Genomic DNA, 144,179 nt, shown 5'->3' with positions numbered 1-144,179 from the left:
TTTCAAATAACTTGAACATTTCCCTTGATAAATTATTCGAATTCTTAATTAATCTTCCTAAAAATGAATATCTCCCCCAATTCGTCCTCTTGAATTCCAACTTTACCTCCGTATTACGAACTTTCTTACCTGTATCAGCTCCACCCAAGCTTATTTGCCTACCAATTCCATTCCATGCCATCTTCCCACCGACAGCTCGGAACATACCACTCAGCATAGCAGCCCGTCTCTTCACTCCCGAGTCTTCCCCGCCCGAATTTTGCATCTACTCATTTGTCGGAAACCACTCAGAACAAATCGAGAGTAAGAAAAGACGTACTCTCACCTTTAGTCTTCAACTGCGTCCTTGAAAATGTGATACAAGAATGGTGCAAAAAGAAATTGGTGCTTTTTATCTCGTCCAGTTCTCTTATCAAGTATTCCTTGTGTGAATCCCATACACTGATACTATACTTTGATGTGGTTCTTACTTATTCACCCTCTCCTTTACATCCTATACTACAACTTCTAAATACCCCCGTAACCATAAGAAGAGTTCTGTAAATTTTATTTGCAATCTCGTTAAAGTCGCTACCCCAGTAAAGATCTTTCCTTAATCACAACATACTTACTGTCATCTCGATGAGATACAATCACCCCAACAACACAGTAACTACAAATGAGAGGATTATTCCCTTTGGTGAATCTTTCAGCCTGGCTTTTTACACCGTGTGTCCGGCCACGCATTGTAGGGATAGCGTGGCCGCCTCTTAGTCGGAGGGTCCGAGTTCGCTTCCCGGCCAGGTCAGTGATTTTTACCTGGATATGAAGGCTGCTTTGAGGTCCACTCAACCTGTATGATTACAGTTGAGGAGCTACCTGACAGTGAGATGGCCGCCCCGGTCTAGAAAGCCAAGAATAACGGCTGAGAAGATTCGTCGCGCTGAGCACAGGGCAGCTTGTAATCTGCAAGCCTTCGGGCGGAGTAGAGGTCATTTGGTATGCCATGGCCCTTATGGGTTGTTGCGGCATGGGGTTTTTCATCTATCTCACAATATTGTCGAGGTTTTTTTTGTACTCGCTTACAATCTGTAACTTATTTACTACGGTACTCCACACAGTATAACTTCACCCGAAAAAGACCTTATCTGTGATTCCAATTCTTTTCTTATATACTTGTGTTAGTGCGACACTAGAACATTAGTAGTAAATAATGGGACAGTAACATTAAAATGGAACTGATGAAAGGTGACTTGTTACCGCTATGATATTGTTCATCTACAAACTGTTTCCCTCTGTGTCATTTACATGCTTAATATTACACCAACTGTTTAATTCAATTATAGGCACGCTGCAACCGTGAAAAAATGAAACACTAGCAGTTACCCTCGGGCTCCACCCGCAATGTATTACGTTGCTCATGTTACAAAGTTTCCAGGTAATGGGATAATACGTATGACATGTTGTGGTAATAGAAATTGATATTATATCAACAGCCACTTGAAAATGTATCAAAGTGAAAATTAAATTACATTTGTTTCTCTGCAGCTTGATAACTTTTTGAACTTATTACGAATTATTGATATTGATTCGTTATTTTATAAATTTTCTAACTTTAAAATCGTTAATCAGTGCCGTAGGACAAAGAATATTACGTGTCTCATTACTGGGTGCGTAAATGCATGCATTCCCCAGAGTTCCAACTCTGGAGCAGGCCATGAGAAGGAAGAAACGCTGAGTTTCCAAATGAATCCTTGCTACGATTTCCCATAATGATGTAGTTGAGTTGAAAGATTCAGAATATGGTTTCCAATTTCTGCAATGTACGGCTGTGATAAAGATATTGTCGACAGGAAATAATTGCCAGGATTGCTATGAAAGTTACTTACTTGTGTTCAGAATTCAACTTTGAAGATAATCTGGTTACAAACGGTTGATTTATTCGTTTAAAAATGACATAAATGAGGAAAATGTGATGAAAATAAGCAATCATTTGATGCTCATTTATGGAATTGAGGGTAATTTCCCAGGGAATAAATAGCTAGATTGTATCATAGATTTTCATTGCTATTTTAAGTTCAATGATATTCGTTTGTTCAGTCTATCCGTTAGGATGTTTGGTATCAGAAATGCCATCAGCACATAAAACATAAACATAAAACATGACGAAATGAAAAAGCCCGTGGTACATTTAATTACAGAGCTCTGTCCCGGGGACTAATAATTTGGCCATGAAAAATATAGATTTGCTTATTAGGAAGATATTCTTGATGTTTGTTTTGTGGGAAGCATGGCTTTATATGGGTGTGAAACACGAATAATAGCTCGTTTAGAAAGAAAGTAAAATTCAACGAAATGTGATGTTGCGAAAGAGTGTAGAGGTGATGTTGGTAGATACGTTAACAAACGAAGTTATACATAGATAGATCTTAGAGGTCTGAATACTGTCATTATTACACTTAAACACTGTAATATAAAATACTTGTTTATAAAATATTCATAAATGTAACTCCTTGTGGCTATTTCTAGCCGAGTGCAGCCCTTGTAAGGCAGACCCTCCGATGAGGGTGGGCAGCATCTGCCATGTGCACGTAACTGCGTGTTATTGGGGTGGAGGATAGTGTTATGTGTGGTGTGTGAGTTGCAGGGATGTTGGGGACAGCACAAACACCCAACCCCCGAGCCATTGGAATTAACCGATGAAGGTTAAAATCCCAGACCCGGACGGGAATAGAACCCGGGAACCTCTGAACCGAAGGCCAGTACGGTGACCATTCAGCCAACGAGTCGGAAATATTAATTATCATATTTATAGAGAATTATTTTTAATCTTCTCACAATAATATTTAGTTTTTGATTCACCCATTCACATCCACCTCACAAGTCAGTTTGGTGAATCAGATTTTGGACATTGATTATAAATAAGAGAAGTCACGTCCCTGGTATCGATAGGGAGGAACTTCTATGACCTAGTATCAGTGACTGACGAAGAGCATTTTTAGACAGCAGTACGTAAAATAGGAACCGGATCTTAAACTATGGTGATGATTTGATGAGAGGAATTTTTGGTATGAAGAAAGGTAATGTGACTTTTCTGAAGGAAGTATTGTGTGGAGAGGATTTTAGTAGGTGAGAGGAGAACGAGTTGGAAAAATGTAGCCAGAAATAGAGACAGGTTAATGGGAGAAGTCTCAAAGTGCTTGGAATTGAGCAGTTGGTTTCGAGGAACCTTTATAGAAAGTAGAAGCTGTTAATACGACAAACAGATTAGAGTAGATGAAGGATAAGGTAGTCACGTAGATATAAAGAAGCACAGGATAGCGTGACATGAGAGCTGCTTCAAACCAATTCTATGGGCTAATGAAAAGCAATAGCGACTTAAAAGTGCCTTGGAAGTTCTGCTGTACAACCATTGATAACTGCTGATCTAAACTGCAGAAGGTAGGAAGGTGCAGGTCCTAGGTTTGAAAGAACAATAAACAATATAAGTCAACAGGTGTTATAGAATTCAGAAATCAGAAGAATGAAAGGAATTTTGAAAAACAAGTCGCTGTCAAATAAGAAAAGGGGGACTTCCAGGAAATTCCAAGAAACTATCATAAACAACATCATGATACCAGACATTACACACCAACCTAAGTTCAGTGTCCTCTTTGGAAGTCAGGTCAGCCATACCAGAAAGAAGTAATGATATTCATTGTACGTGATTCAAGGCAATTCACCTGCGTATGAAATGCTCTAGACCAGAGGTGCTCAGCTGGATGCCAGTTGAGGCTAGCCCAGTGCGGTCGGGCTGGCGTTACGTAAATGCGAGCAGCTTACGTAACAAGCATACGTCACAGTGAAGCGAGAGAGCAAACACACTTTCGAGGGGAGGGAGGGAGCATTGACGTTCACTTGTGATTACAAAGCTCTCCTCCACTACTCAGCGATGTGCTGATAGGGATACATTATTTAAAATAAAACTCTACAATCGCAACAATAAAAACCGTGTCCATTTCAAGATATTCCGGTTTGATTTATACTGCGCTCGATATAAACAGTCAGTTTTATTTTCTTATAATTATTCATTCAAAGAAAACTGACGCGTTATAATGTTTGTTAGCATCTACAAAGGTACAGGGTTGAAGCTCACAAGCTACGATTTATGATTCCTTGCATGGGAACGGCAGTATTTTCATATAAAAAAGTAAAATTCCCGTTATGCATTAAAAAATAATATAATGACATAATACAACAATTGTTGTGCACACTACTGTAGTGTGTGAATTTGTGAAAACAGTATTTAAAACTTAACAGGCATCCGGTGATAATAGCGTCTAAATGGCAAGAGGGAGTTTTATCACGAGTGAGGACATAAATGTTTACTATCCAACACTGAAGTAAAACAAGAACGTAGATATATCTGCCAGGTACATGTACACTGAGCCTTCAAATGAATAACCTCATTGATGTTATTCCCGGTAAGCATGGTTGGATTGTAGGTGAGTTTGTCAGGTAATTTAAACCCAAACAACCACAAGCAACGGCTTATCCGCGTGAACTCTGTGTTTAATTAAAACTGTTTCGAAGGTACCTCTAAATGTAATAGACTTGTATTTCATTACGTAAATTATAAAAATATTTGAGGTTGTAGGCCCAACTCTTCATTGTATCCGGTCCAAATATATAAACTGCAGTGAACATAACTTTTTTCTTATAACGTAACTTGAAAATGACGTGGATTTCTGCCCTCTTTCTTTCAGTATTTTCTGCCTCAATTTCAAACTCGGGTATCGCAGCAGTGATCGAGAATGACGGGGAGAACTTCGCCCATCCTTCACGGCCTGTGACGTAGCCACAACGTCACTGTGGTTAAATAGCATACACTGTGCTCATCGCCTGCCAGCCCTCCCTCTTACAGTGCTGGGCGCTCGCGGGACGGAATGCCCAACGTGAGCACCTCTGTTCTAGACGTACATGTTACATCAAAACAATATCTCGCAAACCAGACGAAAGTACAGGACGCCAGGAAATGTTCTCCGCAGCCCCTACGTGCTGCTGCGCGAGATAGCATCAGCAGTTAAGTTGGCAGCACGGCTGCTGCCGTTTGTATCAAAACAAAACGAACAAACAACAAACAGTAAACTTTTTACTCACCACAGCAATTCAAAACAGATGCTGGAAGTGTTGTCCTCGTGTTCGAAGTCAGAGTTCAGCACGTATACACATATTGTCAATAGACTTTCACTAAAGTTTCTTGAGTAAGGGACTGCACGTAATTAATGATGTTCACTTTAAGTTCATCAATCGTTTTAGGATTAGTTTTGTCACCTAAGATTTTTCCGCACCCCATTTTAAATAATCTGCTGGAGTTAAATCTGGATACCTCAGTGGCCCGAGACCATTAGTCATTGTTCTATTCCCCCAAAATTTGATTTAAAAGGTGAAGCGACTATTGGGACGTATGTGCTGTAGCATTGTCCTGTTGAAAGAAAGAACATTACATTTCGTTTTCATTCAACTGAGCAATAAACTTGTTAATTATCTCTGAGAAGTAGACATAAGAATTCACTGAACTGTCAAAGAAGATTGGCTCTATTACGCGTGCTCGTGATATGGCAACCCATACGCCAATTTTCTGCGAATGCAATGGTGTTTGTCTTAGTGAGTTTTTGAATTTACATAGCCGGATAAGTGAAACCATGCTTCATCTAAAAAAAACCGTTTTATTTTAAAACGTCAAGTCCATGTCGTCTTATGAATCTTTGGAACCATTCACAGTACATGGCTCTTTGTTCGTGATCATTTTCTTGTAATTCATGAACCACGGTATCTTAATACGGGAACATCCGAAGCTTGTCTCTTACTGCTTTATGCGCTGTCCACTTAGATATTCCTGTTTTTGAACTAATTTTCGTGCTGATTTACTTGGACTTCGCAGCATTATTCCAGATATTTCATCACGTTTTTCGTCTATTAAAAGCGTAGGCCTGCCTTTCACCCTGAAGTGAGCCGGTCACACGAAATTTACTTATCAAATCCCGAACGTTATCCCGGTTTGGACACTTTGAAATAGGAAACCGAGCCTAAAATTTCAGTTTTACATTTTCTGTAAACCGATCACCTTCGCGAAAAACGTATTCCACCAAAAACGCTCTCCCTTCAGTAGTAAACATTACCGCCTTTAACCTGTTGCACTGTTCGAATAATGTATCTAAACGCTCGCTTACTGCAATGTATACTGACGATTTCGACAGCCCACAGCTCACAAGTGTGACCTTCCCTGTACTGCTATCCTGTCGTCTTTAGCCTGTCGGCGAGTGAGCGTGACAGATATGACACCGTGCTGCCAACTAAACCGCTCATGCTACCTCACGCAGCAGCACGTAGACACTGCGGAGAACATTCCCTGGCTCCCGTTATCAGAGTCCTATATAGTCAAGAACTGTCCCTTTGGTCCTGCCACCAGCTGATTCATGCACGACGCCGTAGTTTGGTATCCCGTAGTCATCCACACGGTAGCTAGCAGGCTGATAAGTTACTAGTAGATATCACAAAAAAAATTCATTGGGTTGGTTATTCAGAGAAGTTAATTTCTGTCATAGTTAAGTAGAATGGCTGAAGCCAGATGGTGAGAACGTCACCAAGAAAACCAAGGGATTCACATATCATACAAATGACAACCGAGTTTAGAAATATCTAAAGGTCAAGTCCTTTGAGGGTGTAGCATTTGTGCGCTTACATAGGTCTTGATGATTGTTGTTTTAAGCTACCAAACAACAGGATTATCCCTTGTCCTTATACTAACACAGGATAAATAATACACAGCTGGAAAATGAAATCCCGTCATCAAGAAGATATTTAGGATAAGCAGTTTCCAAGGTAACGTATTTATTTGATTAAAGTTTCCAGGTCACAGGCTCAATTGTGCACGAGAAGACATGTGACATGGTCCTACATTAATAACCGCTGTAATCACCATAATTTTGAACGCAAGCGTACAAACGTGTATGAATTGTGTCGTACAGGTGTTGTACGTCATTTTGATGGACGGAGTTCCACGCCTCTTGCACCTGGTCAGTCAAATAAGCTACGGTTAATACTGGTATTGGATGACGCTGGATTTGTCGTCCCATAATGTCATATAAGTGTTCAATGGGCAAAAGATCTGGCGAGCTCGCAGGTCAAGGCAACTGGCCGACACTCTGTACAGGACGTTGGGTGACAAGAGCGGTATGAGGACGAGCGTTTTGCCTGTTGGAAAACACCCCCTTGAAAACTGCGAAAAATGGCAGCACAAACGACTCAGTCACCAGTCTGACGTACAAATCCACTGTCAAAGTTCTCGGTAAAATCCCCTTGCGGTCAAAGGAAATCGTTCCCTAGACCGTAACTCCTGCTGTAGGCCCAGTATATCGACGCCGCAGACAGCTTAGTTCCAAACGCTTATCTCGACTCCTTCTTACCAATCTACGGCCATCATTGGCACAAAGACAGAACCGGCTCTCATCTGAGAGCACAACAGATCTCCACTCCGCCCTCCAGTGAGCTCTAGCTTGACAGCACTCAAGTCACAGATGGCGGTGATTCGGAGTTAGTAGTATCAACGCTCCAGGAATCTGGCTAGGAACTGTCCCTCAGTAATCGATTTTTTGTAGTTTGCTGTGCCGCTTTTGTGCCAATTAAAGCTGTGATGGCTGCTGCAGGTGCAGTACGATCCACTAGAGCCATATTGCGAATACGGCGTTCCCTTCCGTAGTGGCGCGTGTGGGCGTACCTCGTTCTTCTTGAGACGTTGCCTCTCGTGAGCATTTTTGCCGACGTCAATGCACTGTGGATACATACCCACCAAATCTTTCTGCAATATCGCGGAAAGAACCTCCACCTTCTCGTAGCCATATCACACGGCCTCGTTCAAACACAATAATATGCTGATACTGTCCTCTTCGTCTCCTTAAAGGCATGTTTCACTCACATCTACCTCACAACGTCAACACCGGACAATGACACATGCTCACGAAGTGTACAGCACATAAAGCAAACTTACTTTGCGCGGTCGTTGTGGCGCTACTCTAACCACTCTTCGTCGACTAGCGCCCAAAAATTTGAATAGGTGTCATCTTTCAGATGTGCAAACACGCCTCCCGAATTTAGTTTATTTAGCAAAACTCCTTCTTGGTGTTGGGATTTCATTTTCCGCCAGTGCAGGTCAGACACTTGCGAAAATGAAGGCACCTTCTAAACAGGAGTCAATAAAAGTGGTGAAATGGAACACTTTCTAGATTTAAGAAAAGTAGCAAATATTACTGCTTGCCACCAACAAGCATGTACATTTTCATGCAGGAAATGTGACCCATATAGAAACGGTAATTTAGTTTGGTAAAGAAATGTCAAACAGCCGCGCCCTCTCCAGCGTTAATCTCCATCCCTCTCTTGACCTGCTGCTAGCAACTGTCAATGCAGATAACTAGAGTCCGGACTATTAGGTGCTGATAGGTTAGAATGCAAACTTACGTATGCCAGAAACAAGTATACCCTACACTGTGCAACGGTTATGCTACGAGATTTGCATAGATGTTAGGGGTACAACCTATAGAACTCCTTGAATTTATGCTACTCTTCCTACATTATGGTACAACGGGTTGCATGACACTTACTACAAACCAAATTACTTTGCATTCTAACCTATTACCACCTACAAATCCGAGGTATCCGAGGTTTCACTCCTACCTCTACAAGGTCGTGTCTCTGTCAAGCCTCCCGTTATTTACACCAACCATGGCAAAATTTGTTTAAAAGCGAACGTGACATTTCTCATTGTTTCAATTCTCGGATTTATTTCAAACCAGTCAGAGAGTATCAGCAAGGTCTGTGTGGAGTCAGGTGTTAATTTGGTAAGTATGGACACTATAGGAAAGAAAATGAACTAATACGATATATAGGCATAGGTCATATTTTCTTCAAATAAGCATATATAGGTGAAACCTTAAAGTGAATTACCCCGGGTATTGGAAATGGAATACGGGAAGAAGAAAAATATAGGTCGTTTATTTAATATTTAATTGAAAAGTATATCAACCTGAGCCTTGCCTATTATCTGTCTTGAGATATGGTGTGTGAGGGGTTTGCTATTTGGAAGGACAGATCATGGTTTGAACTCGAAGTCTTGTAAGGACCAGAACAGTCCCCTTCCTGGCCGTTTTTCCAATCACCTTGGATTGGCATTTGAATAGATTTACCTCACTTTTGTGGCCAGAAGACTTTCCTGACGCCAAACATATGTGCGGAAATGTATTAAAAATTGCGTTTTTCGTAGAGGTTTGTAGTGTGCTGATGATGTGTATTCAGACGAACAAAAACGCCCAGTCTCAAAGCTAGAGGAATTAGCCAGATGTGATTAAAATCCCTGGTTCGGCCATGAATCTAACTGGCGCCCTCTGAAACGAAGTGTAATACGCTTACCACTCAGCCGAGGAGCCTGACAAGACCAAGAAGATTAGACTAAAAAAAATCATAATATGTATAAATACACAATTAAGGATTCACTCAGCATCATCCCACATCACTTCTACGACTGATGTTACTCCTTTGATGGCAAATTACAATCTTCATTTCTGAAGGTGAATTATTATTTCTCAAATGTTTTCACTTCAATACTCGGTAACCAAGATGTGTACTTTTATAATTTAAGGTCATTGGGGTCTGTGGACTGACGTTCCTTTGAATAAATAATTATGGTGTCAGAAAAATTAAACTACCCCTGTGAGTGTGGGACGCAGACGAAGAATACACCCACGATATTCCCTGCCTGTCATCAGAGGCGACTAAAAGGAGCGACCAAAGGATGATGGAATTAGAACCATCAAACTACTTGAGATTAGTACCATCACGCGAGCAACACCATGGGTCGCCTTTACTTGTGAATAATACCACTATATTAGGTACACAATAGGTTTGCGATTAGTAGCAGCACTGTGGGTTAACAGTAGCCTATCTCTGATTAGTACCACTATATGAGCAGCACAGTGGGTCTGCCCTGCCTGTGATTAGTACACCTATGTGAAGAACACCACGGGTTTGCGTTGCCTGTGAGTGGCACCATTATGTGAGAAACGCCTGTGTGACGTACAATACTTGTGAGTAGTACCATGATGTGTGGAACACCGTGAGACTTCGTTACTTGTGATTAGTGCCGCTATATGAGAAATGCCATGATTCTACTTTACTAGCGATAGGTACCATTATGAGGGGCCGTTGAACTGGATTTTGGACCCCTTTGGACTACGCATCATCGATTTAGGATTATGCTTGGAAGCAGTCCCTTGGTCAGTAAAACTATTGTTTTAAGATAGTTTCTGGGAAGGTGAGGTATTGCGGGTCGGATCTACTACTTTTTTAAGTTCATAATCATTGTTCATCATCGTATTTTTGAATTCTAGTCAGTGGATCGATTTTGGAATTATTTTTAACTTTCAGCATTGTGAGTTGGATCCGCTGATTACTTTAAACTCATATTCATCCATTCATTCATCATCATCATGTTTTGAATTCTGGTCAGTGGATTAATTTGGGCCTTATAACTGACATTATATTTTGTCTCTTGTCGTACCATTAGGTGCCGATGACCTAAATGTTAGGCCCCTTGAAACAACAAATGTCATCATCAGAATAATTAAACAGTTTTCATGAGAATATCCTGCGTAGAATAAGTTTTATAACAAGGAAATGACACAGACAATGAAATAAAAAGTTGTATTTAATATTTTACTATATCCGACTTTACTTTCTCCGCTTTAGAGGAACTTCGACACATTCCACGTATGAACGCAGGATTAGGTAGGACATCGTTATTTTGTTAATATAACATTACTATATACAAAGTATTTATAATTATTACTATTTACTGTTAGTAACAGAGCAGAGTGGTCGCGCGTGTTACGTGACACGGCTATGGCGCCAGGCTCTGCATTCGGGAAAGGCGTGGGTTCGAATCCCACCGTCTGCTGTCCACAGAATGGTTTTCTGTAGTTTCCCATTTTCACTTCCAGGAATATGGCAATTTCCATCTGTTCCACCCATTCCTTACCCAATTTCATTTACCGATTGCCCCACTGTCGGCAGCCCTGAAGATGGTTTTCCGTGCTTTCCCATTTTCACACCTGACAATGCCGGGGCTGTACCTTAATTAAGGCCACGGCCCCCTTCCTTCCACTTCCTAGACCTTTCCTATCCCATCGTCGCCATAAGACATATCTGTGTCGGTGCGACGTTAAGCAAAAAATAGCAACCAAAAATAGCTAGCATTTACCGTCATTCATTTCATTTTCATTAGCTCCTTAACTGAGGTTGAGTCCTCTCACCTCATCTCCCCCGAATGAAGACACGGGACTAAAGGATAAAGATACACACAATATTTTCTGTTTATATGTAGACAAGTCAATAAGTATCTGCAATTTTGCTCTAATTGGATTTAAGTTGGCTCTATGGCATTTTTCTCTCTCCATTAGATAGATGGTACCGTTGTCTATGTCTGTGGTAGGTTTCATCGTTATCAAATCAGTACAGCTTCCGCTGTTGCGACGTAAATATGGCCGCGCCCCTGTCTGTTTGCACCAAGGAAGAACAGCATTCCGTAATCAGTTTTTCTGTGGTCTGAGGGTGTACCAGGAGCGGAAATTCAGAGAAGACTTTCAGCACAATACGGGGACAATGATTTGCCACAGAGAAGTGTTTGTCAGTGGATTTAACAGTTACAAACGGGTCGAACGAGCGTGAAGGATGAGGAAAGATCCGGGCGTCCATGTGCAGTCGTAACTGATGCCCATAGTGGACACGTGCGTGATATGATCCTGACTAATGAGTGACTGTTGATGACATGGCTTACCATATGCCGTCCATTCAGCTCCGATCAACAGGTGAAGGAAGCGGTACACACGTGGCTTGCTGCGCAACCATAAACCATTTTTTCAGAGGGTATCAGAAACCTTTTGAAACGGTGGACCATGTGCGTTAAAAATCAGGGTGACTATGTTGAAAAGTATCAATAAAAAGTGTGTACTCTTTTGTAATAAATTATAAGATTTACAAAAATTGATTGGAGATACTTTCTGACTTGCCCTCGTACAAACAGCTTTTTAAATGCACAAATAAACGAAACATGCATATATGTTTTTAAATAAAAGTTGCTTTACGTCGCACCGGCACAGATAGGTGTTATGGCGACGATGGGATAGGAAAGGCCTAGGAGTTGGAAGGAAGCGGCCGTGGCCTTAATTATGTTACAACCCCAGCATTTGCCTGGTGTGAAAATGGGAAACCACGGAAAACCATCTTCAGGACTGCCGACATTGGGGCTCAAACTCACTATCTCCCGAATGAAAGCTCACAGCTGCGCTACCCTAACCGCACGGCCAGCTCGCTCGGTATCATGTATATCTACCATTCGGTCCCGTTGCTTGGTACGGCATCTGGGATGAGGTGGGATGAATTTATCTTGCATGCATTTATGGCCAGATGCCCTTCCTGCTGCCAGCTTCAGTTGAGGAGCTAATGGTGGTGAAATAAATAAAGCTAAATGAACTTGGATAAGGAGATGGAAGGAATCTGCTGGGCCTGCTGTCAGCTACAAATGCTTTAAATATAGAGGTGTAATTTTTATGCAGTTTTTATTCCTGTCATATTGGCATAAATGTATTCATTACAAATAGTTTCTTTATAATCAACATCGAACGAATCTATGTTTACCTTGTACAGCTATGAAGAGAACACATTAATACATAAAAACGCAGTTCATTTATTCCACAATTAACCAACAGTCTCATTCTAACATCACGGTTTTAACTTCGTGAGGGCATCAGTTACCTCAGTGCCCTGACTCGAGTACAAGGTACGGGCTTATTAGGTTACAACAACAGAGAAACCAGAGTTTTGGTTTGCTCTGCCATAAAGATGCCTGGAGCTGCATAATCTCTGCGTAGCACAGTATATTAAATTATGGTAAAGAAGAATCATAATACCAGTATTAAAATGAAAATTACTATAATAGAAAACCACAATATTGTATTCTCTTTGCTGATGTATTCTTTTACATTTAAGGCGGTTGTGATGGTGATTATTGTTGTAAGAGCATAGGCCTACCTTAATATTAAACAAGAAGAAACACCGAGCGAATTGGCTATGCGGTTTTATCTTGCTGTAAACTTGCACTCAGGAGATGGTAGGGTGAAATTCCACCATCCTCAGCCATGAAGGATGATTTTCCATGGTTTCCCATTTATTTATCGTGTAAATGCTTAATCAAGGCCACGGCCGCTCCTTTCTCACCTTTAGGTCGCCGAAACCCTAAAATGGGATAGAATGGAATTCATTAAATCTCAGTGTTCTGTTTTGAATACAATGCAATATTTCAATTACTGAAATATTGTGCAGTTCTCAGTTACTAACTTCATCACTGAATTGTACAAAGTAGAATGTTTAGAGGCTGCCTGTGGCAAGAAATGTGTTCATAATTTATTCACTGTCATCATTAGAGTCCGGATTTTTAGGTGCTGATAGGTTAGAATGCAAACTTACTTAAGCCAGTAACAAGTATACCCCACACTGTACAGCGGTTGTGCTATGAGATTTGCATAGATATTAGGGGTACAGCCTATAGAACTCCTTATATTTATGCTACTCTTCCTACACTATGGTACAACGGGTTGCATGACACTACCTATAATCCAAATTACTTTGCATTCTAACGTATTACCGCCTACAAATCCGAGGTATAGTCATCATATATCCGGCAATTACTTCTCTGATATCAAGGAAGAGCTTTCTTAGAACATCAAAGGAACTTACAACCACCGCCAAAAAAAGCTAGTCTACAACTATGGAAGACTGTGACCTACTTTCCCACTGGTTGCAGAAGAATTTCGGAAACTTTGCCTGCTAGCCATGACGAGGACTGGCTGACTTTGAAGTCCCTGAATAAATTGTGATCTGGAGTGGGCAGATCAAGGTAAATTTAGCCAGATGGGGAAACTCTTATAAGAATGATGTTCAGTTGAATGTGAATAAGTCCAGAAAGTTCAACATTTGCCGCATGGAAAATTGTCTCCAGCCTCCTGTACTCAAGAATACCTTCATTACTCCTCCGTAAATGCACTGGAAATAGCCAAGTTCTGGTCACAAATAATATATTTGAACTGTGCCTTGTATGTACATGTTTCTGACACGAGAATAAAAATAAAAATCAATGTGTGTGTTTCTCTGAAATGCGGAAAGCTTCCACACCGAGCGTACGACACAGTCAAGCGAGAGAGCGAACACATTCGGCACTGGACACGACCAGTGAAGTTTCATTTCGACTGCGAAGCTCTCCTCGTACCATTCAACAAAATTTTGCGGTAGATAATTAAAATAGAAGGTACCACAATCGCCAGAAAAAGCCGACATTTCATAATGCTCATCTTTGATTTATACTAGGGCCTACGCTTGATATTAATAGACATGGTTTTATTTTCGTTTATTTATACATTAAAAAACTGACACGTTACAACTTTCGTTAAACAAAGCACCAATATACGGGGTTTTAGAGCACAAGCTACCGGTTTACACTTTCTTGGAAGGGAATGATAGAATTTCCACAAAGAAAATTAAAATTCCTATTATTCATTAAGACGTAATATTTATATAAATCACACCAGGCAAATGCTGGGGCTGTACCTTAATTAAGGCCACGACCGCATCCTTCCAACTCCTAGGCCTTTCTTATCCCATCGTCGCCATAAGACCTATCTGTGTCGTTGCGACGTAAAGCCCCTAGAAAAAATGTATATAAATAGAATCGTAACGAACGTTCATCTGTACATTGACTATTTTGGTGAACTTTCCGTACAGTTATCCGTTTCAGGTGTAATAATGATCATTTTCATTTTTTTAGCTTTGGTGTCTGTTTGCGGTTAAGGCGCTGGCCTTCTGGCCCCAACTTGGCAGGTTCGATCCTGGCTCAGTCCGGTGGTATTAGAAGGTGCTCAAATATGTCAGCCTCGTATCGGTAGATTTACTGGCACGTAAAAGATCTCCTGCGGGACTAAATTCCGGCACTTCGGCGTCTCCGAAAACCGTAAAAGAGTAGTTAGTGGGACGTAAAACAAATAACATTATTATTATTATTATGGTGTCTGTTTGTCTGAGTTCTTATAACTTGAAAACTACTGGATATATTTCTACCAAACTTGATATTTAGAATCCACCTGTCCTTGAGTAGGTTTTTGAGGCAATATTATTTCTGCATACATAAATTTACTGGGAGGTTATCCGAAACCGGAACCATGATTTTGCACTCCCACAAAATATGCACATCCAAAATTAATAGCAATCTACCATCCTTAATGGAAATCAATTTCTAAAACTTTTTTCTCATGTGCATCATTTCGATACAAGGATTAATATGTGAGATCATAACGAACCCTTTTTCACTCTAAGTTCGAGCGGACCTAGCCTAAAACCGGGTACGAGTAAAGAACATTTCTTATAACTGCAAAACTACTGCAAATATTTTAACCGAACTTCATATTGACCATCCTCCTGTCTAAAGGTAGCTTTTTAAGGTCCATAGCATTTCAAATACCAGGAGTGGACTGGGGGTTTATAGGAAACCGAAACAGTGATCTTAGTCTCCCACAAAGTTACCAGACCAACTAACCTTGACGAAAATCCATTTCTAAAAGTATTACCTCATGTGTACTATTTCGATATTATGATTAATAAAGGCGATACCGTTAATGGACTGTTTTACAGGCTAAGTGCAATGGACACATCCCAAAAGGTGTACGTCGAGCAGATTCCTTATCTATATAAATAAAATCGTAACGACCCCGTGTCTGTACATTGACTATATATTTAAATAAAGTCGTAACGACCCTATGTCTGTACATTGACTATTTTGGCGAAATTTTCATTCAGTTAACAATGGGGTGAGCTTGCATCCAGGAGATAGTGGGTTCGAATCCCACTGTCGGCAGTCCTGAAGATGGTTTTCCGTGGTTTCCCATTTTCACACCAAGCAAATGCTGTGATTGTACCTTAATTAAGGCCACGGCCGCTTCCTTACAACTCCTAGGCCTTTCCTATCCCATCGTCGCCATAAGACCTACCTGTGTCGGTGCGACGTAAAGCCACTAGCAAAAAATATTTAAAATAAATTAAAAATGCACAAAGATAGATAAACATGTAGTGAACAGAATAAAGGAAAATTTAAAACAATGGAAACTTCACTTTTAAACACTATAAAACGGGCCACTATCCTTTATAAAACTGAGAACGAGGTCAACTGGCTGCTGGTCATCCCGGCACTCCTTTTATCCCATATGAACCTCTCATGATGATCCGCATGCCGCTGGTTCCAAATCGCATTGCGTTCGAAGACTGGTTCAGAAAACAAGTGAGCAAGTGATCACTGATCATGTGTATAGAGTGCGAAGAGTGGGAGAGTGGCTTACCTCGAAAGAACCAATCACAGTCCAATTTACAGGATAGCCGGCGATGTGCCAGGCTCAAAAATCAAACGTGTTTGATGCCATGGATGTGGCGAGGATAGTAGCCAGCAGCGCAGCTATAGGCCGGGCTCCAGGGTAAAAACATCGATTGAGATCCATTGGTTTATTTCATCCTCGCCTAGCATCAAGCAGCGAGGCTTGACGATGTGCCAGCGGCGAAGCTGCAGCATAAGCGTACTCTTAGTTTTAATAATTCCTGCTGAAATGGCATCTGTTGGAGATGACTGGGAGCAGAAGATGCGGTTTGCACATTGGTTAAATTCATGGGCCCAGGATCACATTAAGTTTCCTTCCGGCCTAGCGATATTTGTGCATCCAAGCTCATCGCATAAAACAATGAATCAGTATAAAACCCACCACTATCGCAAGTTGACTCATTAGCACAGCGATTTAACAATTTGTCCACGATCGTGTTGCTCAAAGTTGATGAGCTTATCTATAAAAGTGCAAATTCATGAATATTTTTGTTATCATAGTCCGTATGGTAAAAGTATATGAGACATAAATAATCGGAAAGTCCAGTTTCTACAATTCATCTTTGTACACTGTTTATATAGAACCAATATTGCTAGACATATTTGAAAAAAAAAACAATTTCATATATCTCTGTTATTATTCCTCGTAAGGTAAAAGCACGTGGAGCATAACAGGTCGAAAATTACACTTTGCACAACCTTTGTTATAAAGAATACAGTGTTTCTAAAGAGCTGGTATTAATGAGGGAAATTTGACATTTCCTTTGTTGGTCCCCAGAATAATGGTACGTCATTGTACACTTCTTATTTCACCGGTTTTTCTCGTACCCAAAAGGGGTCGTGAGTGCGAACTCTATCGGGCAATTGGATGTGGCCTGATGTCCTTCTGACGCAATCACCGTGTGGAGGGATGCATTCACTATTGCGCGTTTCTGATGCGGTTGGTAAAGTGGTGAGTTGTGGCTGTGTATGAATGAAAACGTGTGTACTTAGACAAACACAAACATACACTCCATCTACGAGTCAGGTATGGTTAAGAACCCGGCACGCTAGGAAATCTAATCCAGGACACTCTGAGTCGAAAGCCACGACGCTGATCATTCAGCTAAGGAGCCGGAGTACGTCATTGTGTACGATAAAAAAATGCATAGCCTAGTGCACGTAAAACGTCTGTCACTGATTCCTTCGTACAAGAGTCCACTCAGTTCCTGTGTTTGGAATTGTACAGAGAACATTGAGCTGAGTGGCTCAGAGGTTGGGGTGCTGGCCTCCTGAACCCAATTTTACAGGTTCGATCCTGGCTCAGTCCGGTGGTATTTGGAGGTGCTCAAATACGTCAGCCTCGTGTCGGTAAATTTATTGGCATATAAAAGAACTGGGGGATAAAACTCGGTTTCTCCGAAATCCACCAAATTACTGTAGTTATTGGGGCGTAAAAGCAACAACATTATTTTATTATCGTACCCCCCAACATTAACAAACATCCCCGAAGGGCCATGGCCTACCAACCGACCGCTGCTCTTCCCGAAGACCTGCAGATTATGAGGTGTCGTGTGGTCAGCATAACGAATCTTCTCGGCCGTTGTTCTTGGCTTTCTATACCGCGGCCCCCATTTCACCGTCAGATAGATCCTCATTTGTAATCACGTAGGCTGAGTGGACATCGACCCAGCCCTCAGATCCAGGTAAAAATCCCTGATCTGGCAGGGAATCGAACCCAGGTCCTCCGGGTAAGAGGCAGGTATGCTTCCTCTACACCGCGAAGTACAGAGAACATAAAGTAGATGAGAGATCATGGCTTTAGAAATCACGAACTACAAGTTTGAACGGACCGTATAACTAACGAAGATATTAGATAAGGATTGTCAAGTTCTTCTCCTTGGCTGAGTGGTTAGCGTCGAGGTCTTCGCTTCAAAGTGTGCCAGGTTGTATTCTCGGCTTGGTTGAGGATTTTATCCTTGAATAGTTAGTCCCTCTGTTTCGAGGACCACGTATTTTGGGTTTCTCTCAATCCTCTTCCCGTCATTAATCCACAAGAGACAACACTACCACAGAAACACAGAATAATGAATAGGATTGACGTCAGGAAGGGTATTCGCCTGTAAAACAGGGCCATTTCCCTATATCCTACGTAGTTCGCTCCTACTATATCAAATTGTGCGAAAAGTGGTACGAGGAAAAGAAAATGTCCTGGTCCGCCTCTGTGGTGTAGTGATCAGTGTGTTTAGCTGCCACCGTCGGAGGCCCGGGTTCGATTCCCGGCTCTGACACGCAATTTGAAAAGTGATGCGAGGGCTAGAACTGGGTCCACTCAGCCTCGGGAGGTCAACTGAATAGAAGGGCGTTCGATTCCCTCCTCAGCCATCCTCGAAATGGCTTTCCGTAGCTACCCTCTTCTCCTCCAGGCAAATGCCGGGATGGTACCTAACTTAAGGCCGCTTCCTTCCTTCCAGGCCTCCTGGGCGAGGTACTGGTCCTCATCTCCAGTTGTATCCCCTGAACCAAAATCTCCCGCTCCAGGACACTGCCCTTAAGGCGGTAGAGGTTGAATCCCTCGCTGAGACCAACCCTGGAGGGTAAACATATTAAGAAAGTAAATATAAAAGTATTTCCTGAATATATTATATTTCCCCTGGTTAATATTCTCTAATCGAAGCCAATGTTGAGACACTCAGGGCGTGTACAGTACATAAGTAATTAAATGAAATACTCATTTCCTCTTGTTCTGCTTCACGATAAACTCTGCCGTTCTATTGTATTTCCTACACTGGTGAAGTTGATCTGCCGCTGTCAGCAACGTGCTATGTACACAGAAAGATCAATCGATTTCAGAACAACAAACTTAGCCGTTGGCGGGATAAATAAGACTGGTAATCACACTACGGTTTCGTGGCGAGGCGAACGAAATGGATGCTTCCCAGTTTAGAGATTCCCTTCGGGCGAGATGTGTCGACCGCTGTGTATGCTGAACTGCTTAGCTGTGAGGTCAACGAGAATAGAGAATGGAAGAGACAATGGAGTAAGTGTAGCCGTTGGAGGCTTCTATTAATTAAAATAGCAGCTCAACGAGGGTAAAATGGAATACATCATCAAAGGGAAATGGCCTGTAAAATGTAGACGTTGAGAAATACTGAATGTGCCGCATTTCACGATATGAAAATAGCTTCACTTCTCAATGAATTTCGAATTACTAACGAAGTATTTTCAAATGTATCTGTTCTATAACTTAAGTAATTTACTGTTATTATATGAAACGTAAATGTTCCGTGGTTCAAATCCCGGTCACTCCATATCAGATTTAAGTTGGACAAAGCGGAGGCGTGACAGGTTTTTCTCCGGGTACTCCGGTTTTCCCTGTCATCTTTCATTCCAGCAACACTCTCAACTATCATTTCATCTGTCAGTCATTAATCATTGACCCAGAGGAGTGCGACAGGCTTCGGCAGCCGGTACAGTTCCTGTCCTCGCCGAAAGTTGGGGGCTTGACCCGGTTAATGACTGGAAACAGGCTGTGGATTTTCATTTCATATATACTGTACCGGAAAGGCCGCTGCGTGAAAGGAGTTCGAAGTCTGTGTGTTGAACTTCGCGCGAGGTGGAAGATAGGCAGCTCGCCGAACTCGCTGACGTACTCAGCCGTGACGTAGCCGCTTCGAGTGAGCTCCACACAGCCAAGCGTGACCATATATGGTAATGTCCCGGCCCATGTGCAAAAGTCTATTTAGCGTTAAAATGTTGTTTTGACACCGCCAACGTGGAGGCCATCGTAATACATGCAAATTGTCAAATTCTCGAGAAAATCCACCGTGTACTTTAGGAGTCATAGGGGTGGATAATACCCACGTTCTAGATGCTTCGTCACAATCTGGTATAAAAGGAGGGCGATCCGGACTACAGATTCAGTGTGTGTTATTCCATCGTCTCTGCGACACGGGTGACGGGTGGAGCGCTACAAGTGCGGACCGAACCTATGGTCGGACGAGTCTTTGCATTTCGAGCGTTCGGTTCCAACGGAGTTGGAACTTTTTCTTCAAGTGCCATGTTAGAACTTGTGTTTCAGCGACTAACTGAAGGAACTTAGAATTTCTCTCGTGAGTGTCGTAACTTTTCCAAGTGTTACATTTGAACTTGTATTTCGTAAACAGACTTTGGGAACATAGAAATTTTCCGAGTATCTCATGTGAACTTGTGTTTTGCGACAAGCTGTGGAACATAAATTTTTTTATATGAGTGTTGCAATTTTCCAAGTACCACATTGAACTTGTGTTTCGTTAGGAACTGTGGAAACTTAAGAGTATTTCAGAGTATTACGTTCGAACTTATGTTTCATAACAAATTGTGGGAACATGAAATCGTTTTCGAGTGCCGCATCTGGACTTGTGTTTAAACTTGTGTCATCATAGCAGACTGTGGAAACATAGAATACCCATGCTATATCTGAGTTTGTGTTTTACTCTGGTGAAGTTCCGAGGGAACTTTTCAGTGTCATAATTGAACTTATAATTTATACTTCGTAACCATTTTTATGGACAATGTTAGACTCTTTCCAAGTGCAGTTTAACTTTAATGATCACTTAATGACATTGCATAACAGTCTTCAGGTACACGTAATTTTGTTTATCGACGGAATAGGACATTTCCGAATACCATTTAATTTACTTAATTTATTACAAACGTGCCAATGTGTCCTGAACTTGCATAAACTGTGCATCGTGTGCTTAATATTGTGTTCTAATCATAAACTGACGTGATCAGTGAATTAGGAACTGTGAAGACAATGATTAGTGACCCAATAGAACATTATAGTCTGCTATGCCAATGTTAACAAACTCATGTCATGAACTTGACATTATAAATTACACATTAGTTTTCTCAAGTATTAATTCGGCTAACATCTAACACATGGTCAGATATTCAGTTCAATCGTCTTATTTTCAAGTGATAATTTATGGACATTTGTGATTCAGCGGGGTGTTTGAATCAAGATTCTAGTGTCAATTTTATTAACATTTGACATATTCCATTTGCAATGAGTAAATGCAATATTTAAAAGTCAATTTATTTAACAGTGCTACAAGTAAGTTGAATGCCATACGGGGGACTTGTGTGTGAATCACGCCTCACCTTTCATCAACATTGTCATGTGAGATCGAACCCCGCAACGTGTGCGCCTAGAGAATCGAGAACTCTCCGATCGTCGAGAACTTCGAGATATTACAGAACGTCGAGAACTTCACATCCAGGACGGGCGTGGTTCCTGTCCAGGCCGTGCCCAGCAACCATCCCGGAGTCCGGAGATTCCAGCCTACTACAACGCCTCAACTTAACTTGTATGAAAGGTGATATGAATTTGTTTTCAATGAACAATAAAATCAGATTCTCAAAAAATCTAAGTTCAATGAACTAATGCCACTCTCTGTACCAACTCCAATGTTTTCATGCCACACCCTTAGAAATAGTCCATGCTCTTCAAGCTAGTGTCAGCGCCCCAAAGACAGACATATTTTACCGGTACAATATGAAACATACAAATAAGTAAAATAAGCCAAACAAAAGAGAGATGAACACTATGGGTGTTTTCTATTTCCTAGTGGTTTATCGTCTCAGTAACAAATCGAAGGTTTGCGGAGATGCAAGGATGAGAAAGGGCTAGGATTGGGAAGGAAGCGACCGTGATCGACCGGTGTGAAAATGGGAAACTACAGAAAAACATCTCCAGGGCTACCAACGATGGGATTCCAATACACCATTTACCGAACACAAGGTCACAGCTACGCGATTCTCACCACACGTCTAACTCATTCGTCTTATTTTTCTTAATGACTTCACTCTGCAAGGAAGAATGAAGGACGAAATATTTTGCCGTCGATTCACTGAGCTCATGAATAATGTTTATCCACAGGCATTGTTGTGAAGAAAGCAACGGGAAACTGCCTCACTCCTCATTTCCCTAGTACGCCTCTTCAGTGATGCCTAGGCCATCTATGACAGCTGATGGCAGAGCTGTTGAGGATCGCACCAGCGGCATCGCTGACGGACTGAACATACATACATACATACAGGCATTGGGCGAACGCAAAGTAGCACGACAATGAACATCATTAATGTAGCAAAACTTACTGTATGTTCCAATAGGGGAGTCATAATTTAATCTCACCAATTGCGAATATCATAATATTCAAGGCTCCTTTTCTTTGTCCTTTGCTTATACAATTTGCCTTGCGTCGAACGACACGGATAGGTCTAATCGTGACAATGGCATAGGAAAGGGTTAGGAGTGAGAAGTAAGCGAGTGTGGCCTTAATTAAGGCACAGCCCCAGCATTTTCCTGGTGTAGAAATGGGAGACCACGGAAAAACGTCTTCAGGGCTGCCGACAGTGGGATTCGAATCCAGTATCTCCCGAATACAAGCTGATAGCTACGTGACCCAAACAGCGCAATCGCTCACTCGATCAAGGCCTATTCAACCCCAAAATTACCGGCTGTAACATTAAAGTGAAACGTTGGTAATTTCGCGATTGAAGGGGGCTGAACAGGTTGAATACATCGTCAATGCAAGTTCTAAATTATTGCAGTCTTAAATAACATTGAGGGTTCGAATCCCACTTTCGGCAGCTCTGAAGATGGTTTTCTGTGGTTTCCCATTTTCACACCGGGCTGTACCTTTAATAATGCCTCAGCCGCTTCCTTCCCATTCCTAGGCCTTTCCTATCCCAACGTCGCCATAAGACCAATCTGTGTCGGTGCGACGTAAAGCAAATAGCAAAATTTATAATAATAACAATAATAATAATAACATTGGCTCATTTTACTCTATGCTGTGTCAATGTCACTCCTTGCGCTGATTATGAAAAAGAATGAGAGAGAATAATGTGATAAAAATAAAAGCTCTTCCATTATGTCATCATGACTATACCCCGTAAAGTTTCTACTTACATGTTGAAGATTCGTTCTCGTTCACCTTCCGTATATGACCTCCATTAGGCCTCATTTTAACGGAGGACTTACTTATTAGTGAACAGTTTTCGTGACTCATTTTATTAAATAAATAAATGTCCGCCTCTGTGGTGTAGTGGTTAGTGTGATTAGCTGCCACCCCTGTTCGGGTTCGATTCTCGGCTCTGCCATGAAATTTGAAAAGTGGTACGGAGGCTAGACCGGGGTCCACTCAGCCTCGGGAGGTCAACTGAGTAGGGGGGGGGGGGTTCGATTCCATCCTCAGCCTTCCTGGAAGTGGTTTGTCGTGGTTTCCCACTTCTCCTCCAGGCAAATGCCGGGATGGTAACTAACTTAAGGCCACGGCCGCTTCCTTCCCTCTTCCTTGCCTATCCCTTCCAGTCTTCCCATCCCAGCCCCTGTTCAGCATAGCAGATGAGGCCGCCTGGGCGAGGTACTGGTCCACTTCCCCAGTTGTATTCCCCGACCGAAAGTCTCAAGCTCCAGGACACTGCCTTTGAGGCGGTAGAGGTGGGATCTCTCGCTGAGTCCGAGGGAAAATGCCAACCCTGGAGGGTAAACAGACTACGATACTATACGAAGTAAATAAATAAATAAATAAATAAATAAATAAATAAATAAATAAGATTAACTAGATTAAAGCCGCTTATTTATTGCTAAAACAAAGCCTATTTATTATTAAAACAAAGCCGTGCTTTCCACCAAACTACTTTGGCCTTCATCTGAAGTTCTGCTTCTGACAGTGATCGTAGACATTCTTGAAAGTACGTGGAAGTCACGACCATACTATCCACGGCCTTCCCACTATGTGGACTCAGATATCATGGCGCTGTGCTGTGGTGCTTGGGAGTGAAGTTACTGATTCACCGCCCTCTGTAGACAGTTTCTGGAGTCCGTCGAGCAGTGCCATGGTGGTGTTAGACTTACTTGTTGAAAAACGGCGCACGGACAATGTTTTCAACAGCTGCTTAGCGCATGAGATTACCCTGCCGTGGTCCTAGTTACCATAAGCAATAACACTCTATATCTATAAAAATGAAATGACCGAGCTCCATAGCTGAAGTCGTTTAAGTGCGGCCAGTATCCAGTGTTCGGGAAATAGTGGGTTCGAACCCCACTGTCGGCAGCCCAGAAGATGGTTTTGCGTGGTTTCCCATTTTCATACAAAGCATATACAGGGGCTGTACCTTAATTATGGCCACGGCTGCTTTCTTCCTACTCCTAGCCCATTCCTGTCCCATCGTCGCCGTAAGAACTGTCTGTGTCGGTGCGACTTAAAGCAACTTGTAAGAAATGTAATGTCTGTCTGTCTTCCTGTGCGATACCACGTCTAAACCGCACGGCGGAATTTCATGAAATTTTGTACAAAGATTTTCAGAGGGAACTGTCACATGAGTAGCTGTTAATTTGTTTGAAAATATTCTCCTGAAAGTATCACTAATTTTAAAAGTCGCGCCTGAAAATGAGATGGTGCATGTTTCTTCCTCTCTACAGCATGGTAATTACAGGATCGTAACTCCCGTTACGGCTCCCAGGATAGGAATGCAGAGGGCAGTGTTTGATAATATGCTCAATGGTCGGCTCTTCTATATATATAAAAGCAAGTCGGGCTGGAGCGATGTATATATAAATATTTAAAAATGAAAAAAGACGTGAATTAATGAGGCACTTCCAGAAATCTCAGAAATTTGAAACTTGGTACGGAGGAAACTGATGACCCCAGGATCCCTAGAAAAATCGGAAATTCTCAAAATTCCCTGAAGGGGGCACGCTGGGGGGGCTCAAATTTTGGGCTCAGCATAAGAACACAGTCGTATAGTATATCCAAAACGATAACCTATGGGTTTCGTGGGCTTAAAAATTTTCGAGAATTTCCTCATTTTTATCCCCTATCCCCCAAATCAAAATGGCGGCACAACCTGCCAGACGAAGTAGACAATTGAAATTTGGTGAAATTATAGCTTTTGGTCCCTAACCGACGGGAAAATTCCAAGATGTTCAAATTTTTCACTTTTTACCCCCCTAAGATATCGAAATATATAGGCAATTTTAATGACTGTGCAGACATTCCTTTTGAGCTATTTTTTGGATAAACGGTAAGTCGTATCACAAAACGGATGGCACAATGTCCCTTCAATTCGGAGTGATCTACAACTTTGGTCCTGTGACATTTTGTCGTATCTCTCTCCCTTATACGTTAAATTTGGCCGTATTTCTGGATTGTTCGTAAATTTGGTGATTTTTACAAGTATATTTCATTGTTTGACACACTTATAAGAATGATAGGATCATCACGTTGTGTGCGCACATTGGCACGATTATGGGACATGTGTGTACCAAATTTTATGATTCTAGCTTATACATAAGTGGGCAAAAAGTAATGTAAAATGTTAAAAATGTACCCAAATTTCACCCTATTCAAACTTTGATCTCAATTTACCCCCTTAATATGGGAGATACGAGGAAATGGTTTAGAAACAAACATGTAGAGCGATAAATGAGGCGTCTGATGGCGCAAACCGTTTCTTAATATCATAAACCGTTTAGGAGATATGAATCTCGAAGTGGAAGTCTGCACTTTACAACGTGCTCATGCTTATCTGTCATCTATATATATAAAAGCAAGTCGGGCTGGAGCGATGTATATATAAATATTTAAAAATGAAAAAAGACGTGAATTAATGAGGCACTTCCAGAAATCTCAGAAATTTGAAACTTGGTACGGAGGAAACTGATGACCCCAGGATCCCTAGAAAAATCGGAAATTCTCAAAATTCCCTGAAGGGGGCACGCTGGGGGGCTCAAATTTTGGGCTCAGCATAAGAACACAGTCGTATAGTATATCCAAAACGATAACCTATAGGTTTCGTGGGCTTAAAAATTTTCGAGAATTTCCTCATTTTTATCCCCTATCCCCCCAAATCAAAATGGCGGCACAACCTGCCAGACGAAGTAGACAATTGAAATTTGGTGAAATTATAGCTTTTGGTCCCTAACCGACGGGAAAATTCCAAGATGTTCAAATTTTTCACTTTTTACCCCCCTAAGATATCGAAATATATAGGCAATTTTAATGACTGTGCAGACATTCCTTTTGAGCTATTTTTTGGATAAACGGTAAGTCGTATCACAAAACGGATGGCACAATGTCCCTTCAATTCGGAGTGATCTACAACTTTGGTCCTGTGACATTTTGTCGTATCTCTCTCCCTTATACGTTAAATTTGGCCGTATTTCTGGATTGTTCGTAAATTTGGTGATTTTTACAAGTATATTTCATTGTTTGACACACTTATAAGAATGATAGGATCATCACGTTGTGTGCGCACATTGGCACGATTATGGGACATGTGTGTACCAAATTTCATAATTCTAGCTTATACATAAGTGGGCAAAAAGTAATGTAAAATGTTAAAAATGCACCCAAATTTCACCCTATTCAAAATTTGATCTCAATTTACCCCCTTAATATGGGAGATACGAGGAAATGGTTTAGAAACAAACATGTAGAGCGATAAATGAGGCGTCTGATGGCGCAAACCGTTTCTTAATATCATAAACCGTTTAGGAGATATGAATCTCGAAGTGGAAGTCTGCACTTTTCAACGTGCTCATGCTTATCTGTCATCTATATATATAAAAGCAAGTCGGGCTGGAGCGATGTATATATAAATATTTAAAAATGAAAAAAGACGTGAATTAATGAGGCACTTCCAGAAATCTCAGAAATTTGAAACTTGGTACGGAGGAAACTGATGACCCCAGGATCCCTAGAAAAATCGGAAATTCTCAAAATTCCCTGAAGGGGGCACGCTGGGGGGCTCAAATTTTGGGCTCAGCATAAGAACACAGTCGTATAGTATATCCAAAACGATAACCTATAGGTTTCGTGGGCTTAAAAATTTTCGAGAATTTCCTCATTTTTATCCCCTATCCCCCCAAATCAAAATGGCGGCACAACCTGCCAGACGAAGTAGACAATTGAAATTTGGTGAAATTATAGCTTTTGGTCCCTAACCGACGGGAAAATTCCAAGATGTTCAAATTTTTCACTTTTTACCCCCCTAAGATATCGAAATATATAGGCAATTTTAATGACTGTGCAGACATTCCTTTTGAGCTATTTTTTGGCTAAACGGTAAGTCGTATCACAAAACGGATGGCACAATGTCGCTTCAATTCGGAGTGATCTACAACTTTGGTCCTGTGACATTTTGTCGTATCTCTCTCCCTTATACGTTAAATTTGGCCGTATTTCTGGATTGTTCGTAAATTTGGTGATTTTTACAAGTATATTTCATTGTTTGACACACTTATAAGAATGATAGGATCATCACGTTGTGTGCGCACATTGGCACGATTATGGGACATGTGTGTACCAAATTTCATGATTCTAGCTTATACATAAGTGGGCAAAAAGTAATGTAAAATGTTAAAAATGCACCCAAATTTCACCCTATTCAAAATTTGATCTCAATTTACCCCCTTAATATGGGAGATACGAGGAAATGGTTTAGAAACAAACACGTAGAGCGATAAATGAGGCGTCTGATGGCGCAAACCGTTTCTTAATATCATAAACCGTTTAGGAGATATGAATCTCGAAGTGGAAGTCTGCACTTTTCAACGTCCTCATGCTTATCTGTCATCTATATATATAAAAGCAAGTCGGGCTGGAGCGATGTATATATAAATATTTAAAAATGAAAAAAGACGTGAATTAATGAGGCACTTCCAGAAATCTCAGAAATTTGAAACTTGGTACGGAGGAAACTGATGACCCCAGGATCCCTAGAAAAATCGGAAATTCTCAAAATTCCCTGAAGGGGGCACGCTGGGGGGCTCAAATTTTGGGCTCAGCATAAGAACACAGTCGTATAGTATATCCAAAACGATAACCTATAGGTTTCGTGGGCTTAAAAATTTTCGAGAATTTCCTCATTTTTATCCCCTATCCCCCCAAATCAAAATGGCGGCACAACCTGCCAGACGAAGTAGACAATTGAAATTTGGTGAAATTATAGCTTTTGGTCCCTAACCGACGGGAAAATTCCAAGATGTTCAAATTTTTCACTTTTTACCCCCCTAAGATATCGAAATATATAGGCAATTTTAATGACTGTGCAGACATTCCTTTTGAGCTATTTTTTGGATAAACGGTAAGTCGTATCACAAAACGGATGGCACAATGTCCCTTCAATTCGGAGTGATCTACAACTTTGGTCCTGTGACATTTTGTCGTATCTCTCTCCCTTATACGTTAAATTTGGCCGTATTTCTGGATTGTTCGTAAATTTGGTGATTTTTACAAGTATATTTCATTGTTTGACACACTTATAAGAATGATAGGATCATCACGTTGTGTGCGCACATTGGCACGATTATGGGACATGTGTGTACCAAATTTCATGATTCTAGCTTATACATAAGTGGGCAAAAAGTAATGTAAAATGTTAAAAATGCACCCAAATTTCACCCTATTCAAAATTTGATCTCAATTTACCCCCTTAATATGGGAGATATGAGGAAATGGTTTAGAAACAAACATGTAGAGCGATAAATGAGGCGTCTGATGGCGCAAACCGTTTCTTAATATCATAAACCGTTTAGGAGATATGAATCTCGAAGTGGAAGTCTGCACTTTTCAACGTGCTCATGCTTATCTGTCATCTATATATATAAAAGCAAGTCGGGCTGGAGCGATGTATATATAAATATTTAAAAATGAAAAAAGACGTGAATTAATGAGGCACTTCCAGAAATCTCAGAAATTTGAAACTTGGTACGGAGGAAACTGATGACCCCAGGATCCCTAGAAAAATCGGAAATTCTCAAAATTCCCTGAAGGGGCACGCTGGGGGGGCTCAAATTTTGGGCTCAGCATAAGAACACAGTCGTATAGTATATCCAAAACGATAACCTATAGGTTTCGTGGGCTTAAAAATTTTCGAGAATTTCCTCATTTTTATCCCCTATCCCCCCAAATCAAAATGGCGGCACAACCTGCCAGACGAAGTAGACAATTGAAATTTGGTGAAATTATAGCTTTTGGTCCCTAACCGACGGGAAAATTCCAAGATGTTCAAATTTTTCACTTTTTACCCCCCTAAGATATCGAAATATATAGGCAATTTTAATGACTGTGCAGACATTCCTTTTGAGCTATTTTTTGGATAAACGGTAAGTCGTATCACAAAACGGATGGCACAATGTCCCTTCAATTCGGAGTGATCTACAACTTTGGTCCTGTGACATTTTGTCGTATCTCTCTCCCTTATACGTTAAATTTGGCCGTATTTCTGGATTGTTCGTAAATTTGGTGATTTTTACAAGTATATTTCATTGTTTGACACACTTATAAGAATGATAGGATCATCACGTTGTGTGCGCACATTGGCACGATTATGGGACATGTGTGTACCAAATTTCATGATTCTAGCTTATACATAAGTGGGCAAAAAGTAATGTAAAATGTTAAAAATGCACCCAAATTTCACCCTATTCAAAATTTGATCTCAATTTACCCCCTTAATATGGGAGATACGAGGAAATGGTTTAGAAACAAACACGTAGAGCGATAAATGAGGCGTCTGATGGCGCAAACCGTTTCTTAATATCATAAACCGTTTAGGAGATATGAATCTCGAAGTGGAAGTCTGCACTTTTCAACGTGCTCATGCTTATCTGTCATCTATATATATAAAAGCAAGTCGGGCTGGAGCGATGTATATATAAATATTTAAAAATGAAAAAAGACGTGAATTAATGAGGCACTTCCAGAAATCTCAGAAATTTGAAACTTGGTACGGAGGAAACTGATGACCCCAGGATCCCTAGAAAAATCGGAAATTCTCAAAATTCCCTGAAGGGGGCACGCTGGGGGGGCTCAAATTTTGGGCTCAGCATAAGAACACAGTCGTATAGTATATCCAAAACGATAACCTATGGGTTTCGTGGGCTTAAAAATTTTCGAGAATTTCCTCATTTTTATCCCCTATCCCCCAAATCAAAATGGCGGCACAACCTGCCAGACGAAGTAGACAATTGAAATTTGGTGAAATTATAGCTTTTGGTCCCTAACCGACGGGAAAATTCCAAGATGTTCAAATTTTTCACTTTTTACCCCCCTAAGATATCGAAATATATAGGCAATTTTAATGACTGTGCAGACATTCCTTTTGAGCTATTTTTTGGATAAACGGTAAGTCGTATCACAAAACGGATGGCACAATGTCCCTTCAATTCGGAGTGATCTACAACTTTGGTCCTGTGACATTTTGTCGTATCTCTCTCCCTTATACGTTAAATTTGGCCGTATTTCTGGATTGTTCGTAAATTTGGTGATTTTTACAAGTATATTTCATTGTTTGACACACTTATAAGAATGATAGGATCATCACGTTGTGTGCGCACATTGGCACGATTATGGGACATGTGTGTACCAAATTTTATGATTCTAGCTTATACATAAGTGGGCAAAAAGTAATGTAAAATGTTAAAAATGTACCCAAATTTCACCCTATTCAAACTTTGATCTCAATTTACCCCCTTAATATGGGAGATACGAGGAAATGGTTTAGAAACAAACATGTAGAGCGATAAATGAGGCGTCTGATGGCGCAAACCGTTTCTTAATATCATAAACCGTTTAGGAGATATGAATCTCGAAGTGGAAGTCTGCACTTTACAACGTGCTCATGCTTATCTGTCATCTATATATATAAAAGCAAGTCGGGCTGGAGCGATGTATATATAAATATTTAAAAATGAAAAAAGACGTGAATTAATGAGGCACTTCCAGAAATCTCAGAAATTTGAAACTTGGTACGGAGGAAACTGATGACCCCAGGATCCCTAGAAAAATCGGAAATTCTCAAAATTCCCTGAAGGGGGCACGCTGGGGGGCTCAAATTTTGGGCTCAGCATAAGAACACAGTCGTATAGTATATCCAAAACGATAACCTATAGGTTTCGTGGGCTTAAAAATTTTCGAGAATTTCCTCATTTTTATCCCCTATCCCCCCAAATCAAAATGGCGGCACAACCTGCCAGACGAAGTAGACAATTGAAATTTGGTGAAATTATAGCTTTTGGTCCCTAACCGACGGGAAAATTCCAAGATGTTCAAATTTTTCACTTTTTACCCCCCTAAGATATCGAAATATATAGGCAATTTTAATGACTGTGCAGACATTCCTTTTGAGCTATTTTTTGGATAAACGGTAAGTCGTATCACAAAACGGATGGCACAATGTCCCTTCAATTCGGAGTGATCTACAACTTTGGTCCTGTGACATTTTGTCGTATCTCTCTCCCTTATACGTTAAATTTGGCCGTATTTCTGGATTGTTCGTAAATTTGGTGATTTTTACAAGTATATTTCATTGTTTGACACACTTATAAGAATGATAGGATCATCACGTTGTGTGCGCACATTGGCACGATTATGGGACATGTGTGTACCAAATTTCATAATTCTAGCTTATACATAAGTGGGCAAAAAGTAATGTAAAATGTTAAAAATGCACCCAAATTTCACCCTATTCAAAATTTGATCTCAATTTACCCCCTTAATATGGGAGATACGAGGAAATGGTTTAGAAACAAACATGTAGAGCGATAAATGAGGCGTCTGATGGCGCAAACCGTTTCTTAATATCATAAACCGTTTAGGAGATATGAATCTCGAAGTGGAAGTCTGCACTTTTCAACGTGCTCATGCTTATCTGTCATCTATATATATAAAAGCAAGTCGGGCTGGAGCGATGTATATATAAATATTTAAAAATGAAAAAAGACGTGAATTAATGAGGCACTTCCAGAAATCTCAGAAATTTGAAACTTGGTACGGAGGAAACTGATGACCCCAGGATCCCTAGAAAAATCGGAAATTCTCAAAATTCCCTGAAGGGGGCACGCTGGGGGGCTCAAATTTTGGGCTCAGCATAAGAACACAGTCGTATAGTATATCCAAAACGATAACCTATAGGTTTCGTGGGCTTAAAAATTTTCGAGAATTTCCTCATTTTTATCCCCTATCCCCCCAAATCAAAATGGCGGCACAACCTGCCAGACGAAGTAGACAATTGAAATTTGGTGAAATTATAGCTTTTGGTCCCTAACCGACGGGAAAATTCCAAGATGTTCAAATTTTTCACTTTTTACCCCCCTAAGATATCGAAATATATAGGCAATTTTAATGACTGTGCAGACATTCCTTTTGAGCTATTTTTTGGCTAAACGGTAAGTCGTATCACAAAACGGATGGCACAATGTCGCTTCAATTCGGAGTGATCTACAACTTTGGTCCTGTGACATTTTGTCGTATCTCTCTCCCTTATACGTTAAATTTGGCCGTATTTCTGGATTGTTCGTAAATTTGGTGATTTTTACAAGTATATTTCATTGTTTGACACACTTATAAGAATGATAGGATCATCACGTTGTGTGCGCACATTGGCACGATTATGGGACATGTGTGTACCAAATTTCATGATTCTAGCTTATACATAAGTGGGCAAAAAGTAATGTAAAATGTTAAAAATGCACCCAAATTTCACCCTATTCAAAATTTGATCTCAATTTACCCCCTTAATATGGGAGATACGAGGAAATGGTTTAGAAACAAACACGTAGAGCGATAAATGAGGCGTCTGATGGCGCAAACCGTTTCTTAATATCATAAACCGTTTAGGAGATATGAATCTCGAAGTGGAAGTCTGCACTTTTCAACGTCCTCATGCTTATCTGTCATCTATATATATAAAAGCAAGTCGGGCTGGAGCGATGTATATATAAATATTTAAAAATGAAAAAAGACGTGAATTAATGAGGCACTTCCAGAAATCTCAGAAATTTGAAACTTGGTACGGAGGAAACTGATGACCCCAGGATCCCTAGAAAAATCGGAAATTCTCAAAATTCCCTGAAGGGGGCACGCTGGGGGGCTCAAATTTTGGGCTCAGCATAAGAACACAGTCGTATAGTATATCCAAAACGATAACCTATAGGTTTCGTGGGCTTAAAAATTTTCGAGAATTTCCTCATTTTTATCCCCTATCCCCCCAAATCAAAATGGCGGCACAACCTGCCAGACGAAGTAGACAATTGAAATTTGGTGAAATTATAGCTTTTGGTCCCTAACCGACGGGAAAATTCCAAGATGTTCAAATTTTTCACTTTTTACCCCCCTAAGATATCGAAATATATAGGCAATTTTAATGACTGTGCAGACATTCCTTTTGAGCTATTTTTTGGATAAACGGTAAGTCGTATCACAAAACGGATGGCACAATGTCCCTTCAATTCGGAGTGATCTACAACTTTGGTCCTGTGACATTTTGTCGTATCTCTCTCCCTTATACGTTAAATTTGGCCGTATTTCTGGATTGTTCGTAAATTTGGTGATTTTTACAAGTATATTTCATTGTTTGACACACTTATAAGAATGATAGGATCATCACGTTGTGTGCGCACATTGGCACGATTATGGGACATGTGTGTACCAAATTTCATGATTCTAGCTTATACATAAGTGGGCAAAAAGTAATGTAAAATGTTAAAAATGCACCCAAATTTCACCCTATTCAAAATTTGATCTCAATTTACCCCCTTAATATGGGAGATATGAGGAAATGGTTTAGAAACAAACATGTAGAGCGATAAATGAGGCGTCTGATGGCGCAAACCGTTTCTTAATATCATAAACCGTTTAGGAGATATGAATCTCGAAGTGGAAGTCTGCACTTTTCAACGTGCTCATGCTTATCTGTCATCTATATATATAAAAGCAAGTCGGGCTGGAGCGATGTATATATAAATATTTAAAAATGAAAAAAGACGTGAATTAATGAGGCACTTCCAGAAATCTCAGAAATTTGAAACTTGGTACGGAGGAAACTGATGACCCCAGGATCCCTAGAAAAATCGGAAATTCTCAAAATTCCCTGAAGGGGCACGCTGGGGGGGCTCAAATTTTGGGCTCAGCATAAGAACACAGTCGTATAGTATATCCAAAACGATAACCTATAGGTTTCGTGGGCTTAAAAATTTTCGAGAATTTCCTCATTTTTATCCCCTATCCCCCCAAATCAAAATGGCGGCACAACCTGCCAGACGAAGTAGACAATTGAAATTTGGTGAAATTATAGCTTTTGGTCCCTAACCGACGGGAAAATTCCAAGATGTTCAAATTTTTCACTTTTTACCCCCCTAAGATATCGAAATATATAGGCAATTTTAATGACTGTGCAGACATTCCTTTTGAGCTATTTTTTGGATAAACGGTAAGTCGTATCACAAAACGGATGGCACAATGTCCCTTCAATTCGGAGTGATCTACAACTTTGGTCCTGTGACATTTTGTCGTATCTCTCTCCCTTATACGTTAAATTTGGCCGTATTTCTGGATTGTTCGTAAATTTGGTGATTTTTACAAGTATATTTCATTGTTTGACACACTTATAAGAATGATAGGATCATCACGTTGTGTGCGCACATTGGCACGATTATGGGACATGTGTGTACCAAATTTCATGATTCTAGCTTATACATAAGTGGGCAAAAAGTAATGTAAAATGTTAAAAATGCACCCAAATTTCACCCTATTCAAAATTTGATCTCAATTTACCCCCTTAATATGGGAGATACGAGGAAATGGTTTAGAAACAAACACGTAGAGCGATAAATGAGGCGTCTGATGGCGCAAACCGTTTCTTAATATCATAAACCGTTTAGGAGATATGAATCTCGAAGTGGAAGTCTGCACTTTTCAACGTGCTCATGCTTATCTGTCATCTATATATATAAAAGCAAGTCGGGCTGGAGCGATGTATATATAAATATTTAAAAATGAAAAAAGACGTGAATTAATGAGGCACTTCCAGAAATCTCAGAAATTTGAAACTTGGTACGGAGGAAACTGATGACCCCAGGATCCCTAGAAAAATCGGAAATTCTCAAAATTCCCTGAAGGGGGCACGCTGGGGGGGCTCAAATTTTGGGCTCAGCATAAGAACACAGTCGTATAGTATATCCAAAACGATAACCTATGGGTTTCGTGGGCTTAAAAATTTTCGAGAATTTCCTCATTTTTATCCCCTATCCCCCAAATCAAAATGGCGGCACAACCTGCCAGACGAAGTAGACAATTGAAATTTGGTGAAATTATAGCTTTTGGTCCCTAACCGACGGGAAAATTCCAAGATGTTCAAATTTTTCACTTTTTACCCCCCTAAGATATCGAAATATATAGGCAATTTTAATGACTGTGCAGACATTCCTTTTGAGCTATTTTTTGGATAAACGGTAAGTCGTATCACAAAACGGATGGCACAATGTCCCTTCAATTCGGAGTGATCTACAACTTTGGTCCTGTGACATTTTGTCGTATCTCTCTCCCTTATACGTTAAATTTGGCCGTATTTCTGGATTGTTCGTAAATTTGGTGATTTTTACAAGTATATTTCATTGTTTGACACACTTATAAGAATGATAGGATCATCACGTTGTGTGCGCACATTGGCACGATTATGGGACATGTGTGTACCAAATTTTATGATTCTAGCTTATACATAAGTGGGCAAAAAGTAATGTAAAATGTTAAAAATGTACCCAAATTTCACCCTATTCAAACTTTGATCTCAATTTACCCCCTTAATATGGGAGATACGAGGAAATGGTTTAGAAACAAACATGTAGAGCGATAAATGAGGCGTCTGATGGCGCAAACCGTTTCTTAATATCATAAACCGTTTAGGAGATATGAATCTCGAAGTGGAAGTCTGCACTTTACAACGTGCTCATGCTTATCTGTCATCTATATATATAAAAGCAAGTCGGGCTGGAGCGATGTATATATAAATATTTAAAAATGAAAAAAGACGTGAATTAATGAGGCACTTCCAGAAATCTCAGAAATTTGAAACTTGGTACGGAGGAAACTGATGACCCCAGGATCCCTAGAAAAATCGGAAATTCTCAAAATTCCCTGAAGGGGGCACGCTGGGGGGCTCAAATTTTGGGCTCAGCATAAGAACACAGTCGTATAGTATATCCAAAACGATAACCTATAGGTTTCGTGGGCTTAAAAATTTTCGAGAATTTCCTCATTTTTATCCCCTATCCCCCCAAATCAAAATGGCGGCACAACCTGCCAGACGAAGTAGACAATTGAAATTTGGTGAAATTATAGCTTTTGGTCCCTAACCGACGGGAAAATTCCAAGATGTTCAAATTTTTCACTTTTTACCCCCCTAAGATATCGAAATATATAGGCAATTTTAATGACTGTGCAGACATTCCTTTTGAGCTATTTTTTGGATAAACGGTAAGTCGTATCACAAAACGGATGGCACAATGTCCCTTCAATTCGGAGTGATCTACAACTTTGGTCCTGTGACATTTTGTCGTATCTCTCTCCCTTATACGTTAAATTTGGCCGTATTTCTGGATTGTTCGTAAATTTGGTGATTTTTACAAGTATATTTCATTGTTTGACACACTTATAAGAATGATAGGATCATCACGTTGTGTGCGCACATTGGCACGATTATGGGACATGTGTGTACCAAATTTCATAATTCTAGCTTATACATAAGTGGGCAAAAAGTAATGTAAAATGTTAAAAATGCACCCAAATTTCACCCTATTCAAAATTTGATCTCAATTTACCCCCTTAATATGGGAGATACGAGGAAATGGTTTAGAAACAAACATGTAGAGCGATAAATGAGGCGTCTGATGGCGCAAACCGTTTCTTAATATCATAAACCGTTTAGGAGATATGAATCTCGAAGTGGAAGTCTGCACTTTTCAACGTGCTCATGCTTATCTGTCATCTATATATATAAAAGCAAGTCGGGCTGGAGCGATGTATATATAAATATTTAAAAATGAAAAAAGACGTGAATTAATGAGGCACTTCCAGAAATCTCAGAAATTTGAAACTTGGTACGGAGGAAACTGATGACCCCAGGATCCCTAGAAAAATCGGAAATTCTCAAAATTCCCTGAAGGGGGCACGCTGGGGGGCTCAAATTTTGGGCTCAGCATAAGAACACAGTCGTATAGTATATCCAAAACGATAACCTATAGGTTTCGTGGGCTTAAAAATTTTCGAGAATTTCCTCATTTTTATCCCCTATCCCCCCAAATCAAAATGGCGGCACAACCTGCCAGACGAAGTAGACAATTGAAATTTGGTGAAATTATAGCTTTTGGTCCCTAACCGACGGGAAAATTCCAAGATGTTCAAATTTTTCACTTTTTACCCCCCTAAGATATCGAAATATATAGGCAATTTTAATGACTGTGCAGACATTCCTTTTGAGCTATTTTTTGGCTAAACGGTAAGTCGTATCACAAAACGGATGGCACAATGTCGCTTCAATTCGGAGTGATCTACAACTTTGGTCCTGTGACATTTTGTCGTATCTCTCTCCCTTATACGTTAAATTTGGCCGTATTTCTGGATTGTTCGTAAATTTGGTGATTTTTACAAGTATATTTCATTGTTTGACACACTTATAAGAATGATAGGATCATCACGTTGTGTGCGCACATTGGCACGATTATGGGACATGTGTGTACCAAATTTCATGATTCTAGCTTATACATAAGTGGGCAAAAAGTAATGTAAAATGTTAAAAATGCACCCAAATTTCACCCTATTCAAAATTTGATCTCAATTTACCCCCTTAATATGGGAGATACGAGGAAATGGTTTAGAAACAAACACGTAGAGCGATAAATGAGGCGTCTGATGGCGCAAACCGTTTCTTAATATCATAAACCGTTTAGGAGATATGAATCTCGAAGTGGAAGTCTGCACTTTTCAACGTCCTCATGCTTATCTGTCATCTATATATATAAAAGCAAGTCGGGCTGGAGCGATGTATATATAAATATTTAAAAATGAAAAAAGACGTGAATTAATGAGGCACTTCCAGAAATCTCAGAAATTTGAAACTTGGTACGGAGGAAACTGATGACCCCAGGATCCCTAGAAAAATCGGAAATTCTCAAAATTCCCTGAAGGGGGCACGCTGGGGGGCTCAAATTTTGGGCTCAGCATAAGAACACAGTCGTATAGTATATCCAAAACGATAACCTATAGGTTTCGTGGGCTTAAAAATTTTCGAGAATTTCCTCATTTTTATCCCCTATCCCCCCAAATCAAAATGGCGGCACAACCTGCCAGACGAAGTAGACAATTGAAATTTGGTGAAATTATAGCTTTTGGTCCCTAACCGACGGGAAAATTCCAAGATGTTCAAATTTTTCACTTTTTACCCCCCTAAGATATCGAAATATATAGGCAATTTTAATGACTGTGCAGACATTCCTTTTGAGCTATTTTTTGGATAAACGGTAAGTCGTATCACAAAACGGATGGCACAATGTCCCTTCAATTCGGAGTGATCTACAACTTTGGTCCTGTGACATTTTGTCGTATCTCTCTCCCTTATACGTTAAATTTGGCCGTATTTCTGGATTGTTCGTAAATTTGGTGATTTTTACAAGTATATTTCATTGTTTGACACACTTATAAGAATGATAGGATCATCACGTTGTGTGCGCACATTGGCACGATTATGGGACATGTGTGTACCAAATTTCATGATTCTAGCTTATACATAAGTGGGCAAAAAGTAATGTAAAATGTTAAAAATGCACCCAAATTTCACCCTATTCAAAATTTGATCTCAATTTACCCCCTTAATATGGGAGATATGAGGAAATGGTTTAGAAACAAACATGTAGAGCGATAAATGAGGCGTCTGATGGCGCAAACCGTTTCTTAATATCATAAACCGTTTAGGAGATATGAATCTCGAAGTGGAAGTCTGCACTTTTCAACGTGCTCATGCTTATCTGTCATCTATATATATAAAAGCAAGTCGGGCTGGAGCGATGTATATATAAATATTTAAAAATGAAAAAAGACGTGAATTAATGAGGCACTTCCAGAAATCTCAGAAATTTGAAACTTGGTACGGAGGAAACTGATGACCCCAGGATCCCTAGAAAAATCGGAAATTCTCAAAATTCCCTGAAGGGGCACGCTGGGGGGGCTCAAATTTTGGGCTCAGCATAAGAACACAGTCGTATAGTATATCCAAAACGATAACCTATAGGTTTCGTGGGCTTAAAAATTTTCGAGAATTTCCTCATTTTTATCCCCTATCCCCCCAAATCAAAATGGCGGCACAACCTGCCAGACGAAGTAGACAATTGAAATTTGGTGAAATTATAGCTTTTGGTCCCTAACCGACGGGAAAATTCCAAGATGTTCAAATTTTTCACTTTTTACCCCCCTAAGATATCGAAATATATAGGCAATTTTAATGACTGTGCAGACATTCCTTTTGAGCTATTTTTTGGATAAACGGTAAGTCGTATCACAAAACGGATGGCACAATGTCCCTTCAATTCGGAGTGATCTACAACTTTGGTCCTGTGACATTTTGTCGTATCTCTCTCCCTTATACGTTAAATTTGGCCGTATTTCTGGATTGTTCGTAAATTTGGTGATTTTTACAAGTATATTTCATTGTTTGACACACTTATAAGAATGATAGGATCATCACGTTGTGTGCGCACATTGGCACGATTATGGGACATGTGTGTACCAAATTTCATGATTCTAGCTTATACATAAGTGGGCAAAAAGTAATGTAAAATGTTAAAAATGCACCCAAATTTCACCCTATTCAAAATTTGATCTCAATTTACCCCCTTAATATGGGAGATACGAGGAAATGGTTTAGAAACAAACACGTAGAGCGATAAATGAGGCGTCTGATGGCGCAAACCGTTTCTTAATATCATAAACCGTTTAGGAGATATGAATCTCGAAGTGGAAGTCTGCACTTTTCAACGTGCTCATGCTTATCTGTCATCTATATATATAAAAGCAAGTCGGGCTGGAGCGATGTATATATAAATATTTAAAAATGAAAAAAGACGTGAAATAATGAGGCACTTCCAGAAATCTCAGAAATTTGAAACTTGGTACGGAGGAAACTGATGACCCCAGGATCCCTAGAAAAATCGGAAATTCTCAAAATTCCCTGAAGGGGGCACGCTGGGGGGCTCAAATTTTGGGCTCAGCATAAGAACACAGTCGTATAGTATATCCAAAACGATAACCTATAGGTTTCGTGGGCTTAAAAATTTTCGAGAATTTCCTCATTTTTATCCCCTATCCCCCCAAATCAAAATGGCGGCACAACCTGCCAGACGAAGTAGACAATTGAAATTTGGTGAAATTATAGCTTTTGGTCCCTAACCGACGGGAAAATTCCAAGATGTTCAAATTTTTCACTTTTTACCCCCCTAAGATATCGAAATATATAGGCAATTTTAATGACTGTGCAGACATTCCTTTTGAGCTATTTTTTGGATAAACGGTAAGTCGTATCACAAAACGGATGGCACAATGTCCCTTCAATTCGGAGTGATCTACAACTTTGGTCCTGTGACATTTTGTCGTATCTCTCTCCCTTATACGTTAAATTTGGCCGTATTTCTGGATTGTTCGTAAATTTGGTGATTTTTACAAGTATATTTCATTGTTTGACACACTTATAAGAATGATAGGATCATCACGTTGTGTGCGCACATTGGCACGATTATGGGACATGTGTGTACCAAATTTCATGATTCTAGCTTATACATAAGTGGGCAAAAAGTAATGTAAAATGTTAAAAATGCACCCAAATTTCACCCTATTCAAAATTTGATCTCAATTTACCCCCTTAATATGGGAGATACGAGGAAATGGTTTAGAAACAAACACGTAGAGCGATAAATGAGGCGTCTGATGGCGCAAACCGTTTCTTAATATCATAAACCGTTTAGGAGATATGAATCTCGAAGTGGAAGTCTGCACTTTTCAACGTCCTCATGCTTATCTGTCATCTATATATATAAAAGCAAGTCGGGCTGGAGCGATGTATATATAAATATTTAAAAATGAAAAAAGACGTGAATTAATGAGGCACTTCCAGAAATCTCAGAAATTTGAAACTTGGTACGGAGGAAACTGATGACCCCAGGATCCCTAGAAAAATCGGAAATTCTCAAAATTCCCTGAAGGGGGCACGCTGGGGGGCTCAAATTTTGGGCTCAGCATAAGAACACAGTCGTATAGTATATCCAAAACGATAACCTATAGGTTTCGTGGGCTTAAAAATTTTCGAGAATTTCCTCATTTTTATCCCCTATCCCCCCAAATCAAAATGGCGGCACAACCTGCCAGACGAAGTAGACAATTGAAATTTGGTGAAATTATAGCTTTTGGTCCCTAACCGACGGGAAAATTCCAAGATGTTCAAATTTTTCACTTTTTACCCCCCTAAGATATCGAAATATATAGGCAATTTTAATGACTGTGCAGACATTCCTTTTGAGCTATTTTTTGGATAAACGGTAAGTCGTATCACAAAACGGATGGCACAATGTCCCTTCAATTCGGAGTGATCTACAACTTTGGTCCTGTGACATTTTGTCGTATCTCTCTCCCTTATACGTTAAATTTGGCCGTATTTCTGGATTGTTCGTAAATTTGGTGATTTTTACAAGTATATTTCATTGTTTGACACACTTATAAGAATGATAGGATCATCACGTTGTGTGCGCACATTGGCACGATTATGGGACATGTGTGTACCAAATTTCATGATTCTAGCTTATACATAAGTGGGCAAAAAGTAATGTAAAATGTTAAAAATGCACCCAAATTTCACCCTATTCAAAATTTGATCTCAATTTACCCCCTTAATATGGGAGATACGAGGAAATGGTTTAGAAACAAACATGTAGAGCGATAAATGAGGCGTCTGATGGCGCAAACCGTTTCTTAATATCATAAACCGTTTAGGAGATATGAATCTCGAAGTGGAAGTCTGCACTTTTCAACGTGCTCATGCTTATCTGTCATCTATATATATAAAAGCAAGTCGGGCTGGAGCGATGTATATATAAATATTTAAAAATGAAAAAAGACGTGAATTAATGAGGCACTTCCAGAAATCTCAGAAATTTGAAACTTGGTACGGAGGAAACTGATGACCCCAGGATCCCTAGAAAAATCGGAAATTCTCAAAATTCCCTGAAGGGGGCACGCTGGGGGGCTCAAATTTTGGGCTCAGCATAAGAACACAGTCGTATAGTATATCCAAAACGATAACCTATAGGTTTCGTGGGCTTAAAAATTTTCGAGAATTTCCTCATTTTTATCCCCTATCCCCCCAAATCAAAATGGCGGCACAACCTGCCAGACGAAGTAGACAATTGAAATTTGGTGAAATTATAGCTTTTGGTCCCTAACCGACGGGAAAATTCCAAGATGTTCAAATTTTTCACTTTTTACCCCCCTAAGATATCGAAATATATAGGCAATTTTAATGACTGTGCAGACATTCCTTTTGAGCTATTTTTTGGCTAAACGGTAAGTCGTATCACAAAACGGATGGCACAATGTCGCTTCAATTCGGAGTGATCTACAACTTTGGTCCTGTGACATTTTGTCGTATCTCTCTCCCTTATACGTTAAATTTGGCCGTATTTCTGGATTGTTCGTAAATTTGGTGATTTTTACAAGTATATTTCATTGTTTGACACACTTATAAGAATGATAGGATCATCACGTTGTGTGCGCACATTGGCACGATTATGGGACATGTGTGTACCAAATTTCATGATTCTAGCTTATACATAAGTGGGCAAAAAGTAATGTAAAATGTTAAAAATGCACCCAAATTTCACCCTATTCAAAATTTGATCTCAATTTACCCCCTTAATATGGGAGATACGAGGAAATGGTTTAGAAACAAACACGTAGAGCGATAAATGAGGCGTCTGATGGCGCAAACCGTTTCTTAATATCATAAACCGTTTAGGAGATATGAATCTCGAAGTGGAAGTCTGCACTTTTCAACGTGCTCATGCTTATCTGTCATCTATATATATAAAAGCAAGTCGGGCTGGAGCGATGTATATATAAATATTTAAAAATGAAAAAAGACGTGAATTAATGAGGCACTTCCAGAAATCTCAGAAATTTGAAACTTGGTACGGAGGAAACTGATGACCCCAGGATCCCTAGAAAAATCGGAAATTCTCAAAATTCCCTGAAGGGGGCACGCTGGGGGGCTCAAATTTTGGGCTCAGCATAAGAACACAGTCGTATAGTATATCCAAAACGATAACCTATAGGTTTCGTGGGCTTAAAAATTTTCGAGAATTTCCTCATTTTTATCCCCTATCCCCCCAAATCAAAATGGCGGCACAACCTGCCAGACGAAGTAGACAATTGAAATTTGGTGAAATTATAGCTTTTGGTCCCTAACCGACGGGAAAATTCCAAGATGTTCAAATTTTTCACTTTTTACCCCCCTAAGATATCGAAATATATAGGCAATTTTAATGACTGTGCAGACATTCCTTTTGAGCTATTTTTTGGCTAAACGGTAAGTCGTATCACAAAACGGATGGCACAATGTCGCTTCAATTCGGAGTGATCTACAACTTTGGTCCTGTGACATTTTGTCGTATCTCTCTCCCTTATACGTTAAATTTGGCCGTATTTCTGGATTGTTCGTAAATTTGGTGATTTTTACAAGTATATTTCATTGTTTGACACACTTATAAGAATGATAGGATCATCACGTTGTGTGCGCACATTGGCACGATTATGGGACATGTGTGTACCAAATTTCATGATTCTAGCTTATACATAAGTGGGCAAAAAGTAATGTAAAATGTTAAAAATGCACCCAAATTTCACCCTATTCAAAATTTGATCTCAATTTACCCCCTTAATATGGGAGATACGAGGAAATGGTTTAGAAACAAACACGTAGAGCGATAAATGAGGCGTCTGATGGCGCAAACCGTTTCTTAATATCATAAACCGTTTAGGAGATATGAATCTCGAAGTGGAAGTCTGCACTTTTCAACGTCCTCATGCTTATCTGTCATCTATATATATAAAAGCAAGTCGGGCTGGAGCGATGTATATATAAATATTTAAAAATGAAAAAAGACGTGAATTAATGAGGCACTTCCAGAAATCTCAGAAATTTGAAACTTGGTACGGAGGAAACTGATGACCCCAGGATCCCTAGAAAAATCGGAAATTCTCAAAATTCCCTGAAGGGGGCACGCTGGGGGGCTCAAATTTTGGGCTCAGCATAAGAACACAGTCGTATAGTATATCCAAAACGATAACCTATAGGTTTCGTGGGCTTAAAAATTTTCGAGAATTTCCTCATTTTTATCCCCTATCCCCCCAAATCAAAATGGCGGCACAACCTGCCAGACGAAGTAGACAATTGAAATTTGGTGAAATTATAGCTTTTGGTCCCTAACCGACGGGAAAATTCCAAGATGTTCAAATTTTTCACTTTTTACCCCCCTAAGATATCGAAATATATAGGCAATTTTAATGACTGTGCAGACATTCCTTTTGAGCTATTTTTTGGATAAACGGTAAGTCGTATCACAAAACGGATGGCACAATGTCCCTTCAATTCGGAGTGATCTACAACTTTGGTCCTGTGACATTTTGTCGTATCTCTCTCCCTTATACGTTAAATTTGGCCGTATTTCTGGATTGTTCGTAAATTTGGTGATTTTTACAAGTATATTTCATTGTTTGACACACTTATAAGAATGATAGGATCATCACGTTGTGTGCGCACATTGGCACGATTATGGGACATGTGTGTACCAAATTTCATGATTCTAGCTTATACATAAGTGGGCAAAAAGTAATGTAAAATGTTAAAAATGCACCCAAATTTCACCCTATTCAAAATTTGATCTCAATTTACCCCCTTAATATGGGAGATACGAGGAAATGGTTTAGAAACAAACATGTAGAGCGATAAATGAGGCGTCTGATGGCGCAAACCGTTTCTTAATATCATAAACCGTTTAGGAGATATGAATCTCGAAGTGGAAGTCTGCACTTTTCAACGTGCTCATGCTTATCTGTCATCTATATATATAAAAGCAAGTCGGGCTGGAGCGATGTATATATAAATATTTAAAAATGAAAAAAGACGTGAATTAATGAGGCACTTCCAGAAATCTCAGAAATTTGAAACTTGGTACGGAGGAAACTGATGACCCCAGGATCCCTAGAAAAATCGGAAATTCTCAAAATTCCCTGAAGGGGGCACGCTGGGGGGCTCAAATTTTGGGCTCAGCATAAGAACACAGTCGTATAGTATATCCAAAACGATAACCTATAGGTTTCGTGGGCTTAAAAATTTTCGAGAATTTCCTCATTTTTATCCCCTATCCCCCCAAATCAAAATGGCGGCACAACCTGCCAGACGAAGTAGACAATTGAAATTTGGTGAAATTATAGCTTTTGGTCCCTAACCGACGGGAAAATTCCAAGATGTTCAAATTTTTCACTTTTTACCCCCCTAAGATATCGAAATATATAGGCAATTTTAATGACTGTGCAGACATTCCTTTTGAGCTATTTTTTGGATAAACGGTAAGTCGTATCACAAAACGGATGGCACAATGTCCCTTCAATTCGGAGTGATCTACAACTTTGGTCCTGTGACATTTTGTCGTATCTCTCTCCCTTATACGTTAAATTTGGCCGTATTTCTGGATTGTTCGTAAATTTGGTGATTTTTACAAGTATATTTCATTGTTTGACACACTTATAAGAATGATAGGATCATCACGTTGTGTGCGCACATTGGCACGATTATGGGACATGTGTGTACCAAATTTCATGATTCTAGCTTATACATAAGTGGGCAAAAAGTAATGTAAAATGTTAAAAATGCACCCAAATTTCACCCTATTCAAAATTTGATCTCAATTTACCCCCTTAATATGGGAGATATGAGGAAATGGTTTAGAAACAAACATGTAGAGCGATAAATGAGGCGTCTGATGGCGCAAACCGTTTCTTAATATCATAAACCGTTTAGGAGATATGAATCTCGAAGTGGAAGTCTGCACTTTTCAACGTGCTCATGCTTATCTGTCATCTATATATATAAAAGCAAGTCGGGCTGGAGCGATGTATATATAAATATTTAAAAATGAAAAAAGACGTGAATTAATGAGGCACTTCCAGAAATCTCAGAAATTTGAAACTTGGTACGGAGGAAACTGATGACCCCAGGATCCCTAGAAAAATCGGAAATTCTCAAAATTCCCTGAAGGGGGCACGCTGGGGGGCTCAAATTTTGGGCTCAGCATAAGAACACAGTCGTATAGTATATCCAAAACGATAACCTATAGGTTTCGTGGGCTTAAAAATTTTCGAGAATTTCCTCATTTTTATCCCCTATCCCCCCAAATCAAAATGGCGGCACAACCTGCCAGACGAAGTAGACAATTGAAATTTGGTGAAATTATAGCTTTTGGTCCCTAACCGACGGGAAAATTCCAAGATGTTCAAATTTTTCACTTTTTACCCCCCTAAGATATCGAAATATATAGGCAATTTTAATGACTGTGCAGACATTCCTTTTGAGCTATTTTTTGGCTAAACGGTAAGTCGTATCACAAAACGGATGGCACAATGTCGCTTCAATTCGGAGTGATCTACAACTTTGGTCCTGTGACATTTTGTCGTATCTCTCTCCCTTATACGTTAAATTTGGCCGTATTTCTGGATTGTTCGTAAATTTGGTGATTTTTACAAGTATATTTCATTGTTTGACACACTTATAAGAATGATAGGATCATCACGTTGTGTGCGCACATTGGCACGATTATGGGACATGTGTGTACCAAATTTCATGATTCTAGCTTATACATAAGTGGGCAAAAAGTAATGTAAAATGTTAAAAATGCACCCAAATTTCACCCTATTCAAAATTTGATCTCAATTTACCCCCTTAATATGGGAGATACGAGGAAATGGTTTAGAAACAAACATGTAGAGCGATAAATGAGGCGTCTGATGGCGCAAACCGTTTCTTAATATCATAAACCGTTTAGGAGATATGAATCTCGAAGTGGAAGTCTGCACTTTTCAACGTGCTCATGCTTATCCGTCATCTATATAAATTAAATCGTAACGACCGTGTGTCTGTACATTGATTATTTTGGCGAAATTTCCGTCCAGTTATCCGTTTCACCTGTAATTATGACCATCTGCATCATTTTTAGCTTTGGTGTCCGTTTGTCTGTTTGTTTGTCTGTTTGTCTGTTTGTCTGTCCTTCTATAACTTGAAAACTACTGGATATATTTCCACCAAACTTCATATTTAGAATCCACCTGTCCTTGGGTAGGTTTTAGCGCAAAAAATAAAAGCGTAACGACCGTGTGTCTGTACATTGATTTTGGCGAAATTTCCGTACAATTATCCGTTTCAGGTGTAATAATGACCATCTGCATCATTTTTATCTTTGGTGTCTGTTTGTCTGTTTGTCTGTTTGTCTGTCCTATAACTTGAAAACTACTGGATATGTTTCCACCAAACTTCATATTTAGAATCCACCTCTCCTTGGGTAGGTTTTAGCTCAAATATCGTTTCTAAATCCCTGAACTGAGTGGGGATTTTTACGAAACCAAAAACCGTGATTTTGCACTCCCTCAAAGTATACACAACCGAACTTAATGGAAATCAACCTGCCTTAATGAAAATGAATTTCTAAACCTTTTTTTCTCATGTGCATCATTTCGATAACAGGATTTAGTAAGGGATATATCATTAACGGACCGTTTTTCGGTACAAATCCCAGCGGGTGCGTGTAAAGCGTACTTCTTACAACTTGAAAACTAACAAGATATTTGAACCAAATTTTATATATAGCATCCATCTGTCCAGGGGTAGGTTTCCTTGGTGTCTGTTAGTTAGTTAGTTAGTTTGTTTGTTTGTTTCTTTGTTTGTTGGTCTGTTTGTCTTTCTCTAACTTGAAAACTACTGGATATATTTCCACCAAACTTCATATTTAGAATCCACCTGTCCTTTAGGGAGGTTTTAGGGCAAATATTGTTTCTAAATCCCTGAACTAATTGGGGGTTTATACGAAACCGAAACCGTGATTTTGCACTCCCTCTAAATACACACAACCAAACTTTATGGAAATCTACCTGCCTTAATGGAAATTAATTTCTAAACCTTTTCTTCTCGTGTGCATAATTTCAATCACTTACAGGAAAGATAGTATGATCAAACTCTACACGAACATTGGCCCACCCAGTACCCATATGTGAGCCAAATACTATGTCACATAATTATCCGAAAAGTAATGGAAATGTAAGATATTCTTACACAAATTTCAACCTATTCAACGTTTTTGATTCAATCTGACCCATGAATAGATTAGATGCGAGAAAATATCATAGGACCAGCCATTTAGATCGCTAAATACTGCGCCTTACGGTACAATCCTTTGTCGATATGACGTACCGTTTAGCAGCAGTTAATCTGTAAATGAAGGTCTGCAATATTGTAAACATTCATATACTTTCGTATGTCCATCTGTATATATATTCATTGATGTCGATTTGTAGAGATCGAGAAAGGATGTGTCTGCTATTGTAATCAGTACTCCCTACACCGACTTTGACTGCTGGCAGTAGGAATGGGGTCCTTCTCCAACTCCTGTGTAACTGGCATTAGTAAGGAGGGCCTACCATTTTAATGAATAATTCACTTTTCGATTTGTCTTGCAGAAGGCAAGGGATCATGCAGTTTTGTTCGAAAGTCCCCTACTCTATTGTGTTTGGCTCTAGGCCAGGGTGCCCGCCATTATAAACAAATGTTCCAATCTAAAATTTGACTAGCATTAGGCATTGTGGCCTGCTATTTTCATGGAAACTCACTAATTCTGTGTGACTGGCAGTAAGCTGGCTAGCAGCAGTAAAAAGGGACTGTCATTATAATGATAACTGCACAACTCAATTTTGACTGGTGGTAGGGAAGTTGCCTGGTATTATAATAAAAACTCCTCAACTGTAACCTGTCTGAAAGTAGGAAATGGGTCTGCCATTGTAACTAAAACTCCCCAAATCGATTGTGACCGCGCAGTAGGCATTGGGGCCTGCAATTATAATGTAAACTTGCCAACTCGATTGTGAATGGCAGTAGGCAAGTGAGCCTGGCGTTATCATCACAACTCCGCAACCCTCACTTTACATTGGAAACAACGTATGTGGACCTCCCCATGCTATTTCTCGGATAAGGCTAAGAGACATGCAATTTTAAAACTATCTCATTTGCTGCACGCACAGTATTTACGTCGATATCCGTATACAATGTAGAATACCGTAGCGAAGCACGGGTACATTTGCTAGTCCTTACTAAATTCGCACGCCGCAGATTCCCTCCATCCACACTTACGGTGAAGTTATTCAGCTCCATGGCTAAATGGTTAGCATCCTGGCCTTTGGTCCGAAGGGCCCCGGGTTCGATTCCCGGTCGGCCTAGAATTTTCGATTCCATTGCTTAATTTCCTTGATTCAAGGGCTGGGTGAATGTACGGTCTTCATCATAAGAATGAATCTTAGATAGGGCCCCATTCTCACAAACGCACTGGTCGCCTATAGGGTGTCAACTCGAAAGACCTGCACCAGGCCTCGCCGTAGGCCAGACGCTATTCTTCTTCTTCTTCTCCTTCTTCTGCTTTTGTTTCACCCTCTTTGGGATAAGTTGAAGCAATCATTTCTCTGTGTATTGTTCCTTTCTTAGTGACCAGTCTTTTTTCATTCTTTCTGATCTTCGTTTCCTCCCGTTCTCCGAGATAATAGGTTTGGCTTTTAATGTAGATTTGTCCTGGAACCTCATATTTTCGTATTTAGCTATTGGTTTAGCTGTTCGATCGAATAGTCAATTTTCTGTAATTTTTAATTCTGCTAGATCTTTTTCATTTTCTTTAAAACACTTGGGATTTATTTTGCGGGTACAGAAAATTTAAACGCTTTGTTTGTTTAATCTATTAGAATTCATTCGGAGAATATGACCGTAAACATTTATCCTTATTCGCATATTATCTGAGATTTTTTAAAATTTTCTCGTAGTGTGTGTTGTTCTTGATGTACAGTACCTTATTATCCTGAAATTTTGGTCCTTTATTTTAGCTCGAGTTTCTCCATCTGGCCTTTGAAATTCTTGTTTAGTGTTCCTGCTGCGTATAGTGCTTCTGGTTTTATCAGTTTTTTAAAGTATAATTTTGGATCCCCATGAAAGGGATTTCTTCTTGTATGTATCTTTTGTTATCTGGAAGGCCAGTTCAAGTTTATTTTTGTCCTGGATTCCATTGCTCTGCATTCCACACCATTCCAACTAATCCATTCTCAGTGATATTTTAATTCTTTCCTATTTCTATCTTTTGTTCTTGGACTTTGAGGTATTCATGTGGATATTTGTTGTTTGCCATGATTTTGTATGTATCGAAGGAGTTGTGAAGACCTGTTCTAGCTGCTTGTTTCTCTAGTTCAAGGATTTTGTACCTTGCTTCTTCTTCTTATTGTTATTATTCCTCTTCTTCTTCTTTCTATTATTATTATTATTATTATTATTTTCCTATTGGCTTTACGTCGCACCGACACAGATAGGTCTTATGGCGACGAAGGGATAGGAAAGGCCTAGAAGTTGGAAGGAAACGGCCGTGGCCTTAATTAAGGTGCAGCCCCAGCATTTGCCTGGTGTGAAAATGTGAAACCATGGATTCGAACCCACTATCTCCCGGATGCAAGTTGTTATTATTATTATTATTATTATTATTATTGTTGTTGTTGTTGTTGTTGTTGTTGTGAGGGACTTGCTCTGCTGTTAATCTGTTGAGATGGCACCATTGCTTATCTTGGAGGTAACTACTCTTCAGCATCCTCGTCATGTTTAAGGCATGCGTTTGGTGTTTTGTGTTTAGTGTTTGTTTGTAGTAATTGAGATTAGTGATATTTATTTACGTTTTTACACTGATTATTTCCGTAGACGTTCACTAGATTACAAGTTGTAGGTTAGGATTGCGCGAAAGAAGAAATGTCATTTTTATTTTTATTTAAATATCACTAGGTTTGTTCATAGAATATTTACAATGAGGGGATATTAAAACGAATTGTAACTTCCGCAGCGGTTATGCTTAATGCAGGCGGTGGACATAGTATTTCAAATAGCAGTGCAACAGTCCCATCTATCACGAACCTAATAATTTCTCTACATATCGCGATACTGTTTTGTTCAAAGAAATGATTTGTACAGAATATACAGTATTTATTTCACTGGCAAAATAGTTATCAGTCGTTATATCGTTACAGATTATTTTCGCTCGTCGTATTCAAATACTGCATTGTTTTCTATAGTTGTGAACAAAGGGTATAATGTAGTCAAGAAAACATAGATAAAAATAAGCTGATTCCTGTTTTCCGATCATTTGTAGTTCTGAGTAGGTAGTTCAAGTCTCCGTAATTTATAATTAATGTATACTTTGCACCCTCGATTTTTCAGTATTTACAAGCTTGTAGAATAAAACAAAATACTTCACTTTTAACTACATTTTTGTCGTGTCATTTATCCAAATTGTAATCAGGAAAATCAAAAAGGTAGTTTAGAATTAATATCACGTACCAATTATTTAGTTTTTCTCCAGTCCTATTGTTTCAGTTAAACTGTTATACACTGACTGACAGAGCAAATGCAACACCAAGAAGGAGTGGTCAGAACTTTATGCCAATTGCAGGGTAGACTGACGTCACTGAGGTATACTCATGATGTGAAATGCGCCGCTGTGCTGCGCACGTAGCGAACGATAAATGGGACACGGCGTTGGCGAATGGCCCACTTCGTACCGTGATTTCTCAGCCGACAGTCATTGTAGAACGTGTTGTCGTGTGCCACAGGACACGTGTATAGCTAAGAATGCCAGGCCGCCGTCAACGGAGGCATTTCCAGCAGACAGACGACTTTGCGAGGGGTATGGTGATCGGGCTGAGAAGGGCAGGTTGGTCGCTTCGTCAAATCGCAGCCGATACCCATAGGGATGTGTCCACGGTGCAGCGCCTGTGGCGAAGATGGTTGGCGCAGGGACATGTGGCACGTGCGAGGGGTCCAGGCGCAGCCCGAGTGACGTCAGCACGCGAGGATCGGCGCATCCGCCGCCAAGCGGTGGCAGCCCCGCACGCCACGTCAACCGCCATTCTTCAGCATGTGCAAGACACCCTGGCTGTTCCAATATCGACCAGAACAATTTCCCGTCGATTGGTTGAAGGAGGCCTGCACTCCCGGCGTCCGCTCAGAAGACTACCATTGACTCCACAGCATAGACGTGCACGCCTGGCATGGTGCCGGGCTAGAGCGACTTGGATGAGGGAATGGCGGAACGTCGTGTTCTCCGATGAGTCACGCTTCTGTTCTGTCAGTGATAGTCACCGCAGACGAGTGTGGCGTCGGCGTGGAGAAAGGTCAAATCCGGCAGTAACTGTGGAGCGCCCTACCGCTAGACAACGCGGCATCATGGTTTGGGGCGCTATTGCGTATGATTCCACGTCACCTCTAGTGCGTATTCAAGGCACGTTAAATGCCCACCGCTACGTGCAGCATGTGCTGCGGCCGGTGGCACTCCCGTACCTTCAGGGGCTGCCCAATGCTCTGTTTCAGCAGGATAATGCCCGCCCACACACTGCTCGCATCTCCCAACAGGCTCTACGGGGTGTACAGATGCTTCCGTGGCCAGCGTACTCTCCGGATCTCTCACCAATCGAACACGTGTGGGATCTCATTGGACGCCGTTTGCAAACTCTGCCCCAGCCTCGTACGGACGACCAACTGTGGCAAATGGTTGACAGAGAATGGAGAACCATCCCTCAGGACACCATCCGCACTCTTATTGACTCTGTACCTCGACGTGTTTCTGCGTGCATCGCCGCTCGCGGTGGTCCTACATCCTACTGAGTCGATGCTGTGCGCATTGTGTAACCTGCATATCGGTTTGAAATAAACATCAATTATTCGTCCATGCCGTCTCTGTTTATTCCCCAACTTTCATCCCTTTCGAACCACTCCTTCTTAGTGTTGCATTTGCTCTGTCAGTCAGTGTAATTAGGATATCTTACCACACGTGCTTACCGTACTTTCTGTATCATTGCGTGATATTTGTCTAATAGGGTAAAATATCTCTTTTTAGCGCGTAGATAGCCTACTAAACAAATAGACCGAATAAGTAGGGCCTGTTACAATGAGGAAAAGCCTAAGTGCAGTTGAAAATGTTGGTGTACCGGTACCGGTAGTTACTTTGTTAGACAGTATCTTGCCTGTTATATTCGTGTGTTATTCTCATGTACGGAAACCCCTGTCAATATTTCAGCATTTAACTAACGGCACTATACATTTCTATTACAGTATAGTAGGGTAAAATAGTGATTAGTATTAGTGTGTATTTAGCTTTGTTCTTTGAATAGTTAGAGAAAATTTTCATTTCTGTTTCCGCGTAGTAGGCCTAATAAACCTTTTGTAATTAGGATACGTATGAACGCATTTTAGAATTACTGTAGTGTACTGAAGTAGTAGAAATGAGTGTGCTTATTTTATTATAGCCAAATATTTATGTAGTATGGGAAATTTGTGTAGGTAGTAGGGGAAATACAGCCTATCTCTGGAAATGTGGCTCTTACTTATATTCTACTGTTGAAATTAGGATAGGCTTCACTAAATTTTATAATTGTAGCGTAAATATTCTTTTTAGAGAGTATCTTGTTTGCCTTTACTCTTTGCAAGTAATAATAATAATAATAATAATAATAATAATAATAATAATAATAATAATAATAATATCTCCAAAACTATACGTGTTTAGTGTATTTGAACATTTCTACCATCACCCTCTTATTCCCAGTATTTTACAATCAGAATACGTTTAACTAGTATAGTTGTAGTGTAGTTATTCTTAAACAGTTTGTTTTCTGATTGTATTATCGTCGTGAAATCTTTGTGTAGAATGCATTATTTTCTTTGTCTGATATATATATACCTACTTCTATTCATAGACTACGACAATTTACCTCTGTTGATATTTCTATATTATTTCACATTTCTTTGAAGAGATAAAATAATGGCTGAGAGAGGTAGGTGTAAGGACTGTGGGTATGGGAGGGAACTAAGGAAAATGACGGAAGAGATAGCGAGCTTGTGGGAGATAATAAGACTTGTAACGATGGAAAAGGAATGAAGATAGGTCTCTCTCAATCAATGTAGAGGATAGCGTAGGTAGGGAAGAGGGAGGGGATGGAAGAGGAGTTGTTGTGGAAGACAGGTGGGCTAATGTCTTAAAGTCAAGAACAAGGGTAAAGGGTCTTCGTCAGGAAGTAGGCCCAGGAGAGGTATCGGTGAGGAACCGGTATGAGTCACTGCAGGTAGATCAGCAGAGGGAAGATGGAGATCAGGGAAATGTTACAGCGGTGGAGCGGGGCAATAGGAAATGGACCGATAGAAAAGGGAGGTGGGACGGTGTAGTGAGGGAGGGAGAGAGAGAGAAGGGAAGAGGAAGTGAGTTCTGCAGGCGTCAGGGAAATAAAGGGAGACCAGGCGTGGAGGGGATCTAATGAGGGTGGGGTTGAGGATCTCGTCATGGGTGACCCAATTGTCAGGCATGTGGGGAAAGTATGTGGAGGGAAGAGAACCACGGTAGTGTTATCCAGGAATCAGGTTAAGGCAGATGTTGAGGAAAATACAAGGCAGGGAGGAGGGTAAGGAGAAGGTGGTCATTGTCAATCTTGGTACCAACAGCGTAAGGCAAGCAGGAATTGGTACTAACATAGTTGGAGGTGTTTGGGATCTGGTTATGGCAACACGGAAAAAGTTTAAGGAACTAGAGATTGTTATCAGTGGGATACTGTGTGGGAGGGATATTGAATGGAGGGTAACTGGGGATTTAAATGAGACTATGGAATGGGTTTATGGGAAACCGGGAGTGAGATTTGTAGATCCTAATGGGTGGGTAGGAGATAAGGATCTACGTTCAGATGGCCTTCACTTGAACCGCAATTGTACATATAAGTTAGGAGGTTTGCTTGGAAAAGTTATAGAGAGGTACATTGAGGGAAACGGGGTGGACCAGGGAGCGGTGGTGTTAATATAGGAAGCATGAAGTCGAATAAGGATGGCATAAAATTGTTAATGTTAAACTGTAGACGTATTGTAAAGAAAGGAATAGAATTAAGTAATTTGATATATATGCATTGAGCAAATATTGTAATAGGAACTGAATCGTGGATGAAGAGTGATATTATGGATGTGGAAAATTTCTCACGGAACTGGGGTGTTTCTGTCATCTAAGGTACACCTGGGACCCTCTGATCCGAAGGCCAGTACGCTGACCGTCCAGCCAACGAGTCGGACGACACTTAAGATGAACTCGGCCAACATATTTTTGCTGCAGCGGAATCCATACGAGTAGACACACGAATGTTCGCACATGTTTGGGCATAATTGTTTCGTCGCTGTAAAACATGTCTGTGAGCAAATGGCGGACATATCGGACACCTACTCTATTAGTTTGGGTACCCTCAGTGTCCGTTGGAAATTGTTCCCGTGATTTCCACCATTGTGTGTAATGTTATCTGTGTGGAGGCCAACGTGGACAGTACGTAACTTGATGTTTACGGACATTCGCTGCAGACACCAATGCCATGCTTGTTTGTCAGTCCATCTGTCTCTCACCCTTGTTCAGTCAGTACAAATATGTTCAGAAGCACTCGCCAGGTATACGACGTAAAGCAAAACAGATAACATTGACTTTTCCCTTCTAGACGATTGTGTTCAGTTCGTTTTCAACTCTGCATATTGTCATTTCACAAGAAAAGATTGCTTTGTGAAGATGATGTCGGAGAAATAATGACCGGAAAACAAGTTTTTTTCAAATAATTCATACAGTAGGCTACTGAATCTCAGATAACTTAATATTTCCGGCCGTAGTTCTAAGTTGAGTTATTTCATAATGCGATTTTTCAAGATGCAGTGACGATGTACACTGACTGAGCAAATGTCATGGGATAGCGGAGCACTGATGCGCAGGTGTGTTGTCTGAGCACCACACGCCCTCTGTGCCAGCGGTATTTGTATAGGAGACCTTGTGAGCAGTGGCTGTGCATGTGACAGGTGTAACATGGACGTCGTAGTGAGCTGAATCCGTTCGAACGACTCCGTGCCATGGATCCTGCACCCACGAACAGACCAGCATTGGCGGCCGCTCTGCAAACCATTTGGTATCAGCTGCGTCCAGAGGACTACCAGGGACTTGTCGACTCACTTCCACGGCGTCTCACTGCAGTTCGCAGGACCATAGGAGGCCCCACATACCATTAGGTGGCTATCCCATGACATTTTCTAAGTCAGTGTATATTTATCATTCATACACACTGGCGGAAAAAAATATACAAACACCAAGAAGGGGTTGTGCTAGATTAACAAACGTTGGTAGGCGTGTTTGTACATGTGAAAGATGACGTTAATTGAAATTTCCCACAAAACGCATTAGCGTTGTGCTAGTATCTGTACTGTGCGAGAGCGTTAGATACCTGTGGGAGTGGACGGAGTGACTGTGAGTGGGTCAAGAATGCGCTTACGACGACGAAGAGGTCAGTATCAACAGTTCACTGCGCTTGAACGAGAGCGTATAATAGGACTACGTGAAGGTGGATTTTATTTCCGCGCTGTTGCAGAACGACTTGGCAGGAATGTCCTCGCTGTGTATGCGTGCTGGCAGCAGTGGTCACGAGAAGGTACGCTCACAAGAAGACCGGGCGCCGGACGTCCCCGTGGCACCACCGAGAGGGAGGACTGCCATATTCGGTGTATGGCTGTGGTACAGCGGACTGCGTCTGCAGCAGAAATTTGGGCGGCAGTTGGAACCACAATGACGCAAAGAACTGTTCGAAATTGATTACTTGAAGGACAGTTCAAGGCCAGACGTCCGTCTGTTGATTCGACCTGTTGTGCTGCCATTCATGAACAGCATTCCCTGGGGTGTTTTCCAACAGGATAGTGCACGCCTCCATGCCGCTGTTGTAACCCAACGTGCTCTCCAAGGTGTCTACATGTTGCCTTGGCGTGTTCGATGCCCCGATCTGTGCCCAGTTGAGCACGTATAGGACATCATTGGATGACAACTCCAGCGTCATCCACAACTGGCATGATCCGTCCCTGTATTGACCGACCAAGTGCAACAGGCATAGAACTCCATCCCATAAGTTGATATCCGTCACCTGTACGACACAATGCATGCACGTTTGCATGCCTGCATTCAACAGCCAGGCGATTACACCGGTAATTAATGGACCAGAATGACGCATTTGCGATGGGTTTTCTTACACGAATATTAAGCTGTAGTCTTGCACCTTTAATCAATTAAATATGTTACCTCGAAAAATATATTGCCAAAACTTCCGTATTCTACATTCCTTATTTCATAGTGTTTGGATACTTTTTCCGCCACGGTATTTTCACTGGATTTGCCCTATCTTCTCGCGGTCTCTTAGTAGAAATGCCTCTTCCATGCCTTTATAGCATAACATTTTGAATGCTCTTATGTTTGCATCTTATAACTTTGTTCTCGTATACTCACAGTGACCTTAAAATTCCCCTCTCATTTTGGTTTTAGTTGAGAATTCGATAATTACTAAGCTCTCAAAGCCTTTTCACTCTATGTCTGTAACCCCTTGGACTGCTTTCATACAAAACCAACTTTCGCAAATGGTGTGTTACTAGGCTGTGAAATAAATCAGCCTCTATCTCCTGCATTACTAGCATAATCAGACATTACCGAGGTCTAAACTCATTTAAAAGCAAATAGAAAACAGTAGGTAGGATTACGAGTTTGTCAACACTGACGCAGGTGCCACACAATGAGTACTAATTCTCAACAGTGCCATGGAGGTCAATATTTAGCGTCAACATCATCATTTCTTATTGAATTACCATGACGAGACGCTCAGGCTAATGGGAAGTAATTTAATATTGAAACAAATATGGTTAATCGCCAATTTGACTTCTCTGACAGTTCTTTACGGAGTGAATGCAGAATGTAGTCCATTATTTGAACAGAATTACTGTATATGATATTCAGGATCCTTAACATTTTTCTACATGTACACAATTGGATTTTAACTGATGAAAAAAGGTTTAATTTTCATATACAGGATAAATTACAAATAGTTAATTGTTTCGTGAAGTCACTGGAAATAAAGGAAATAATGTTAATTTTCTAAAGAAGATATGTATCTTGCACTGGAATATTCACATTATGATATCGTGTCAGTCTGTGTTCGTTTTCTACATTCAAGTGCAATTGTCCCTGCGGTCGGGAGTAGCAAGCTTACTGCTTATAAGGAGGACCCGAGTTCGATTCTTGAATGTCAGTGATTTCAACATGGAACTGAAGGCTGGTTTGAGGTTCACTCAGCGTACATGAGAACAACTGAGGAGTATATGACGATAAGGTGGCTATAAAACCACTGGTCGCACTAGTAATTTGCAGGCTTTCGGACTGAGTCGTTAGGTAGGTAGTTACGTAGGTAGGTAAGAATGTAAGTAGGTAGGTAGGTAGGTAGGTAGGTAGTTAGGTGTTCGTGGCTAGAAGGGCATAAAGAGAATACGAAATTGTTGTTGGGAACACTGGTCTTTATCGAATATCCGCAGTTTTGAAAGATGAAATCGACAAACACCTCATTGATTGATGAGTCTCGCACCTGGATCTGGTCAAGTGGAAATCATCTATCCACTTACGAGTTTCGCACTGTTTTATCCTCTACGTGAATAATTTGTGACGGGACCGGCGTGTACTTAGCTTGTAATTGTACTAGAGCGTGATCGATTGCTGAACAGTCCGGACAGGCCAGGAAGTTCCACCTACCGCCAGTAGATCGTGTGGAGAGCGCTCCACAGTTAGACATTTAGTATGCTAATTCTGTTTGACAATCCCCTCGGTTCCGTGAGGGGTATGCCATCAGGAAATGGTATCTGTATACATCATAATATACATTTATAATTACTCTGTATGTACACTTCACACATATTTAGTTTCTTTTTTCTAAAATTCTTCAAAATAATGTGGAATGCGGAACGTTACGATACTTAAGTTACTTACCGCAGATAATTTATACCGACATAAAAATATCCCAGCAGAAGTACTTTTAGTGCGAATAAAATTGTTACGTAGATACTTACCAGATCAACTGATCAAATGATTCTTGAATGATGGGCTGTTTGAAGGGAGCATAATGTGCCCATCTTCATTTAGTCATTCATTTTCTAAAGGCAATGCGTTGTCGATACAACCATTCAAATCTAACTTGCACCGCTTGTTTACATTTCCACGCAACTTCTGAATCCAGTTCTTTCCTTGATCTCTTGCAAGTATTTTTTTCGTAGATCAGCCTATTCTTTCCTTCCCTAGTACTTTGCCTTCTAGCGATGAAGGTTCTGTTTCTAATGGTATGTCCTTTACACTTGATTGTCCTTCTTTCCATTTATTTTAACAGATTCCTCTCCTCTTTGACCTTCCTTAGTACTTCCAAATATCCTTGTCTTTCAGTCCAGCTCGTTCCTGACATTTTCCTCCACACCCACATCTCACTTGATTCATAACGAGACTTTTCCTGTTTTCCCAATGTTCAACTTTCATTTCCATACAACGAATAACTCAAAACAAATGATATTGCAAAGAATTTCTTGACTTTTATACTAATATGATTACTAGTCAGAATAATTTTCGTTGCCACAAACACATATTTTGCTGTTGCTGTTCTGCTCTTCATATCTACCAAGCATCCGGTGTCTTCTGTGACCAAGATAACATAACGTGACCAGTTTTGACTCCATCAGTCTTTCCTGTCAGTATTGTTCTTTCGGACAATCATTACTTTAGCTTTCTTGTTTTTCACTTTTAATTTGCTTGTTTGAGAGTTTCAGTTTTGTTCGTTTTCTTTTCAATCTGCTACGATCATAATCTTCTTCTTCTACTACCGCTTTTCCCACACCTATTAGGTCGCGGGTTCGAACTGCGTCGCACATGTGGATTTCTCCATTTTTACGGGTGGATGCCCTCCCTGACACCAACCCTATATGGAGGAATGTAATCACTATTACGTGCTTCTGTGCTGGTTGGTTGTGTAGTGTGTTGCCTGAATATGAAGAGTAAAGAGTTGGAACAAACACAAATACCCCGAGCTAGAAGAATTAAACAGATGCTATTAAAATCCCCGACACCGAGCTCGATAGCTGTAGTCGCTTAAGTGCGGCCAGTATCCAGTATTCGGGAGATAGTAGGTTCGAACCCCACTGTCGGCAGCCCTGAAAATGGTTTTCCGTGGTTTCCCATTTTCACACCAGGCAAATGCTGGGGCTGTACCTTAATTAAGGCCACGGCCGCTTCCTTCCAACTCCTAGCTCTTCCTTGTCCCATCGTCGCCATAAGACCTATCTGTGTCGGTGCGACGTAAAGCAACTAGCAAAAAAAAAAAAAATCCCCGACCCTGCCGGGAGTCGATCTCGGGACCTTTTGAACCGTAGGCCTCGAAGATGACCATTCAGCCATTGAGTCGGACTTGCTGTGATCACAGTGTCATCAGCAACTTTGGTACAATGTATCCTTTCACAATTACAACATAAATGAAGAAATGCAACTGTCATAACATAATCAAACAATTCAAGCATAGGTGTGAATGATGGGTGTGTATAAGACCTTCTCGTACTGAAATCTGCGGACACACTGACGATGAGCGCGCTTCGGTTAACAGGGTCTACGATGGGTCGGGTGGTAAACAAGGTCGAGCAGCACGACCGTACGTAGTTTCCGCAGGTATCCTGCTCCGGTTGCTGGAGACAAAGCACTTCGATGCGCGTTCTTCTCCAAATGTGATAAATCGTAATTAAGGAACAGCAGTACTTTATTGAACTATACTAATTGTACTTTTATCCTCGTTGTCATCGCCCCAGTCACCTTCTGCCCTTTTGTCATTGAGGAGTGACTCAACTGGCATATCCGCTTTCATGGAGTCATTCATTCTCTTGAAAAGCTGAGCTCCCTTCTGCAAAATCACTTGCGATATATTTGAATCGTTGTTGTATCTACATCTCCGTGGCTCAGGCGGCAAGTAGCGCGCCGTTCTCTCACCGCTGGATTCCGTGGTTCAAATCCCAATCTCTCCTTCTGAGATTTGAGCTGAACAAAGGGGAGGTGGGACAGGTTTTCCTTCTGGTACTCCGGTTTTCCCCGTCATATTCCAGCAAAACTCTCCGACATCAGTTATTTTCATCTGTCAGTCATTAATCATTACCCCAGAGGAGTGCGACAGGCTTTGGCAGCCGGCACAATTCCTATCCTCGCCGCCCGCTGGGGGCCTTATTCATTCCATTCCTGACCCTGCCGAATGACTGGAAACAGGCTGTGGTTTTTTCATATCATTGTGGCCTAGGGATATATACAGTATTTTCACAGATTAATGGCTTTAGTCAGCTATATGGCTACGCATTAAGCTTATATTTAGATGACGGGATTTAACCTAACCATTGCCAGGCCTAAAGATGGTTATCCACTATCGCACCAAATATATGGTGAAGCTGTACCTCAATTATTAAGATCACTTCAGCTACTTTCCCAGTCATGACCCTTTTTATCTAGATAGTAAAAAATGTAATGGGGACTGATTCTCTCTCATCCATACAGTGAATAGAAAGTGAAACAAATGAATCGACAAGTCATGTGATGCTTCACTATTAACAAGAAAAAAGAAGTGATGGATCGTGACTTAAAATGCATCATCATCATCATCATCATGTCCGGTTCGTTGACTGGCCAGCGTTTTTACTGGGGTTCTGACTTCAATTCCCAAACTGATCGAGAAATTTTAATCCTAAATAGTTAATTTCCTTGGCTCGGGGACTGCGTTTTTGTGCTGTCCAATCATTCCTACAACTCATTCACCACACACATTCGTGTGTAAAGTAATCAATCCTCCGACACATTAAGTCTCAGTTTCCCTATTCTTCTTCTTCCTCTTCTTATTTCTTTGTTGTGCCCGTTCAAGGAACGCGTTTGAACTTGTTCGTTGGCCTGATGCTTTTCGCCTTCTTATCTTCTCAAAATCTTTTCATGAATGCACTGTTTCATCTTGCGTTCTGTGGACCACTTCCTGCCAGTTTTCTTCTTAGGTTTCTCCATGAATTTGGGCTTGGCTACTACTGCACTAAAGGTTCTGCAATCTTCTATGATGTACTCCTTGATATTTATTTCTTGGAGGTCCGCCTTAATTTCTTCTAGCCAGTTTATTTGACCGTCTTTTAATTGATTACTTTAAATAATATTTTGGTGAGTCTGTCGCTGTCCATTCTATAAGATATGGGCATAGAATTTCAAGCGTCGCTTGCGCACGGTATCAGTGAATATTTCAGTTAAATGAGTAGAGGTCTGCTGTAATCCTCTTAATCCACATTCCAGTTTCTCTCGTGGGACCATAAATTTTCCGGAGAATTTTTCTTTCTTGCTTTTCAACTTCTATAATTTCAGAGTGACCTCCAAGGGATATAGTTTCTGAGGCGTATAAAGCTTCCGGAAAAACAACTGTCTTGTAATGTCATAATTTTTCATTACGCGATATGACTTTCTTGTTGTATTAATTCAACGTTAGTCTGTACGCCGTATGGAGTTTAGTGGCTCTTTCTATGTTGAACCTACTGCCTAGTCCCGATGGTAGTATGCTGTCTCCAAGGTATTTGAAGGAGTACACCTGTGAAATTATACATTTTCCATCTATTATTATTATTATTATTAGATATTTATGGCCATTAGGGACCACAATAAGCAACATTTAAATATTTTTAGAAGCTTTCTTTGCAGCCCAGTGTCGTAGCGTTCTCTCTCTGTCAGCCTGTCTCCTTTCTGTTGTCCACCCGCTATTCTGCTGTTTTTCTTCACGAAAGCCCTTGAAGTTATTGATCTGGTGTCCGTACTTGGTTCTGTTAACAATGACATCACGATTCAGTCCAATTTTTTCACACCTTCTTGACCTCCCTGAACCACTTATCACACATATTAAGTTTACTATCGAGTATGGCAAAAATGTTCTTAGTCAACCGCTTGTCTTCCATTCTAAATAGGAGGTCATGAAACTTGAATCATCGCTTCTTGATGGATTCCATTGTTATTATTACAACTTTTTTACTTCCAAAGCGGCATTGAAATATTTTCTTGATCTGAACAGTACTTCCGCATTTAACTGTTGGCCAGCTTGATGACGTTCAGTAGAAATAACAATAATTCGGAGTTTTTCGGCTTAACAGGGAGCATTCTGTATTTTCAGGCGAATGTGGTTTCCTAGTTTACTTTTACTTCTTTGATTGTCATTCAAAATTCCGCTTCTTCACCCTTTCTCTTCTTGGGTAGATACAAATCCCAGTAAAATTTATTTACATTTATATTCACATATTTTTGTTACTTTATGCAGATTTCTGACTCCAGCTGTGTGATTGTTAAATTCCTTCAGTAAGCTCAGCGCCAAGCCTTTCAATACGTAGACTACCCGCCGAGCAGTAGGTGGAACGGTATGTTGTGTATGCAGACCGCAACACGCAGGACAAGTCTAATCAAGGAATGAATTTTTAGCGTTTGATTTCCGATAATTCAGTTCATAAACAACGAAATATTAACATACTCTAACTTTTCACACAAAATAAAATAAAATAGTGTCTCTCGGAGGAGAGGATAACACGACCGTTTGAACCGAAGAACGTTTTAAATGTATATAGACATTTTATGTAACACCATGTGCAAAAAGTAAAAACAATCCGCATGCAGGCCATGAAGACCGTTGGAGGAGTAGATGGTAAAGGCTTGCACTATCCATAACCCTAGCATTAAATGGGACAGATTGATTAACTCTATGCCTAGCTGCCTTCGTCTGCGGGACATAACCTGATAGGCGTACTCCTTTTTGGTGAAGGATAAGTGAACTTCGAGCCGTGTACCTCTCAAGGAGTGGATAGAACGTTCTGTATTTTTGATTGAATGAAGCGGAATCAAACCCACATCCTTTTGAGTGAACCTATCATGCCTTTACCAACTCAGCCACTGAAACACCATTAGGTTCTACATATTCGTCACAATACCTGGAGTGAGAAATATTATATCGATTGAATGCGCACTGATAATTCAGTTTAGGCCGATGACCTTAGTTGTTAGGCCCCTTTACACAACAACCAACACGCTGATAATTTAGTCTTTAACAAACTGAGGTAGACGGCATGAAGGGATGTTCATGCATTTCTACATTATCTTGTAAGTCATAATTTCGATCACTCGATGTTATTAGATTATCATTTGAGCAAGTGTAACAATCCGGAAAAGTTAACTGAAAAATCCACAGTCTGTTTCCAGTCATTTGACCGGGTCAGGAATGGAATGAATTAAAGCCGCATCTAGTGGCGAGGATAGGAATTGTGCTGGCTGCCGAAGCCTGCCACACTCCTCTGAAGCAATGATAAATGACTGACAGATGAAATGCAATAATACTGGTGACAGAGAAAATCAAAGTACCCCGAAGAAAAACCTGTCCCGACTCCACTTTTTCTAGCAAAAATCTCACATCGAGTGTCCGGACCACGAAACCCATCTGTTAGAGGCCGGCGCACTGCCGCTTGAGCCACGGAGGCTCAAAGAATTTACCTGATTTGTGAAAAATCTGTGAAGGTTTTACAATGAATTTCCAAGGTCCATGTGTTTAAATATGGACGCTGTTTATGAACATGATCAGAAATCATATTCTATTCACTTTCTCCTTTTAAACCCCTGTGGGTGGTAGAAATCATCCACGGTACCGATCGAGTTGGCCGTACGGTTAGGGTCGCATAGCTGTGTGGTTGAATTCTGGAGATGGTATGCTTGAATACCATCGTCGGCAGTCCTGAGATGCTTTTCCGTGGTTTCCAATTTCCTCATCAGGCGAATGCTGGGGATGTATCCTAATTAAGGCCACGGTGCTCTTCCTTTCCAATCCTACCTCTTTCCCATCCTTTCATCGCTGAAAACTTCGAAGTGTTAGCTGACATTAAACTACTAGCAAAAGAAAAATCCACGTATCCCTGCCTGTCATCGGGGTCGTCTAAAAGGAGAAATCCCAGGGATTGTCATACTATCGAACCTGGTGACAATAGGTCTCCTAACTTCGGCTGAAATTATTTGCACTTAGTCCTAACACGCTGCCTATTTTAATATTTTCTACTCGATCACCTTGGCCAATTTTTGTTCTCTTCCTACTACGATGATTACATTTCAGAGACTTATAACCCTTATTTCAACGCTCTATTTGGCCCTTCCCATTATTTTTACGATATCTAAATTCTTCGATAGATCGGACCTCTTCTATTTTATCTGCGATTAGTGTTATTAAGGGATGGTTGCCCGTTTGTAGTTCCCCTTAAAACAATCATAACCACCACCACCACTTAAGTAATACTACCAAGTTTACCAAATGAGCTTCATATAAGGAACATTTTTTTTTAATTTGAGGAGGTTTGTCCCTTTCTATAAATATGCTCCTTGAACAGTGAAAAAATCGAAATATTCCCCATTTGTCATGGTGTGGGGAAGCGAGTCCGCTCGGCTACTGTCATGTCATTAGAGCAGACGCGTAAACTATTGCGGCCAACCATAGTCGTGTCAGCCGCCGCGGTTATACGTAGGGCACAATTAAAGATGCTTATTGACATAGAAGTTAATAGTTTTTAAAGTTTAAATGTAGATTATACGGCAGAATTTTAAATCTAATAATAATGATATGAAGCTTTGTATTTTAAATGATAAACTAGGATTACATACCCTATTATTATGAATAAGATGGACACACATGCAGAGCCAGCGACAAATAAAATTAATAAAAAATTAACGTTTAAATAAATTTAAATGCCAATAAGAATACAGACTTTTGTTGTTTAATAAGTGAAAAAACAAATCATGATAGTGCGTGTGTAAGTGCGCATACAGTATTATGCCATTACCATGGTTGTTGTTGTTGTTACCAATTTTATACCAATTTTGTACTATATTTGGTAGTAAATGCAGAAGAATATGCACTAATTTTGCAGCAATGTGTCACACAGGTTACTTTACAAATGTACCACAATGCTTGCTTCGAAAGATACACCAAAAATACACCAAATTTACACCAAGATTACATTTTGAACGATTATAGTTATGAGGTAAATATGAAGAAAATTGCACAAAGTTTGAACTAAAATGATACTAATATGATTCCACAAATGCACTCAAATCCTTGGTGTAACTTTGGATCATTTTTAAGGAAATTTGGTTCAAAAGTGGTGTTAACAAAAAGAGAAGGCTGAAAGAAAAAACTTTGGTGTACTTTTGGCGCGAACATGGTGCAGAAATTGACTGATTAATGTACTCCATTTCTGATGTAACTATGATGTAAAATGTCATTTCTCTTGCACTAACTGTGTTGGTGTAAAAATGGTCTAAATTATTGTTGAAAAATATGACACAGCACAAGGAATAAGCAACAACTTGGCTGAGGCTCGCAATGTAAATATGTGTACAAGGGCTTGAGCCATTCGCACTTATTTAACGATAAATTACTGGCCCTTTAAATTTAATAGCGTGCATCTATGCTTCAATTTGTGTTGAGTATATTTAGCGCAACTGGTCTAGTGGTCAACGTCTTTGACTTCCAGGTGGGCATCTCGCGTTCGAAGTCCGCATCGTCTAATTTCTTTCATTTTCTTCTCCCTTACTTTTATATTATATGCAGTTCTTGTCTCCCCATGCGGACTTTTTCTTAGGAAGCGAGCACAATGAATATAAAATGTACTGTAAATACGTTTATCACCATCCTAGGTTGAATTTGATTGTAAGACGTAAACAATGTCTCTCCCAGTCTCTTAACATGACGTCAGCAGTGGTTATAAAAATAACAGAAAATAAAATATTTGTCCAACCACGAGAGGCAAGACGAGACGATATTAAACGAGTTTATGATACAGTTTATATTTATTCTGAAAATTCCCAAGCTCATTTAGACAAAACGTTCAGATATAAAAATGCAAAAAAGAAAAGAGAGAAGAAAAATAATGATTTAATAAATAAGCTCCAATGGCAGAAACCTTCGGAAACGTTATACGGCCTTCTGTCCCCCAACTTGGCTGGTTGAACCTAGGTCAGTACGGTGGTATTAGAAGGTGCGCAGAAACGATAGCCTCGTGGTGGTAGATTTACTGGCACGTAAAGGAACTCGTGCGGGACAAAATTTCGGCACTTTGGCGTCTCCGAAAACCGTCAAAAGTAGTTAGTGGGACGTAAACAATTATTATTATTATTATTATTATTATTATTATTATTATTATTATTATTATTATTATTATTATTATTATTATTAAAGAACTCGGAACCCAAGGCTATACGATCTTTATTCACCTAGTGAGATGGCTGCGCATTCCGGACCACGCAGCTGTGAGCTTGCATTCGGGAAGTGCGGTTTCAATCCCAGTAGCGGTGAAGATATTTTTCCATGATTTCCCATTTCCACACAAGGAAAATTATTGAGCTGCATATTAATTAAAGTCATAGAAACTTCCTTTCCCGTCCTTGCGTGACCGTAAGTTTTCGATGCTTATTGCGACGTTAAACAACCAAAAAAAGAATATTATCTTTTACTTTATCGATAAGTACGTTTTGGAACATTTTTGCCACTTTTCCCCACAATTCGCATAGAATGTTTTATTTACTTTCCACTTTTGTCGAATATTTTTTCTTTTAATAGAGTATTCATTTGCCATAAGCTGCATTGTACATATGATCAATATTGTTTCGTCGGCGACGTATGAGACGCGAAATTGATATCAATAGGCAATTACAGACGACCTCTATGGCAGTAATCATCTTACCTTAGTAAAAAGCTTTCCAAGTAGATCAAATTCGTTTACAAAGTAATTAATTTGTGACATGGTGCCGCGAGGAATAATTAGCGCCATGTTCATGACGTAGGCGTGACGTCAAGATAAGACACTTTCTCTTACGTGAGGGAGAATGTCACCGTGCGAGGCGAGATAAGTGCTGCTTCGTTCTTGAGGCGCTGACATTTAGGAGACAACGACCTAGTTCAGGCCTCAAACTAAATAGTCATCATTTTTATCTCTGAATGTTTAGAGCAATGCCACCTTGTGTAACTGTGAGCATTTTAACAACATTCCATTGATCGAACGAAAATTATAGTACTGTATAAAGTAATTTTTTTTTACAAGTTGCTTTACGTCGCACCGACCGTATAAAGTAAAATGGCGCATAAGGAGATACAAAAACTGGCACGTTTCATTCAGTAAAGTGGAAATCATAGGATTACTCAAATAATCAATATATATAATAAGCTAATGCTTCATAAGTTAATGTGTGTTTATGAATTTTTTTATATCTTTATGCCATTTATATAATTAAAATCTTTGACGGATCAGACTGCAAGGGGCATTGAGTGGCGGGATCATCCTAAGAATCCACCAAAGGGGCAGAAAATCTCCAACTCCTTCTACATTAATTATACCGAGTGCGGGCCTTTCCTTATCCCCCTTCCTGACCCAGAAAACTGTGAAAAAACGTACATTTCGTAACAATTTGACATATACTCCTTTAAGAACTACCTTGCTACATTTGACGAACACTATTTGACGGGCCCCTGTGTTGTCAGTTCATGTTAGAACGTACAATTAAGAAGGCCATGCCGATTGACGCAACATCAAATACATTTAACGTAACATCGCGTGCCTGCGACGTAACATGAGATATTATGAACATTATTCAGTCCGCATGCTGTGATTAAGGGAGATTGTAAATTCCACGCTTTTCAATCTTTCCGTCTAGAAAGCTGCGAAGCAATAAAATTACAAAAACGCAAAAGAACATCAACAAAGAAAATGAGCGTATGGTATTTTAGAGAAGTTCCTGCAGGCAGACCTTCCTCAGAAAAAATTGAACCTACATATTTGCTGTGGATATCTGCAGGGTTTGTGAATAACATTTTAAGAATAATTAAAATTAACGTGGACTGCTCACCTGGGTGGTTTGACACCTCAGACTGCTCCATTTAAATGTCATTTAACTGGACATGCACACACAGATTTTCCCACCCTGCCCTTCCCTCAACAATAACTGACTTCGCGTCAATCAGTCACTACACCATCAATAAACTCTTGGTGAATAAATAAATACATAAATAAACAAGAATGAGAATAATGATAGTATTAATGAAATAAAATCCACAGCTTGTTTCCAGTCGTTCGATTGCTCAGGAACTGAATAAATGGAGTCCCAATCTAGCAGCGAGGATGGAATTGTACCGGCTGCCGAAGCCAGTTGCACTCCTCAAGGGCAATGATTAGTGACTGATAGATTAGATTAAATTATATTGGAGAGTGGCGCTGGAATGAAAGATGACAGGGAAAAACGGGGTATCTGGAGAAAAACATGTCCCTCCTCCTCTTTGTCCAGCGCAAATCTCATGTGGAGTGACCGGAATTTGAGCCACGGAACCCAGCGGTGAGAGGCTGGCGCGCTGTCGCCTGAGCAACAGAGGTATAATAATAATAATATAATAATAATAATAATAATAATAATAATAATAATAATAATAATAATAATAAATTCGTTCTGTTCGCTGTGTGTCAGCGCATCCCGACAAGCATTAGAGTGCCAGTTAACCTTTAACAACAAGGGGATTTTGGCAGTGGATGCGAGGCACAGTTAATAAAGTTCTGGACCGAAAACTATCACAAACAATGAGTGACAATAATGCGAATGATGACGGAGATGACATCGAGTTCGTGTACGATTTTACTGTATATCTCAAGGGAGCGCTTCGAAGGATGACCATAATGACATTCTTGACAGTGGAGCAGTAATCAAAGGCAATAATGATCACAAGTTGTCCGCCTCTGTAGCGTAACGGTTAGTGTTATTAGCCGCCGTGCTAGGGGTCCCGGGTTCGATTCCCGCTACTGCCAGAAATTTAAGAATGGCAAGAGGGCTGATACGTGGTTGAAATGGTACATGCAGCTCACCTCCATTCGGGGTGTGCCTAAAAAGAGCTGCACCACCTCGGGATGAGGACACGAGTTTGGTCAGGCTCCATAGCTAAATGGTTAGCGTCCTGGCCTTTCGCCACAGGGGTCCCGGGTTAGATTCCCTGCAGGCTAGGGAATTTTGACCATAATTGGTTAATTTCTCTGGCACGGGGGCTGGTTGTATTTGTTGTCTTCATCATGATTTCATCCTCATCACGACGCGCAGGTCGCCTACGGGGTCAAATCGAAAGACCTGCACCTCCATCTAACTCTAAAATAAGTTTGTAATATAATTTTATGACTTCCTGCAACAAAAGGCGAAGTAAGACACGTGACATACCGGATGGTAGTGATTATTATTTTAAGAGGAAGTAAGACCGTGCAGCAATCCTCTATTATCACTAATTTGAGAGGGAGGGAGTGAAAGGGTCAGACACTTCGAGAAAAGAAGGTATCGGCCAAGGAAAGACAAGGCCCTACGAATCGGGGGAAAATGAAGACTTGTGGACCTTAACACCTAATACCGTCGGGTCGGAAAAGAGCAAGTGTTGACCAAGGGAGTTCGGATAGGATAACTGAAAATGAGGAGCCTGGTACAAGTAAGTAGAAGAAATGCCAGGACTCATCTAAAGGGCCCGTAGTCACCAACCCACGCTCCCAAGTTTAAGAGCCCCTGGGGTTTCTTTTAGACGCTACTTACAGCAGGTAGGGGATAGCGTGTGTGTTATCTTACTGTCTCCACCCATAGGGGAAGAAATATGAGACTGAGGCGTGGGAGGTGGTGTTATGTCCAATGCAAGTATTTATATTACTGAAGTATACACCACTAAGGATTTTTACAAAAAATATTTTTAATTTCCAGGAGAATTTTTGATATGAAATCTCATAGCAGCAGAACTGATATTTAGATGGTTCAGTGGCCGATTTTCAAACATTCTGTTGCAAAATTACAATGCATTCGGTTGATAGTGAATTCGAACCCCACTGTTGACAGCTCTGAAGATTGTTTTCCGTGCTTTCCCATTTTCTTACAAAAACACCAGGCAAATTCTGGGGCTGTACCTTAATTTTTTTTTTTTTTTTTTTGCTATTTGCTTTACGTCGCACCGACACAGATAGGTCTTATGGCGACGATGGGACGGGAAATGCCTAGGAAGTGGAAGGATGCGGCCGTGGCCTTAATCAAGGTACAGCCCCGGCATTTGCCTGGTGTGAAAATGGGAAACCACGGAAAACCATCTTCAGGGCTGCCGACAGTGGGACTCGAACCCACGATCTCCGGATTACTGGATACTGGCCGCACTTAAGCGACTGCAGCTATCGAGCTCGGTGTGCACCTTAATTAAAGCCTCCGTCGGTTCCTTTCCACTCCTAACCAGTTAGTATCAAATCGTCACCACGAAATCTATCCGTGTCGGTACAACGTAAAGAAACTTGTAAGCTGCAATGTCACAATCACTTGTTAATAAAATGTATCCAATTGATGTTTGTTCTCCTCTGTATTTGTGAACTAAATAATATAAAAATAGTTTTATCTGTGTTGTGGTACAGGGAAGTGTACCGAGTGCATGTAAACGCGGAACATGGGGCCACAGCGGGAAGAGATTATACATGTAGTTACCAAACATGCATAATCACGCTAAACTTACCGTTAGCTGGGGCTTTGTGTTACCTAGCGACATCATGATACCTTAACCATTACTTATAGTTTGCCAGAAGCTTAAGTAACACCGACTTTCCGTGCTTGCACTCCTGCAGGACGCGACTTTGTCACGTTACAACCTACCATTTCCTTCTGGTTCGAACGTCGGATCTACAACCAAGCCATACGTTGAACTACTATTGAAGCGTACCCGGGCATTTTTTCCCAGCACGTTTACTCTAAAATATTTTCTCCCCAGACCATTTTTCCCTGTTTCATTTCTACCAGGGTCGTAGCAAACGGGGTGTTACTGAGAGTTAGACACTCCCCACCCCACTCCCGAAGGAATGTTAAAAAAAAACCGAAACTGACAATAAATAAGCAAAAGTCGAATCAATGGGTTGGTTCTTTTGAACATTCAGAGAGATAACGCTGTAAAACCAACAAATCTTTTGAATTTATTTTACTAAGAATCCTAGAAAGTTGAATTTTAGATTGTAATCTGAACATGCCTTACGCTGTAAAACTCTTCACTTTGATCACATTGTTCTTGTTCTGTATGTTAATGTAACATTTTGTAATGTAGCGGTACTGCAATCTGAATATTAACAAAATTTACTTGTAGCAGTGTCCTTGCGACATTCGTGAGCTATCACCATTTTGCACCTATACCCCGCTCCTACCATCGGTCGATCCTGACTGCGCTACTGATTTCTATACAAAATGTTTTCCTTTCTGAAATGTTTTCTTAAATAGCTTTTCCCTAGCACAATTCTGCATTCCCTTTCCTCACAAAATTATTATAAATTAAATTATTTCGCACCAGTCTTATTAGTTTCCATGGCAATAACGCAAACATTTTCAAGTGGAATATGAAACGAACCTCAAATTATTACCGCATCTGTGGGTGGCAAAATAACTCGTTTATTTAAGGCACATGTATCACAGGAGATATTCCTGAGGGAAAAAGGAGTATTGGCCGCGTAATAGGGAGCCACAATGCAGAACAACTGCCATTACCACAGGCTCAGAAAATAAGTTACCAAAATTAGCGAAATAAGGAACTCATGCTCTCTATTGGAAGGAAGTTAATGCCTAAATTGCTTATAATCATTTAAAGAGAATAGCCAAGGAACATCCCGAAGCGACCCGATCACAATTGATTCGAACAGAATTGCCGAGAGTTGCATGCGATATTTTATGGCATTTACACTTTATTACCTGAACAGAAAGTAATGAGTGATAGGGGAAACAGCCAACCGATATAGAAAAATATTGAACGTTCCATTATTGTGTATTACACCATTCGTGAAGAGAAAGAAAGGATTTTAGAATATTTAAGGATGCTGGGTCATCATTTCACACTGTTAAACATAATATTTATACCGTATGTGAGAACTTTTTATATTTATTAATAAATGCCAGTAAAAATGAAGTATCTGATTGTTATTAGATGAATGGGTAACAGGGTAAAAAATTACCGGGTGAATTTCATTTTGAGTAAAGTGGCTATAAGTAAATAGGGCCCGAGAAAAAAACATGGAATATGTGTCCAGAAAAGAATGACCGTGAATCGCTATTGGAAAAATGTTTGAGGTTCAGAATATTTTGTACATTTTAGCTTATTTAGCCAAACACAATCTTCCTACCTTCAACGACTGATTAAGAGTTGATGCTCGAATTTTCAGGTGAGTACTATATAGATACAGGACACACTCTATAACAATACATATTTCATTGTGGAAACTTTGATATAAGTGAACATGTTCAGCGGTAGGCTATATAATATCTGTGGCATGATGTCGCCGCTCAGAATGTGAGGGCTCGTTTTAATGGGTTTTGAGAATTTTATAACGTCCCTTATCTCCCAACACCTGGCTTCACTTCCTAACTGAAGGAATATTTACGATACGTCTCTTCCCGCACAGTGACATAAACTGTACAATATGTTCCATATCCCTTAGGTTATTACTGGACTACATTCTCTTTATCCTACACTTCATAACTGAAAAGAGCCCACGTATATGGGGGTTTGTAGTATAAAACAACCCAACCTATGAATGTCCTGGTGTCTCTGTAATGACAACCAGTGTTAGGTCCTCTTTGTAGATGAATACAGCAGCCATATAAAGGAAAAGTTAAGTTGATTGCTTAGATATTGATTTGTTTATACAGGATGGTCAGAAGCAACGTGAAGCGGGCATATGAGCGATAGACGGTTGGTCATACTGATAAATCATTTCAAGGACATAATTCGAAATTTCGTACCGTTGAAGTAAGTTACAAGATTGTAAGCAACTGAAAATAAAAGGACTGGACAATGTTGTGAGATGGACAACAGGCAATGGTATGGTGATAAACCGGGTTAAAGATCAGGTTGTGAGTTTCACTAATAGGAAAAGTCATCTGAGTTTTAATTACTGCGTTGATGGGGTGAAAGTTCTTAATGCGGATCATTGTAAGTACCTAGATGTTAATATACGGAAAGATCTTCATTGGGGTAATCACATAAACGGTACTGTATAAAAAGGGTACAGTTCTATGCACATAGTTACAAGGATGTAAAGGAGAGGGCATATAAGTCTCTGGTAAGACGCCGACTAGAGTATGGTTCCAGTATATGGGACTCTCGCCAGGATTACTTAATTCAAGAACTGGGGACAAAAAGGCAGTTCGATTTGTTGTGAGTCATTTCCCACAAAAGAGTTGCGTTACGAAAATGTTGCAAAGTTTGGGCTGGAATGGCTTGGGAGAAAGGAATAATAATAATATATTTTTTTTTTTTTGCTAGTTGCTTTACGTCGCACCGACACAGATAGGTCTTGTGGCGACGATGGGACACAGAAGGGCTAGGAGTGGGAAGGAAGCGGCCGTGGCCTTAATTAAGGTACAGCCCCAGCATTTGCCTGGTGTGAAAATGTGAAACCGCGGAAAACCATCTTCAGAGCTGCCGACAGTGGGGTTCGAACCCACTATCTCCCGAATACTGGATACTGGCCGCACTTAAGCGACTACAGCTATCGAGCTCGGTAATAATAATAATAATAATAATAATAATAATAATGTTAATGGCTTTACGTCCCACTAACTACTTTTTCCGGTTTTCTGCGACGCCGAGGTGCCGGAATTTAGTCCTTCAGGAATTCTTTTGCGTGCCAGTAAATCTACTGACACGAGGCTGACGTATTTGAGCACCTTCAAATACCACCAGACTGAGCCAGGATTGAACCTGCCAAGCTGGGGTCAGAAGGCCAGCGCCTCAGCCGTCTGAGCCACTCAGCCTGGCAGGGAGAAAGGAGATGAGCTGCTTGACTAAGTGGTATGTTCCAGGCTGTCAGTGGAGAGATAACGCGAAATGACATTATTAGGCGAATAAGTTTGAGTGGTGCTTTCAAAGTACTTTTTGTTAGGCACGTCAACGAATAACGATGTGGATGGATTTAGTGGTTGGAGGATGTGGGATGAGATTCGTCTCAGTGTATTCACCATGTGAGGAAGAGATGAAGATGAAGTAGACAAGTTATATGAACCACTGGATGATACCGTGGTCAGAGCCAACACCAAAGGTAGGACAATGCTAATGGGTGATTTCAATGCGAAAATTGGAAATATAACCTAAGGGCATGAGAAGATGATGGACATATGAGGGGAAGATATGGAAACTAATAGGATTGGAAAGTGTTTACTGGACTTCTGTGCTAGTATGGAATTAACACTTACGAAACCATTCTTCAAGCATAAGGCTATTCACCGTTACACATGAGAGGATAGAGGTACCAGATAGACTATCTCATAACCCGACCTAGGGATATATCCGTCACAACAGAACCAAAACGTATATATTTCAGCTGTAGCCAAGGATTCCTGCGAAACAAGACACGAAATTTCATTTGACAGAACTGAAAGAGTAGCGGCTATTCCTTGGAATCTCGAAATAAAAGTCCGTGGGGCTATCGAAATTAAGAAAACGCCCGAAGAAGGTGAATCTAGAGGAAGGATACAATATCACTAATTCTTGGATGTCCATTGTACATAAATTCCGACACACATGTTCCAGGTCTTTCAGGAGGCTCCGCGGGCCTTACGCCAGTCAGAGAGAAAGAGAAGGCTATTTAAAGGCGAAACACAATAATAACTCTTGTAGTTGATTCACCTGCCTCGGATTGAGTAGATATTTCAGTATCCTTGACAATGAATAGTGCAATGTATTCGAAACTCCGGCAAACTGTACTGAATGTACAGAAAACAATACACTGTTCAACCCGAAAGAAGAACTAAATAACTTAACAGACTGTGGAAGCTTCACATTTAATGCAGGCTGTTTGATGGTCTTCAAATACACCAGCACTCTATCAGTAGATTTACTGGCACGTAAGAGACAGTGGGACAACATTCTCCCATCTCGACATTTCCAGAAAACGTAATAGTAGTTACTGGGACGTAAACACCAATAGCATTATTATTATTATTATTATTATTATTATTATTATTATTATTATTATTATTATTATTATTATTGTTTCGTATAGGCCAGCTAAGGGCCACGACATTCAACTATTGCATTTTGGAATGGGCTTTGATGTTTTCCCAGTAGTTGCGCATATTCAGGCTGGGTTGCTCCTTCCTTTCCTTTGTCCAAAGGGCGCCAGTCTTCTTTGTTGGTAGTCTGTCCTGGAACTTCTCATGTTTAAGCATCTTCCTGAATTCTGTCCGATCCTTTAAGATTCCTTCTGTTATTGCAAGTTCCTGTAGATCTTTATCCACTTCGATCAACCGTGGTGACTTGGTCTTCCTATTTTGCCAGTAGCTGAGAATCCGGCTGGTCAACCTGGTAGGATGCATCCTGTAGACGTACCCATAGAATGCTAGGCGTCTCTTCCTTGCTACATTCGTTATTCTTTCACAATACTTGTAGAGCTCTTGGTTAGGCATTATTATTATTATTATTATTATTATTATTATTATTATTATTATTATTATTATCGTTGAAACTGTTGCCGTTTCGTTATCTGCCCTGAACTTGCACTTAATACGTTCTGGTGGCGTTTGAACTTGTCATATCTGGTCTAGTTTTGCATTCACAATGTGTTGTATTGCTACTGGAAAGTACTACCACAGCGGAACTATGGACAGCTTTCCTCCGGATAAAGAAAAACGCATCTGTTTCTAAACAGGAAGGTGATCCACAGAAGATACGACCTGCGTTTTATGAAATGGTATTCGTCAGAGTTTATAAAATTATCAAAACACAATTTTAACTTGCACCACGAGAGCGAATTTATAGGACTAGTAGAACCGGTCGCACCTTCGTCCGCCATTGGTTTAATTGATACATTTGTTGCAATTGCTTGTCTCATCCCTGCTCAACCCCGGTACAGTTAAGAACACCTTAGAAATGCTTGTTTTTCATCTTCATCGACAAAAATAAATGTGTTAAAGCTGAGTTTTCTCTTAATCTAGCAGCAACCTTCTGTGAAACGATAAAATTGACTTTAAATGTTGGCATGAAAGCTTCAACAATCTAATCTAATCTAATCACCAGTACACGATGTCATCTATAAACAGTCTATGAATAGCTGCCTCTGTGTATCCGTGGTAGAGTGTTGGCTTCAGGATCCCAGGATAGCGGGTTCAAACCCGGCAGAGGTAGTCGGATTTTTGAAGGGCGGAAAAAATTCCATTCGACACTCCATGTTGTACGATGTCGGCATGTAAAAGATCTTTGGTGATACATTTGGTATTTACCAGACAAAATTCGTTAAATCTTAGCCATAGACGCCCCAAGAGAGATCCGGTTTACTCTGTCTGCCATCTAGTGGGCCTAGAGTAAAACGGAACGTTGAAATTGACGATCAGACAGCCAGATGGCGTCAAATTGTAATGTCTGCACATGGTAGCTGAGGCCATACGATTATTATTATTATTATTATGATTATTATTATTAGTCCATGAATGCGGTCGATGTAGTTCCCTCTTTATCATATGTCGCTTCTAGCGCTCTCTTACAGTTATCCTAACTAAGCCGCCATTAAGTACGTAGTCGTACTCAGTGTAGATGACAAAATCGTAGCAAGAAAGACGTTGATGTCTCATTTCGTTATATACCTGATTTTGGGACAGAAAATTTTGTTCAAACCTTTGCATCCTTGTAAGTTGGATTTCAAAACATGAAGACATTGCATTTTACGTATTTACATGCAGCCTGTTTTAGTGCAAACAACGAAGTTGTACTTCATTTCGTAGCTGAGAAAATAGAAGAAAGAGGTATATTTCGCGTGTACCGTTTTTCAACCCTTTGCACCTCTCGTAAGTCACATTTCAAAAATATGCAGAAATTGTGTTTTAGGAATTTATATGAAGAATATTTTAGTGCAGAAACGAAGTTATATTTTATTTCGCAGCCGAGAAAATAAAAAATGTAAAATTTAGAATATATCCCCAAGCACTTCCTTACTCTATTATAGAACATATCCTTAAAAGTTCATGTACTTTGCTTTAATGGTCTCGATTGTGCATTTATGACTCAGTCACTCAGGACATCGTCTTACATATGTATGTGGATGTATATGAATATTTGTCAAAAAAAAAAAGAAAGAAAAAAGGAAAGAAAACTCGGAAGGTGTTTCCTGGGATCAAAACAAGAAACACTGTCGCTATGAACGTATGTCCTACAATGTTTTCGTATTGAGATGTTGGTGCTACATATGGCCACCTACGTTTCTGATGTCAATTGTACTTGTTAATCGACGTGGTCTCATTTGGCAGAGATGGCTTCATAAACGTGCATAGCACACACAAAAACACACACGCACACACACGTCGGCAGTTGAAAATCCCCATGGTACAGCTGTCGCTGATCAACAAAAGCATCTTGCATGCAATGTAGCTCCAGCCTACTTCAGTTTGCACGTACGCCCATTATTGGAGAACATTTTCCGGTGACGGTGTATCGGGCGATGATGTTCAGTGCATTGGCCTGCCCGGTCTCCAGAACTTAATCCACTCAAATTTTTAATTGTAGGGACACGTGAAAAGTATGGCGTACACTACTCCTATTACCGATATCAATGGTACCTGTGCACCGGTTGGCCCAGGTATCATCGAACGGCTTCCTGCTGCTCATGGGGGACTCCTGTGAGGATACCAATGTACATCTTGTCACTCCGTCGCTCGGAACGTAGTTACAACTCATTGCAGGACATATGCTCGTAGGAATAATTTTGTTGTTTTCATCTTAGGTTTTAATACGCAAGGATTGTTACAAGTGTTTAGATAAACCATATAAAACGAGTCACTGCTCATATCACAAAAATCCCCTCCGGTTCGCATTTTAAATCACCACATACACAATTTTTCCGTAATGTTTCTGTGGAATAAGCATTCTACTAGCAAATAATATTGCGCATGCGTACTAAGTGTTTTATTTCACTTCCGTAGATATCAACGACAACCGTGGATATTGCTGGTAATAAACACCAAAAGGTGAACACAGCAAAAGAAGCGAGCATTTTAGATGGTGGCGTGATTAGTGTAACGGCTTGGATTCTAGATTTTACCCGGATGACTTAGATTCTAACCCGATCGTTCCTGGGTTGGAATTTTCTCCTTTGAAATGACGTAACGTCAGGAATGTCATCCGATCTTGAACACCTGACCAAAACCAAAATGAGCCAGGCGGCTGAAGAAGGTGTTTGTCTGGCTCCTTCGCATAATAGTAAGGTTCGAGTCCATCAATTCCGACGATACTGAGATCGATTCCCGGAGTGGTCGGAAACTTTAAATACGACTGCTTAATTCCTCTAACTCTGGGGATGGTGTCTGTGTTCGCTCCAATGCATTTTTCAGATACTTACAACACACCATACCACACTACCGACCACCACAGAAACATGTAATTAATTAATACATCCCTCCACATGGGCTTAACATCAGGAAGCGCACGCGGCAATTAAACAAGGCCAAATACTCATATGCGATATAGTCCGCAACCGTGACACTACCAGGTATGGGAAGAGTTGTAGAACAAGAGGAAGGGGGAGCAACAATTTGGAAGTAGTAGAGCAGAATGTGGACACGCGAGACATTATGGTAAAACAATTAAATTTAAAGTTCATTTCCATTTGATAGGGTAAGGTATCATTGAAATATTTTTCTCTCTTCCTAGATTCCTAAGATATAGGAAAATACTCTCAACTACAATTTATTTTTCTTTTGAAAACATCAAAGGAACTGAAGATCACAAGTAAGCGGTATTTAATTTTCTGCTAAGATGAGTTTTGTCATCCAAATTACTTCAAGGCGAATGGATTTATAAACCTAATTTATTTTTCTCCATCCCCGTTTGTGGAAGAGGTCTCATATCTGAAAGGAAATTAAGAAATAGTGATAAGAAATCTCTTCTCTTTGACCAACCTACACAAGTTCCTCTCCCACTTTCTATCCAAGCACAATATGATTATTTTCTGGCAGAGTTTCCGACGTTGAAAGAGAGAAGTTCATATAACGGTTATCGAATATCGTAGTTAACAGACTAGTGTACTGAGCATGTGCGAAGTCTATCAATTACATACATAATGTTTCAATAAAACATTGCAAAAATTGTACATGGAATAGAGTTCCATCTCAGGACCTACGTAATTGGATTTAGTAGCCAACGACCTGAATTACTCACTATTCGACTTTAAGCACAATATTTAAGATTTTATACGCAGATGACATTATTACATTTGCTAAATGGTCTTCACATGAAAGAGCATTATCGACGTTCCAGCGAGCCTTTTCAAAAATACAAGATTGGATCAACGATAAAACATTAGATTTAGTGAAAGAGAAAGGTATAATGCCCATCTTCTGCCAGCATTTTCACATTATGTCTTAGTGTGGCACGCAAGTGTTTAACCAACTACCTTACTTGGGTGCTATCTTACATAGCAAGTTCACATAGAAAATCTGTACGTCACGAAGCTGTACCGAGGGGCGCTCACGCCCCGTACTTTCTGCTTAAAAGTGTCCCGCAAACACCATTGATAAACGGGATGCCTAATCGCTGATTTGCCAAGGAGAGCTACAACGTGTTGTGTTTCGGACGTCAAACAAATAACAGACATTTTTAATTGTCCTTCTGTTCGGTGAAGTAGGTATACAGAAGGCAGGTGGCTATTTGAAAAGTCGTGCGCATAACGTGCGCGAGCTTCGGCTGCGTTCCCACCAGGTTCTCCATTGAATAAAATAAATGCCTGTATATTAGTCGTTGCTTAATACACCAGCCATTGTCAACATGTTGACCTGAAATATACCAGGTGTATGCATAAGTCTTTTCCGATTTCACTAAGAGATGGCGCCAGCGAACAATACGCAGCGTATGAATTTGACACATACGTCCGTTTGTTCGTCTGACACAAGATGAGTCCGCCAGCCACTAGCGTGTGTTGTATCGTTCAGTAATCATGTCGACGTTTGTGCCTGGAAAAGAACATTTGCGGCACTCATTGCTTTTCTTATTTAATCAAAAGTAAAGCGCTGTGGAAAGTCATCGTTTACTGGTAGTAGAAACATACGGTGAATACGCTCCATCGATTAGAACATGTGAGACATGGTTCCGCCAAATCGCTTCAGCAAGAAGACCATGCTTTGTGTCTGGTGGGACCAGAGCAGTATTGTGTATTATGAACTCTTGAAGCCCGGCGGAACATAACGCTATCGCCAACAAATGATTAATTTAAATCACGCATTGAGCGAAAGATGACTAGAATTGGCCAGAGGGCATGGCAAAGTGATTTTGTTACACGACAATGCGCCGTCTCACGCTGCAAAACCCATGAAAGACACATTGAAATTGCTTGGATGGGACATCCTTCCACACCCGGCTTACTTTCCCGACCTGGCACCATCTATCCCCTCTTCGCATCAATGGGGCATGCGCTCGTAGAGTAGCACGTTAGCAATTTCGACGAAGTTGGAAAATGGCTTGACGAATGGTCTGCCGCCAAAAGCTAGCGTTTTTTGGCATATTATTAATAACTTACCTGAAAGATAACCACAAAAGTCGACCAAAATTTATGCATACACCTGTTATTGGTACTGTACCGAGTACCAGTCTAGCACTATGGGTTCAAAAAAGAGGTTTACTAACTAAAATGGGCGCATTAGACGGGTAGCTCTGAGGAATTTAGTGAGGATGTACACATTTATCTAGGTGAAATGTAGTAAAATTCAAATTGTTTCAGTTCAGCAAACTTAAAAATTTTCTTCGAAAATTTTCGTCCTAAACCTACATTCATTTCCTTTCAAGAAAACCTTAATAACTTCATCAGTTAGGAGAAACCATGAATGTTAAGAAAATCTGTAACGTGAAGACACACGCTTCGTTACTTCTTTAATATATTCTGTTTGTAATTGCGATCCATCGTGGGGAACTGTAAGCTAATTGGTATATTAATTCGTTTCTCATCAAGTGACTGGGATTAGAGTCATGGCCAATGCTTGTTCGATAGTTTAAGATGAAAGAACTTTTCTCATGTTGCTCCATATTTTCAAGAAGTTAGGATACTTTTTTTGCTAGGGGCTTTACGACGCACCAACACAGATAGTTCTTATACGATGGGATAGGAAAGGCCTAGGAGTTGGAAGGAAGCGGCCGTGGCCTTAATTAAGGCACGGCCCCAGCATTTGTCTGGTGTGAAAATGGGAAACCACGGAAAACTACAGCAGCGCGCCTCTATACGCACGGCCAACTCGCCTGGTAAGTTAGGATACTAAACTTACAAAAGAGTAGTTAACTACAGTACATGCCGTGTGTCTACCGCAAAAGATCGTAAGTATGTCTACACCTCATTGCCATGCGTCCAAATCTACCAAGCCCACAGAGACTCATGAACTATACACCCATTTTCATAATAGAAACGTCCTGACCATCCCTGCACACATCGTCAAACGATACAACAGAGAAGGGTCACTGCAAGCCCGTAAATCCATACCACACGAGTTATGCTATTCATTTAAAAACCAATAACCAAGATACTTACTTTCTATTTTGTTGTGATCATTACTACGGTTAAAATTATACTGTATTTGTGAACTTATTAATGCCATCATCACATTCCTAAAACAATTATCAGTATTTTAAGTTTTAGTTTTTAAAACGGTTTCTAAGTATCTTAATTTGTATTGCTTCATGTCTTCGTTAATTTAGTGTATGAGAAGGCTCCGGAGCCGTAACTATGCTAAAGAAATCAAGACAAATAAATAAATAAATAAATAAATAAATAAATAAATAAATAAATAAATAATGGGAGTTCTCGGGTTATGGTCATTATTTCAACAGTCACTTGCTTCCTTATTCCAAACTAGTGAATTATTTGAACTAATCATGTCGTTTTCCCTTATTTTAATAAGCAAATTATATACTTCTCTAAATTCGTTCATCTTACTTATAAAGAAGCTCTTAATCTGCAATAGTAAGTAGTTTTATATTTTTTTAATATCTAGCGTGATGAAAGATTAGGCTCCTTGGCCAAATGGTCACCAATAAGACCATCGGTTCACGGGGTCCCGTGTTCGATTGAGCGCCGGTTTGCGGATGATAACTTCGTTTGTTAATCTCGCTTCATATACTGCATAAACACCATACTTTTGTAACTAATCCCTGGTTGCCATTTTCGTTAAGGCGTCAGGTCTATAGAATCTGACACCGTGATTAACCGATTCGAGCCCCGTTCGTAGAAAAAAGTACTGTTACAAAATTGGCCGGCAAGGTACGAAAGTTGATGGTATACTATTTCTAATTAATAGATTACGAGTGAAAATCCCCTTATTCAAGGATTAAATTCCAATACTCTCTGAAGTATTAATACTGAGTGAGGGCATATGGTGTTCTCCAACACGAGAAGACTATGTGCCGACACCGTGTTTCAAACTCTTCCTAGCCTACCTCATTATCATCCCACATTCAGATGCGCAGGTCTTCCCTGGGTGTCAAACATGATTACCTGCGCCAGGCTAACAAAACATGTCCTCGGACACACCCAGTACCGTACGCCATATAATAAATAATACCACACTGTCAACCATCACGAAAGCACGCAGTAGTGAATAAAACCCTCCATATAAGATTGGCCTCAGGAAGGGCATCCATAAAACAGGGCCAAATCAATATGTGCTACACACTTCGCACCTGTGACTCCACTAGACTGCAGGGAGAATGCGGTGGGAAAATAATCGAGTGTGTCAAAATGTTATCCAAAATAGTAATATTACCGATTCCTTTGAGTTACGTGACCGAATTGTAGAATGGAGAGCTTGTTCGCAGAACTTATGCAATGACATGCTATCACGTTCTTTCTGGTTATCATTAATGTAAACTTGTACTAGTTTCAACCAATAGCTATCAACTATCATCAACTAATGCCTTAGAAGTCGTGTAACGCTAGCATCACGTGTCAGCATACTGACCCGGATATTTAATATCTTAAAGTGTCATCACTCATTAGACACGTCGATATTAATAGTAATTTTCCTACCATATCATGGCTCCAATGACCAATCCGGTATACGATTAACAGGAACTCCAACCGCTTAACAGCTGTCTTTCTCCAGAGTATTACGGTGTTTTTATTATAACAATTGTACGTGCATCTGTACATGCACAGATTTGTTACGGGCACCCAGCTGTTAACTTGCAATCGGGAGATTGCGTTCGACCCCCCCCCCCCCCCTCCGTCGCTAGCCCTGAAGATGGTTCTCTGTGGTTTCCAATTTTGATACCAGGCAACTTATGGGGGTTGTTCCATAGTTAAGGCCACGGCTACTTCCTTCCCACTTTCCTATCCCATCGTTCCCATCAGACCCACCCATGTCGGTGCGACGTAAAAGCAACTTGTAACAAAAATATTTTGTTATATTAATTTATCAGAATAGCACAGTGAAATATCGCGGAACATATTCGACAACCAATCACACCATCGGCAGGAACCAACTCTGTTATTCTAATGATGACAACTGCAAACGTATTGAGAAAATGGAGCCAAAACACTGTAAATGAAAAAAAATAAAAGGAGTATATTTCCGTCTATTTAAAAGTTTTATTCTGCGTATGATTTATTAATGCACAAACATTGGCCGGCAAAAATATATTGAATTTTATGTGCATTCTACAGACGTGAGGGTGTTCATAAATTATGAATAGACGGTGGTCGAAGACATGATATTTGGAATCCTACCACCTGCACAACATGCTAGTACTTTACGTTTTTCTTGGGTTGATTGTACATGAATTTGATTTAACTTTGTATTTTTTCGCTAAAAGTAGTGAAATTAAATATAATTCGAGCTCCAGATTGTATCTAGGTAAATTAATACATGCGTCAGCTCACTGTTGTATTAATCCCGCATGCGTTGATATATTCCTCGAGTAGCGTATGCATATATAAGTTCTAACGGAGAGCATATTGAACATTTCATAAAAATAAGAGTTTTATGTGGTTTGCTGGTACGTTCTGTTCCTGTGTATTTCCCATGATTAACGTACGATGTAGAGTTGTGGAAAAATGACTGCTAACAGGCCAATAAAGCGTTTTCGGATCTATGCCCATAATATTTTCTTCATCTACGTGTAAGTAATATACCCTGAAAGTTGGTCGCTACCCTATTTTTATAAACAGGAAAATTAAAGGTGAGGCAGAACCCCAAGCAAAGAAACTTTAACATGTGAGGACGACAAAATTAACATAGTCATTACGTATAAATATTTAGGAGTAACAATGCAGACTAGAGGGATAGTGTTCACGAAACACATCAGAAAGAGAACCATAGCTGCAACATTGGCAATCAACAGCATCAAACACTTTACCCAGATCTCTATTGACACTGCAAGGATTTTGTTTAGAGTTTAAACAACACCTTTTTTGACCTATGGAATGGAACTCATTTGGGACTATCTTAGCAAACAGGACTTAATGGAGTTAAAGAAGGTAAAAGCGATCTACCTAAAAATATATCTCAGTGTAATAAATTTCACCCCATCTCGTTTAGTATATGAAATGACAAGATAAAACTTCTTTATTGAATATTTTCGAATTCAGATATTTCTGCCGTACACTACGAGCTATGGATAACTCTCGGACTAACTGAAGAGGAAGAAAGCAGAAATATGGGAAGAATTGTACTCCACTGATGCGATGACAACGACAGATTAGACAGATAGCGGTTACTAATTGAGACATTCAGAGATCCGCTTTGCTATTCACTGGTTTCATCATAAGTTCTGCCAACGTAAGACGTATCGTGTACCAGATTTACAGTGTGTGTGCTTGTGGTGTGGCAAGCGCTGTGATAGATATCACATTTCTCTTTGTCAGAAAAAGAATGTGTCCTTGACTGAATTAAGTTAGGAATAATTCAGTTGTATATACCTTGTAATTACTTTTTGCATTCGCCGTATTAAATATTATTATTAATATTAAACTGTTACGTTTACCCTATATTTTATAATAGAAGCTAAAATATTGTGTAGAATGAAATCTTGGTCACTTATGTATACTAGTGGCTTTACGTCGCACCGACACAGATAGGTCTTATGACGACGATGAGATAGCAAATGCCTAGGAGTCGGAAGGAAGCGGCCCTGATCTTAATTAAGGTACAGCCCCAACATTTGCCTGGTGTGGAAGTGGAAAACCACGGAATACCATATTCCGACAGTGCTATTCGAACCCACTATCTCCCGGATTCAAGCTCACAGCCGCGCGCCTCTCACCGCATGGCCAACTCGCCCGGTCACTCATGTATAAATATGCGTGCTATTGACATAATTCTTTATTAGCACACGCTAGGCAATAGCTGTGTTCCTGTCCAGAATTAACCATTTTGCCATGCTATCGACAGCTCGTATAATAATGGCACGCGTGAAGCGATATTCTGATGTACAAGCAAGTATTACTGCAACCGATGTGTTCGATACACGACGTTCCATTTAAAACTACAATTTAAAAAATACTATTTCTAGGCATGTAAATATTGTTTTCCGGTAGAATTATGATGATTATGATGATGATGACTATGATGGGGTTCATTGTTTAAAGGGACTTAACAGCTAGGTCATCGGCCTCTAATAGTACGAGGTACTACGAAAAGAAACGATAATTAAAACTTCAGAATGTATCAGCAGACTAAAATATAAAACGAATGCCGATGAAAAAATGAACATGGATCCAAAACAGTCAGTGGATCCATTTCACAATGCCTGATTTTCTGAGGTGATGCTTGTTCTGCGAAGGGATCCAAAATCCAGGTCACCGGCCCTTCATAATAGTACTAATCACTGGTAAAGCAGAACCATGGTGTTCGTCCTATAGTGGTACTAATCACAGGTAATGCATGCCCATGGTATTTCACACATAATGGCACCACTCGCAGGTAGCACAGACCCATGATGTTCCTCAAATAAGGGCACCACTCACAAGCAACGCAGACTCATGGTGTTCCTAACATAGCAGCACTAATCACGGACAACAGCCAAACCCGTGGGGCCCTCACATAATGGTACTAATCACAGGCAACGTAGACCCGTGGTGTTCTTCATATAGTGGCACTCTCATAGGTAACGCAGACCCATTCTGAATACAGGGAAACCAACACATTCCAGCGCAGCGTACGGCATCTTTTCTCGCATGGGCACTAGTCCGCGCAGGCATCCGTCCGACCCCGCCTCGGTGGGATACACACGATGGTACTAACCACAGGCAACGCCCAGACCCGTGGTGTTCCTCACATAAGGGTCCTACTCGTAAGTGACGTAGATCTGTGATGTTCCTCATATAGCGGTACTAGTTGCAAATAACGTCGACTCATGGTGTTCCTCACATAATGGTACTATCACAAGTACTCCCATGGTTCTAAGTCCATCATTCTTTCGTCGCCCCTTTTAGTCGCTTCTTACCCTGGGCATATTCTTCGTCTGCGTCCCCCACCCACGGGGGTTCTCCGGCAGAATGACTTTTACCATGAAGTTCATAATACCCTAATAGTTCATCCCACCAACTTCATTATAATCAGTCTCATCCAACCAAAACAGTTCGCTTGTGACTGAAAGTAAGAGGAAACTTATAAAATTGAATAAGGAAAGTAATTCTAAATATTAAACTTAATCATATGCAATACAAATTGAGACTATATAATACCGTAAACTTCTGAAGAAAGTTATACGATAATTCTAACTGTAGTAGCAAATAATTCTGAAATATGTATTAATCAAATAAGGTGATATGCTCTACACTCTCTTAATCCATTTAGTCACAGGGTGTGCCTGCTGACAGATATAAATTTCACTGTCTTGCATAACCCAGGAGTAAACAGAAACCTATGTTCTCAGAAGTCTTGTTTACCGCAAATTTCATAAAAGTGACCTCTTATCCAGTTGAAATAGTAAATCATATTGTAGAGTCCCGATAAGAGCACTTTCCCTTGAAACTCCTTTCACGGCAAATGGATCAATGGAGCCTCTGACGTCACACCTGGCGATATGACGTCACGAGCTGTTCAACCACGTCATGGTTTGACGTCAATGGTATTGAGCATTCTCCAGTAAAGAGAGCCATTTGTTCTACTGAAGTGGTATTCAAGTTCACCTCTTTCAGTTAAATTAATTACCTCCTTGGTATGTTATTAATAAACAAATTGAATTAAACTTTAAGTCGATTATCGTCATGCCTTTTTGTTAGAGACACAACCTGCACTACCATAAAGATCTCACTGCGGTGTTCATTTCTCGAATCCTGACGTTGGCAGCGATAGGGTTCGGAATTTTTGCACATTTCACCCCCATATGCACATGAAAAATAGATTAAAGGTCCCTAACGTAATTTGTCCTATTTGAAATGACCACTACTCCATTCTTGGGAGTAGAGTAATCTTAGCTTTGTCCTCTACATCTCACTAACCTGCTGGTTGAATCAAGCTGAACATTCGGAGTGGTCCACCTATCTTTTGGATACCTGAAGATACTACACCTGCAGAGGATTTTCGCATGGATGAATATCAACAAGAGACTCATGAATTAATGTCCACCGGGCGAGTTGGCCGTGCGCGTAGAGGCGCGCGGCTGTGAGCTTGCATCCGGGAGATAGTAGGTTCGAATCCCACTATTGGCAGCCCTGAAGGTGGTTTTCCGTGGTTTCCCATTTTCACACCAGGCGAATGCTGGGGCTGTACCTTAATTAAGCCCACGGCCGCTTCCTTCCAACTCCTAGGCCTTTCCTATCCCATCGTCACCATAAGACCTATCTGTGTCGGTGCGACGAAAAGCCCCTAGCAAAAAAAAATAATGTCCAATATATGCCCCAAGCACGCGACAGAAATTGGTATAGTTCCATTAAAAAAATTGTTTTGTATGGCTGCTACCGCACTTATTGAAGCACGGGACACATATTGTACGTTTTTTAATTCCGTTCTATGCCAAAGTTGACTTGTTTCCACACTCAAACTTGTACGGAAAATGACACTTTCCCCTTCAGGAGTTACTTTCCGTATACATTTAATGAAAAAGCGTCTATATTTGGCTGTACTCCAGTTACCTCACTAACAGCTTTTCTGATTGGTTCAGATTTACTCTCGAGTACTGATTTTATAGACATTCATTCAAGTTCATCAATTTTTCTCGTTCTGTCGTACCGATTGAGTTGGTCATGGCCACCTCGATCATGCATGATTTAGTTGTTGACGTATAATATTTTTGGTAATAAAATATCCGTCACATATCCGTCCTACAGGCATTGGCTGAAATGAGAGTAGAATCAGCCTAAAACAGCGTACTTCAGGATATGTACGAAATATCTTTACAGTCTTTGTTAGTGTCAGCAATGAAAACAGAGATAGGAGATTTTCCCATTGAGCGAGATGTAAAAAAAAAGCCTTCTCACCAAAGCTCTTCTCTGCAGTTTTAGAAATGGCAGTGTTAAAAATGTTATGGAAATATCGAGGAATATCAGTTGTCATGTGAAGCCTACCATTGTTGGTACGGAGGTAAGTAACTGACAAATATATATATCTCCATTGGTACTGTAAGTTAAAATTTCTGGCCAAATCTTGAGTGTTTTATGAAACATCAGTTAAGTTACAATTTTTCTGATTATTATATGACTCAGCTTCCATTCTCATGCTCCTGCTACCTCATTCTGTCATACTAGGAATTTTCAGAAATATTTCCTTCCAAATTTACATGTTTCCAAAATATTCCTTCATTATATTTGCTAGTGGCTTTACGTCGCACCGACACAGATAGGTCTTATGGCGACGATGGGATAGGAAATGTCTAGGAGTGGGAAGGAAGCGGCCGTGGCCTTAATTAAGGTACAGCCCCAGAATTTGCTCTGGTGTGAAAATGGGAAAACAACGGAAAACCATCTTCAGGACTACCGACAGCGGGATTTATTTATCTCCCGGATGCAAGCTCACAACCGCGCGCCTCTAACAGCACGGCCTACTTGCCCGGTATCATTCATATAGGCTGTCTCCCTGAGACAGGATAACACCATTCAGAAATTATCTTCTCGTATTAATTTCGCTCAGTACCGTCTAACTTCCTTAGTCTGAAGCATTAACATTTCCCAGTACACTAAATAATATCGATGGTGTACAGGCCAATAAGCGTAACCCTGCCGAATTTCCAAATTGAGATTATATGTGAATCAAGTAATTAACACTGTAACGCACATTCTGGTAAATAGGGAACATGCATGATCCGGGGTTTTAATTAAAAATATGCTAATCTGATTCAAAATTTCATGCAGAATTCAAAAATGTGATCAGAATGTACAAATAATAACTCCAAACGTGATAAAAATCTACGAAAATGTCACGTCACGCAAGCACGCGATCTCATTGGTCTGACGTCATCGTACAGGTTGACTGAATTAGCAGACGAAGTAACACATAGTGTGCTGTGAGAAGCAGGATACACTTCGCGTATTTCTACTTTACGTTAGTGTCTAGTATGGTTAAATTCGAGGTCTATACATTGGATAATAATCTGAGTGGTATATTTTAGACTTAAAATGAATCCTGCGCAGACAGTGAGGCAGAAAACTTATAAATGGTGTAGAGTTCCGATGTGCAATAGCACATCGCATACCGTACCAAACAAATTGTTTATAAATGTTCCAAAGACGCTAAAATGAGGGAGAAATGGATTTTGGCGAGCCGGAGAAATGCTGGTGATATATCGGAAAAGTCTACAGTTTATTTTATTTTTTTTTTTTTTTGAAGATTTTAACGTAAGATGAATTTGTTTGAATTTTCAAATCACTTTTCCATGTCAGCTGTTCTAGTGGTAAAACTTTAAATTTTAATGTATGATGCTTTATTTAAATGCTTCAATTACATCTTGGAATATGAAAGTAAAAAACAGTGCATTAAATAATGCTGATTATTAAAGTATTCTCCAAACCTAACCTATGTTTTGGGTGATCCATGTCAAGATAATAAATCAAAGGGGTTATGGACCATTTTGACAGCTCTAATTCTACCAATATATCTTGGCATGGGACAGTTATGTATGTCTTTATTGAAGAGCTTAATTGGTAAAGAAATTTAGGCTATATCTAAATACTCTATAATGCAACAAAGAATAGGCGTGTACATCATGAAAGGAAACAACGTGAATTTAACAAATGTATAACTTTACACAAAACCAACGCTTGTCTGTTGGGGTCTTATAAGTTAACAATGCTCAATTATAATAATTATCATAATATTAATGAAATAAATAACATAATTGCACACAGGTGAAAATAGTGATGTAGGTGTTTAAAATATTATCCAACTTAGCCTAAGTTTTAGGTTATACAAGCCAAGTCAATAAACCGAAGGGTAAAAATACCGCGCGAGTTGGCCGTGCGGTTAGGAGCGCGCAGCTGTGAGCTCGCATCCGGGAGATAGTGGGTTTTGAACCCCACTGCCGGCAGCCCTGAAGATGGTTTTCCGTGGTTTCCCATTTTCACACCAGGCAAGTGCTGAGGCTGTACCTAAGGCCACGGCCGCTTTGTTCCCATTCCTAGGCCTTTCCTGTCCCATCGTCGCCATAAGACCTATATGTGACGGTGTGACGTAAAGCAAAAAAAAAAAGTAAAAGTCACAGCACCCAAAGACATTCCTGTATTGAACGACTAAAATGTCACCGGGACACTTTTCTTTCCTGATATGCTCAGCTTGTTAAAAGCCAAATGTAATTAACGTTATTGGCTTCACGCCCCGCTAACTACTTCTACGATTTTCGGAGACGCCGATGTGCAGGAATTTAGTCCTGCAGGAGTTCTTTTACGTGCCAGTAAATCTACCGACACGAGGCTGACGTATTTGAGCACCTTCAACTACCACCGGACTGAACCAGGATCGAACCTGCCAAGTTGGGGTCAGAAGGCCAGCACCTCAACAGTCTGAACCACTCAGCCCGACTTGTGAAAACTAGATGAAGTCATATTTATCCTTATCATGTTTAACTTTTTCCCTCCACAAAGATATTTAATTCTCTTTCATGGGCCCTGGAAGTGGGTAGGCCAGTTGTCCCAACCATAAATATATATTTTTTTGGGAATGATAGATTATAGCCCTATAGTACTATGATCTTTCTTTCCTTCTTTCTTTCTTTCTTTCTTTCTTTCTTTCTTTCTTTCTTTCTTTCTTTCTTAATCAGTGTATCCTTCAGGGTTGGTTTTCTCTCGCACTCAGCGAGGGATTTCACCTCTACCACTTCAAGGGCAGTGTCCTGGAACGTGAGACTTTGGGTATGGTGATGAAACTGGTGAGGAGGGCCATTACCTCGCCCAGCGGCCTCACCTGTTATTCTCAACAGGGGCCTTGTTGGAGGATGAGAGGATCGGAAGGGATAGACTAGGAAGAGGGAAGGAAACGGCCGTGGCCTTAGGTGCCTGGAGGAGAAGTAGGAAAATACGAAAAACCACTTCGAGGATGGCTGAGGTGGGATTCGAAACCCTTCTACTCAGTTGTCCTCCCGAGGCTGAGTAGACCCCGTTCCAGTCCTCGTACTATTTGTTTTCAACTTTCATGGCAGAGCCGGGAATCGAAACCGGGCCTCCGGGAGTGGCACACATTAACCACTACATCACAGAAGCGGACTAGTACTATAATGCTACCTATATGTTTATGTTAGTGCTGAAATCCGATTTCTTACTTTACTAATGCTGAAAGCCCGAAAATGTAATGTTATTCTTTAATAGGGGAATCAGTCTAGAAGGAAATGTTGAAAGTGATGTGATATCTATCCAGGTTCGTTGTTATCCTAATACTATGGGTTACAGTACATTGCACGTATATAAAAGACGCCACTTACAAACTTGCTTGTTATCCGCGAATTTCTGCGGCCACAAAAGTCACATTTTTCAAGAATGATGACATCTACACATGGTAGATTGTCTGACTGTGCTGTTTCGAACCTTTCTTCTGTCATTTCGAAGTTATTCGCAATCGTGAATAATAAACAATCGGCTTTTAGCAACGGCTGATGCACAACGGCTGGTAGAGCTCCATGCGGTACTGGATCGTGACGTCACAGCGCGCCGCTTACGTCAGAGGCCGTTTCACTCGCCTTGCGGAAAGGCACTATTAAATATTTTTTTAATGGTAGAAAACAAGGCAACATACCACAATGTAATACGTTTACGTACTATTTCATTGGTGTACTTTTCAAAAAAAATATTTTTGAAAATGATGCATGTTCCCAATTGGCGTAACCCTCAGCACGTTCCTTCAGTGCAGAGAAAAGAAGAAACTTGATGGAGTTACCCCACACCTGGCAAGGTCAGGCAAGCCACTTGGCGTGACCAACTAATGGTAACCCAGAGTTAACAGTAGATTGTACCAGTCAATTGGCGTAAGCCACAATACTTGCGACAGCTAAGTCTCTCGATCTTATAAGCCAGCGCAAGCCTGCTGGCGTAACACGGTGTCTGTCTTTGTTTTGATGAGTGTGTCTCATTTAGTTGTCACCAAAATTAACTACATAAATCAGTAATAGTATTTTTGTCATAAAAGTACATATTAGCGAACGATGCTAATTTTAATGTTGCTTCTGTGAGGGTAATTTATTTAAATAAATCAGGATAGGAAGTTTGTGTTTTTAAAAATAGTTTTCTCACTATTAATGATCATTATTTCACAAGCAGGAACATTAACATTAAAATTAGGAAAGAATTAGCCAAAATTTGTGTGTGGAGTGTTTTGTTATATGGTTGCGAAACGCGGGTCTTAGCAAAACAGCATATAAAGCGTCTGGAAGCAATGGAAATGTGGATATGGAGGAGGATGTTTAAAATTATTTGGACAGAGAAAAAGTCAAACAGTACTGTCCTTAAGCAAATAGACGAAACAAGGGAATTGATCAACACTGTAGAAAAGAGGAAAACCAAATTCCTTGGCCACATACTTCGACATAACACATTGACTATGCTGGAAGGAAAAGTTCTGGGTAAAAAGGGAAGAGGAAGGCCGGGGAAGAAGTATCTGGATTCCGTGATAGACAGGCTGAATTTGAAAAAATATGTTGACCTGAAACGCTCAGCAGAGGAGAGACAAATGTGGTTGCAGCGACAACACTGAAGTAGTATCAGTCCCAGCCAAATGGCGTAACCCTCAAATTTCACGTTAAACAACTCATTTTTAGAAACTGTATGATCCTACACCACATATTCCGGTAGAATACAATCGTAGATACATCGTAGAATTGATACAAACAACAATCAAGAAAGTGTAGGGAGGTGTAAACTGCTTTTTGACTCTTCTCAAAAAATTTCATTTCGTGGCTTACGCTCATGCCAGTTGGCCTGTACACCTTCGATATGTAACTTCATTCGTTTGTTAGTCATTTCAACAGTCTAAAATTATTCTGGTCTTCTCTTCTTTCATTATCTAAATAAATACAATACTCATGAAGAACGTTCACTGAATAGTAGTGCCACTATATTGATACTTAATTTAGCTTGATGGTTCTGAATGTAACTTTCCAAAACTACCTATTTCTAACAGTCCTTGGGCGAGCAGACAGGTCCCGAAGGCACCTTGCCAACATAGCACGAGGAACAGACGTTCCTATTAATGTTGACATGTGTAGTGAGTTGTTAGAGGTGTCAGAATGTTCACGCCCGATAGAGCGCTCCCTGGCTCCCCACAATGAGCATACAAAACCTTGCAATCAATCACTTTGCTTCCATGGCTTCGTGCAGCGGACTGCATCTTAACAGGAATCTCGTTTGGTTCTCCGCCAGCACCACCTTCTGTTGTGGGAGAAAGGCTTCCAATCCATCATGTTATTGTGGACTCAAACAAGATTTAACCACTGCTACATGCTACGGTATATCGACTTCTTAGCTTCGTTTGATTGTAGTCCTTCCAAGAAAACTCGAATTTCAGGGGAAGAAAGGAGAATGTCATCCCACAAAAGATATTGAATTGAATGACTTGCATCAGTTTCACATGTACTCAGTAGTCTGTAGTTGATGCGATTGTTTTTATTGCTATTGTTGTTGTTACAGGGATACCATGGTTTACAGAGGTGAAAGAAGGTGTTGGCATGAATGGGTGGATATAAGACAGCCAGAAGGTTAATTTAAAACTTTAAAGTTAGAGCTCTATTCTATGCTATATTATTTTTGTTTCTTTTCAGGTTAAATTTTAACAAGACAATTCGCTAAGCGAAAAACATTTTAGGTACTACAATGAGATATAGAGGGTAAAGCGAAATTCGCTCACTTGGGCGACGCAGTGCGACTCCTCACATGCCAACAATAAGAAGAATGTCTCCCACAAAGGTTGGTCCTGCGAGTATATCAGGCAGAAAAAGGACGTTGAAGAGTGGCAATTTGGGAACACTGTAACCACATGTACGGTAAGTACCTTTGTCAGCATAGGCTATATTATACGTACTGTACAGTTGGCGCAGTGGATAGTGTTTTGGGTTAGCATGCAATAGGTTGAAGGTTCGAACCTGGGTTGAGGCCCATTTTTTATTCGCTAATTTCCATCGGACATTACATACTGTAATACAGTAAGACACCGTACCTTAGGTCACTTGTATGCTACATTTGCAACATTTTGTAACGCTGAACACAACAAATACTTTGCTAGGCCTACTGGTAACGTAAGGCCCTAACGAAATGTAATGGTCCTTAACGAGGCAAGAATAATAGTTGGTACTAATCTATGAGACCATTGGAGGAGGGTACAAAGAAAACAGGTTTCGCATCTAGTAGATGAAGTGGTTCGAATGAATTGACGCCCACGACGTGGAAAGGGCGTCTTTCAAAGGTGACCAATGAAAACGATTGTTCGTCCATTTCTAGGATAGTAGTATATAAGTGCAAATGGTGTCTAGAGGACCTGCTGCAATCGCTGTTGACGATTAAGGTGCCAGATACCATACCACCTGGACTACATTTACGAAGTAAAAAAATATACTCTTCAACCCAGGATCGACCCCTCGATCTCCTGCATGCTAATCCAAAACTCTATCCACTGCATCAACTGTACAGCACAAATAACATGTGCTGACAGAGGTAGTTACCCTACATGTGGTTACAGTGTTGCCAAATTGCCACTCTTCAATGTCCTTTTTCTGCCTAATATACTTGCAGCACCAACTTTTGTGAGAAAGATTTTTTATTGCTGGCATGTGAGGAGTCGCCCGAGTGCGCGAATTTCGCTTCTCACTGTACAAGTAATATAATAAATGACAAGAGTACCTTTGCTCCAGGAAATAATCTAAGAGACTACTCTCCAAACATTACACCATTCCAGCCTTCCAAAGGCACCATTCAACCTTTACACTAATAGGAAGTTCGTCTTTGCTCTATAACTTTACACTCAGTAATCTATTTTCAAAATTTCACATCTTTCAGGCCTATCTAAGGTACATCCTACATTTTACGAAAATCAAGCTGTATTCGCTGTCTAAAAGACTCAACAGTCTGGTACCTTTAACATGAAAGGGAATGACATTGATAGTAACAGGGGTAGCATGTACCCATTCTACAAGACCTTTGGTAAAAACAAAAGGTTAACTTACTGGCCCAAAAACCAAAATGGAAAGGAGGCGATCGCTTGCACTCCTAGAAATTTACAATTGAAAGCATAAAACCCTGTTTGGGCTTATGGCCCGACGTTACAGAGGCTAAGCCTATACTACTGAGGTGAATAGATGGAGAAAAATATTCAAGTTACGGAATTTACAACGTAGAAAATGTTACAAAATCGTAGTCACCTCAAAAGCCACTTGAAAGGGAATTCGAGAGGGTACCTCACTCACTATTCCCTGATTTTGGATAAGTTTTTGGACTAGTTTGAAACTATATTTAGAGTTTGAAATTTAAATTTTGTAAAATGAAGTTACATTACTAGAAATTTGAAGCCTTCCCCTTAAGCTAGCTTAGAAAGGCAATAAGATTTTAATCAGGATCTGCCATTACCTTGAGCTGGTGGACCTCTCGAAGATGGACGAGGTGCCTCCGCCTCCTTCACTAACATATACTCTGTAGACTGGAGCGATTACTAAGACAACTTGGTCCGAAAATGTGCCAGCTTTTATAGCCGAAGGGAAAGTTCCAGAAAACCCTGGGCTAAGGCCCGGTATTTTAGAACCTATTTGAGAGTCTATTTTAGGCAGCTTAAATAATATTTAAGTACTTAAAACTCCGAGGTCTAGTAATCACTATTGCATCTTCCTGTGATGGTTCGAAGTGTAGCGTCTTGTCTAAATATGAAGGGAAACGTGTTGGATCAATCACAAACACCCAGTTCCCGAGATAGAAAAATCTGGCCGGGAATCGAATCCGGGACCTTCTGACCCGAAGGCCACAACTCTGACCATTGAGCCAAGGAGCCGGGCAAAACGAAATCGTTATTTTCATTATTTCTATCAGTATTAATATTCAACTTTGTGGCTGAACAACGCGAAGGACATTATTTAGTTTCATTATTTCTATCAATTCTAACATACGACTTTTGTAGTTTCAATCTTGCCGCCTGATGTTTAAGCTCGGGCCGCCAGGTGCGCCACTTTCACCATGTCTCTCAATTTAGTACGCGAGAATACGAAAGTCTCCAGTATTGTCCATAGTGTATTTGTTACAAGTCTAGGAGCCATTTTAAATCCATGGCGTAGGAAGCCATGCTCGGTCCCCGACACGAGGAGCCATATTCAGTAGGTAATATCCGAAACTGTTTTTGTGTTCGTGTGCGATGCCCAGGCATATCTATGGCGAAGAGAGATCTGAAGTTGTTAACAGAGGCGTGCTCTTAGGTGAAAGTGTTTACAGGTCAAGACATGCCTTCATTATTAATGTATTACTTTTTATCGCTTCAATTATTTATTTTATGGGTAAAGCTCAACATTTACCTGAGTCATTCCTTTAAAATATTCACTCATGGCTGCGTCAATGCTCCGAGAAATGACGCTGTGAACGTCTTCAACAAGCAATTTTTACAACAATTACTCGATGTTGTGCAAATGTACAAGTCTGTCGACACGACATGTAATACAGATGAGGCTATCAACTACACGACAGAGCTTTTGAACAACTTGGAGTCACTTTGACTACCCTCGAACATCTTGGAGCTGAAGATTGTGGCACCAATTATCCTTTTCAGGAATATGAACCCTCCTTCCTTTGCAACAGAACACGATTCTAAGTCAAGAAAGTGATGCTGAATATTATTAAGGACACCATTATGGCCGGACATGCCGCGGGCGATGTTGTATTCATTTCTGAGATTCAAACCATCACGTCGGATATACCATTTCCATTTAGACATCTGCAGTTCCTCGCTTCTTTGAGTTTCGCTATGTGCATCATCAAGTCACAAGAACATTCGTTCAAAGTTGTAGGACTCAATCTTCGGAAACTGTGCTTCTCCCATGGTCAATTGTACGTGGTTTGTTCAAGGCTTAGAAAGGCAAACACATTATGCATCTCAGCTCCAAATGTAAGCACAATTAATATAGTTTATCCGGAAGATCTATTAGGAAAATTCAGTTTGTCTTAATATTATCTGTACCATTCACCAGGCCGGAATATTAAACACTGAAAGTAACAATATAATTAAAAACTAGCAAATGTACCCGTGCTTCGCTACGCTATTTTACATTGTATACGGATATCAAGTAAATTACTGTACATGCAGTGACTAAGATTTTTTAAATTGCATGTCTCTTAGCGTGATCCAGAAACAGCAGGGAGGAGATTCCCATATGTTGTTTCCAATGTAAACTGCGAGTTGCGGAGTTGTGATGATAACGGCAGGCAAGAAAAGGTTTTAGAAATGGATTTCCATCATGGTTGGTCGATTTCCAGTCAGGCTGGTCTTGTATATATTGTGGGAGAGTAAATTCACTGTTTCGGTTCCCTATACACCCCCAGTCCATCCCGGTAATTTGACATGGAGTGGACCTAAAAACTTAAATTTGGAGAGGTGGATGCTGAATATGAACTTTAATTGAAATATCTCCAGTAGTTTTTAAGTTATAAGTAATACGCTTTACACACACCCGTTTTTGAGTTAAGTCCGGTGGGACTTGTACCAAAAACGGTCCGTTAATTATATTTCCCGTATTAATCCTCGTATCGAAACGATGCAAATGTGAAAAAAAGGCTTAGAAATTGATGTCCATTAAGACAGGTAGATTTCCATTAAATTTCGTTGTGTATATTTTGTGAAAGTGCAAAATCACGGTTTCGGTTTCGTATAAAGCCCCAATCAGTTCAGGGATTTAGGAACAATATTGACCTTGAAACCTACCCAAGGACAGGCGGATTCTAAATATCAAGTTTGGTAGAAATATATCCAATAGTATTCAAGTTGTAGGCAAACAGACACACAAACAGACAAATAAACAAATAGACAGACAAACAGATACCAAAGCTAAAATATATACAGATGGTCATCATTACACCTGAAACGGATAACTGTACGGAAATTCCGATAAAATATTCAATGTACATACACACGGTCGTTAAAATTTTATTTATATAGATAATGCAATTCATGCAATTGATGTGAAAACTATGTGTGTTAATAAATGTAGGCCTAATGCTATTTTGCTTTTAAATAAATGACTCAAAAACATCCAAGGGTTGAATTAATAAACGCGGACGAAACTGCGGGTAGATGTTACTACTTTTTAATCTATTTTGCTTAACGTCGCACCGACACAGATATGTCTTATGGCGACGATGGGATAGGAAAGGTCTAGGAAGTGGAAGGAAGTGGCCGTGGCCTTAATTAAGGTACAGCCCCGGCATTTGCCTGGTGTGAAAATAGGAAACCACGGAAAGCCATCTTCAGGGCTGCCGACAGTGGGGCTCGAACCCACTATCTCCCGATTACTGGATACTGGCCGCACTTAAGTGACGTAGATGTTGGTTATTATTATTATTATTATTATTATTATCATTATTATTATTATTATTATTATTATTATTATTATTATTATTATTATTATTCATTCGTTATCCCCAACTAAGGAGTGCGATTGACCTTATTAGCATTATTATTATTATATTTCTTTTTCTTCTCCTCCCAATATCTCCTCATCATCTCACTGTGTTCCTTTTTACGTTGTTCAGTACGTCCTTTATTTAGTCGGGTGGGCTGTACTGAAAATTTGTTTTTGTAAATTAAGGTTCTGAATTTCATCCTATTATGAATGGTTCCTTCATGAATACCAATTTCATTTAGGTCTTCACTGATTTCTTTTAGCCAATGGTTATGATTTTGCATTGATAAGGCTAAGTTTTGAATTGCAAAACTTTCTCAGGAGCAGACGTGGACTCTGATCACAACTTGTTGGTCATGAATTCCGTCTGAAATTGAAAAAAAAAATGAATAAGGAAAGGGATCCAGTCAGGTGGGATCTAAACAAGTTGAATGAAAATAGTGGGAAGAATTTTTTCAAGGAACATGTTGCACAAGGAATAAATGGAAAGGCTGAACGAAACACAGTAGAAGAATGGACAGTCATGAAGAATGAGGTCAGTAAGGCTGCTGAAGAGATGTTAGAAAGAAAGGAAAGATCAACTAAGAACCAATGGATAACTCAAGAGATACTAGACCTGATCGAAGGACGACGAAATTACAAGAATGCAAAAAATGAAAAGGGCAGGAAAGAATACAGGCGATTAAAGAATTAAGTGGATAGGAAGTGCAGGGCAGCTAAGGAAGAATATCTGAAAGGAGAAGTGCAACGCTGTTGAATGTAGAATGGTCCTAGGAAAGGCAGTTGCTGCATACAGGAAAATCAAAGGAACCTTCGTAGAAAGGAAAACTAGGTATATGAATATTAAGAGCTCAGATGTAAAACCACTTCTAGGGAAATAAGACAAGGCAGGAAGATGGCAGGGACATATCCAACAGTTATATAAAGCTAAGGACGTGCATGATATGGTTCTGGAACAAGAAGAGTCTGTTGATACTGATTAAATTGGGTGGCCCTATTCTGAGGTCAGAATACGAAAGAGATTTGAGAGACCTGAGTAGGAACAAAGCGCCTGGAATTGATGACATTCCCTCTGAATTACTGACTGTTTTAGGAGAAACCAGCATGGCTAGGTTATTCCCTTTATTGAGCAAGATGGATGAGAGGAGAAGTGTCATCCGATTTTCGGAGAACGTTGTAATACATATTCCCAAGAAAGCCGGTGCTGACAAATGTGAAAACTACCGCACAATTAGCTTAGTATATTACGCTTGCAAAATTCTAACACGTGTTACTTACAGAAGAAAGGAAAGACAAGTTGGAACTGAGTTGGGAGAAGATCAATTTGGCTTCAGAAGAAATGTAAGGACACGTGAAGCAATCCTGACTTTACATCTGATCTTACAGGATCGAATTAAGAATGGCAAGCCCACATACATGGCGTTCGTATATCTAGAAAAGGCTTTTGATAATGTTGACTGAACCGGGCTATTTCAGATTCTGAAGATGAACGGGATCAGGTACCGAGGAAGAAGAATTATCTATAATGTATATAAAATTCAGTCTGCAGTTACAAGAATCGAGGGCTGTGAGAATGAAGCAGCAATGCAGAAAGGAGTGAGGTAAGGCTGCAGTTTTGCCCCTCCCCTCCTTTTCAATGTTTATATAGAACAGGCAGAAAAGGAAATCAAAGAAGAATTCAGAATGGGAATCACACTACAAGGAGAGGAAATAAAAACCCTCAGATTTGCCGATGATATTGTTATTTTGTTTGAAACTGCAGAAGATATGGAGAATTTGCTTAAATGTATGGACGGAGTCTTGGGAGAGGAGTACAAGATGAAAATAAATAAGTCCAAAACAAACCGGGCGAGTTGGCCGTGCGCGTAGAGGCGCGCGGCTGTGAGCTTGCATCCGGGAGATAGTAGGTTCGAATCCCACTATCGGCAGCCCTGAAAATGGTTTTCCGTGGTTTCCCATTTTCACACCAGGCAAATGCTGGGGCTGTACCTTAATTAAGGCCACGGCCGCTTCCTTCCAACTCCTAGGCCTTTCCTATCCCATCGTCGCCATAAGACCTATCTGTGTCGGTGCGACGTAAAGCCTCTAGCAAAAGTCCAAAACAAAAGTAATGCAATGTAGTTGTGCGAAGTCAGGTGATGCAGGAAATACCAGATTAGGAAATTAAGTCTTAAGGGAACTAGATGAATATTGTTACTTGGGTAGTAAAAGAACTAACGATGGCAGAAGTAAGGAGGACATAAAGTGCAGGCTAGCACAAGGAAGAAAGTTCTTTCTTAAGAAAAGTTATTTGCTTACTTCAAACATTGATATAGGAATTAGAAAAAAAAATGAAGTCTTTTGTTTGGAGCGTGGCATTGCATGGAAGCGAAACATGGACGATAACTCGCTCAGAAAGAAAGAGAATAGAAGCTTTTGAAATGTGGTGTTACAGAAGAATGCTGAAGGTGAGATGGATAGATTGAATCACAAATGAAGAGATACTGAATCCAATTGTTGAGAGGAGATCGTTGTGGCTAAATTTGACGAGAAGATGATACAGAATGGTAGGACACATCTTAAGACACCCTGGACTCGTGCAGTTGGTTTTGAGGGAAGTGTAGGGGTAAGAACGGTAGGGGTAGACCAAGTTATGAATATGATAAGCAGATTAGAGCAGATGTGGGATGCAGGAGTTACGTAGAAATGAAAAGGTCATCACAGGATACGGTGGCATGAAGAGCTGCATCGAGCCAGTCTATTGACTGATGACTCAAACAACAACAACAACAACAACAACAACAACAACAGCAACAGCAACAGCAACAACAACAACAGCAACAACAACAACAGCAACAACAACAACAACAACAACAACAGCAACAACAGCAACAACAACAACAACAGCAACAGCAACAGCAACAGCAACAACAACAACAACAAGGCTAAGTTCAAGGTTTTCTTTGTGAGCCTGTTATTACCCATTCTATGTGAGCGACCATACAATTGTAATCGCCGTTTCCTGATTATATCTGTGATTTTTTCTGTAACTTGATAGATTTCATGTGATTTCTTTTTCATCCAAATTCCATTTTTCCATTTCGGTCCTAAAATTTTCCTGGGTATTATTATTATTATTATTATTATTATTATTATTATTATTATTATTATTATTATTATTATTATTTTATCATCATCATTGCGAGAAAGTGAACTATATCCAGTGTCAAATTATCGTACCGTGAAAATTATTAGGCCTACAGCTACATTAATGAGTATAATGGATGAATATTTTATTTTCCTTTTAAACAAGAAGAGCAGTGGGATATATGAATAATAAAATGTAGCTGATGCACGATTACATCTTAAATATTCATGAACATCCTACTCAGGAAGGTGAATGACAAATCTTGCATTGAGATATGATTTATTTTTCTAACGTAAGTCGTATCAGAGTGTCTTTCAGATTCCACGTATTTATAGAACTTGAAGAATATTTTCATCAGTTTTTCTCGCTTGTTTTCAATCAACTCAAGATAAAAATTAATGAAAAAGTTTCAAACGTAGAAAAAATACTGAAACACTAAAATGAAGATGCAAAAATGTATACCTTCCTATCTCCCTAAAAAATGTCTTTTTATAAGTATTTATTTACTACGTCAATTATTGGGAACCTGTAATCTATCAAGAAAACAAAAGTACTGCAAATTCAAAACATAAAATTACATTTTGCTGTCCAATATCCATGTTGGCTAGAGTACATAGTTTCCTTATTACGATGTACGCTACATTTTTTCTCCATGTAAGCAACTATAAATCCAGTAGAACCGCCGAATGAGAGCAGATGGCTGTGGGAAGTTTGGTAGCCATCTCACAGACGTGTATAATACCTTTTGATGGCTAATCCAATGATGCATTTAAACTACAACGAATAAAATGTTTGCGATTATTGAATTTAAATGTTGCCTTACGCTGTTTAATGAATCACTCAAGAAGTTTGACGACAGTAACGAAACGAATGTATGAGTTATCCGGTTCTGCCATTATTGCCACACAAAATCCTGTTTAAAAGATGAAATGGCGTATGGATTTTAGTGACAGGCGTGTCCGAGGACAAGTTCGGCTCACCAGATGCAGGTCTTTTGATTTGACTCCCGTAGGCGACCTGCGGATCGTGATCTGGATGAAATGTTGATGAAGACGGCACATACACCCAGCCCCCGTGCCAGGGAAATTAACCAATTATGGTTAAAATTCCCGACCCTGCCGGGTATAGAACCCGGGACCCCTGTGACCAAAGGCCAGTACGATAACCATTTAGCCATGGGGTCGGACACAAAATCCTGTTGAAGGAAGATAATTATTTCTCTATCTAGAATATTCATTCGCGGATCCCCAGGGAGAGCTTCGGGTCCCGTGGGTGTCTGCGAACCACAGTTTGAGAACTACTGCTGTAGAGCAGATGCTTTAATAAGTACAGATTTCTTAGTTATTCCAATGTACTTGCCGAGGATTAAATACTCCCCTAACAAAATCATGAACATTGTAACATTATTGGTCGTAGATGAATATTTTATACTTTCTGAAAGGTTTGGTGCTGAAAATAAACTCCTCAGAGTTCACACGCCAGTGTTAGCCTTTGATGTAAACATCCTATATCCTCTACAACTGGGAACTCTTTGAGATGTCTTCACATAACTCGTCAGCAATCACATTTCGAGACGAAGCAAATCAAATGTAGTCAGTATTTGCGTAAGGGAAATAAACTTTATTGATTTGTATCTTGACACAATATGGCACAGTTCCTCTCTTTCTGCTTTCAACATCTGATAACATCTCGAAGCAGCATACAAATAATAGTAGACAGTTTTCAGTATCAGAACTAACCCTGAGTATAGGACTACAGTGTGTTCTAAGAATAACTTGGATGAGCGTAGATACGGAAAAATCTTAGCTCCAGTAAGGCGATCTTAGTGGAGCAGTCAGTTAATCGTTTTTCTGTTGTTTTCATGAAAATAGCTTCGATCCTGACTGAGATAGGCAGTTTAAAGATTCATCCTTTCCAACCCTGACTCCATATGACATCACGATGTTTTAGGACGTTTTAGTCTATTTATTTACAGTGAAGTCGTGTAACGTCATGGTATATTACCTAGTGATTTAAAGGATGTTGTAACACTGAGTAGCTCAGGAAATGATCAATACAAAACGTTGAGTATTATCAGGGCTAACAAAATATACATGAGACGCTACCTGAAAAACCTCATGATTTATTATATTACATTGATTTTCACCTCAAATCGTATCAGAACTGAGATAAAATAAATATCAAATGCTCTGTAACTAAACGAAGCCTCAGAGTTAGTGACAAATGGAGTGTTGTGGAAGGGCTTACGGGCCGGAAGATGTAGCAAGAAGCTAACAAAGAGATTCGTAGTAACTCAAGGACTTAGTAGGGAGACTAGTTGTGTTAACGCGTTAACGGGCCTCTACTGTGAAAACCACATGCTGAATGTGCAACAGTCATGGTAGCAAGTTGGGTGTTTCCCTCCTCATTCCCCACTCTAGCGCATCTTCATGGTCAAACTAAGGGGCGTGCGGACAGGCGGGTGAGCTAGTACCTTCCCGTCTGCGCGTGTTTGTTTCACGTTCGATCTCCCGTTCTGTAGTTAATTCAAAGGGGTTTGCAGACTGAACGCTGAAAGATATAACAGTCAATATTGAAGATGTATGTATGTATGTATGTATGTATGTATGTATGTATGTATGTATGTATGTATCGTTGTTCTCCTCCACATGGACTCCATTGTTCGGGACTTCAATAGAGATGTAATAGTAAGTGACATAAAAACCCGTTCAACTTATATAGAAATGAAGGAACATTATGGTGTGGGAATTTTATCCTGGCGGTGTCCCTTAAAGTGCAGGAAGGCTACAACATGGAGTTGTCAATTAAACACCCTCAAATGCCATCGGCTTCAATTGGAATAGAACTATAGTACGCGAACCTTTTCTTGAGCCCAAGTTCCCATTCGCACTATGGAGCTCAGGGCCGAAGTAATGGTTCGCGTACTATAAGTCTCTTGGGAAGAAAGAACAACTGACAGACTGCGCTACTGAGGTCTGTTCAGCGACTTGTTATAATAACATTGGTCGATTATTATCATTAATTTTTTTCACGTTTTGTTTTATTTTAATTTATTTGCTAGCGGTTTAATATCGCACCAACACATCGCAGGTATTCAGCGACAAAAGGATGGGAAATGACTAGAAATGAGAAAGCATTGACCGTTGTCTTAATTAAGGTATATCCCCAGCATTTGCTGGTGTGAAATTAGGAAACCACGGAATACTATCATCATGGCTACCAATGGTGGGATTTGAACCCACCATCTCCCGAATACACGATCACAGCTACTCGACACTTATCGCACAGCTAACTGGCCCGGTATTATTTATTTATTTATTTATTTATTTATTTATTTATTTATTTATTTATTTATTTATTTATTTATTTATTTATTTATTTATTTATTTATTTATTTATTTATTTATACTTGCTTGTGTTAAACGAATGAGTGATCCGTAGATCACGAAAGAGATGCAATTTTCCTCAACAAATACTTCTGTGTAAATATTAACATTTATGGTATTAATTTAACTAAGACAAATTTATAACAAAATATTCTTCGATGATAGATGATTGAAAAAGGAGCAGCAACAACAGCTTGAATCTTTGCCGAATCGTTAAATAGTTCCCAGTTCATATTCAGTATATGTTTGGTGGCTGATTCTAAACTGTATTGAGTGTAGAATATTGACGTTTCCGACATTTTACACAACTGGTGATCACTGCTCCAATGCTCAGACTAGAATGCTTAGACTGATTTCTAATGTCAGTTCCGACATCGAAGAATAATCCTAATAGACGAGGGTGAATCTAAAATGGAACTACAAAACCATCTCGCACGTATCAATTGCAATAAAATTGCTTCTTCAAATAATAGATCCGAGGCCACCAAACGTTCTTATGTACAAGAGACAAGATTAGTTATTAGATGCTGAGGAAGTGGAGTCAAAGAAGTTCAAAGATGCGGTAATTCATAGGAAAAGGTCAAAAATTTACGTCACTGTTGTTGTGCTACTACTCCATCTCCTTGACTCAACCGTTAGTGTACTAGCCTTGGATTCAGTTAGATTCGCGGCCAGGTCAGGGATTTCAACTGCATATTTATGGTTAATTTCTCCGATCCGTGGACTGGATTTGTGTATTCGTGGTAGCACACACCTCTTCATAAAGACAGAACACACCTCTATATAAATAATCACAGAAAAATTCAATAGTGAATACTCCCTAGAGACACGATTGACCAGGTGAGTTGGAGGTGCGGTTAGAGGCGCGCGGCTCTGAACTTACATCCGGAAGATAGTGGGTTTGAATCCCACTGTCGGCAGTCCTGAAGATGGTTTTCCGTGGTTTCCCATTTTCACACCAGACAAATGCTGGGGCTGTACCGGTACGTTAATTAAGGCCACGCCCGCGGCCTTTCCTATCCCATCATCACCATAAGACCTATCGGTGTCGGTGCGACGTAAAGCCACTAGCAAAAAAGAAAGATATATGGTTGTCGTCAGATAGGGCCACAAAATTCGGCCAAATGCATGTCACTTTCTGACGCTACTAATTGCGAACGGAGCAGAAGCAGAAGAAGAACGTTTCTGTGCTAATTCTGCAACCAGAAAGCATTCGATCGTGTTCATCGTAGCAGTATGCCGGAAATATTAATGAAAATGGGAGCCTAGAAGTATCTTATCTACCTGTGTCAAATGGCTGTATGGTCCAAATAGCGGAACTATTAGAATAGGAACCCAGATATCAAACATCTTTATAGTGGGAAAGGGTATTGGATTGGACTGCTTTCATTGATGCCTATATTAAAACAGACTATTTATACAAGGTTTCACTGTAGGTTGGCCGTAGTCAGATATTTGCGGCTTGAAGATGGCAATAAGGTATGAACCAACGAAGTGCTCATCTTTCAGGTATATTCCATAAAATGACTCCTAAGCAATTTCAGATAAACTTGAATATAACAAAAATGTATCTAGATTAAATAAAGTTGTAAGGGGTCCGCTGTCAGTAATTTAGTTTGTTTTGCCAATTTTTGAGATATTTAGGTCAAATCAAGACTGTGTCAGTGGTTTTTAGCTTTCGTCACCGTCTGTTCCACCATCACGGCGAAATGGCTGGATAGATCTCGACCAAACTTCATATATATAGAGTATACTCATCTAGGGGAATGTTTGGATATGCAAATACTTTAAAAATTACTGTAAAGAATGGGTTTAATAGGGAAACCGCAACAGTTATCTTCCATTTTCTCTTGTACTGTTCATTATCTCTAAATTCCGTGGACCACAAGTGAAATGTCCCTTAATTTTAAACATCTTTTGTTATGTACATAATTTTGGTTGGCCACTGGACGCTCTTTACTTTGAGGAAAAATTCCAGGCTGTTCAAATGTATTACTTTTAGGCCCCGAGAAATATCGAAATATGGAGGCAATTTTAATGATGGCGCACACCTTTGTTTCGTGGTAACTGCTTTCTAAACATTAATCATTTCATAAAGCACATGACACAATCGCTGCTCAATTTGGAGAGAACTTCAACTTTGGTCCTCTGCCTTATGGTCGTATCTCGATTCTTCAGATAGCGCAGCATTTCTTTATTATAATGAAACCTCTCGGCTGCACAACACTGAGGGGTTTTCTCGAAGAACAAAAACCACATGCAACATGCCAATACATTAAAATGCTCACACAATCTACTTTAAGTGTACATAATGCCGTGTAATCTTTATCCCCACTACATTAATACACGTTGATATTTCATTAACACAGAAGGTTGTTTAGACACGCGCTCAGGAACATACTTCGAAGATAAATTTAACACCAATACTCTAGAACTATATACACACCCTGAAGGCATTAGTACTTAAAAATAACTTATTCTAACCTAGATGACCATTGTTACATAATTAACTCAGATAAATTCAAATACTGCATTCAATAAATGACTAGATACAAATTTACGTGGAAACTAGCTGTTATGGTTCATAGATTAAATTAAATACGATGTACTCACCCTTGTCCGCGTCGTTGCATGATTCAGCAATACACTAATTTAGGCCATCAGGTCAGCCCAACGATGTCACGTTCACACCATCTTCACACTGGATATATGACGGTCCTTGGAGTTCTTCTCCATGGTCAGCTTTGATGTGCACTGTCCCGAAACGATGCAATTCACAACACAGTTTTGCAGTTCGCGTCCCGCACAAGACGAAATACACTGAGCATAGAAAAAAGACAGTATCAATTATTACACAGCACAGAGAAATACACAATAAAGTAAACCTTTCACGATTCCGTCTGGGTAATAGTTCTGTCCTGTAGTCTATTCTCCATCGGAATCTAGTAGTTAATGTTAGTTACAATCTCTAATTTAGTTCACAACTCTGTTACTTACCACATTTCATTATGCTCGCACAACAAATGGCTCACTATTTTACACAGTTATTTACGTATCAGTTTTTAAAATCAACCATTAATATCTCCCTTATGAAAAAAATCCCTGCAGATTAAGTTCGTTTCCCCAATATTACAGTCATTACCTCTGCCTACATAAATGCTCAATGCACTTAATCCACGTTTGCCAAAAGACGTTCAAACTACGCGACCGACTCGTCCAATTCAAGACATCACAGTGAGCCCCTGATTAGCGCGTGGCATCATACGTCGCTTGCTTATTTCTTGGTATACACATCAAGGCTACCCCTTTACATTACATCATAATTTCCGTCTCTGGTTGTTACATCTTTTAGCTTCACAAGCAGCCAGGATATTTTAACATAATTTGTGCACGATTATAAGTGCCTGATTTATATTTTATAATCCTTTCCTCTGGACTTCAACCTTCCTTTGCAATGTCATTATTTTGGTACTACTGCTATCATTCCAATTACACATTTGCGCGCTGATGTGTGATTCGTCGGTTCAAATTTTCCACCGGTAAATATTTTTAATTCTCTTTCACCTCGTTCTCAAGTCTCTCTCTCTCTCTGCCGAGCGGAATGTTCCCGTGGCCTACACAAAATCCCCCATTCCTTTTCACGTGTAACTCTGGAGACATGATTTGGCCCTCCTGATTTCCACATACATCCTGCTTCAATACGAAATATTCTTCCCCATATACCTTTTCATAACATCTTATTTATATTCCAAAGACATCGAAACTAATCGGGTTCAATGTATTGTTATTATTGTTATTATTATTTTTTTGTATTTCGATAAGCTGCTTCTGTAGAACAGACGATGTGTGTCCACTTCCGTATCCGAATATGGTGGGTTCAAACATAGCAGCGGAAGTCGGAATTTTAGAAAGTTCTAAAGAGATCTACTCGACAGACCTCGTCGAAAGGTACGATGTCGGTATTGGAAGATTTCTAGTGTTTACCCAATATTATTGCCATAGGTCATCCAGATCGAGTTCAGGTTTCGCTGCCATCTGGTAATGGAAAACGGAATTATGGAAATTGATACGTAGGTAGCCTTGGGAGCATCACATCAAAAATTCTGCTCACGTTAGTTTAGCCCATACGGCGTTTGTTAGGGTTTTATTACATTAGAACCGTTCTATTGCACATATCCAGAGCAGCGAATACAATTTATCATATCGAGTCAGTTGGCGGGTTAGAATCCCGTCCTCATCAACCCTGAAGAAAGTTTCCCGTTGTTTCCCGTTTTCACATCTGACAAATGCTGGAGTTGGTAGCTTGATTAAGGACAAAGCCACTATATTTTCAGTCCTAACTCTTTACCGTCCTAACGTCGCAGAATTCACTGGTTTAGTACGACGACGAAACCACTAGCACCGGAAATGTATATTTCCCTTACAACTATGTCCGCCCGTTATCGTTTCCGTATTTCTTGGTTAAAATCGAAAGTACAACTGAATTTAATATTGTAATTTACTCCCGTTGCAACTCTATAACGTTCGTGGTTTATTTTGCCCCTTTTAACGCGGCATGACTACAAAATAATTACTCAATGGATAGATTGGTGTTAATCCCCGAAGCGGCGTGTAGGCTGTTACTTCAGGTACAATTCCCTTTAAAACCATTCCATTCAAAATGTAACTAAATTAACCTCACGGTTTACGTAATGTAGCATTAATGTATTCGTTTAATTAAACACATTGTGCTAAATATAAATTCCCTGAAAATATATGAACTTATTTATATAATACTAGCTGTTGTACCATGGTGGAGAGGTTACCTTTTGCACAGTTGCAGTGAACATAGGCAGCCTTCGTAATCCATTGCTCATGAATAGAGCCCGCATTATTAGGCAGTAATACGTTAGAATGTAAACTTACTGAAGCGAGTAGCAAGTATACGCTAGCCTGCACAACAGGAATGTTATGAACTTTGCATAAATATCAGGGGATTGGCCCATCCGAACCCCTAGAATTATGCCTGTTGCTCACGGTAAAATTTTCTGTCAAATTTATTGTACAATAATTTTATTTTATAAAATTTCTGTTGTCACGGTCAAATTCAAGTTTTATAAAACGTTTTTTTTTTGCTACGGGCTTTACGTCGCACCGACACAGATAGGTCTTATGGCGACGATGGGATAGGAAAGGCCTAGGAGTTGGAAGGAAGCGGCCGTGGCCTTAATTAAGGTACAGCCCCAGCATTTGCCTGGTGTGAAAATGGGAAACCACGGAAAACCATTTTCAGGGCTGCCGATAGTGGGATTCGAACCTACTATCTCCCGGATGCAAGCTCACAGCCGCGCGCCTCTACGCGCACGGCCAACTCGCCCGGTGTAAAACGTTTTAAAACTTTTCATAACATAGGACATGTTCTATTCCGTAAAATAAATTTTACGAAACGAACCAATCAGCGACGCTGACATCACGACGATGCTGGCGCTACATCGTGAGAAGATTATGAAGCTCGATTGTAAACAAACACTTCTTTCAAAAATGACAGGATCCGGGTGGATTATAGAAGATGTTAGTGTTTTACTGGATGAATACCAGAAATATCTTTGTTTGTACGAAGTTAAAACGCCACTGTACCACACAGAAATGCAAGAAGAGAGGCAGAAAACACAATCGCCGAATCCCTATATGAATGCTGGTCTTCTAACCTCAACTAATTTTCGACCAAGGACAGCAATCCTCTACCTTCTCTTCTTTTGATCCAATCCCGAATCCAGCATCTCCTGGAATTTATTTTCTTACTTTTTACCACTGTACAATATATAATTGCAGCTAAAGCAGCAAAATGTGCTTTTTTTTTGGAGCCATACTCTCGAACACACTGTAAGTTGAACAGCTGATTCTTAGTTTAAAATGTATCGATAGATGGTAGCACATACACATATTAGTTCAGAAGTGAGTTCATAGATGGCCATTCTGATGCTTCCACGGATTTTTTAAAATAATTTTATCGTGAGCAACACAACTTGTTTTCACTAAATTTTTATAAAATTAATTATACAACAAATTTTACGAAACATTTAACGGTGAGTAATAGGCATTAATGTTACTCTCACTATATTATGAAAGAGCGGCATAACGGAACTTTCTAACAACCTAATTAGTTCGCATTCTAACCCTTCAAAGCCTAAAATTCTGGGGTCTATTTTTTTTTTTGCTAATGGCTTTATGTCAAACCGACACAGATAGGTCTAATGGCGACGATGGGTTAAGAAAAGCCTATGAGTTGGAAGGAAGCGGCCGTTACCTTAATTAAGGTACAGCCCCAGCATTTGGCTGGTGTGAAAATGGGAAACCACGGAAAACCATCTTCAGAGCTGCCGACAGTGGGGTTCGAACCAACTATCTCCCGGATGCAAGCTCACAGCCCCTAACCGCACGGCAATCTCGTCCGGTATTCTGGGGTTTAATCATGAATGCCATCCAATGAAGATCAGTTGCGTCAGGCGTCGCAGACCAAACTTTTAAAATTAATAGCCGGTGAGATGCTCTTGTTGATTAGTTTACGCGGTTTACGACTCACCATTGTGTATACCGAATCATGTCTGACTATCGGTCCTGTGTTATTTTGGTTGTTGTTCTAGTGGTGTGTATAATAGTATGAAATCCTTAGGGTTAAGCGTCTGGCAGTTCCCTGGAACTTGAAATAAGTTACGAATATTATCGTAGAATTTCACCACGGCTCATCCCGTGTCGATCAGGTCTCGAGAATCTAAGCATTTGTGTTCTTTGAGTTTCGTAAAATATTGTTAATTGGAAGAGAAAGTTGTACCGATTATAGCTATTGCAGTGGAATAGATTTAAACAAATCGTGCGTAAACGTTGACTGTCAGATCATAGACGAAGATTTATGGGAGGTACCATGCTATTTAGATTCAGAAGGTGATCGGGATCATATACTGAGAACGATGAGTTATCTGAAATCTGTTCAGAAACAAGTCTCCAGTGATAATAATCCAGGGCTTTGAGAAAGCGTAATAAAAAGGTGTAAAATTGAAAACACGCATTTCAATTTTGAGTTTACTAATTTGTCACTCAATGACGAATTATACCGAGCTCGATAGCTGCAGTCGCTTAAGTGCGGCCAGTATCCAGTATTCGGGAGATAGTGGGTTCGAACCCCACTGTCGGCAGCTCTGAAGATGGTTTTCCGTGGTTTCCCATTTTCAGACCAGGCAAATGCTGGGGCTGTACCTTAATTAAGGCCACGGCCGCTTCCTTCTCATTCCTAGCCCTTCCCTGTCCCGTCGTCGCCATAAGACATATCTGTGTCGGTGCGACGTGAAGCCAGTAGCAAAAAATGACGAATTATAAATATATTTGTGAAAGTATATTGATTGTAATTTATGAATTTGTCCACGCCTCCATTTATATGAAAATCCTGATACTGTCTCGGATAAGTTTTAAAACAGTGATTCGCAAACCAACTTATTTTACAATGTCGAAAAGGAGATTAAATGTGGCTATATAGTTGAGGTCCTTTTTATCCACGCTGGTCTCACGGATGTTTTTATATAACTTTTTCTGACGGATAATTTTTGCACGCATAGATTCAGGATATCTTGAGCAATTTATACAGCGATAAGCCGAGCCTCAGGAATGATCCTGCTGAATCTAGCACGAGGCATCTCTTGTTTGAGTCATCAATCCATAAACTGGTTTGATGCAGGTCTCGATACCACCGTATACCAGTGCTAACCTTTCCATTTCTACATAACTGCTGCAACCTACTTCTGCTCTAATCTGCTTGTCATATTCATATTTTGGCCAGCCCCTACCGTTCTTACCACCTAAACTTCCTTCAAAAACCAACTGCAGAAATCCTGGGTGTCTTAACATGTGTCCTATCATTCTATCGCTTCTTCTGGTCAAATTTAGCCAAATCGATCTACTCTCACCGATTCGGTTTAGTATCTCTTCATTCTTGATTCGATCTATTCACCTCACCTTCAACATTTTTCTGTAACACCACATTTCGAATGCTTCTATTCTCTTCCTTTCTGAACTAGTTATCGTCCATGTTTCACTTCCATACAATACCACGCACTAGTCGAAAGTTTTCAAAAAAGGTCTTTCTAATTCCTACATCAATGTTCGAAGTGAGCAAATTTATTTTCTTAAGAAAGGCCTCCTTTCCTTATGCTAGTCTGCTTTTTAATGTCCTCCTTACTTCTGCCATTTTAGTTAGTTTACTATCAAAGTAACAATGTTCGCCTACTTCATTTAAGACTTAATTTCCTAATCTAATACTTCCTGCATCACCTGACTTCGTTCGACTGCACTCCATTATTTTTGTATTGGACTTGCTTATTTTCATCTTGTACTACTTATCCACTCTGTCCTTACCACTCATCGATTTTTCCAGATCTTCTTCAGTCTTAGATAAAATAACAATATCATCGGAAAATCTCAGGGTTTTGATTTCCTCTCCTTGGATTGTGATTCCCTTCCCATATTCCTCTTTGATTTCCTTTACTGCCTGTTATATATAAGCATTGAAATGTAGGGGTGACAAACTGCACCCTTGCCTCACTCCTTTCTGGATTGCTGCTTCTTTTTCAAAGCCCTCGATTCTTATCACTGGAGACTTAGTTTTAAACAGATTGTAGATAATTCATCGTTCTCGTTATATGATCCCGATCACTTTCAGAATCTCAAATAGCCTGCTACAATCAACATTAACGAATGCCATTTCAAGATCTACAAACGCCATGTATGTGGGCTTGTCTTTCTTAATTCGATCCTCTAAGATCATACGTAGAGTCAGGAACCTTACGTGTACTCTCTCGAGATGGTATTTGTGGACTTTCTGATACGGGAACCACACCTCACAACCATATTCGAAAGAGAAACTCACCAGGGAACAAGACAGTCTTTTGGCACATTGAATATTACTGAACTCTTTACATTTTCTTTTGACAAACCCCAGTAGTCTGAAAGATTTCTTTACAATATTATCGATGTGTTTCTTAAGGAATAAGCCATTCCTGTTACTAAGAATTACACGTAGGTCATTAAACTCCTCCACATGATTTATCAATTATCCACTGATTTTATACATGTAAAATACAGGTGTTAATTTTCGAGTAAATGACATGTACCACACTTAACTTTATTTACTCTGAGGGACCACTTACCACACTACTCGCATATTTGTTTCAAATCTTCTCTTGTAGATAATCACCATCACTGTCCATAGATGACTTTGTGTAGTTTCAAGTCGGCAGCGTACAAGAGACGTTCACTGCTTTGAACGACTGTAGTAATATCATATAGAAACAAAACAAATAGAAGAGGCCCTAACACTGATCCCTGTGGGGTGCCAGATGAAGGTTGGTAGGGGTTATAGAGATCAAACTATCGGACTTGACAAAACATATTCTTTTTTCCAAGTAACTCATTAGCCACTAGAAAATACTCGTGGACACTCCATACGCTGACAACTTCTTCAACAAGGCCTCGTGTTTTAAAGAGTCGAAGGCTTTGGAGAAATCAGTGCATATCACATCAACCTGTTTACCTTTATACAATGCATCCGAAATTGAAGATAAATAAACTGCCAGGCTAAAAGAGTCATACATGCGATTATATATGACTTTCTCCGCCACCTTCGATAAAAGTGCCCCCTGTGGGTGGGGGAGGCAGACGAACAATTCACCCATGGTATCCCCTGCCTGTAGTAAGAGGCGACTAAAAGGGGCGACCAAGAGATGATTGTCTTGGAACCATGAAACTACTTGTGATTAGTACCACCACGCGGAGAGCATCATGGGTCGCTTTTACTTGCGCGTAGTACCACTATATTAGGTACCAAATAGGTTTGTGATTAGTAGCACACAGGAGCACCGTGCGGTCGGCTTTTGCAGTACCTGTGATTAGTACCACCATATGAGCAGGACCATGGGATGATAGCTACCATAGTTCTGCCTTGCCTGTGATTAGTACCCACTATATGAGGAACACCACGGGATAGGGGAAGGTCCCTGTGGTTAGTACTCTTATGTGATGAACACCATAGGATTGCGTTGCCTGTAAATGGCGCCGCAAAGCGAGAAAAACATAGGTCTGTATTATATGCCGAATTTCATAACCTCTGATTAGTACAATAATGTGTTGAATACCGCACGTCTCTGCTACTTTTGATTAGTACCGCAACAGGACAAATACCATGGTTCTACTTTGCTAGCGATCAGTAGCGTTATGAGGGGCCGATAACTTGGATTTTGAACCCCTTTTAGACTGCAAGCTACATCGTTTCAGTGTTATGCTATAGCAGCAGTCCCTTGGTCAGTAATCCTATTCTTTACGTCAGTTTATGTGAATGTAAAGCATTACGGGTCGCATCCACTGATTGTTTTAAATTCATGTCCATCCATTCATTCTTCGTTCTCACGCTTTGAATTCTGGTCAGCGGAGAATTTTAGACTTTTTATTTGTCATTCCATTTCATCTCATTTCGTACCATTAGGGCCCGATGACCTCGATACCCTTTAAACAACAATCATCATCATCATCATCATCATCATCATCATCATCGATAAAAGTGAAAGCAGCACTACTGGTCTATAATTACCGAATAACATCTTATCACCTTTCTTGAAGATAGAGATTACGTAACACTTTTTCCAGTCTGCTGGAAAACACCCACACTTAAATGATTTATTTATAATTTCACATACAGTAGTGGAATTGACAGTTGGGAAGCACATTCACGGAGGACGATGCCAGGTATCTCGTCAGGCCCATATCCCGCATGATTTCTTCATATGTACCGATGGCAGGATCCCTGTCACTTCTGACACAGAAGCTTTAACAGACACTCGATCTATTGAAAACGGAAGAGAGAAAGTTTCATTGCATGGCTCGGAAGGCGAATGGTACTTCGCGAAAGTTTGCGCAAATGTGTTTAGAATTTAATCTTTTTTGTGGATTTCCGTTCCGTTTATTAGCATAGTGGGAGGCGTACGGGAAAATTTTCTATTATTATTAGTGAAATTCCAAAAGCACCTAGGGCATGTGATGGCCTCATCTTCTACCGACCTAACGTATTCCCTGTACTCAGCACGCTGCAGTTGTTTAAATTCACCTCTTAATGTGGAGAACTGCACATAGTCGCACTCTTGGCCCGATCTTTTGTATTTCCTCCTCTCCCTTTATTTTTCCTTCAGTTTCTGGATTAGTTCTGAGTCGTACCAAGATGGATATTTTCTGACGTTAATTTTTGGAAATGGTACGCTGTATTTTATGACCGGATACAGTAAGTCATAAAAAGTTATCATAGCTTCATCCATAGAGTGGGATTGTTTAACCACATCCCAGGGGAACAGGGATAAAAGGTCCCTCATTAAAGAAAACTCAGCTTTCTTCCATGCAATTGTGACTTTGTTTTGCGGTTTGAAGCAAAATGTCCTTGGTATAGACAGGAAGATTTCGATGGATTGGTGATCAGAGTGAATATTTTAAGTTTTGACGCACTCTCCACTCCCAAGTAATTCGTTTGAGACTAAAATTAAGCCCAGAAAATTATCATTCCTAGTAGAGAAATCACAAATCTGACTGAGATCGAATTCATTAATAATTTCTGGAAATAAGAATACTTCCTCGCTTCTCTGTTTGATAATGTCTTTTGAAGTTTTCATGGAATTTCTGTGCAATGTAACTGTCCGTTAATATTTCGGCATCAGCTACAGTTTCGTTTAGCCAACTTTCCCTGATACAAATACAGTCATAGTTCCCTTCACTTAGACCAGCATTAAAGTCAGCAAGGGAGTTACGCATATTCCTCACATTTTCATGGAAAAATGTCATACCTTGATTGCTTTGGTTGGGTTATGGGTTCAGATGTACATCCCCGGATAGCGCTAGCATTAAGACGGCTGGATGGACGAGCCGGCCTCCTTTGGGGGCGGGCGCACCTTTCACTTCGGGTGGCGACACCAAGTACCTCAAGCCGTTGAGAGAAGCCAGGAGGCCAGATAAACTGCAATTATTAATCACTGGGACTCTTTCCAAATCTGCATTTCGCGCTCTGTCAAACTGAAGAGTAGGCCTACTGTAATCACACCGGCACAAGCGAACCGGACCGTAGGCGTATTTAACTATCGAGAACACAAGTGTGATTCAAGAGGATAATTACGTTATTTTCCAAGACTTTCCCAACACTTCCAACTGGAGAACATGCTTTTAATGTTCTCAGTCAGTAAGGCCTATATGCAGGAGCGCATGAAATTGGTTGAGAAAGATGCGTGGTTTACGTTCCGACGACGTTCATGCACTCACCGGCAGGCAAAGTGGCATTGTAGCTAAAGTCAGAGACGTTGCTCACAAGGTGGATTCATTGTTTATTTCACAGGAAAGCCTTGTCAGCCGAAAGTATATCAACTAAACACATAGCCATGTTGGAGAGCAACGTTAATATTATCAACTTTATGAGGCAAGTCCTCTGAATAGCAGACTGTCTTGAAACGTTTGCGATGTTACTGTTAGCGAGTACAAACAGCGTTTATTACATTCTGAAGTCCGCTGGCTCTCATAGGTTGAGGTGCTCATGAAGCTCTTTCTATTAAGACAGGAAGTCCTACTATTTGTAAACAAAATCGACGAAGATAATATCCTGTTGACGAGCTGTGTCTAAGTACAGTACATTGGCATGTCTTTCAGACTTCTCAAAACTGTCATCAGTATTCATGGAAATGTAAAGGGGCTTCAAAGGGACCTTAGTTTGTGGGCCAGTTGTGAAACAGAGAGAATTTTCAGCCTTCGAATCCTAGAGTCTCGTTAGTGGAGAATGCCCTCATCGTTCAGAAAAATAATTATGTGATGACATGTGTTTCCACCTCGAAACTTTGAAGTCAGATTATGAACACCATTTACCACCTAGTTGAAGTACTGATACGAGTTTCAAGGTCTAATGTCTCCCCTGTCACCACACTATTGTCCATTTAATAATAATAATGATGATGATAATAATAATAATAATAGTAATAATAGACTGACCGGGCGAGTTGGCCGTGCGGTTAGGAGCGCGCAGCTGTGAGCTTGCATCCGGGAGATAGTGGGTTCGAATCCCACTGTCGGCAGCCCTGAAGAAGGTTTTCGATGGTTTCCCATTTTCAAACCAGGCAAATCCTGGGGCTGTAGTTAATTAAAGGCCACGGCCGCTTCCTTCCCATTCCTAGGCCTTTCCTATCCTATCGTCACCATAAGACCTATCTGTGTCGGTGCTACGTAAAGCAAATAGCAAATAATGGACTGCTATGAATTCAAAGTCCCATTAAATGCTTTTACTTTTGAGAAGGTGGAATGACGGAATTTCTTTCCCGAAAGAGGTTTTTGTATGAACGTGTTAGTAATTTTATCTAACGTGAGCCTCTTGCTGTTATACATTATTAAATGCTTAAAATATGTGAGCATAGAGGACAAACACCTAACTAACTACTTCATGGAGTCTATATAACTGTGTTATAAAGTTATGAACTACTGAATCTTTGCTTACGAAGTTAGTTTTTAAATGAATTATTCTCAATATGACTAAATATTTAGCCTAACAACATATTTGTGGTGCATTTCTGATTTGTCATATCTGGTGTTGAAGGCTGATATATGGAGTTGTTGTAAACAAGGGGAACCGGGTATCTGAGCGTTACAGGGTTTACGATACTGAATAAATATGTCGATATCTTGTGCTGTTGTCATTTTATCAGCTGCTGAAGTTGGTCAATCAGATCTATTGCGGGCGAATGGAAGTGGGCTTTGTAAGACAGTGTTGATAAACCTGCACGTGGCAAAAAATCGGCTTCAGAACACCAATCAAAGGAAAGAAAATTCGCCAGAGAAATGATTTGAAGATGTATCTTTGAGCTGGCAGGATCGTGCCATAGCAGGTGCGCTACGGCGGTACCAGCTGAAACCCCCAGTGTATTTGTGTTTGATGATGATTTCCCGACAAGGCTCTCAAGCAGGTCTTAATCCACGTGCACAATTAGCAACACCGCCCCTCAAAGCCCATTTGATTTCGCCCGCGAAGCGATGTGATTCTAACATCAGCAGCTGATAAAATTACAGCGGTATGAGATAATTATCAAATTATTTTCTCATATTATCTAGAAATATGGGCAACCCTGTAATGCGTATCTGCCCGGTTCACGTTATTTCTGACCACTCTGCATATAGGTCGCTGTGTCATTACGTGTGAGTATGTGAGAGAAGAAGACGTATTTAGTGACCAGTTGAACGCAACACAAAATGGTGCTCACTAAATAACAGCGCGTGTTCATTGTCGAGTGTTTTGCGAAGCACGATTCGTGGAAAGCCTGTGCGGAACTGTCTGCGCAAGAGTTTAAGACGGGAAGTGTTTCGGCAAAAGCTCCAGCAAAGTCTGCAATGCGAAACGGCGTGAAACGGGCTCTGTAGTGAATACAAACCGTAACTATACGGAAAGAGTTTGAACACCAGTAAACATTGCTTGAATAAAGGAAAGTCTGGAACGAAGTCCAACGAAATGTCAAGGCCGTTTATCTGTACAGGCGGGAATAAATAGATCGTCGCATCGAAACATGATAAAAACGGACCTGGTTTTGTGTATTACAAATTGTGCATGCGTTGATGAGTCCAAACGAACGTTCGCGTGTTGACTTCTGCCATTGGTTTCTGAGTGAAATGGATTCAGGACTTCTAGACCCTCTGTTTTTCATTTCTTCAGATGAGACCATTTCCAGCATCTTCTGTAATGTTCATTTCAAGGGGTAATCCCGCGTCGATGCTATTGTAAATATTTTCTGGGAAGTTTTATTTTGCCTATAATTTCCTTATTTTAGAGTCTCTTGTATTGTGGAAAGAATCGTATGAAAAACATTTAGAATAGCCGTTATAAACAACGGGACTCAAATTCTGGATCTCCAAACATGCAGCCTCTCTTAGGTCAACAGCAAGAAAGCTATGTGGGAATGAATACTTGAAACTTGATATTTTCATTTCTTTCGGTTTCTTTTTTTTTCTTATTGGCTTTACGTCGCACCGACACAGATAGGTCTTATGACGACGATGGGACAGGAAAGGGCTACGACTGAGAAGGAAGCGGCCGTGGCCTTAATTAAGGTACATCGCCAACATTTGCCTGGTGTGGAAATGGGAAACCCCGGAAAACCATCTTCAGGGCTGCCGACAGTGGGGTTAACTTGAGCGACTGCAGCCATCGAGCTCGGTTTCATTTATTTCGTTCGAAATTCCGTGAAATATATTTTCTAAGCTCACTGAGAATTCCATCGGTCCACCTAACTTGGAATCAACTTGGATAAACTACTGAATTATCTAGAAAGTTTGATTAATAAAATGTAAAAATATTCACAGTTAATGGTTAGTTCACAAGTTATACACATTATGATTTCTTTACCGTCCTCTCGCCCATTGCATAGTTATAATCACCTACGAAACAAAGTGTAGGCCTACTTGTAGTAGAATGGTCTGAAGTATTTGTATGTGATGCATTGGAACATTCAAGATGGAAATACCACTTTATACACGGAATAATGCTATTTATGGGATAGAAGAAGACCAATAAAAAATACTGAAGTTGTGTGTGGTACGTTACTCAAAACCAGTATTGTAGTATTGCCTTTTCTGTACTTTCCTTTACGTTTCCTATTGATTTCTTGCTTTTAACACGCTATCCACCTTTACATTAAATGTTATTGATTTGTCAACCTGAGTCTTCTGGAATATAGTTTACTAATGCCATGGTATTGTTTACGAAGTCTTCAAACTCGAAGAGTGTTCTCTTGAAGTTGGTAGAGGTTCGGCCTCTCATCTAATATTGAAGCTGTAACCAAGTTGTGGGTCGGGACCTAACATCAATAAAGTAGCGCGGAGTAACAAAAGGCTAGACGTTACAAAATCGACACAGCCAAATTCGATTAGTCCTCGGAGAACAACAGATTGGGACGAACATTTACCGCCATGGCTACTTTCCTTTTAACATCAGATTTTCTCTTTTGAAGATGTAACTTTGTGAAACCGACGATAAATGAATTTTCATTCAATAATGCAGGTATATCCACCATAATTCATATCCACTTCCGTAACCGTAATCATAAAATCATCCTAAAGGAGAGCTTGAGAGTCAAATACTAGTTAATTAGAAACTATACACTTTTACGGCTTGTGAATATTATTTTCATATCATCTCATTGATGACTGATGATAAATTCAGTGAAAAGTCTTCTCATTTCTGTACTAGTCTGATTAGGGTTTCAAAATTTTTTCCGGCCTATTTTCTAGTATTCCTCATTCAAGACGTCCATCTTTTACTGGTTCTCCTTTCCTTTCTACTTTTTCCTTCAATTATAATTCGGTATTTCTAACTCCTGGTACCCAACTTATTGTTTTCCTTCAAACCAAACCAAACACACCCTATGGTGCAACAGTCCCGGGCCGATGACCTAGATGTTAGGCCCCTTTAAACAACAAGCATTAAGCAAAAGCACCGAAGGGCCATGGCCTACCAAGCAACCGTTGTTCGCCTACAGATTGCGCGGTGTCGTGTGGTCGACACGACGAAACATTTCGGCCGTTATTCTTGACTTTCTAGATCGGGACCACCATCTCACCGTCAGTTGGATCCTCAATTGTAATCAAGGAAGCCGAGTGGACCTCGAACCAGTCCTCAGATCCAGGTAAAACTCCCTCACATGGCTAGGAATCGAACCCGGAGCCTTTTGCCAAAAATACTGAGTAACTCACGTTCCCTACATATTTGTCCACATTTTCCATCGAGATGTTATGTGCCCAAGGAATCTTCAGCACTCGATGGAACCCCGTATTTCGGAGGCTTCCGTTCTTCTTACTGCGATAAGTTTTAAGGCCAAGTCCCAAAGACATACAAGAGAACTGATGATGAAGCTATCACTCATCGAGATCGAGAAAGCACAACTTATTGTTGATAACATTGAAACCACCACACAACGTGTAGTTTGAATTCACAGTGAAAATGAAAACCTACAATCTATTTTCCAGTCCTTGACCGGGTCAGCGATGTAATGAATGAATCATATATAGGCTATTAGTACAATGGGGTCGCCACACGCAAAGTGATTTGTTAATGACTGATAGATGCTATGAAATGATAATGGAGAGTGTTGCTGGAATGAAAGATGACAGGAAACACCGGCGTACCCGGAGAAAAACCTGTCCTGCCTCCGCTTTGTCCAGTACAAATCTCACATGGAGTGACCGGGATTTGAACCACGGTATCTACTGCCGTCTGAGCCAAGGAGACTCTTGCATTTTCAGTATCACCTGCGAATGTTATACCATGTCTACAGGATAACAAATTAAATTTCCCTTTGAGTTTTGCGAAAGGCATCTGGCTCTGAATTGATCTATAGGAGACAGGAATTACATTTTCCTAAGTAGTCACAGTTACGATTTTAAAATTTGTGAAAGCAGTATTTTAACTTTCACCCTGAATAGCGGAGGGAGAACAAGTTACTGCATCATTACAGAAGCTCAACTGTGTTGAAATATTTTCCACCGTTTCCCAAAAACTACTGAATACGATTTAGTATCATATCCAGGTTTCATCATTTCCTTGAATGGGTACTAAGATAACTTGCATAAGTACGGAACCGCGGGTAAAATATGATGATGATAATAATAATAATAATAATAATAATAATAATAATAATAATAATAATAGTAGTAGTAATAATAATAATCGTATTACCTCGGCTACCTGGTTTAACGGGGGCCCTGCCTATCTTAGCAATCTTAAATTCAGCAAATTTGGTGCAAATTTTCTAAAGAACTTTTAGTCTTAAGACTTCATTTTTCACGCTTTGTAATGTGGATCCCAATGAATGTTTTAACACAGGGGTTTTGGATTATATTGTTTATTTATTGAAATATTTCAAAGCAAACATTTTTTGCACATTTTCCACTCCTTTTTACAAGTAACATATAAACAAATCATGAAATTTAAAAATTGCCCATGTTCAAATGTAGCTGGCTATCATAATAATAAGTGATAATGTTCCTGCCTCTATCACTAGTAGTTTCTGATAAGAAAAAAGGAAGATGCACTGAATTTAAAAAAAAAGGACCTTTCGGGAAATTAAGTTCAAAGAAAACAATTAAATTTTTTGTGCTTTCCGAATCCGTATTATGCATTATCTGGATCCTCCTCCATGTCGTCAGCTAGTTTACTTTTGTCACCCCTCCTCTTCTCTAACTTCCTCTCAACCATTTTTGCACATCGAAGCCTCTCTATTTTAGTCTTCTGAAATTCTGTCACAGCATTCCTCCCAGATTTGGTGCCCGGTTTCGACAAAGTTTTGCATTTCACTATATATTTTTTATTGTAGGAATGTGCATTAATTATAGGCAACCAAGTGAAGAGTTTTAATGCTGGCATTTTTTTTAGAATATGGCTCCATATTACATTATTCACGCTTTCATTGTGGGTTTACGTTTTTCCATGCTTGCAAGACAGCATGATCAGACAAAAATCGAATATAGTCAGGTGTTTTTCTTTCAAGAAAATTATTTAAAAGTCTTTATTACGTAGAACAACAGGCATGGGATACAGTGGGTGTTATTTTCTACTGCGGAATACAAGTCACCATGCATCTTCCAAAATGTTAAAACTACTACGTACCCCCAGGTCTAGCCCCCCCCCCCACCTCCTACAAACTGTCATATGGGCGCCCATGCGGACACCCCTTCTTTCTAGAGGATCTAGAGGTTATTCTTGTGAGAAAACTGAGGGTGACGTGGTTAGCGCGGGAGGGGGGGGGGCTACGAGTAGTAGAACAAATTTACATTTTCTGGGAGAGAGAGTGAGTGAGAGAGAACAAGTTCGAGTTCCTGTGAAAGAGAGAATGCGGTGGTCACAACTTTTAACGCTACTACGTCATAAAGATGGATCGCCTGCTGCAAGCTACTCGGAGAGTTCTCAACTTTCTGCTCGGAATATATGTCTCAGAATATTTGAACTCAATAAAAGTACGCCATATGCTGTCATTCCCATTTCGTTTCAATTTCCCTTCTTTGAGATGTAATACCTCTACTTTTGTCTGCAGCAGAACTCTGCACACATACTTCTACAGTTCAGACAATTTCACCGTGTGAGCTTCTGAGAAGAATAGAGGTAACAACGTGAAGAATCTACTGCAGTGACAGGATCACAGGCAACTACAGAGTATGAAATAGCAGGTATTTCATTGAACTAAATATTGCACCACCCGCTAAAATAATTTGGGACAGGTTTCGGAACGGTACCGGTAACGAAGTGTCTAATAATAGCGTGGATCCAGGAAGAAACTTTTAAAGATAAAATGTTGAGTACTTATGCCGAATGTTGGTTGGATCCTCATCAGCTCTGCTATTAGCTGTCATAGATGGCCTAGGCGTCACTGAAGAGGCGTACAAGAGAAATGAGGAGTGAGGTAGTTTTCCGTTGCTTTCCTTACCGAACCAGAAGTTGCTATTACATATCAAGTCTGCCAAGTCCACTGAAATGTATGCACCAACTGACCCTATGAGCAACATTTTCACTCGATGAATGACAGGGACTGGTTGCATAACGAATAGCATTGCTAACATTGCTCAAAACTAGGGCTAGGAAGTTGCAGACCTCTCAAAACATGTAAAAAGATATAAAAATATCAAAAAGGACCTAAAATTCGCAAAACGGACTCTAAAAATGCGATCCAAATTCATTCATAATTTTAGTTTTAATTACATATTTAATGAAGCAATATAACATTCTGTCTCCCATAAGTCCAACCCCTCGTCCACGTCGTGGGAGACGGGCAACGTCATAAAGTAAGGGATTGCCTGGTTGGGTGATGTACAGTGGGGACTGCGTGTGCCCCGTGACCGCTTCAATAGCTGTGAAGGCCCAGCAAGAACCCTGAAAAGTGGTGGCTAACGGGGCTATGGCGAAGATGCTGCTGCCTTGCAGTATGTGGGGTTGGTTCTCCAAAGGCTAAGGGAAGAAAAACCTGAATAAAAATTACCCGTCCTCTGGAAGAGGCTGGACGTAGGGCTGACATTCCGCTCTGTAAAAAAGGTCAAGTTGCGAAACTTCAACGAAATAAAACCGGACTGATCAATGGAGACAAACTTGGTGTGGAAAAGGACGACGATAATCGACCATCAGTGCATGAAAGAAAGAAAAGAAAAATAAAGCGTAAGTCAGATTTATATATTGGAACCTGGAATGTGAGATCTTTGTATCGACCAGGAGCCCTGAAGGTGCTGCTGAACCAAACAATGAAGCTGAAACAGAGTAGCATAGCTCTACAAGAAGTAAGGTGGACCGGAAGTGGAATTCTAGAAAAGCGAGAAGCTAGTATATTCTACAGCTGTAGCGAGCAGGAGCTATCTCATACTAAAATACATAGCGCAATGTAATCTCTACGCCTCCACCAGTGAAGACATATAAGTTTCTATTATCTGAACTTCAATCATTAGAGGACTGGATTAATAATAATGTTATTTGTTTTACGTCCCACTAACTACTTTTTAAGGTCTTCGGAGACGCCAAGGACTGAATTAAGGGAAACGTTGATTAAATAAAAAGTCCCTTAAAGGGACTGTGTGAAAGAATCAACAACGGAACACAACACAAAACGAACGCTAGAGTGAAGCAAATAAAATATAAATACATCTTCGCTGTAGACTGTTATGCCCTCCAATGTTCAGTCTGCAAGCCTCTGTATTTGAACAGTGCGTTCCCTAATTATTTGTGACTGACACTCCTTCACTTCTTAGATATAAATCATTACTAACTGAGTCTATCATCAATTAAATCTCGCTTTACTTCTGTTTATTTCAGTGTCAAACCCGATATTCAGTGTTCCATCCAAAGTGTTACTTCCGTCATGCATTCAATACAAATATTCTTCCTGCCTTCATTTTCTCCTATTTAAACCGGCTATCTTCCTCGCTATATTCGTGTTTGTTACCTTATGCTTATAACAATTTCAATCCCGAGTCTATCCAGTTTTCATAGAACAAAGTTGATTAAGAAACAGTAATGTGAGGAGTGTTGCATATGAAAACGAACACGTTTTCCGTTCAGTATACCATTGATTGCAGCTGCGAACTCGCTGCTTTAGCTTTGGTAAGTGAACCAATCCATAGTAATAAATGGAAGTCGAAATGTTGCGATCTATAAGGGTAGGTACAAGGTTATCCAATTAACGCAGAACCGCAGCTGAGGCTATCCTGGACGTTTGAAGAATTCATTATCGACCCGCTCTTTATCATGGGGGACTCCTAAGCAGCCTGTTTTCACCAATCAGCTATTCCACACATGCAACGACGTTGTAACGTACGTTGTTTGTCCTTATGGATATTTTTCCGATTGGCTACATTCAATATTCAAATTGTCCAACTCCGTAGTGTAACGGTTATCACTATTATTACAATATTGTTTTTATGTCCCACCGACACGGACAGGTCTAATGGCGAGGATGGGATAGGAAAAGGCTAGGAGTGGGAAGGAAGCGGCCATGGCCTTAATTAAGGTACAGCCTGGTGTGAAAATGGGAAAAAATCTTCAGGGCTGTCGACAATATCTGCCGAATGCAAGCTCACAGCTTCACGACCCTAACTGCACGGTCAGCTTACTCCGTGCACTATTACCTGCTGTCCTCTGGGGGGAGGGGTGTGTCCTCGATTCCCAGTACTGCAAGAAAAATGAAATATTAGCAGGAGGGCTGGTATGTGGTTGAATACGAACATGCAGCTCGCCTCCATTCGGGATGGAGTGGGGGGGGGGGTGCGAATTTATTTTATACGAGCAGAAGTACCCGTTCTTCGTACGGGTTATCAGAAACTGGCTTTAGTTACTCATACTATCGGTGTGACTGACTTCATTACACATTTATATCACTGGTGTATTTACTTAAGTACGTAGAAATTATTTGTCATGTTTGGAATTATAGTGTATCTTCTTCTTCTTTTCATGGGGGCCTCTAAATATTAGTTCCTAATTAGCGTCGACCTCTAAGATCTTTTGCTACCATGTTTTTTCTTCATTCCCACCGAGATATACCTGCTCCCTTCACAAAGCTGCAGCTTTAGTGTAAGTATACTTCCGCTAGATAGTACCACAAATATAAATATATTGAATGAATTTGTTTGATCCGACATTTCGTAACTATTACAAATGATCAAGAAAATACGCGACGCAAAAAAACTATAATTATCGAGAATTATAATTCTCAGGGTTTGTCACGCATGTCGCACATCATATGATGAATCTGAGTATAAATGTTGAGAAATTTTTCCAAGTCATGGGCGCACCATCTTGACAATTGTGTACAGTATATAGGTTGTTTTCATGGTTACAATGATCGTAAAAGTGGGCCAAAATATCGGCGCTAATAACTTCAGTGATCCTACTACTCCATAATTTAATAGATAATAGTTTTAACTATAGGTAACAGACTCCGCAAAATGCTGAAACCTAACCCAGTACGTAAAAACGGATGCCCGTCGGCAACCGCTGGTCGCTGTACTACGGAGATCTCCGGGGCTATTATTTTTATACTTCACTCCCTTTCCATCCCCGCCCAAAGGAGTGCTATGAGCGTCTTACACAACAGTTTATTTTTTCCAGATAGTAAGTCATATGTGTATCAATTTTGGTTGGCAGCTATGCCCAAACGTACATGCATAATCTAGCTGCTGTAGAATCCTCGAGCTGACGTTGCCATGGTTACGGCCGTTCGTTTCTTTATCCGATTCCTAGAGCAGGGGTAGTGTGGTTCCAATATCTCCATAACGGTTGGTTTTAGGGCCTTAAAACATGTTTTCGGGCCCGAAGGGTTTACCGAGTTTTGTTCTTTGCATCAAGGGGCTTAAAATGAGCTTTGTCTCGTCCTTGCACAAGAAATTCAATTTCGCTTATATTAGCCTATTATTTTTATATTTTTATATCTCCCCCCGTCGCCCCCCTCAAATTGTTTTGAAAATAAAATACAGCCCATGTTACTCACTGGCAATGTAGCTTTCTATAGGTGATGTAATTTTTAAAATCGGTTCAGTAGTTGTTGAGTCTATCTGTTACAAACAAATATACAAATTTTTCCTCTTTATAATATTAGTATAGCAGTATAGATTACATCCCTACACATACGGTTGCCGTCAGGAAGGGCATCCAGCCGTAAAACAGGGTCAAGTTCACATGTGCGACACAGTTCGCACCCGCAACCCCACAGGTGTGGGTAAAGCGATAGAAGAAGAAGATACTCATTTTAAAAATTCACCCGCTTTTGTGTTCTTTTCACCCCCTTAAGTTGATTTTCCAAAAAGAGTGTGTTCATTTTTAAAGGAGATTAAAAGTACCAATTTTAAAGTCTGTAAAATCATCATTTTTTGAGATATATGTATCCTTATATAAATAATTCAGCTCCTTTCTCACTTCTTTTCATCTCCACCCCTTAAGTGGATTTTCTGAAAACTAATATTTGTGTTCTTTTATTTTAAGGGGGATTCCAAATATCAATTTTCATGTCTGTAACATGTTAGGTTTTTGTGATTTATTGTAGATAATTTCGCTGCTGTAGAATCCTGGAGCTGACGTTGCCATGGTTACGACAGTTCATTACTTTATCCGATTCCTAGAGCAGGGGTAGTGTGGTGCCAATATCTCCGTAACGGTTGGTTTTAGGGCCTTAAAACATGATTTTCGGGCCCGTAGGGCTTACCGAGTTTTGTTCTTTGCGTCGAGAGGATTAAATTGAGCTTTGTCTCGTCCTTATGCGACATATTCGATATTTTGCCTATATTAGCCTATTATTTTTATATCTCCCCCCCAGGGCCCCCCACCTAGAATTGTTTTGAAAATAAAATACAGCCCATGTTACTCACTGGCAATGTAGATTTCTGTAGGTGAAGTAATTTTTAAAATCGGTTCAGTAGTTTTTGAGTCTATTCGTTACAAACAAACACATTTTTCCTCTTTATAATATTAGTATAGATTGAAATTAATTCATATTAATTTTCGTGTTCTTCATGATGATTTCTCTTAACATTAAAATGTGTTCAGCAGCGTTATCCGACCAATTCATTTTATTTTGTTTGGTTGTTTCTTCAATCTACATAATGGAATAAGACAGGCAAGCCAGAATACTCGTCAACGGAAAAATGACTTTCGGCGGATATATTAGTATCCGACACGCGTTCTAAGACAACTGAAACATGTTGCTTCAAAATATGCAAACCATTTGAATCTGTCACAAACCGTTCTTGAGACATACTACATCATCCATTAACATTGTATCGAGGAAAACCATCTAACAGACAGAAGTTTCACTAGAGCAGTGATTGCTACTTGGACAACTAATGAATATGGCTTTAGCTAAGATTCGTGCAAATGCACCACATGGCACACGTAGAAAAACAGGATTGGTGAATTTATGCAACTTCTGTACTCTATAACATACAATGTCACTGAAAATAAAAAAGATGCAAATGAAAACATTCGGCTTTTTATGAAAAATAACGAAACACATTGAAAACAGTTCTCGATGAACTCGGTTCCGTGAAAAATGCAACGTTGTCAACATCCTCAAAACCTGACGTGGTAAAGCAAAACGGTTTTCAGATTTGAAATCAGCATGAAAACTGCACTAGAAACACTAAACATCATGTCATGTACAGTATCTACCTTTTGTAAATCAGTGTAATTCTAAAGTCTATTTTTGGCACTGACCAATTCCCCACCCCCATCCCACGGAGCGCTACAACCTTGTTTGGTCTTGGCATACCAAAGCATCGCTCTTCAGCTCGAAGGCCTGCAGATTACAAGGCAGCGCGTGTTCATCAAAAGAAACCCTCAGATCCAGTTAAACATCTGTGACGTACTGGGAAATCAACCCAGAGCCTCTGGGTAAGAGGCAGGCTCACCACTTCTTGACCGCAGTGCCGGTATTTAGTGCACTGGTTACCAGTAAATATTAATTAGTTGCGGAATTTTAAAACTTTCTAAAAACGCTTTGTATGTTCCTTCTGTTCATTTCTCCGAAAACCGTAAATGTAGTTAATGGGACGTAAAGCAAATAACATTATTATTCTTTTCATTTATTGAAATATTCCAGGTGAAAGCTGTTCTACACAAAAATAAAAAAGAAAGAACGACATCATAAAAATGAATTGAAGGAAGAAAAACGACTGCAAAGCAAGGAAATAATTTCTAAAGTGTTAAATGTTACAATGTTGATTAACATGATTTAATAAAAAACAACTGTGTGTAAGTTTCGCTTATTGCTATCAGACTATTGTTTCTCAATTCTTACCGTGTTTATTCACTGTAGCGGAATGTATTGGAATTCTAGAGGCTACCCAGCGCCTTTTTGGTTTTTAGCGCAGGGCATACAGTACTGTTCAAGACGGAGGATTGGCCATGGACATATCAAACTGTACTGCAGGCACTAAGAACCACGATGTGGACGACTCAAAGGCTCCCGTAACGAAGTCCTAAATGCAGGACTGACCGGGCCAAACCACGCAGCGATCGAATACGTGCCACTACGTTTAGCTAATCTCTGCGCACGCCCATTTGCACTGACAGAACCCACAAAAATGCGTACTACAGATTTATTCACTCACTTGCTATCTCTGAAGTCCCTTCAGGTAGGAAGATAAAATTTTATGATTATTATTATTTTACTAATTGCTTTACGTCGCACCAACATAGATAGGTATTACAGCGACGATGGGATAGGAAAGGCCTAGGAATAGGAAGGAAGCGGCCGTGGCCTTAATTAAGGTACAGCCCCAGCATTTGCATGGTGTGAAAATGGGAAACCACGGAAAACCATATTCAGAGCTACCGACAGTGGGGTTCGAACCCACTATCTCCCAAATACTTAATATTGGCCGCACTTAAGCGACTGCAGCTATCGAGCTCGGTTGTCGATACTGTAAACTTACAGTTAGATGACATACACTTCTGTATATATGGGGTTTACTCTTTCTCCATCCGCCGTCTAAGGAAAATAAATAAATAAATTAATTAATTAATTAATTAATTGATTTTGATGTCATCACAACGACATAATAGCTCATTATAAGCCATCTGGTGACGAACGAAAGTATCTTTTGATCAATAGCAATGTTCAGTTTATTTTAAAACCTTACCATTACTGGAAGAGTCGTGGTCGGTTGCGGTTCTCTCCTGAGCAAGTGCAGCAGAGTCTTCACGAAATGCAATTCATTTTCTTCATACCATATAAACTCGAAAGATATCGTGCCTAAAATTGTATATATTGCAGTACCGGAACATATTCAAAGCAGCAGAGTAGAACTGCATAGTTTACAACGACATTCATGGGACCAGATAAATTGTGTGATCATAAACGAGTGTCGTTGTTACCCAGAATTTTGCCGAGTCGATTGAGGTGGAAAATGGAACAAAACTCATTTACTTTAGAATGTGTACATTTACAGTAGTTTTAACCTTAACATTGAAATGATGAATTATGTACAACATAACATACTCAACACGTGATATGCCACGTAAGTCTATTACCAATACTTCATGTAAGAAACTGGAAAGTCTGTATCTTGTAAACGAATGACCATAGGGCACAAGTACCTGGCAAGTTTTGTTTTCAGGTGTAATAGCACCTCCCCTTCCACCTGCTGAGTGAGTTGGCCACGTGTTTGCATTCGAGGGAGGGTGGATTCAAATCCCTCCATCGGCAGCCCTGAATATGATTTTCCGTGATCTCCCATTTTCACATCAGGCGAATGCGGGGGGGGGGTGTTGAACCTTAAATACCATGGCTGGTACCTTCCCAATCTTCTCCCTTTCGCATCGTTGCGCCGCCAAGTACTTTTGATGTGTTACTGTGACGTTAAACCCTTTCCAGTATTTACATACTAGAACTTGAGAATTAAATGGAAACTGAATAAGTAATAGATAATCAGGGATCTGGCGAGAAAGTGAAGAAAGGAAAATGCTGTTAACTCCGTTTTGAGAGGCAAGAACGAAGAATCTTTAAGTAGTATAAATTCTTAACACGCATACTGATGAACTGAGGAATTCAATTTGGCGCCTGCTGCCCCATTAGCCGCACGATCGATCTGCACGTCACCCCTAGACCTCGTAAGAAGTCGCTACGAGTCATCTTTGTTCTCCTCCGATTTATAGGGCTGGGCGGCATTCTCTCCTTCCTGCTATTCATTCATTCTTTCTCCTTTACTTTATAGCCAACTCGGGATGCTTTATGGCTCTAACCTGCTATAGCCGTAAAGTGTTAAGGCTTAGAACTTCGTCATAAAAGCCGCTGTGAATGTGTTGTACTTCTCGGGAAATAATGCCACAATGTTACAATTCAATTCACTGAGGGTTACATGATTTATATCATCTGGAGTAGGTATTCTTTCTCAGTGAGATGTTTATCCACTCATACACTGTGTACACGTCTTTGACAAGGACTTCTCAATCACGTTCATGCTCTTCGGGTTATCATAGCAGCTTGCCACAGACCTGTATCAAAAAAAAAAATTCCTAATGACTGAGATTTAAAAGAACTCCATTGGAACTGGGCAGAAGACTGGTTCAAATTGGACCCAGTTTAGATCAAGCTTAGCGGGAAAATACCTAGGAGAACCTGTAATCCCCTCAGAGAAATACGGACAAATCATGGGAGGTCACAATTCGGACTTCTTAAGCGAAAAAGAGGGAAAAAAACAACAGCATCCCTGTTGTGACTGTGGTAACAGGCCACAATTTATCTGCCATTTTGTAATGGAATGTCCGTTGCGCAAGTTCCAGAGCCCGTAGAAAGATACATAGTCACTGACGAAGCTGTCAACTGGATATTGAATTGTACAACTGTACAACTGTAAAGATTTTTTGATTGTACCTTTCTTATCTGATGTTTATTTTTTAACACACTGTTTAAGCAAGACTTCAATTATTCGTGTATCCCTTTCTTTATCACAAGAAATAAAAAATAACCACCAAGTTGACCTTAATTCGTGTCGCGGCTCTGCGAAAAGATATGTCTGCATATGCTAGGGGCTGTAAATGTAAACGGGTGAACTCAATAAATGCGTGTTTTGAGAGGAAAGCATATGAAATTATTTCACTTGTGTGAACTCAACAGAACCCCACTTGTGTGTTTTTGGTTTTTCTTCAAATACGGATATTTACTCAGAAAATGCATCACTGAATTATTTCTTTGTAATCTATATTATTTGACGTTTTTATGGACTGGGTGCCTCTAATCAGTCAGCCATTCACTTTAGAACCAGTAGGAAATTATAGCCTAAGCTGGTAGGACACCCAAACATTTCCTGTGGCGGCCATGGCATGCAAATTCTTGATGGTTTCTTCCAGTTCAGTCTGTTTGTTCTACATTCTTCAGTTATTTTATAATTGACCTCAGTCACTTGGCCTCTGCTTCTACCTGACCGATCAAGGCTTCTTTCAGGCACTGCGTATAATGTTCGAACTAGGAGGACGACAGTGATCCTGCAGTGTCTTTGGGGTTCGATTTTCCTCCCTCCTGCAGATGTTTCCAAACCAACGGAGTTGCAACTCCTTAATTTTATATCTGATGAGCGGTTGATTTAAACGTGCCTTCCTAATCTGAGAGTTTCGCCGACGGTCTAAGAGCAAGATGCCAAGAATTCTCGGTAAACACCGCAGTTGATGTGCCTTCAGCTTATACAGCTTGTAGGCTAATAATATTCAGATATCTGAATCATTTAGAAGGACTGGAATAATCGCACGTGGAAACACTCATTCTGATGCTCACATTGATTGTTATCTTTTCGGACGAGCACCACGTTAAACTGGTAAATGCTGCCTGGGTACTGCTAATCCGGATAGTGGTATCATTTGAGGCTGCCGCCTTTGAGGCTGAGATCATGGAACACACACACACTTGAAACCATCTACTTGTTCAACAGCTTCACTATTTAGAATCTGAAGTACTGTTGCCCCATCCGTACATGTGCACTTGGTAATTTTTTTTGGGTTATTGTCACATCCAGTTGCATTGCTTTGATTCTAACATCCTCTGTACATCTAATGAACAAAATTAAGAACCTACAGTACAGGCTTTCTCCAGCCAAATCGTCTTCTATTACAAGAAATCAAATTATGTCACTTATTCGTAGTCAATCAGACTGTCATCACTGTTGTACTCAGAAACGCAGAGTCGCCTACATAAACAAGGAGAACTGTTGAGTTCATCCGCAGTAATATTTGTTTTCTTTTCTTCAATACTCATCAAAAATAAAGGAGTTAATTCAACAACGTTTACTTGCATTACTGTTATTCGAGCCTCATAACTCAAAAGATGAAATAAAATACAAATGTTTTCGTTCCATGTTGAGATAACCCTGAATCCTTGAAGTGTCTCAAATTTACCACAGTTTATAACTTATGTACAAGGCTATTTTACATATAAGACACAAAACTATTATCAGTTCAACATTTTCAAATCAATCAGACCTCACTATATACTTCGTACACCCACCTGTAGTCTTGTGTACGTTTCGAACTACCTTAGGCGGTCCTTTATTCCCTAAATGGCAAGCCTTTCCTAGTCTCTTTATTAATGCCGCACGATATTAAGTCCTTTTATTAACTGATATTTCGTTGTAGATTTCACTTTTTCTTAAATTATGTTTTTCTGAACTCAGTGAGGTAATAATATCTGAGCTATGCTAGGCCTATTTTTAAATTTTTACTCATTTACGATATTTGCTGCGTTCGTCGGAAAAGCACTACTTTACTTGAGTACTTAGATGTGTATCCAGTACTTTCTGTGAAAATTGATAATGGGATTTGAGAGGCAGCGGAAAAATTCGCATTATTTCGGTGGCGCTTCTAGGAAGACGAACAACATCAGACTCAACAAAAACATCTGCCTCTTTCGTATGCTGCTTCTCTCACTCCTGTTGTTTGTCTTCGAGACATGGGCCTTTCATCACCAACAGTTAATTTGGAGCTTAGCATTGGAAGATTACGTTCTCGATGGAATTTAGACAATGCTTGAAATATTCAACCTACCTATGAAAGTATGATTTTATTTCTTTGAAAACTCGATTAGTGTTATGACGTTAATTATTTTCAGCATACCGAAACGACAAAACATTTATGTTTATATAGTTGCACAGTTTATTCAAAATATGTGAAATATCACCCGATCATTCCAGTGGGAGATGGCCAACATGTTTATGGAAGAGGCAGCCTTTATCTGCAATTTATATGTTTTAACCATAATTTCCATTTAATAAAAATAATTGTTTGTTTGGTTATCACATAATAGCACATACACAACGTCAGTAAACTTCTCTTCAACGCTGAAAATGGGCAGGTAATTCATTCAAAATGAGCGCCGTCACTGTTGGTAAGGATAGAACTTCGACATTTTGGAAGGACCCCATGACCTAAGGTGTGCTAATAAGGAATCTTGATAGGAAGGTCAAAACAAAACGGAGAACTTAGAAAAAGGCGTGGTAAAAATCTTCCGTTTTAGGACCTGAAATGAAGAACGCTTAGTCAAGCACATCAAAACAATCAACAGTGTCTGATGTGAGAAGACTTACTTACAGGTTTGTGTAACAGTTGGACAGTAATCATGCATTCAACACAGGTAGGTCTTATGGCAACGATAGGGTAGGAAAGGACTAGGAGTTGGAAGGAAGCGAGCGTGGCCTTCATTAAGGTACAGCTCCGGCATTTGGCTGGTGGGAAAATGGGAAACCACAGAAAACCATATTTAGGGCCGCCAACAGTAGACCCACTATCTCCCGGTTGCAAGCTGAGAGATACGTGACCCAAACCGCACAGCTACTTGCTCGGTACTTCCAGTATGAATACTGCCTATAGCTGGTTAGCTTTATAACTGTCCCTTAAATTTAAATAAAACAAGCAAAGGAGATGTGTATTTTTTCGTGATCGTTGATATATTGATCTAACTATTGTACCTTCAACTTTGTATGAAAACCGAGCTATGGGGAAGTCAATTTTTATTCCAAAAATCCACTTGCATTGACTACAGCCACCTTTGTGAAAGGCAAGTGACTATGGCATTTAACAAACACGCACACAACGCCAATATCACCATCAAATTGAAAACATTCCATTAAGTATAATTCGTGATGTCTGAAGCCATTTATAGTCTGTTTCGACTCAGTTAATTTATAATTTTTAGGTTTTTCAGTCTACGAAACTTATTTTTGAATATATATATATTTATAAACTACAGTATCTGAAAAAGAAAACATGTGGTATCTGAAAAACATACTGAAATTCAATTTTAATTTAATTAGTTTTCTTTTATTGAACTTAATTCAATTAAAGTTTAGTTTAATTAACTTTTTCCCTTTCAGATATAATTCTGTTACCAGTTTTTCAGGTAGTTTATACATTTATTTCTTCAAAAATTTGTTTCCTCAGACTGAATAACCTAACAGTTATAGGTTGAGTATAATAACACCAGCATTCATTTATAGTCATCATTATTTTACTCTGTATAGCAACATGAACATTCCTTCATGCTTAATATTTGAAGGGTCCACCTACGCAATGAAAGGAGAAAAGGGCGGGGGTGATGGTCATTACCCCTAGAATATTGCTACAGTCTTGCTGGAAAGGTTGCTTGGTTCCTTGGTCAGTGGAAAATCCCAGACATTCAATTTGTTTTGGCATTCCAATGCGTTACACAGTAACTTTCCGATGTGCAATTTTATGCTGTCAGAAACAATACCTGTAATGCATTGCACGCACATGAAATGCTATTAACGACTTGTGCCCGTCGTTTTAAGTATCACATAACTTCATTTCCATTCGCTACGACGTTACGCGCATCTACCTTAGAACAGGAATGAGGAGAATCTGTAAACGCGCCGAATGCTCTATAGTCTTCTATTACAGTCTGTATTCTTTGTTCGGTTTTATGATGTGGAGTCAAGGAAAGAAGCAATATATGACTACCTACGTAGCACAATATGTCTTATCATGTGATCCTCAGCGTAGAATTTTAATCTGTTGTTTGAATGTAATGAATAATGAATGTAAAGTAAGCCTTGCGAAGTTCACACTATAATATAAAGCCAATGGATTCGATGTTTGAACACTTGAAACAATATTAATAATATTACGATATTATTGAAAGTAATTATGAGGAGTGAATGAGGAATTCATGTCTCTGGAGGCAATACGAGAAAGAGAGATTATTAAACGATTGACAATATGACAACGTCAATTTGCTACAAGTATCTCGTATTAGTTTTGTATCAAATGACTGAGTTGGCAACATGCAATGCCTGACAAAATAATTGAAGCACCCATAATAAATGGTCGGATGTCAATGTAACTGCTTACGCGTCCACACCATCGGCGGGTATGTAAATGATTACAGTTGCTATTCTCTGTGACAAGTAGAACGGCCACCAGAGTGCAATTAGTGATGTTCGTGTTTAGTGTTGTTACCAGGCCTGGTGAGGTATACGAGGAGTGAAATCAGCATCAGATTTTGAGTGATCACTGTGAAGGACACGAAAATGACACGTACTCGTGTGAGATAGCGTTATAAGCACCTGACAGAGTTTCTAAGTGGCCTCATTGTAGGCCTCCATTTGGCCGGCTGGTCGGATCGTGCAATATCCAGATTTATGGGGCAATCGGATGTGACAGTAGCCCGATGTTGGACTGCAGGAGAACGTGCGGGCAGGCATACTCGTCGGCAATCTTCCAATCGATCACGTCTGACCACCAAAAGGGAGGATCAACGTACTGTGCACAAAGCACATCGTAACTCCTTCACATGCCATCTGAGAACAGTTTTACTCCCTGCAACATTCTGTGTCATACCGCACCATTGGCCGGAGACTAGTGGAAGCCAGACTAGGGAATTATAGTTCCATGCGTAGACTGCCGTTAACACCACAACACAAACGGCTGCATTTGGAGTGGTGCTGTGATCGGAAAGCATGGAGACTGCTGATGAAAGACGTCGCATTTTGTTCAACGATTAATCGCGGTTCTGCACTGCCCCGGATGACCATCGTCTGCGAGTACGGCGGCGACCTGAGGAGAGGTCCCATTGTTACAATGTTTTGGAGAGGCACAATGGTGTTACTCCTGGCGTCATGGTGTGGGGAGCCATCGGTAATGACTTCAGGTCACGGCTGGTAGTGATTGAGGGAACTGTGACGGCACAACGGTACGTCACGGACATCCTGCGTCTCCATGTGTTACTTCTCAAGCGACAGTATCGTGGTGCCAATTTTCAACAGGACAATGCTCTTCACGGCACGTGTCTCTATGAACTGTCTGCGTGATATTGAGGTACTTCCGTGGCCAGCAAGATCTCCACATCTGTCCCCGTCAGAAAATGTTTGGGACCGCCTCGGGAGTAAACTCCGTCCAGGATAACAAAAGCCAGTTACAACAGTTAAGACCAGCTTGCCTCAGGAAAGGATACAACGGCTTTTTGACACTCTTCCCGACCGAATCAGTGCATGCACCCAGGCCAGATGGGGCGCAACGTCATACTGATAAGTGGGCTCGCACTGCCAAGTTCTTTGTAAATTTGACTTGATTTTGTAATCTCTGAAACAACATTACATACTCCCTCAACACGTGAAATGTCATTGCACTTCCTCCTCTCCTTCTGTGTGCTTCAATTTTTTTGTCAGACAGTGTAAAACGAGATATGCAAGCTTCCTTGGGTTTAAATCTCAAGATGGATAGTCGCAATGTTGGTTTTCCACAATTTCTCATTTTCATGTCATGAAATTTACCAGGGCTCTACGTTATGTAAGTCTATGGCCACACTGTCTCCTCAGTATCATTGGGAACTAAACTGCGCTTCAAAGAAAAGCATAGTCATCTCCGTACAGTCCATGAAGGCCCTTGAAGTGGTTGAAGGTAAAGGCTTCCACAATCGTAACCTCGGCGCTTGGTACGGGTGAGAGTGGTTACCTCTACGCCCGGCCACCTTTGCCCCAAAATTATCCTAATACTCATTTTTCGCTGAGGCTGAGTGAACCTCAGAACCGCATGCTCCTCCGTAAATGCAAATTTTGTTTATTTAATTTTTCGACTTCCTGACGGGGATTCGAACCCAGATCTTTCCGGGAGAATCGAGTACACCTTTTCCGCCTCGCCCAAGCATCCCCTTAAACTGCGCTGCGACATGTGTTTGAAGGTAGAGAGTACTTTAATTCACAGTCTATCACAACGAAACCTTTTGTGTCATCGCATTAGCAAACGCGGTTGAAATTATCAGTCCAAATATTTTTACCTGCCTAACTGAATAGTCTGTGTCGTGGCCTTCAGTTCAGAGGGCCTTGGGTCTTATTCCCGTCAATGTTGGGAATTCTAGCCACATCAGGTTAATTCCTCCGGCTCGGGACTAGGTGTTTGCGGTTTGAGTCACGTAGCTAACAGCTTGCATTCGGGAGATAGTGGGTTCGAATCTCAGTGTCACAGCCCTGAAGATGGTTTACCGTGGTTTCTCATTTCCACACTAGGTAAATGCTGGGGCTGTACCTTAATTAAGGCCATTGCCACTTCCTTCCCACTCCTCGGATTTTCCTATCCCATCGTCGCCATGAGACATATCTGTGCCGGTGCGATGTTAAGAAAATTGTTGTTGTTTATTTCAATACACAACACCACAGCGCAAACCACCACAGAAATACGCAGTAGTGAATACAGCCCTCCACTTACGTTGGCGTGAGGAACGGCACCCGACCGTAAAAGAAAAAGGTACGAACTACCAAAGACAGGCGCTTAAATGTGATTTAAGAACAGCAGTTTTCTTTCTTTTTTTCTTTTTTATACGATTTGCTTTACGTCGCATCGACACAGATAGGTCTTATGGCGACGTCAGAATAGAAAAGGACTAGGAGTGGAAAAGAAGTGGCCGTGGCCTTAATTAAGGTACAGCCCCAGCATTTGCCTGGTGTGAAAATGGGAAACCACGGAAAAACCATGTTCAGGGCTGCCAACAGTGGGGCTCGAACCCACTGCCTCCCGGATGCAAGCTCACAGTTGCGCGCCCTTAACCGGACAGCAAAGTCACCCGGTAGCTTTCTTTCTGTCCTCTGATTCTGCTATGAGCAAGCTGGCCTTGAATCTGCACCCTGCACTGGCCAACCCCAACCTTAAAATAAAGCAGCTGGAAGAGATCTGGAAACCTCTTGAGAAGGTTGTAGGGATTGTTCGTGAGGTGGTGGTGATCATTGCTAAACTTAATGAAGGGAGAGGAGTTGAGATTTGTGCCAAATTTCACAGTACAATGCAGAGGAATCCCGACTGCAAGGATACTTTGACCATTGCTGCTATTTTCGAAGGGAAAGGCGTTGCAGCACCACCAGCTTTTACTCCTGCTACCTGCTCTTACATGTACTGTCCACTGACCTCATGTGAATAGGAAAGGTCATTTTCTCAAGTTAAAAATATATTAGCCGACAACAGTCTTAAATTTGGAACAATATCTGGTTGTCCATGTAACATATGCTGACTAAGATTCATTTGAAGTGTTCTGTTTACATAATTATTGTCTGGAAGAGAGAAGAGTGTCTTTAACTGTGTTATTAATAATAATGATACTTGTACTTTTCTGGTGACCACTTGTTCCTATGCGTAAAACCTTTAGCTGAGAACACAGTGGGATGATTCACACATGCTGAGTAAGTTTAAATGCTAAGGATATGGTATATCCGGGTTGGATTTTAGTTGTTGTTGTTTATTTTCTTTGCCATTTTAGAGCGTACTTTTCGATTTGAAATGCATATTTGCCTGCCTATTTTGGGCATTTTTAGTGCCTATAAATCCTCACAGTAATGATAACATTTCTGTTCACTCCTCATGCTGTTGCTTAGAGTCTGAGGCACATAAGTAGGCAGCCTCTTCCTGGCAGCGGCTTGCAGTAACGTACTCCTTCCCTGGCGCTCTCTGGCACTGTGCAATTTCATCTGATTACATTCAATCTTTCCTTTCTGGTATAAAGCCAAGTATGGAGCTTTATATTTAACACTTGACCGATGCGTTCGCCTTTTAACAAATGCTGTATGTGTCGTCGTTCCTGGGTTATGCTGGCATTGTGTCTGGAAAGCACATTCTGACCGACGCCAGGGATTTCTCCCATTGTACTGTTCCTTATCTCATTCGTAATATTTCACTTAGTTCTTCCAATGTGTGAGAATTTGTCTGATAAACCATATCTTTCCTATCTTTAAGTCTAACTCACAAGAAAAAATCAGGAAAGTTCCTAACAAATTCAACACGCACCCGGCGAACTGATTCGTATTTAGAATACTTTTATACACACGAAGGCGCGCTCCTGCAGTGAAAACATATCTGAAGATGAACAATCCAGGGCTCCCACATTCGACTGAGCACTCGTCATCACAGGCTACAGACTGGCTTCCAAAGACAGAACCAGTGCGATCGCACGCCTGGCTAAGGAGAATTAAAACGCTCTGTCATCGGTCAAGAGTTAAAAATAAAGCCTTGTATTAGGTCAGTATTCAGTAAGTAGAGAGGTGTGGAAAGCATTTAAAATGTTGCCGGTGTGATCTCCATAGCAACTCTGTATAGCGTAGATGGCGGTTTTTTTTTGCTTATTTGCATGTTTTGTTTGTTTCAAGATATAATATGCTCATAAGAAATGAAGGCGATTCATCACCTTCTTCTTAATCTGTTTACCCTCCAGGGTCGGTTCTTCCCTCGAACTCACCAAGGGATCCCACCTCTACCGCCTCAAGGGCAGTGTCGTGGAGCTTCAGACTCTGGGCCAGGGATACAACTGGGGAGAATGACCAGTACCTCGCCCAGGCGGCCTCACCTGCTATGCTGAACAGGGGCCTTGCGGGTGGATGGGAGGATTGGAAGGGACAGGGGAGAGGAAAGGAGGTAGCCGTGGCCTTATGTTAGGTACCATCCGGGCATTTGCCTGGAGGAGAAGTGGGAAACCACGGAAAACCACTTACAGGATGTCTGAGGTGGGAATCGAACCAAC

The sequence above is a fragment of the Anabrus simplex genome, chromosome 8 (assembly GCF_040414725.1).
Source record: "Anabrus simplex isolate iqAnaSimp1 chromosome 8, ASM4041472v1, whole genome shotgun sequence".
In the NCBI taxonomy this organism is placed as follows: domain Eukaryota; kingdom Metazoa; phylum Arthropoda; class Insecta; order Orthoptera; family Tettigoniidae; genus Anabrus; species Anabrus simplex.
Note: the sequence above shows the minus strand (reverse complement) of the source record.